Source organism: Chelmon rostratus, chromosome 24, assembly GCF_017976325.1.
Source record: "Chelmon rostratus isolate fCheRos1 chromosome 24, fCheRos1.pri, whole genome shotgun sequence".
Taxonomy (NCBI): domain Eukaryota; kingdom Metazoa; phylum Chordata; class Actinopteri; order Chaetodontiformes; family Chaetodontidae; genus Chelmon; species Chelmon rostratus.
In genome coordinates this window covers 3,065,024-3,209,202 of record NC_055681.1, presented here as the reverse complement: position 1 = coordinate 3,209,202, position 144,179 = coordinate 3,065,024, and the positions used below count along the sequence as shown (strand labels likewise).

At 42.8% G+C, this 144,179-nt stretch overlaps 6 protein-coding genes, 1 long non-coding RNA gene and 3 other non-coding genes across 10 annotated transcripts; 4 read left to right on the top strand and 6 right to left on the bottom strand.

The window, feature by feature from the left end:
- Nucleotides 1-35,483: 35,483 nt before the first annotated feature.
- On the bottom strand, nt 35,484-51,983 carry LOC121627524 (transmembrane protein 47-like). The gene is made up of 3 exons (XM_041966457.1): nt 51,755-51,983; nt 39,434-39,574; nt 35,484-35,662 (listed from the first exon to the last, which is right to left on the bottom strand). Exons 1-3 carry the CDS (start codon nt 51,981-51,983, stop codon nt 35,484-35,486), a joined length of 549 nt encoding a protein of 182 aa, XP_041822391.1.
- A 22,280-nt stretch (nt 51,984-74,263) lies between these two features.
- LOC121627674 (cilia- and flagella-associated protein 47-like) lies at nt 74,264-106,694 on the bottom strand. The gene is given in 53 exon segments (XM_041966700.1): nt 74,264-74,431; nt 74,928-74,933; nt 75,296-75,482; nt 75,773-75,920; nt 77,290-77,358; nt 77,471-77,627; nt 78,200-78,304; nt 78,809-78,877; nt 79,337-79,472; nt 79,744-79,831; nt 79,834-79,906; nt 81,061-81,121; nt 81,503-81,619; nt 81,705-81,746; nt 81,748-81,857; nt 84,585-84,653; nt 84,996-85,063; nt 85,135-85,260; nt 85,316-85,453; nt 85,536-85,576; nt 85,578-85,749; nt 86,590-86,695; nt 88,484-88,517; nt 88,861-88,949; nt 89,197-89,347; nt 90,755-90,824; nt 91,396-91,486; nt 92,160-92,270; nt 92,615-92,718; nt 93,445-93,685; nt 93,687-93,748; nt 94,088-94,160; nt 94,594-94,661; nt 95,099-95,199; nt 96,435-96,471; nt 96,474-96,644; nt 96,927-96,931; nt 97,896-98,104; nt 98,384-98,472; nt 98,682-98,811; nt 98,813-98,881; nt 99,640-99,722; nt 99,929-100,073; nt 102,463-102,531; nt 103,735-103,760; nt 103,763-103,858; nt 104,017-104,194; nt 104,366-104,378; nt 104,495-104,498; nt 104,643-104,736; nt 104,811-104,902; nt 106,119-106,183; nt 106,690-106,694. Coding segments are annotated over 53 exon segments (5,031 nt in total).
- Nucleotides 82,132-82,202, top strand: trnag-gcc. Its single transcript has one exon. It is a non-coding gene; the product is annotated as a tRNA-Gly (tRNA).
- A 3,082-nt stretch (nt 106,695-109,776) lies between the features above and the next one.
- nufip1 (nuclear FMR1 interacting protein 1) lies at nt 109,777-113,701 on the bottom strand. Its single transcript, XM_041966410.1, has 10 exons — nt 113,372-113,701; nt 112,616-112,701; nt 112,385-112,486; nt 112,227-112,289; nt 112,062-112,138; nt 111,873-111,965; nt 111,522-111,709; nt 111,287-111,427; nt 110,733-111,004; nt 109,777-110,620 (listed from the first exon to the last, which is right to left on the bottom strand). The coding sequence occupies exons 1-10, from the start codon at nt 113,607-113,609 to the stop codon at nt 110,099-110,101; spliced, it is 1,782 nt and encodes a 593-aa protein (XP_041822344.1). The 5' UTR covers nt 113,610-113,701; the 3' UTR covers nt 109,777-110,098.
- Nucleotides 113,702-114,378: 677 nt separating this feature from the next.
- On the top strand, nt 114,379-119,965 carry nop58 (NOP58 ribonucleoprotein homolog (yeast)). The gene is made up of 15 exons (XM_041966105.1): nt 114,379-114,521; nt 115,068-115,144; nt 115,259-115,311; nt 115,589-115,713; nt 115,795-115,931; nt 116,130-116,194; nt 116,473-116,607; nt 116,959-117,104; nt 117,347-117,473; nt 117,659-117,822; nt 117,916-118,050; nt 118,960-119,021; nt 119,120-119,274; nt 119,357-119,472; nt 119,564-119,965. The coding sequence occupies exons 1-15, from the start codon at nt 114,477-114,479 to the stop codon at nt 119,624-119,626; spliced, it is 1,605 nt and encodes a 534-aa protein (XP_041822039.1). The 5' UTR covers nt 114,379-114,476; the 3' UTR covers nt 119,627-119,965.
- LOC121627694 lies at nt 117,153-117,236 on the top strand. Its single transcript, XR_006008083.1, has one exon. It is a non-coding gene; the product is annotated as a small nucleolar RNA SNORD11B (small nucleolar RNA).
- Nucleotides 117,508-117,590, top strand: LOC121627695. The gene has a single exon (XR_006008084.1). It is a non-coding gene; the product is annotated as a small nucleolar RNA SNORD11B (small nucleolar RNA).
- A 2,594-nt stretch (nt 119,966-122,559) lies between the features above and the next one.
- On the bottom strand, nt 122,560-124,680 carry LOC121627535. Its single transcript, XR_006008043.1, has 4 exons — nt 124,636-124,680; nt 123,622-123,675; nt 123,436-123,544; nt 122,560-123,264 (listed from the first exon to the last, which is right to left on the bottom strand). It is a non-coding gene; the product is annotated as an uncharacterized LOC121627535 (long non-coding RNA).
- A 1,311-nt stretch (nt 124,681-125,991) lies between these two features.
- Nucleotides 125,992-128,508, bottom strand: LOC121627673. Its single transcript, XM_041966699.1, has 5 exons — nt 128,457-128,508; nt 127,862-127,926; nt 127,261-127,318; nt 127,022-127,152; nt 125,992-126,670 (listed from the first exon to the last, which is right to left on the bottom strand). The coding sequence occupies exons 1-5, from the start codon at nt 128,506-128,508 to the stop codon at nt 126,353-126,355; spliced, it is 624 nt and encodes a 207-aa protein (XP_041822633.1). The 3' UTR covers nt 125,992-126,352.
- A 5,014-nt stretch (nt 128,509-133,522) lies between these two features.
- On the bottom strand, nt 133,523-140,905 carry LOC121627158 (NLR family CARD domain-containing protein 3-like). Its single transcript, XM_041965854.1, has 6 exons — nt 140,820-140,905; nt 137,699-139,502; nt 137,423-137,596; nt 135,906-136,079; nt 134,221-134,267; nt 133,523-134,052 (listed from the first exon to the last, which is right to left on the bottom strand). Exons 1-6 carry the CDS (start codon nt 140,854-140,856, stop codon nt 133,523-133,525), a joined length of 2,766 nt encoding a protein of 921 aa, XP_041821788.1. The 5' UTR covers nt 140,857-140,905.
- Between the last annotated feature and the right edge of the window lie 3,274 nt (nt 140,906-144,179).

Genomic DNA, 144,179 nt, shown 5'->3' with positions numbered 1-144,179 from the left:
AGTAGCTGTCAGATAACAGTAGTGGGGAAAAGCAATATTTCCCTCTGACATATAGTGGAGGGACAACAGGAAGCAGCAGAAAGTACGATAACGACCACAAACTGTGGAAAAAATATTAATTACACTTTGAATCATGTCTTCAATTAACTTCCTAACTTCATAGCTTAAGAGTTTTCTCGCGGTAGCAGACAGCGAGCAGCAGTAAAAGCAGAGAAAATGGGTTTTGGTTTCTCTCGGAAAGTGAGAAACCAGGATCGGTTTCATTTTTCACAAAGCTAATGCTTCATCAATCAGCCTTATGGGCTCCTTTTCGACAGGATTTGATATCAAAATCATTTTGGAATGAAAACATTGCAAACGCAGCCCATCAGCTTGACTGATGATGCATTAACTTTAATGAAAAATTAAATTATTTCCGGTTTCTCTCGCTCCACTCTGGTTAGCTGGATGCTTAGCTGGTTGTTAGGTGGCTTGGTGTCATGATGGATGGTGTTCATTTCTCCGCGTTTCCAAAATGTGGATGGCTACATTATCTAAAGGGTTGTATTTTCTAAATAAGCGCCTTCACGCGGCTAATGGCTTTAATAATCAGCCATCGTCAGCTTTAGTTTCTTGTTCACAATCATTCTGTGAGAGTGGGTGTACATGCTTGCAAAAGATGAATGTCTCATTTTTAACATCAAGCTATTGGTTTGTTTGGAAGTGGGGAACAAACTGCAGCCGGCCAAATCCCAAGATGTTATTTTCACAGGCTGAAGCTACTCTGAACTCCTGATTTATGCCTTCACTGCTGTCTGTTGACTTCTAACAACGTCACTCTGTCTCAGTGAGTACCCCTCCAGCACTTGGCGCTCCGAAACATTCATCAAACCCAACAGTCGTAGCCCAGGAAAACTCTACAAAACGGAGTTTGATTTTGGAATATCCAAATGAGATGAAACTTAAATGAGGGACAATTATCCAGCGTGAGGGTCTGTGCTGGGGCGACTTGATCTCTGCTTGGCTCTGCAAAGTGTATTTTTCTTCTCATGAATAGAATATCAGCTCATTTCCTGGGTCATCTGCTGCTCGGGTAATTGGGTAAAGGGCTGAGAGCACACTCATCCAACCTCCACATCCAGGGAAGGGCCAAAAAAAAAAAAAGGAAAGCACCATCTGAGTGTCACTTCTACGGCTTTTTAGGCACATTTTGTTATTGGTCTCACAGAATTAGCTGAATCTTACAGACTAGGACGCCAGATACTTGCAGCTATCTTGTCTTAATCTGAGGTTACATCCGCTTACTTTAGGAACACTCCATTGTTCAATCATGTGACTTCTACAATTCATCTACGGGATTAGATTTGCATAAACAGTAACCAAACTAAATCCTCCAAGAATCAAAGACAATCTGAATGAGACAAGATTTTTTGCAACTGCCATTCAAATCATTTACATCCTATGACTACCTCTCCATTGAGTAGTTTTCGTTGCTTGTGGCGGAGTCCGCCAATCCTGTGCAAGACTCAAATTGTCATTTAAAGGGAGCAAACACGTGGTGACTTTAACAGTGAGGCAGTCACAGGAAATGATGCAACATGTAGTTCATTTGAGAGAAGAGCTGTGTGATGTGCAACCATCATATCAACATGAATTTGTCTTAAGTTAAACAAAAAAAGCGACTTTTTTTTTTACAGTTAGTCTTTGCCAGGCGCTACAAGCTACTGGGCTTTTGGGGTTAAGCAGTTAAAAAGCTGCTCTACAGTATGAGGCTTGTGCTGCCAAGTGTGTAGTTAATCATTGTTTTAAATTGCACTGCAAGACTCTTTATAATTAAAACAGTAAGGCAGTCTCATTTACTTTTTTTTCATTTGGCAGTATTAACAAGAGGAAATAAAAAACGGACCATTACGAAAACATTAAAGGCGAAAAAAACACTTCTTGCTTTTCTTTATTGGTTTTCTTTTTTTCTCTGATTTTAATTTAGAATTATATTACAGTCAGAGGTGGAGGGGTTGTTCCTGGACACATCACCACCGCTTAGATGTCCATCATGAGCAGTTAACAGCGAGGCAATGCTATTAATGTGTCGATCTGCACACCACTGGTAGTACCCAACCGTGGACCACATGAGTTTTTAGCTATGCCAGGTGGCAACCCTGTCTCCTAGAAATTAGGGCTATATAACTTATAACATAATTAGGAAGCATTTTTGAAAATATCTGCCAAGTCACAAAACACTGATCTGATATGCAAACTTACAAGACACTGAACATATTTCCTCTGTGTTCCCTAAAAGACAATATCCACTCGTAGCAGCTAACACACGAAAAACATTTTATGGCTACGCTTAGGCACTTACAGCACTTAGCTCCAGCTGCTCTGATCAATATTTTTATATTAACAAGGAGTCAGAAGACTACACGTAATGTCAAAGACTTCTGACATACTGATGAATCCAGAGAGTGATCACCAAATCTGATGATGCTAATGCTGCTCTGTGTGCTGGATGATTTTGATCAATTTTACAAGGTGATAAGATGTCAGTGTTGTCGTTTACAGCTTGTCCCATTGTCCCAAAGAGGTTAAAAAATCAGTTATTGCAGGTTTAAGGTTATAGACAGACTTTAAAGGCTTTAGAGAATAATGCATTTTTACGTTATCAGTATTTAACCCAGCCCATAATCTTTCTCTAACCAGGGTGCTTCTGTTGTGTAAATGTAACCATATGCAGCACCGCGCCTCTGCAATCCAGTGTGGTACAACAACATAGAACTTCCTGCATTGTTAAAAAAAGGTTGCCAGTAAACAAACTCCCAATAGAATTACATTTCAATCAAAATGTACCTGGCAAAACAATGAGTAGCATATAAACAGTACTTCCAGGAGACAAGGTTGCTGGTTTAATGAATGTATTGTGCAAAGTCCTTGTGATTGTGTGTCAACTCAGCTGTGCCATGCAGCTGATGAGTCACAATCATCTCTCAAGTCATGAGGTCGCCTCCATAAATCAATAACAAATAAATCACAAATGATGCCCAGCTCTGTAAAAGCAGTCAGAAAGTGTGGATCTGTGGGCAGATCAAGCATTACAGCCTACTGATATCAATAAATCTGAGGCTGCTGGCTCAACCACCACAGTTTTTTTGGCTAAAAACGAGCGTTATGAGATTAATTCTTTAATGTGCATCTTTTCCTGCCTGCTCCTGTGCTAAATAAACACTATATATTTAAAACTAGGAATGAATATTGAATGAAGACATTTGCATTTTTTCCTGTTAGAGGATTCCTCCTAACGTGATAACAGCAGAATGAGCGTTAACGCGTATCCTCCCTGCATTAGAGCAGGAGGGGCGGCCATTATTCACCGGCAGTGATGAAGGCCAGGAGGCTGAAGCCGTTTGTCTGCAATGCGAATAAAGCGATCCGTCATATAAAACTAGTTCTGTCAAGTGCGGCCTTATCTATTCAACATTAAACTCTACTGACAGGATAATGCACTGACTGGTTTGAGCGCAGCGGACTGTGCGTGACAGCGAACGTCCCCGGCGAGTACGAAGTCATCAAAAACACACCGGAGCCGAAGTTAGAAGGACTCCACACCTCTGATAAGAACGTGTTGTTGTTTACAGCGGTTGCAAGGAGAGAGAAGGTCATATTCACTCACATTCGCACCCAATCACACCTGGGAGATGCCCAGTTTAACCACAGTTTTGTTCTTCTGGCCCCTGGGCAGAGCCGCTGGGCCTGCTGAGCATCAGGCACTTTGGTCAAGGTTATTAAGGACAGAGCGTTCCTCTTTCACTGTCCAGATGTTTCCGGCTGATTGGAGCTGACAATAGTCCAGTAATTGGCTTACTTGTCTATCCCAGTGGTGAAAAATGCAATCGCACATTTTGTCAAATAAGCATTTCCATTTTTTCTTCAGCTCCACTGCATTTCGGACAGAAATATTGTCCTTCATACACATTTATCTCCAGTTACTACTTTGCACATTCATTTTTTGTTTGTACGTGCACAAAATATTTGACGAGTTTCGAAAATATCATGCATTGTTTCATTTATATTAGAACGCTCAGCAGTGCACGCTTTAAAACGGTTAAAATCAGCTCCATTTTGGCCAACTACAACATTAAAATGCTGTGCATCAATGATAAAGATCCATCAATATAATCTGTGTCAAACCACTATGAAGGAGTGCTTTTGCTTTTAATAATTTAATTTCATGTTGTTAATAAATCTTCTGTCTTCTAATTTAAAGTTGCAGTTTTGTTTTTTGGCCACTTGGGGGCAGCAGAACAAGGCAAACATTCACACTTTTAAAGTTGTTACGGCAAACATAATAGCAAACAGTTGTGTATTTAGACATCCAGCAGACACGGAGCAACATTAGCATGTATTTAGAGTGGCGTTTGTATCCACGTGATTAATCCACGTCCAACATTTACTCCCTTCAGAGAAAAACATCTTCCTCTTTAGCTGCTAAATGCTCATTATGTCATTGTAGCTAACTTATATGAGCGTCTCTGCTGAAAATAGCTGCCTGCTGGGACCAACACTGCTGAGTGCACCAAAAGAGTCCATAGAGCTGAGCGGTGACAGCGAGCGACGACAAATGAGCCCTTTCACGTTACACAGTTATCTGAACCACTGTCAATATTAAAAACTGATTAGCTGCAGCTTTGAATAATTTTGAGTGAAGGACTTCTACTGGTTGCACAAGTACTCAGCTCCTTCACTCCAGTTAGGAAGTTGGTTATTTCTTTCACTTCTGTTCTTATGCAACTGCCACTTTATCAGATTTATAGCTACAATTAGAGGGACCAGTACAAAATCTTGACCATTTTAGTCTGCACTATTTGCTGGAACTGCTGTCACCAGAAATATATTTTGGATTTCAGGCTTTAAACTATGTCTTATGAAACGCAAGGAGACAGAGAGAGAGAAAGAGAGCTTGAACTTTAATAATCTCCACAGGGACACAGCAGTTCAAAACTGGTGGAATTAGTTGTTAAAGACTGGAAGTAGGATTTCAGCGCCAGATTAGCAAATTGAATGGACTGACAGTGACTATAGCTCCCCAGAGTGGCTGTTATTAGAGCCAGAGCAGAGGGACTTCCTGCACAGGTAAGTGTTTTAATGTGCAGATGCTTGCTTGCTCTTATACAGAACATGTATATATATACATAAAATATGGAAATTACACTTACTTCCCCCATAACTGCATTAATTTAATAGAGGTTTTACATCAGACCTCCACTTTTCTGTGGCCTTAAATTCATGCAATGCGTTCAAGGCAGCAAGCTATGAAATCTGAAAGGAAATTTCACCAACACATGTCAGGATTAAGGTCAAGCTTTTCTTGTCAACTTCACATTTTCATCATTCCGCGAGCAGAAAGTGTCCTCCAAACAACATTACTTGGACTACACGTTAAACGCAAACACTTTTATTAATGACCAAAAAAACACCATTCGAGCCTGAACGTTCAACGTTTGGAGATATTTGTGTCCTAATAAATCATCTGTTGCTTAGAAAGGACTTTCAATCTGTAAGAATCCAGAGGTGAGCTCTGAAAGGGAGAGCCGGCATCAATCAGCTTCACTGACACAGAGTCAATTTGATCCTTTCAAGAACAAACAGAACAAAAGGCAGACAAAAGCTGAAGTGCAAGTAGTTTGAAAGTAGACACCTGTGATTCAAGCCTTTTTAAATCCAGGATAGATAAGTGCAGTCTGCTACAGTGAATTTGAGTGGTTCTTCCGGACCACCTGCATTTGCAAAGCACCTGTGTCTTGGTTGATTGAGTTGTTGCTGAATGAATTCTGTTCTCTGCAGCAAAAGTGTTCTTCCTCACTTAAGAGCTCCACAAAAAGAGAGATGTCTATGCAGTGTCAGAAATTCAGAGGAGAGCTAGTTATAAAAAGAGTTTACTCATATATAACCTTACGCTATTTTGATGGAGAGTGACAGAATGAGAAATAAAGGATATCTGACCTGAGGATGACAACCCTCTGGATGTACTTTGCATCTCTGGCTAGCTGCAGCATGTGCAGCTTTACCTGTCAGATAAATGAATGGCAGCGGATTACAGGTGGTTGGTATTTGTAGTTTGAATGATTCAAACATCACAGAATTGACCATTTTCTAAGACTCGCTTAGCTACTGTTGCTACATTTGTCCAACATGGCGTTATTGCACATGTATATTTTACACAGCTATCACTCATAATTATTATTATTTTTTAAATTTCCTTTTTTTAAATTTATGAGTCTGACTTCAGAGACAAGAAAAAAAAATAGAAGTGTAATTTCTGGCCAGCGACCACTGATTTCACCAGCAGGGATGACAGCTGTGGCTAGCAGCTTTTTTGTTTAGCCGTAGCTAGCTAATTCAGCTAACATTTGGTTAGCTCTATGAGTTGAAAACGCTGTCTTCAGCTTATTTTCAATGTTTCCAGCAGACTTGTTCTAAGATAAGAACCCTGGAAAAACATTGTTCTTTAAGTGTAGAGCAAGTAAATATAATGAGGACAAACGTAGCTGTACTGTAGCTAACCGTTTGGCTAGTTACTCTTGCATCTTGGACAAGCAGAGATTGCATTTATGCTTTGTTGTTCATACTTTTAAACAGTATGTTTCACTTTTAACACTACAAAAGAAAAGGTTTTAGGAGGAAGATGAACTAATACACTAAGGCTAGGGTTAGTGGAGTGCAGGCTAAATGTTTAGCCGCTAACGTTAGCCTAAACTCTGATGTGCTAGTCCTAAACAGGCCTTTTTCTTTTGAACAAAGCCTGTAACCCAACAAAATGTACTTACCCAGAAGAATGGATGGTCATTACTGCTGTTCAAGGAGAAGTCCAGCGAACAGTCAATTAAAAATAACATCTTTGCTCTGGACATCGGCTAATTAACGTCAGTCTGTTGATGCTATTTGCAAATGTCAGGTGTGACTGAAAAAGCAGGCAGAAAAAGGCAAAAAAAAAGGACATCAGGTCTTTTTTTAAAGGAAAAAAATTACTCAACCTGACTGGTTTGTTCATCATATTTCATTGTTTACATCTATCATATGTAAATTTGAAAGGTTATTTCAGTCTAAGACACGAAATCGAGTCTTTTTCATTGCTAACTGTGGATGTATCTTTGCATCACTTTCCAATGCACAGATTGTTTAAAACCGCCATCTGATGGCTTTACTACATCAAGGCTCTGATTCATCTTCATGCACGTGTCCTGTAGCTCCACAGCGAAGCCACTGGCAGCATGATGGAAAGCGGTGGGAAACGGGACCCTGGCTGAAAACGTGCCAGGTTTTGTTTTAACATCCTCCAGGAGACAGGTCCGCCCCCGAAGTAGAGAGGATTACCAATAACCGGAGGGCAGCTGGACTGATCTCCGGCGCTGCCTGGAGGTTGTATTCCAGCTGGGACCTCGGGACGGGAGAGCGTCTGGTTTTTCATCTGCCGTGCCCACAATGACTGCTGAACAGGCCTGGAGCCCTAAATTGCTGCAAGGACGCTGCAGACCCTGCTCTCTGCTATCTCTGATGAGATTCCTGTGTGTTCAGGGCTACGTGAATATATATCTAGCCCGGTGGGATGCTTCAAATAACGACTTGTGATTACCATATGTCTCGTGACGTTCAGGATCCTCTGTATTCCTGTGTATTGTTGCCTCTGGCCTGAAGTGTTTTTCCCTGACTGTACTGTAATTATCCCCCAGCAGACTTGGGAATATCATAATTCTATTCCAGGCTTGCCTGCTTTTGCCAACTTCACGCCTGCCAAACCTGTAAGAGCAAAACAAAATCCTACAACATAGTGCATCATCCCCAGCAGATGAGTAAGTCTGCCTACATGACACACAAGCCCCGAACTGGCGCGTCCTCAGCTAGCAAACATATGCCTTTATTTACAGCGATCACGAGCGTCATTAAGCGTAGCCATTAGTCAGCCGGCTCAGGAAATAGCAGGGTTCCCGCTTGCTCATTGGCTGAGGGACCTCGTTAAGGGGTTTTGATTGGTTTCACGATGACCTCCCTGTGTGTGCAAATGTGTGTGAGTGTGTGTGTGTGTGTGTGTGTGTGTGTGTGTGTGTGTGTGTGTTGGCACGGTTGACAGATAGGAACACAGCCGGACCAGCTGGCTGAAAATCACCGCAATCTGCTTCCTAGTTTAGTTGGCTCGAGTACACACACACACACACACGCGCGCGCGCACACATATATACACACGCATACATTAGCTAAAGACTTAAGTACATTCAATTATTTACCACACATTACACACAAAAAGTGCCAATTAAGTGCTTGAAGCAGGGAAAAACTGAAAAGAATAGGACACTGCACATCAAAAGCATCACCAGGACAAAACACATTCAATAACATCTGCATCATAATAAAGTTAATAGATCTAAAGTTATGTCGGAGGGGTCGGACCATAGCTGACCATATGACACGGACTAACAGAGAGTCACTATAAAAGGGACAGACTGATTTGTGTAATTTGGCTGTGACGGTGGCAACACATACTTCCCCTCTGTCCCTGGGTGAAGCCGGCGGTGTGTGTCCTCTCTCTTTCCCCCTCTCTCCACAGAGAAGACAAACCGTTCACAGGTCATTAAAATAATTTATTACAATTCTCAATATTCTCTTAATTAAAATTCACTTATCGCAGTTGGGGACTTGAGAGCAGGGCCATTAAGGAGATCGCTCTCTGGAGTGTACATATAGGAATGTGTTTAAGTGTGTGTGCATACAGCATGTGTTTATTGATACAAGCACCTGTGTGTGTGGGCTGTGGATTGTATTGGCACCCATGTGTGCTTGCAGACCATACTTGGGCTCTTAATCAGTAGCTTTCTTGATTAATCTATACTGTGAGGCAGTTCTTTACAGTAAATATTAAAGCTTGCCATGAGGCGGTCTCTTAATCAGGTTTAACACTTTCAGTTAGTGAACATGTCACCAGAAATAAGCTTGAATATTTGCCTCGGAAGAACAAAAATCCGATATAGGGTGTCTTACGTTTATTATTTGTTCATTTTACCATTCAGAAAGTTACTGTTTAAAGTGATAACGGATTTATCGCTCAAAATTAAAAGTCATTTTTTATCACCGCTGTTATCCTATTGAGCTTGCCTCAGAGCAAACAAAGCTACTGCTTACATTTCTGCTCTTGTCTTTTTGGTTTTGTAAATCTGGTAAAAAGACTCAACCCACCCTGTTAGAGCTGCTAAGCCATGACTTTTCCTTTTACTTATAATAAATAATATTTCTTTAATCTACCATGCTGTTGTAATGGCCTCACACTTTTTCTACTGGATTTAAGTGCAATGCTTCCTTCAGTGTGTTTGTTGATTAAACTATGTGATCTAAAAGTTTATTTTGCCTATGTTTTGGTTGGGATCTTATGGGACTATTCATTCACATCAAACCAAATGATGAGCCAACCAAGGCTTGAACAAGACAAACGTTCAGCTGTGCACATGGTCGTTGGTAGTTCATGGTCGTTAGGATGTCTGTGGTCAACCTTTTAAAAAATAAAACTAATTTCACCCTCTAATCACTCAAAACAATCAATACCTGACCAGAGAGCCAGTATAAGTCGTATTGGAAAATGTCCAGCTTTGGTGCCCCCTAGTGGTCAACCAGGACAACGTCATGAAAGACAAGTGGTGGGAAGAGAAACCACATGACTGCCACAGTGTGACTTCAAAAACTCTGAACACTTCCTGCCTCCACATTCCTAAAGTTCAATGTCTGAGCAAATACATTATAACTGTGAAACAAGCCTGTCCCATTTCCTAATGCCTCTCATTTCAAAGACGGTATCCCACAATTCATTTAGCACAAGTCAGTTCTGCAATGGAGCGGTCGGACCTCCATTCGTGCAGTCAGCATATGTTGCACGGTCACATTACTAGATATTTGCAGATATTTCCAGGCCACATAAAAAGCCACTAAACACAGCATCTGCGTCTGCTGTATACGTTCGGTTCAAATGGGTTCTGGAGTGTTTCCTGTTTGGTTCAGTTCATTTAGACTGCTGTGAAATCCGTCAGCTGAACTCTGGACCACAGAAATGTACGACTGTTTGGTGAACACGGTAACGGCTCCTTAGATGTGCTGCGCTTGCATCCTTATTTTAGCAGTTTCTCACGAAAAGTGAGCGAATCACATTCAGGGAAGATGCTGCATTTTTGTCCTGCTTCGACTTCGATGATTCGTGACTCTTCATGAAAGTTCACGTTCACTCACAGCATATTAGAAACTAACTATAGATGGTTGTCACCTTGGACTAGTGGTTCCTGTTCTTTCACATCTTGTTGATCACCTGACCCTTCAGATTTGTGTCTTACCCTTCAGATATTAAAATGCGTCTCTTACAATTTCACCCCCTCTGTTAATTCCTCATGTCGCCCACTGAAACATTTTCTCTGTCCACTTTTAATCAGCGTTATTGTTTCCACTGACACTGATGCTGCGTCACGAGCTCTTCTGCTCAGCCTTCGTATAAACAGAGGCTGCAGCGAACAAAAAGACGCCGCAGGCAAACGTTCAGCTGCAATTTCAATCATAAAGGCCCTAAACGAGGTTTGTTAGACACAACGGCTCGACAGTGGGGACGGATACATGCTCTCCTCTTCTTCTCTCTCCTAGTGCACACACACACACACACACACACACTTCCTGTCTGAACATGCACAGGGTTTTCAGGGTGTGTGTGCACCACTGCGGCCGTGTGTCAGCTCCAGCTGCCTTCAGGCTCGCTGGGAGTTTTTGGGGAAGCGCCCGGGTTGCCAAGGACCTCGGCGCCTACTGTATTGTATCCCGGCTGCAGTTGCTATGGCGCCTGTATTGTTGCGCTGCCAGCGGCGATAAATGTATGCATGTTTCCCGCAGAGAGCGATCCCGCAGAGGGCGGAGTCATGAGCTTAACGAGCGCTGCTCAAATGACACACACAAAATCACATAGAAAGATGTTCACGTTACACGAGTGTGTGCAGAGGCCTGCGGATACACACATCCAAAAATAGTCCGACAGTCTCTTGCACACTGGTATGTTGTAATTACCACCTCTTTACTCCTGGCAGCATGACAAACAGCTAGCCAACGTGAGCACTTTGTCTTTTTATGCTCATGTGCACGACCCCGCGTGCGTTTGCACGAGTGCGACGTCCTGCTGCGAGCGCGTGCTGTTTGTACACGAGGAATAAAGGGAGAGATTAGCGCAGATGCGGCGTAAAGGCTCGGTAATCTTCTCTACTGGTGTTTGATTAAACTAACAAGCCTGGGGAGTTCAGATCACTGTCAGCTCTGAAATGTTTCCCGGCCGTTCGACCAAATAAACTCAAAGCCTGTTTGAATCCATTCATGCGGCCACCTCGAGTCAGATGACCTGCGAGTTGATCCAATCCTTACACTTGTTTGCTTATTAAAGACTTTTATAAACCCGCCCCGGGAGAAATAATCCTACGGGTAATTCAATTGTGGCTTTTGTTTACTTATTAAGAGCATTTTTTACTCCAAAAACGGCGGCCGAGAGTCCCCTGGTGAGCGAGCAATTAACCTGAGATTCATACGACGGCCTCAAGTCAAGCAAACTGCACCGCAATCATTTCCTCAGCGCTGTGCGTCTGAAGGAAACATTAACTTCTATATCAATGTGATAATTAGAATTATGATTATTCGAGGAAACACACCACCAGCAATCTTCTTCTGTGATTTAATTAGTTTAATAAGCACGAACCTGGATGGAGACGACCCAGTCAATTACACTCGTGGAAAGGAATGATCTGCGCTCAAAGTTCCCTCAGAGATGCTTTAAAGTGATAAATCTGTAAACTTTCTGTCAACACGTTTTAAACTGAGAAGTGTGCATCGGTTGAGGGCCGAGCACGATGCATCAGAAGCTGGAGTCAAACGCTTGCTCACATTCTTCTCGCTCGTTTGTTTATTGCAGATATTTCCTGATTTCAGTTTTTATATTTTAATCAGTTCTTTATTGAACACTGGTGCACCGAGCAGTTTGCAATATTTGTGAAATAAGCAAAAGAGCTAAACATGCTAATATAGTCATTTACATAGTGCTAATTCGCCAGAGCAAACACATTTTGAGAGAAACTTAATGCCTAAATTATGTTTTTTTTTAATGAACATATATACTGTATATTGAATCTCTGCAAACTGTTCACTGACACCACGTTTCATTTGTTTTCCTGAGTTAGCCACTCGTGCAACACAATATCCGCTTGTCGGGACCAAAGCGTGATTAAACTCTCTGTGATTCTGTTCGGGCTCTTGAGCACGGTCTCGATTAAATCCTGAAAAAGTGACGTGAAGCACGAGGCAGGACACGTTTTATCTCTCAAAGCAAAACACTGCTGGGCTCATGGATCTCAGTTAGCCTAAACTGTTTAAAACGAGTCAGCCTTTCTTTTCCTGAAACTGTCTGACCTGGATTAGAGACCGCAGACCAGACCAGTCTCTCGTGTCAAAATCTTGCACTACCACCCAGACCACAACCTGTGCGTGGCGCAAACAGATTTCTAAATCCAGCCTCCTTTACTTAAAACCATTGTGCTGTGATTCTTCCACCTCATGGATCTTGTACTTGGATCGGCCTTCATGGACTAAAGTAGATTTTGAATTACAGGAAGGATGCTTGTGCAGGAACAGTCGTGCATTCGAAAGCCTGGAAAGGGTTCTTGAGACAAAAAATGCAATTCAGTAGCATTTATTGCCTCCATTCAACTCAGTTCATGGCTCTTCTGCAGGATAATCACACAAGTGCATTCATGAATAATAAACACAACAAGGAAAACTTTCAATAAAGCTTATTCCACACTGTACAATAGCATCAAATTCATTCTCTATTGGCTTGTTCCAACAAGTTCCCGCTGATGAAATACTACCCTCGGCTGTTTTATATTGTTATACATTTCCCCAAAACTCGGTGAACATACCTTCTAGTCTGGTATCCTCCAGTATGTAGTACACACTTAATGGAACTAATCGTTATCATTGGTAATGATATTTGTTTCACCCATGACAAGTCAAAATGTCTGCGGATTGTTTAAAGTCATTGGCTGTATCCGAAAGTCCCCCCCCTCCGTTTGTTGCAAGATTTTACAATCATTTTGTAATGGCAACAAAACTGAGAGAGCACTTCTTTCCTCTCTTTTCTCTTTACAGAAAAGCATACAACGGATTCAAACAACCTGAGGGCTAATTAAATTGTTTAGCTTGTCTCATATTTAGGAATACTTTATCCTCTGATATGCGCCTGCCACCCCAGTTGATCAAGCAGGGGGACTTAAAGCTGGCGTTAATCGACAGCGAGAGGGCGTCCATCAATGCTGGGAAACATGTAAAGAACGAAAATGATTTGAATCAGGAATCAGAGCGGAGCTTAAGAAACGTGAATGATTTAAAGGGATAGTTTGACATTTTGGGAAATGCGCTCACGTTTCTGTTCTGATTCTCACAGCTCTCATTTCAAGTCAGAACAGGAAGCTGCTCGACGAGCTTGTTGTGCTGCCCCCAAGTGGCCAAACGACTCTCAGTGAAAAAGCGACTAAGCTCATTCCAGCTCTCTGCTTTCAAATGTGAAATTATCTGAGGCAGAAATTAAAAGCTGGAAAGAGGCAACAGTGAATTTCCCTCCTCTGCAAGAACAAGAGCGTGCCGAGCTGAATGCACGTCCTGAGGATTTCCACCCTCCGCGGTGAAGTCTGCGTCTCTGGTTGGTGGAAATCATGACCGTGAGCAGCTCTTTTCAGAGCTGACTATTGCAAAAAAATTCAGTTCTGCTCAAGAACCAGCAGCGAGCAGCATCCTCAGACCCACGGCGTCCAAAAACAACATACACAACCGCTCATGCTGGCGAGGGCTTGAGCCGCTGTGGCATCAAGTGCAAAGCCTTAATGAATGTAATTCAGTTTAAGGTGTGTGAACAAGTCAGCTAACAGGCTACCTGGCCCCGCGGCTAGAAAACCGACCAGCCAAGTGAGACTGACTCATTAGGACAAAATCTGATTGATCTGCACTCCCGTCCGGGTCAAATTAAATCTAATGGACTAAACTGAGCGAGACAAGCACCACACGTGGATTGGACCGTCTCTAATTAAGATCAAACTATCCTGCAGAAACGTTTGTACCAATCTTATATCTGATGATTTTGACAAACGTGCTGTTTAAACGTGTTATTTAAACGAAGTGACGGAGGACAACAGGTGGGGAGGCGCTGCTGTAAAGCTCCATCGCTCTCATGCTGCATTTCCCCAAGTGTGAGTCAGGATCCAAAACGGGACCAGGGGCTCGGGTGGTTTTTGGAAAGGTGCCACATGGCAACAGCCCTCAGTACATTTCAGTGACGATCAAAGCCTTCAGTAAATCTTTCCCCTCCAGTGTTTCATTTTCATTGGTTTACTTTATGGTTTAGGTGCGTCGGTGGCTTCAAGGTCCATTAAAAAGCCATTGGAGGGTTTTACAAGAGGTAAAGGAAAGTCTCATCACCGGAGTCTCACCTCCTAAAAACTAGAGCCTGACTAATTCTGGACTTTAACAACTATACTGATATTAAGAATAATAAAAAACTTTTAACTTACGAGCAATTACAGTAATAGTAATTGCTTATTAAATCATTTAAAACACAGTATAATGTAGCTGTAAGCAGATATTATTAACATTTTAAATTTGTATTTATATGAATATCAACAGTTCTAATAAGTTCCACTGAAGCATCCATAACCGTGTGTAAAGAGTTAAAGGATAACTGTCGTTTTTTACAAGCTGGACCTTATTTCTAGCATTAAATACGCCCATTTACTCACCCAGACAACTTTGGTGGCATTTGGAGTCGTTTTGAAGCCGGTGGTCGGCCAGTTTAGCTGCAGTTTGGCACAGCTATGGTTCATTATTGCGTATTCGAGTCAGCCGTGTTGTGGCTGGCTACTCGCAGCGCGCGGCGTTCGGTAATGACATCATCCACGTCAGAGGTAGTTGCCTAGAGACGCCGGATGTTGATAACATGCCACCACGGGCTCAGAGGGGAATAGCACCAGCACATCATAACAAAATATTGGAATATGAACGAGTTTCTGCAGATTATGCGTTATATAGAGGCTGCGCATGGATGCCCCGAGTACTCCCATTATACGGCTATACGCGCCGCTCCTCTGGGGCTAATTTCTTCAAAACGACTCCAAATGCCACCAAAGTTGTCTGGGTGAGTAAATGGTCGTATTTAATGCTATAAATAAGATCCAGGTTGTAAAAAACGAAAGTTATCCTTTAAAGACAGCTTGATGTATTTATCTCTATTACAAACTAGAGCTGCAATGATCAATTCGTCACTAACTATTTTGACCGTTGATTTCATTCATTTAGTTGTTCTCTGAGGAAACGCTCCAACCCAGCTTCACCCCGCAGCTTTAAAATCAGAAGTAAGAGGACTAGAAAATAATCTGCAAATAAATTCATAATGAAACACACAGGTGCTTGGGGTTAAGGTGCATTTCAGGCGACAGAAGACTTTTAATCAACACAAAGATCCTCTCTGTGGTTTTAATCTGAGCCACGGCAGACTGCTGACTTCAACACGGTCAGGCAGAATCTCGCTGAGCATCACGACGGCGAGAGGAGATCGACTGCGAGGGGACACAGATATCACACGGGCACATAAAATTAAGTAGAGGAATAAAAGTTATTTATATTGTGTTATCTCTGGTCCCGGCTCCATGTCTCTCCTCTCGGTCTTATGGAAGCTGAAAACGGGTCCCTGTCTGGTTTGGAGGCGTGGGGGGAGCGGAGGTTCTGGAATATAATCTATTTGCTAATTATAAACCAAGGCTAAAGCACGACCAAGCCGCCGCTCCACTGAGCTCAGGGCTATACCCAGAGACTGGGGAAGAATTAGCATAGTCTGCACACACACACACACACACACATGCACAGAGCCTCAGAGTGATTAGACCCGCCCTGGATGTGAACAGCAATTAACTGCAATCAGAGCCCTGTCCCTCTCCTCCCCAGCCCTCCCACCTCCTCTCCCTGTGTCTTTCATCCCTCACTCTTTCATCTGCGTGTCAGCCCTTTCACTTGTTTTTGTCTTGATTATTCTTAAAGGGGTCCCTCGACGTTTTCGGATTTTTCCTGGTTTCTCGTCCCCGGCACACACAGATCGCGCCGCCGCTGGAGGGAACGGTTCAGTCAGCCTTTGCAGCTTTAAGTCCTGGTCAGTTCATTATGTTATAACTATATGTTATAATTATTCAAACAAGCAGCTCCTGTCTCATGATCATTCCATGTTCGCAGGGATAGTCATGTGTGGGTCTGATCCTCAGACTCCTGACGACAGGGTGCTGGCAATGCCGATGATAGATCTGAAGCTTATTCTCCTGTAACACTCAGCTACTTGCTCTGGTTTTGTCAGCTAAATGGAGCAAATGTAAACAGGAATTGAAGAGCGACAGGGAAAAGGAGATACAGCACGGGAGAGGGATCGAGCATTCGGTGGGTGTTGAAACTGGAGGTTGCAGCGCTGATGCACCAACACGCCCCGCAGCCCTTTAATGAAACTCAGCAACATTAAGCCCGTGCTTGGGGGAAGCGTTGGTCATGGCCTGTGCAAAACCAGCAACAAGCAGCATCAGGAAGAGGTCCACAATGTGCAGAGATTTTCAGCACAACATTCGACTAGCGTGATATATTCACACAGACTTCAGCGTGCTTTCAAGATAAGGTAAGCAGTCTGGGTCCTGATACTCCTCACGATCTACTGTCTGAAAACCTCAAACATAAAACATCAAAAGCATTAATTAGAACAGACCTGGTGACTTGATGTGCAATATTTTCCTCACTGTGGTTACCTGACTTAAAAGGGATAATCTTGTTGATCTCAGACATGGAAGCCTGTTTCCAGTTCTCTCAGCGAATGAATGAATGAGACATTAAAAACGTAAGCAGAGCTGCTGTTTTATACTGCAAACAGCAGGTATTTCATCACTGTGGCCACTATTTAATCCGTTAATGTCATTGTGAGATGCAAAACCAGAATGACTGAGTTGTTTTTGTGCACTAAATTGCAAAAATCACAGGAGCGACGGGCAGGAAATGGAGAAGGCATCATGTTGTGCTTGTAATCTGTAATATATAAAGTGACACAGGTGTGCAGAATGTGATTCATGATCCATCATGATGTGGCTGGTAAACAATACATCAAATCCTTTATATTGACACAGAGTGAACTTTTGCTTGCACACATCTGGTGTTTGTCTGGCGGGGTTTTATGGTAAACAGCAGGATCTGTAGCCTAAATCTCCATCATTAGTATGTAGCATGTTAGCAGGAGTAGCAGCAGCTGGTGCTTTTAGAGACTTTCAGAGAAAGAGGCAAAAGGCGGATCAGACTGGAGAAAGAGGAAAGAGTATTTGGCCGGTGGGAGGCTTCTCACAGCGGTCCACATGTGGTGAGTCAGCCTGCCTACTAACCAGTTCAGAGACCCACAGAACATCCCACAGGCCCTCACTGATTGTAATATTTAAGATCCACGACCTTCAAAACACAAACTGCCTCTGTCACACCCTGCTTCCTGTCGGCTCCTTGGGTGCACCGTCCTCCAGACCTTCAAAGCTGTCATTTCCTTCTTCCTCTCTGTTCTCACCTCTGAACCCCTCCATCCCTCCATCCAGGCAGCTCAAGCCAAAGCGGCTCTCCCTTTCTGCTCTCACTCCACCCCTCAGTGCATCCTTGATCTGAAATCCTCCTGCCACTCGCCCTCCCAACCTCCTTTTTATCCAACTGCCCATTCCTCAGCCTCTCCCTCCGTCATCCATTCAACCTTTCGACCCAAGTGGCCCGATCTGACCTCTGGCCATCTGTCTCAGTCCTTCTGGATTTTTCTTTCACTCCCCTTTTCCCTCGTCTGGATTTTCTAAATCATATCTCCCATTCCATCTTTCCTTTCCACGACCTCGTGACACCATTCCAGCGAGCAAAAAATAAAAATAGCATTGCTGACAATTGCTGAAATTATTAAAAGAGAGAGAGAGGCGTGAGGACAGGGAGTGTGTGTTTGGTGTTTCAGAGATGACAGTGTGAGCAAATAGGAGGATGAAATGACGAAATAGAGACAGACAAGAGGAAAGAATACAGAGCAAAGAAGGAGAGCAAATAGTGGAGAGAGCAAAGGCCAGATTAAAGAGTGCTCGCTTGAAACTGTAGATCTGTAACCTGCTGAGCTGTGAGAACACATATAGCAAGAAATGTACTCAGTTCACACACACATCCACTTAGACATGCACGTCCACGTCCACTCATCTGAAAGCACTGAGGTAACAGCGGTGCCAACGTGCAGGAATGAGGCAACAAGTCTTTGCTGATCACTTAAAAAATGCGATTTAAGAACTAATTTGTTCATACCAACGGTTCCTGCACGATTTCTCAGCGGTCTGTCACTGCGAACTGAATATCTTCGTGTTTTGGACAGACAAAAACAACCTGAAGACGAGGCCTTGGGCTCAGAGAAACTGTGATGAGCGTTCTGACATTTTATAGATTAGCTGACAATGAGATGCTCATTAGTTGCAGGCCTGGCTAATGTTTTTCTGCCGCTGACAGATGGAGGGAAAGAGCGTGGACCAGTGACGACCGGTTTCATGTGAACGTACGTGCACAAACACTGACACAGAATTGATGAAGATGAGAGCAAGTCCTCTCCCGCGCGCGCACACACACACACACACCTAAACTATTCTGAGAGATGCTGCAGCATTTTAAATTCCTGGAAAGAAATCAGTGCAGGTTTTAAGTGTTGAGGGATGCACTTGGAGGAGGAAGCTGCAGCAGGAGTGCAGACGGGAGGCGATATCACTCTTTTAAATTAAACTTGTCCCTCTTTTCTGCATCTTTCCTATCTGCCTCTACTTTCCATCATTTATTTAGCTTAGCTTGTTATTTCCATGCAGGGCACATGGCCTGAAGTGAGGGGTCTGACAGCGTGGTCTATTACTTTACTGCTTTCTACCTCTTTCTAAGGGTTTCTGTGGTGGATGAACCAACCACACATGGTCCTGAATCGAACCATTATCCATTACGTTGTATCTGCACATTGTGCAAAGTAATTGTTTCATGAGATCTACCTAATGATCCAACTTATCCAATTACTGCGTTTTCTTTATATTCAGGAGCCTGTCACCTCCTCTCATCCTCCCCTTTGTTGCATCTCTGTCATCGTCTGCTTAAAAGCCAACGAAAACTTTGACGAGACGAAAATCCGAAGTGATCCAGCGAAGCGACGACTCTGATCCCGACCCCAGAGTCAGTGGAAGCATTTGCGTTGAGATTCGGGATTTCCACCTGTCACCTGGTCCCACTTCTGACAGACATGGTCTCCTCTAATGACACCGAGTGCTGGTGAAAATTGAGGGTTGGTGCATCAATAAGGCATGAAAATCTGCAGGGAAAACTGCTTCCTGTGGTTTGACACCAACCCAGTGTGACTCCACTTCCGCCCTGATTGATCGATCGCCCTGCTGCGAGCTGCTGGCCCACTTCAGCTAGAATGGGGTGCAACCGGATTTTGACATGACTCCTCCTAACCCAGAAAACACTCTCGTGTGCACAGATGTGTGTGTGTGATTGAGCAGGGAGGGGGTTCCTCTGGGATCCCCGCCTGCCAGGCTCATTACAACATCCACACGCAGCCTCCTCCTCCTCTGGTCTGTAGTGACCCAGAAACTTCATGTGGGTCAGATCATACACTGAACCCTCCGCTCCGTCCTGACGGAGAGACGGAGTGTGTCCTCACATCCATCACCGCTCAGTCGTTTATTTCCCCGTCCGTTCTTCTCTTCCCTGAAGGAAACAACAGCTGCTTTTCTTCTCCGCCATCCTTCTTGTTTTGTGTTTGCTTTCTGTCTCTCCCATACGCAGCCAGACTCAAATCTCCTAAGAACAGGCGGATCTGTTCCCACACATTCATCTTCACTGCCAGCAGCTCACACGGTCTCGCTGAGGACAGCTACAAAGCCAGCGACTGCCTGTGCTGCCATCTTCTGTCCATCAGTGTTACTGCGTCATATTCTGTCATGTCGGGGAGGATTGATGAGTCTATTCTTGCTTCCCTTTATACTCATACCTGCACATGTATTTTAGTTGTTCCATTGTGATGTGGGGCCTTGTTCAAGGGCGTCAGTGTGTTTAAATGGTCCACTGCTGGATCAAATGCTCACCAAGCTGCAGAAATGCAGTTTGTTTTCATGCACATTTCAAATTTATCATCATTTAACATAAGAAAAAAATGGTGGAATGAGCGAAAAAGGCAAAATATTGAGGGAAGAGTTGGTGTATCGATATGAGCAGAATAAAAACAGAGTGCAAAGATTTAATGGCACTGGACGTGAAAATTAGCGCCACCTACTGCTTATTTGGATGAACCCATTCCCAATAAATCAGTAGTTTACGGAAACACAGATTCACCTGATTTTCTCAAAATTCGGTTCACATTCGGGCTACATTTGGATGAAAACGTAGCTTGTGTTTGGCTGCTCTTTGCTTCCATCTTCTGTCTGACGTTGCATCCACTCTAACCGACTGCAGAGGGGGAGGTGGGTTCAATATTCCCTAACCAATCACTGAGATCAACGTTCCCTCTGGAGTCTAACGTCATTTTAAGCTGACACTGACGTGTGGCCATACCAACATAAGAGCAGAGTAAAGTAAAAACAAATTACAATGTCGGTCGTCATTGTCGTCATTGTCGTCCTTGGTTACAGCGCACCGCTTGACAACGGCGTTAGGCCCGCCCATGATGTCGATTGGCTAATTGTGAGTCATGCACAGCGCTCATTGGATCATCTGCTCCTTTAAACAAGAGAGCACTGTTTCACGTCACCCTGCCAGATGAATCAGTCGACCCGTTGGCGTGGGCGGAATCAAAGGTCTGGTCCGAGGCAAAGCTGGTGCTGCATGGACTTTTTCCACCACAAGACGTGTGATTGGTCGAGCACATTCACCACTCCATAGCCTGCTGACGTGCAGCTAACATGCATGTGAGCTGACGCACACTCGACGGCTACACATGACGATATGATGCTAAAATGCTAAGCTACATGCAAAAAGTTATCACCCTCACCAGTCGTTTCCATGCAGAGGCTGCTAACGTTAGCCTACACTCTGAATCGTCGTATATAGTCGTAAACGAATAGTCGTAAACAGGGTTTTTTCTAAAGTCACCTGTAACCCTTCAAAATAATAATAATAATAATAATCTATGTATTACCATTAAATAACTTGTTCCTTGGCCTTGGAAACAACAGCGTTAGCATTAATGCAGGTCGTAAGCTAATGAGCCAGCAGTTTCATCCATTTCTCACATTTCTGCTCACGTGTTTTGTTTGTTAAATTAAATGCCCACATTAAAATAAATATTCATGTGACACATTTTATCCGTGTTGAAAATATTTAGCATTTAATATTTACTGTGCAGAAAAACATAAATTTCCTTAAAAGCTGGGATGGGTTCTGTCCGCAGGATTGTGTGTTCGCTCTTCTTTGCAGCATGTTCCAGCCTTTGGTTCTACGTTCGCTGCTGTCAGGCCTCTTCCTTTCACATCATGCATTCTGCCAACTTCAAAATTTAATTTCCCGAACGGCGTTCCTCAGCCAGGCTGGAAAAAAAAACAGCATTTTCCTCGTTCCACTGAGCTGGATTCAGCAGGACAGGTACACCGTGCAGCTGTTCTCTGTCCTCTCAGAGCTGTGTGCTGTTTGTTCGGCGACTTGTTATTTGGTTAATTTGCTGTTTGAAGAGTTATGTGCTGCATCTGTTTCAGTCTTAGGTGACTTAGTTCCATGTTTATTTAACTCTTTGCTTGTCTGCTGTCTTTATTTTGCTCTTGGTTGCTGAAGACATGCGACCAGGAGGGTGAGATCGTGCAGAATGTGAATGCAAAGTGAAGGCTGATATTAACTGAAAATAGGGAGCTCTAAGTGGTGTTACACTAAACCATCCCCAGACACTGTGGCTGTACTCAGATCAGTAACTCCTCCTGTGCGGCTGACAGATGAGCTTCGGATTTCAGAGGCACAGAGGCTGATCCTGAAACAGCACCGAGGGACACCTCAAATCCCTGAGTTTTAATTGATGGCCTTGTGTGTGTCTACAGTGTATTTAAAGTTTTACTCCGTGTGTGTGTGTCACCTTTTAACTGGCCTGACTTCATGAGGAGGTTCTGACAAGAAAGAAAGAAACAACCACATAAACACACATTCGACATCTGAGGATAACGGATTGAAAGAAACACCCTGCTGTGGATGACTCGGGGGATAAACTGGAAAAGATGAGAGAGAAAGAGCGAGAGAAATGACTGAGTGAACGAGCAGGAGGATCAGGAACAGACAGATTAACGACGAAACCCAAAGAAGAGGCGAAGAGAAGAGCCTTCTAACCACACAATGCCTTTTCTGGGTGTGCCCACTGTTTTGCATCTGACACAGGGGTCCTCAGGGTGCGGGTGTCCACAGGAACGCCTGAATCTACCTGCCTGTCTGCTCCAATCAGGATGAGCATCCAGAGGTCTGCGCCAAGGCAAGGAATGATGGGTAATAGGGAGGTGGATGTGGACCCGCGGGGTGCGATAACAAGGCAGACGTGCCCCCCCCCCCCCCCCCCCCCCCCCCCCACACACACACACACACACACACACACACACAGAGCCAGTGAAAGGTTGTCAATGTTGATAAATTCTACCATTTTAAAACCAATCTAGAAAAGAACACAAACCCACACACACTGATGCACACACACACACACACGCAGCCTGTAGTCGGGATAAATCAAGTGGGCAACATGTCATCAGATGCATAATTCTGTGCTGTTGGGGGGGGGGGGTTTAGACCAAATTACCTGAAAACGGCAGAAGCAATGAAAAGCTGTCTCTGTCTGTCTGTCTGTGCATCTACTCTGAATAAACATCACAATGAAAAGAACAACACCCTGCTGAGAGGATTAAATCCATGCAAACGTATGAACTTCACTGCAAACTTCATTCACAATATTTGAAAAAAAAACAGCAAATTCAAAGATATTTCCATTATCTTAAATGCATTTCCAACTTATTCAAATATAAAAGGACTTTTTTTCTGTTGTGTAGCTGTTTGCTTTGTGAACAGGTGCAGAGGAGGATGAAGCCTCGGCCTGCACACTGTCAGCACTCTCACAGTCCACAAAAACTGGTTCCCTCAGCGAGCTCGCTACCTGAGCGACGGGTTGCTCCGCGAACACACATTCCACGCTCATATTTCTGTCCGCGCTGCTTTGTCGAGGCCACCAATCTGGATTAAGCAACACTTCAACCCAATCTGATCACAGTTCAGCCCGCTTTCTTATGTTTCCAGGCCACTGGCAAGAAAATCTGATCAAACCACACCCACACCGTCCTGATGGAGCAGAGAAGAGGTTCAGAGTGTGAGACTATCAATAAAGAACGCCTGAGGACGTCGCTTGTACTCATTTATTTTAAAGTTGCAGAGAAATGCTGCAGATTTGCTGTCGGTTTTCAGTATTTCACATGTTTCAACTGCGCCGTTGAACTGAGCGTCTCAGTTTCAGACAGACTTTCCACTGAGCTGATTAATCCTTCAATAATATATCAAGCAAACGTCCCAACATTCGCTTTGGTCAGACAATGCCGGATATTTGCAGACGTCACTTTGAATTTTAGGACATTTTTCCTGACATTTTCTCACATTTTATTAATCCGTTAGTGAAGAATGGAGGCAGATTAACTGACAGTGAAAATAATTATCTGTTGCAGATCTAATGTGGTCAAAACTCATCTTGTTCAAAGTTCCTAATTATTTCCTCAGTGTCACTTAAAAAGTGAGTGAGTAAGAACTGTTTTATTTAAACTGCAGTAAATGTTCTGCCATGGTTCACTTATTATATATATATATATATGAAATTATTACTACATTCATCAATTAGTCAACAGACAATTAATCTGCAGCTATTTTTTATAATCCAGTAATTATTTAAGTATTTTTAGGCAAAGCTTCGCTTGTTCCACTTCAAACAGGATTTTTTATGCACTTTATGCACCAAAATCAAGACAGGACTTGACAGATTAATGGATAATGAAAATTATTGTGATTGTTGTAGCTGTGACTGCATTATCAACAGACTCACAACTGAATTCATTCGTAAAGTTGACAAATTAAACGCCTCTAATTACGTACTTTAAGGGGACTTCCCATTAAATTATAAGGAATTTATGGACCTAAAAAATGATGTGGCATTAATCTGGACCTTCGGAGACGTGGACACATGATGCCACACAGTATACGGCATGTTAAATATCTGGAACGGGGCCGACAGGGCAGAGACAGACAGCTGGATTTAGCTGCTGACAGGCAGTCCACTCATACAGTGCAGAGCAACGTGGGAGGTAAGATATGACACAGGGAGGGAGGCGAGGGGGTCGGAGGCATGTGAAAAGAGCAAGAAAAGCAAAAACAGAGGAGGAAACTGAAGCTGCAGCCAGAACAGAGGGGGTGAAAAAACCGAAAGCAACAGGAGAGGAGGGTGGGAAGGCAGAAAAAGAGAGACAGAAAGAGAAGGAGGGGCCGTGGCAACCTCCCAGACGAGGCTATCTGACACCGCACACCAGGCGGGCCAGCTGACCGCTATTTCCAGCATGAGATGACCCACCAGCTGGACCGCGGGGGAGTGGGCGAGAGACACAGAGAGACAAGAGAAAGACAGAGAGAGAGTGAGGGCTTTATTTATTCATTGAAGCTTTATTTAAGCAGGCAGCTCAGTGAAGGAAAAGAGGTATTTACACAGACAGACAGGCATGAGGAGGTTCACAGCGTGAGGAAGAGGAGGGGGAGAGATTGCCTGTCCCAGTCCCTGTTTGTGCAAAAAAAACCTGACCCTGTCCAGGTCATCCAGTGTTTCCAGGCGCTATAAGAGCAAATAAAACCTCTGCGGCCTCTAACTCATCTCGCAGGCTGCGAGGGCGTCACGGTCACACAAACAACACTGACACCCCCAGAACATTTTTAGCCTGGGTTTGGCTCGGTGGCGAGGTAGCCTGGGAACAATTTAGTCCACGTTTAGTTCTGCAAATTACAGATGGCTTTAAACGCAGCAAGGCGGAGCCTGGGAGTGTCGGCCCATGGCGCAGGATAGTTCAGGGGTTAAATGTGAATTAACAGCCTTAGACAACAGGATCAGTCTCCAGATCAGTCCACACTGTCTCACACCGCATGGCCAAAAAATTAATTACACATTTTTCCCACTGATCATCTCACGACCCCTCAGATTTATCTTGTGACCCTTTGGAGGGGCCCGACCCCTGGGTTGGGAACCCATCTGGAGCAACTGCAACAGCAACATGTTGCACACAAATCGATGCATCAGGACTAACAATCCAATCAGGTCACATTTATCAGGCATTTAACAGGCAGAGGGCTGAATGAGGAGGGACTACTAAAACTTTTCTTTCTCATTGAAGCTTCATCCAATAGTGAATTAACTCATCTTAAAAAGGCTAAAAGATCTATAGTACAAACAGTGTGATTGTGCTGTTGACAGCACAGATGAAAGAGGTGATAAAATTCAGCTTTTTTTGTCTTAACTGCTCATATTTGACAACTTCTGCATCAGCAACTTCAAGCAAACTTCTGTGTGTTCCCTCCAACAAGCAACAAGTCAGCAAAAACATTCTCCCAAGGTCATCAGCTGTTCTGCAAAGAGTCAAGAGAGCGTTCATGGGAAATGTAGTTGGCACTGACGTTATGATGTCGAAGCTGTCACATTTGCACACAGCAGCTCCACACTGATCACATGTAATCTGACAATGTCTGAAAGCTCTGCACTCAGAAACACATGAACACCAGTCTGATCGAGGATGAAGCGAAGAGGAGCAGCACATACAGACAGCAGGGCTCTTCATCATCACTGACACATCCGTGTGTCTCTAACCAGTCCCTCCATCACATCTTTAATGTCACACACACACAAACGTATGGTCGCTCTCACCTGTGCAGGTCGATATACAGCAACTCTCTCTCTCTCTCTCTCTCTCACACACACACACACACACACACACACACACACACACACACACACACACACACACTTGGGAAGCTTTGATCTCTTACCGGATCGACACTTGATGATCTCTCCAAACTCATCCTCCACCGGCTCGTCGCAGTAGTCCTCGGGGCGCACACCCTCCGCCATCGGTAACAGGGCTCCGGGTGTAAAAGGGTGATGAAGGTGGAGGGTAAATAAACGGAGCGGTTAAATCCACCAGGAGGTTAGAGACCCGAAGTACAAATCCAGAACTAACGGCCGAGGTAGAGCGCACGGTGTGAACACAAGAACCCAGATCCTGCGAAGGCTGAGAGGGCAGGAGGAGGAGGACCAGCCGGTCTGTCACACAGGGACAGACGGAGCGGAGCAGGTGTGCATGGACGCGGGGGTGGGGGGGCGCTGGGTGTAGCAGCATTCCCACCTCTAAATAGTAGGATGCTTGGAGGTGGCTGTCCGCGGGCCCCCGTCCCGTTTGGCGGACGCCATGCGTAAAACCTGACACCCAGCGGGCGCATCAGTGGACGCTCATTTCCGCACTGGGACGATGACGAAGTGGCAAAACATCCAGGTGTGTCACCCGCGGAGTCCACTTTGACCTCCGGTGGGTCACGTGACAGGCCGCAACCAATCTGGACACATTTCTAATAAAGCGTCACGATTTCCCCCGATACCCCCGATCTGATCAACCCGAACCAGTTCAGTAGGTCGCCGCGCGCTTTCATGTTCGTGCATGTGGGTCGCAGAGTTTATAGAAACACGTACAAATGGAAGGAGTTCATTCTAAAAGAGGAGAACTTGATATACACGAGCCGCAACCTGAAAAATAAGTTTTATAAACCGTCTTTTCTGCGCAGCAGCAGCTGTCTTTGATCAGCAGAACATCATTAAAGTCTGCAGTGTTTCACTCTGAGGAAGACGATGAAGATGAAACATTAATGCAGAAATCTCAGATGTAAAAACGGGCCCTCACACACTTACTAATATTAGATCTGCTGATAAACTGATACACACACTCTGGATTTCCCGGCTCTCCACAGGTCTGGCTTGGCTTGGTTTACTGTCACGGCTCCATTACGCACGGCGCGCTCGGCTTTTATGAGCCTGAGAGTTTCTATTATTAGATGTGATGGATCCAGGCGCGGCTGGAGCGGCTACTCACACGCACCGAAATCCTGCGGGGGGGGGGCTGAAAGTGAAAGAGCTGTTCCAGAAACAGACACCTCGGCACGGACCGGCATCCCAGGCGGCCGCCGGCTGGACGCAGCGCGGGGGTGCAGACTGGCGGCTGTGGCGGGGGTGGTCTGAGGGCGGCTGCAGCTTCACCGGGTCATTCTTAATAATAATAATAATAATTGATAATAATTACCGGTCTCTCTGGTTGAAAGTTGCATGTCTGTTGCACCTGTAACCACGTCCAGCAGTGACGTCACGGCGTCCAGGTGTTCACAAGTTAAACCACAGTAGGTGAGAATGACCAGATTTTTAGGGGGAGTGAATCAGCTACTCTTTAAATCTACTTTTCTTTTCTTCTGAACTTAGCGAACCAGTAAGAGCAATTCATACAGACTTCTTTAAGTTAATACCAGAGGATTCACTGTGCCTCAGCATGCTGTCCAGCTGTTGTCCCAGATGTGAATCATTTTATTAAACGGGGCTCAGGTGCCTCCAAACACCACAATTCAGGGTTAAAATAAAGTGGTTCAGACTTTACGGGCTCCAGGATTCACTTCTAAACCATGACAGAGATTTCATTTTCCACACCCCCTTCCATTCATCCAGCTGAAGTGTGAAGTGTGGAATGCAGTGAGCATCTAGCATGTGTGGATGTAAAAATGAAGCGTTAATGAAGCACGGACGTGTGTTCCAGGCATCTAAAAAAAACGTTCTCGCTCTCAGGACGAAGACATATACTGTAATATAAAACAAAATATTGATATTTTCTTGAAAACATGTGCAGCTGTAATCAAACTCAGCAGGAGAAAAATTACAGTTTTACTGCGTGGAACAATTTCCTCTTGCTTAAAGTGGGAGTTATGTGGAGGTTAACACAGTAAACAGCTATACCTGCTAAATATGCCTAACTGCAGCCTGACAGTCGCTAACAAGGCCCGTAACACCCTGAATTGAAGTGGCATTCAAGTTGTTGAAATCTTGAGCCAGTGGATGGAAGATGAGTGGGGAAGGCTTTTTTTTCCCAGCTCATTAGAGATTGCAGGTGTAATGGCAGAGTGTGGGCAGCAGGGGGCAGTGTGAGCACAGGTTAGGCAGTACAGTATGACTCTACTGTAAACTAGGCCAGAGAGTCTTGGAAAGATGCTTTCTGAAGACGTCTCCCTCAGGGCTGAGAAAACAACAAAGGAGGCGCAGCTGATTCTAAAAGGATGAAACGGAGCATGAGCGGCAGAAACGGTCCAGTGTGGTGTGATGCATGATGTTATCACATGATGGCGTGTTTCTGTGGGAGGCTAAATGACACAGATGTGGAGTGTGTCATTGAGATGTTAGGTGTGCACACTGTGCTGAGGAGAGCTAATCCAGGCTGACAAGGCGTGCCGCTCCTCAGCCGACCTCCGACTCCCCCGGAGGTTCTTGGCAGCAGTCGGGCTGGCGGAGGAGCCGGTTTCCAGTTTATCAGCCATTCTGCACAAATTAGCTGCGACTCTGCTCAATAATTGTGCTGTATTTTTCTCATGAATGAGTAATGAGGCAGAGAAGTCTGCTTTTACTTTTCAGATGCAATTTGATTGCGATTTTTATCAGCTGTCACAAAAAACACATCTGTTTCAACATCTGTGTGTCAGGTGACTGGAGCAATACATTATGTCCCTCTGTGATGGTATAGACTCCTGGGAAAAGGCTTCTGCTCCAGGGAGCTGCTGCATTAAATCAACTGTTATGTAACTTCAGAAGATCTCTCTTGCAGTGAGGTGCGCCTGTCACAGCAGCAATCAGAGCATTTCACTCCCAGCAACACGTCTTTTAGTCACTCACAGGCTCTTAGCAGCTGCCGTCTCAGACAGAGATGATCAAATCCAGATCTCTGTGGGGACAAATATTGAAATGATGTGTTTTTTGTTTTTTTTGTTTTTTTTTTGCTGGAGACAGTAACTGTTATTTGGTCAAGTGTTTGCTCCGGCAGTGTGGAGCCTTTCCTTATGTTGGTAATTGGCACTACAATTCCTAATTGGCAGGAGGAGTGCTTTCTAAGAAGCATCCTTGAGAGCAAGCTAGTGAAAAACTGGCAACAGATATCATCTGATGTGTTTATTCAGATAATGAGCTAAAAGCACTCCTCTGCTTGGAATTAACCACTGATGAGAGCCGTGTCATGAATGGAGCTTTTATTTTGTTAATTTAAAGCATTCGAGGCAGCGGCCGTCACTGAGAACACCTCAAATTTAAATCCAAACTTTATTCAGAAAATGTCAGAGGTCAAAATCCCTTTCACGAAAGAAAGAAATGACAAACATCGATCAATACACTAAAATTATCAATAAGGAGAGCTTTAACTGAACTAAAGATGCTGATAATAACTTTACACAGTGGAAATCCCGAAAAAATCCACCAGTTTGAGTCTGCCTCGTTTGACTTGACCCTCTTCTCCTGCAGTGATTTGATGACAGCCAGGCGGAGAACTAGCGCCACCATTGTTGCATTTGTAGGGAAGCCTGGCTGCTGTTGTAGGTGCAGCATAAGACACCTGTGAACACAACCAACCACACCCATCCTACTCTTTACTACTCTTCAAATGGCATCCAGTGGTGTAAGTATAGCCGTAGCAGCATGATCATGCACAGTAACATGTTCCTAACAGGACAATCTGCTGCCTTGTGTAAAATAAGGTGCGTCAGTTAGTTTGTCTTTGTGGAGTTTCGAACAAGCTTTAAATGATTAAATAGAGGCTGTCACACACACAGCTGTAACCTGGAAAGCTACTTTGCAGTATGGCCGATGGCATACGAGATGGTATCATTGGCATAAAATCAGACATTGACTAACCACAATATCTTGACCTAAATTTGTTTTTTTTTTTTTGGTAAGTCCTCTGGCTGCACTTGATTCATCTGATCTCTCACTATCTGACTGGATCGTGCTGGATTTAGCGACATCTCTGCTGCTATAAGATTATAGTGAAAGTGAAGCAAACATGACAGTAATCGCTTCGGCGCTGAATGAAGATTATGAAAGAAAGAAGACGTGACAACAAAATGAGACATTCTGTTCAGTGTTTTAATGTGCCAACGTACAAAGAGATAAATGCTGATTACTGACATCTCTACAATGGCATCTAAAACATGCCAACACACATGCACACACACACTCTTTCTCTCCCCATCAAACACTCTCCCTCTGTCATTCACACACACACACACACACACACACTTCCTAAATCCCTATGCACATCATTAGACAGTTTTTCTCTCCAGTCTACTGGGAGATGCTGCATAAAACAGAGCTGTCTCTGTTTGCGAGCCTCTACTTTTCATCAGTAAATTAATAACCAAATAAATGCTAATAACTACGAGTCAGACCTGGGATAAAACGTACGAGGAAGCAGCATGGGTCAGACGCCACAGGGCCACACATAACAAGTATAACCTATTAAAGGGCAGTTGTGTTTTTGCAGCATGTCACCAAGCGCATGTGGGTCCCCGCAGAAATGACACTGAGGGGCCCAACATAAATAATCTTATTTACCCAGAACCCACAAGCGCTTCATTAAAAATCAAAGCATGTAGGTCGTTTCTGAAACTGGTGCAAACATATTTGCATTGTCATTTAGAATCAGAGGCTCATAATTACAACTGACGTGACATTGATTTCAGCTCCCAATTAAGAAATCAAAACACGCGGCGGCTTTGAGCGCGCCTGCTCGTTCCTGAAGGCGGCAGCTACGAGACGTTAGGGTGCAAATCTGAAAACGCAGCGTTTGTCACTTTGAATGTACAAACAACAGCAGCTGCACAATGTTCAACCACCTGACGAAATCAAGCTGTAAGTCTTTGATCTGAAACTATCTGGCAGGGGGTTTATCTCCCTGCCAGACGTTTAGAGTGTTTATGTGTTTGGCAGGTAAATTAAGAAAACGGCTGCTGTAACACCAGACCAGCAGCGTGCACCAACAGCATCTTCACTGCATCACGCATCTTATATCAGATTCACACTGGCTGCTGACAGACTTTCTGCACATAAAAACCAAAACCAAATGTTTGTTTATGATTTTGAAAGTATTAAATTGTTATTCAGCCCCTCAGTTACTTTTTAAAGAGATATGTGTGAAATTATTCCTGTATATCTTAACCCAGGTCTGTTACAGTGTTCGTGCCTAAGGCTCTTTTACACCACCAAAGCACAGAGACGTTTCTAGGTAGCAAAAACACCCTCACTAAGCTGTGATCATACAGAATTAAATACAGTAGCGGCCATATCGAATATCATACTGGTGGTGATGATCTCTGTTCCAGCACTTCCTCGTGGTGTCAGGACTTTTGTTCCGCTCTGCCCGCATGGACCAACGACACGCCGAGTCAGGTGACACAAAGTGTTTCATCCACGACCTGACGGAGAGTCTGGTGACCCGACAAAGCTAAACACTGATTAACCGGAGCCCCGCCACTGAACACGGTGAGCTGTGACATCTTGCTGATAAAACGCTGAAGGGCAGGGTCACATGCTGAAAATGCTCGCTGACCCGTGGAGCTGGTATGACTAATGGAATAACGGCTGCAGCAGCGAGCTGCTTCTGCTTTCACTCAGTGCTAAATTAAAAGACGGGTAAACTGTGACAGCCTGTCACCACATACAAGCATTGAAGTTTGGGGTTTTTTCGCCCCTCAGAAGACACGACTTTCATTTAACATCCATCGGTTCAATAGTACTTATGAGAATATACACAGTGTGGATTTACAACAAGAGCCTCATGTCAGCCTGAAAAGGCTTGTAAAGTGAGATTAAGTGGCCTCGACCACATCCTGCCCACATGTTTACTCTTTAGCAACGCTTTAAATTTCAGACTGCAAATTACAGTGTGAATATGTTGTACATGCAGAGTACCAATGAGCTGTAAGAAGACAAGTAAATGGGATAAGGGGACAACAAATCTGTGTTTAAGGGTGGATTAAAAAACACATTAAAAGTACTTTTTAAGTATTCTGTACATTTTAAACGTACAGTAGCTAATTTTTTAGCCACTTTGGGGCGAAAAACGTTGTCATATCATCACCTTTCAGGTTGCTAAAGTGAACCTGTTAGCAAGCAGATGTTTATTTACCCATCCAGGAGTTTCAGAGCAGCATTAGCACAGTTGTGTTTCTCCACCTGATGAATGATGAAGTCCTGTGTTTGCTCTCCTTGCAGCTCAGTTTTGGTCTCCACCAATTCCTGAGAAAAATATCTGGATCTTTAGCTGCTAAACATACCACTATGTCCTCCAGCGAGCCATATATATTTATCAAAAAATAATAATTTTAACTTAAACACAAATTTGATCGCACCCAATTCCCTTCCCTTGTTCTTCCCTTGAACTGACATATTGATCCCGTTAAAGGAAGCCAGTAAGTATCTTATTATTGATACCGTGCATATACTGAATGACTGCACTGTGATTTGTGGGCTGTTATTACTAAATTCTTTCAGTTGTGTCAGATCTGAGCTCTTAACAAACTTGAACGAAGCACTGCTGTTATAGTTACAGACACAACTGTCAAACCTTTCCTCATCAGCAACAGAGGAAACGATCCTGTCGGTGCCAAACATCACCGTGCCAGTTTATTTAAAATAAATGGACATCTGTCAGCTGCATGAGTAGCGTGGCGGCTGCACAGTTCTTCATTTGCTAAGGTGGCGAGGGAGGCAGCCTGGATCCTATTTTTGGGTGATGGCTGCTTGACAGCTCCACGGTAAATATGTGACAATGGAGAGAACTGACGAGACGCCGTTTGTGTCTCCAAAACGTGAGCCAGAGAGTTCTTATTTTACATTCGACTCCCTGTGCACTTTTGAAATTAAAGTGTTTTGAAGGAAGATTGGAGGTCACAGGGTTTGGAAAGTGAATCAGCACACAGGGAAAGTTGAAGTTACACTTCAGCTGACAGAGAATATAAATAGGCTTTTGCACAATGATAGCAGAAAATGGATTTATCAACTGCTTTATCGCCCAATTTAGAATTTAAAAAACAGTATAGAATTAGCATCTTCATCCATATTTACACCCAGAAATTGTGTTTGATCCACGGCTGCCACCCAAACAACTGATGATTCGAACCGAACCCTGAGGGCAGGGGGAACGACGGAAATGAGATAAATACTGTTTAAATTCAAACCAGCCTGTTGGGACATGAAAGCAGTGGTTATCTATATGGTGGTGATGCTTTGATGTACGATACAGTCCTACTTTTTGTCTACAGTATATGTGTCCCAGCATCTATTAATACTGGCATCTGACACTGGCTGACATTTGCTTGTCCAGTGCCAACAGATGAAGTGCTGCCCGGCTTCTTTTCCACCACAGTCTGCACAAGCTGGCTGCAGTGCTGATCCCTGACATTTACTGCAGACAAGGCAACAGCAGTTTGGTGTTAATGAAACGTGGCCTGAACTCGTCAGTTGATACACTGATCCGGCTTTCAAATAGTCAGCTCCGTTTACAGTGGCTCTGTTTATATGCACACAATAATGCATTAATAGTGGGACCTCATAGTGGGACTTAGGCAGCTGTCTGAGTAATGAGTTAAGTACTTTGTGGGATTAAAAACTGATTTCTAGTTTTAAGTTTGTTTTTGCAGTACATGCATGCATTTTACCAAAACATGTGATGCAAAAACACTGAGACTGCATCCAAAATCCCTTCGTTATTTCCACCAAAGTAACACTCAACAGCTCATTATATTAGAGTCAGTAATATACCAGACACACGGTGGATTTTGAGCATACTAGTGGCACTGCACTGGTTGGGGTTACACCGATGTAGGTAGAGGTACACATGATGGAGTGCCTCAGGGCCCCATGCCTGGTCCCTAGTCCTTTTCCCATTTACTTTCTTCCTTCAGGTCATCTTTTACGTAGTCAGTTTCCACAATTATCTAACCTGTGACCATAATTTCCAGCTGGCACCATCTGGGCTAAAAGCTAAAGGCCACACCTCCACTTCACCTCCACCCGAGCAGGGTACATGAGACAAAGGTGTATGAATGTCCCGTGGAGCCATCGAGTAAAGTCACAGCTCTTCATATGTGTGTGAGTGCATAATCATATCATTACCCTCAGAGTGCAGCTCCTAACTTTCTCAAACTACTGATGTCCATGTAAACATGTCCACTGAGAGACTGTCTCTATCTGTGTTGTGTACAGTGGACACTTCTGTCCAACAGGATGCAGAGGAGCCGGATCAGAGGAGGAAGGACGCTCCGAACGTCACAGTGTGGAGAAACTCGGCTCAATAGGGAATCGAAATTTAGCAGACCCTCGGAGGCAGCTGACTGCAGTCCTGTCTCACACCTCCGACCACGGCTAATCAATCATGACAGCTGCATGTGCACACCCTGTGGGTTGCTGCGGTAACAGACAAGTGGGTCGATAACAGAATATTGAGCGGGTGTCTTTATTTTATCCCTTCCTCCTGCTTACCTCCCCCCAAGAGGAATCTGTCTTATGAAAAGTTGTGAGGCACAACTGTAGCATCTGATCCTATGCCGTGTCCTTGTGAAAGTTTCAGAGCTCCAGAGGACTCCGAAAAACAAAATGCCACAACTCCTAACGAAGCACTGATGATGACGAACTGATGGAGCGGGAGACGGTTTTCCAGCCCGAAGACTTGATGTGTACAGGTGAGGACACACGTGCCTTTGCATGTGCATGCGTGCTTAAACGTGCAGGAAAAGCCTCTCAGTCTATCATCCTGTTTCCTAAGTAACAGAATCAATAGGTTGAGTTGTTACGAGTGACATAATGAGAGTAGTTCTTGCAGTTAAATTCACAGGGAAGAAAGACGAGAGGCGGCATCGTCGCTGAAACCTCCATCCTTTGTTCCTGCAGGGCTGTCAGTTCTCTTAGTTGTGTCACAAGTCCTTCGAATAAACTAGTAAGACTTCTTTCCGCCCCCCCAACCCCTCCCCAGTGCTGACCTGGTGACGCTAGGGTTGTCAAGTTCAAATACCCACCAGCTTAAGTGCTCACACTTCTGTTGACTGAGGCACAAAAAGAAATCCACTAAACGCCAGCTTGACCCCCTGAATTTCCCCGGGGTCGGGGGGAGAGTTTCTGACGATACAGTTATTGGCTCCAATCCGGTGTATAGTATTCCTGACAGTTCTTGGGGATTGAGCCGTTAAAGTAAAATACCCCCAAACCCCCTCCTCGCCCCCTTTGTACCTCTCCAAGCATGTGGCCTGAATCAGAGCTAGTAATACTCCTCGTAGTTCTTGGGGTTGAGGCAGTAGAGGATCCCCCCACCGAAGGAAAAGATGGTCCCCCCCCAGGCCAGGCCGTAGCCCCAGTTGAACTCGTGGTAGATCCTCAGGTTGATGCTTTCGATGAACTTGATTGGGTAGAGGACCAAGCTGCAGGCCTGCAGGACAACTGGACGACACACGCAGACAGTAAGTGCACGACAAAGCATCATGTCTTAAAACAACAGCTGTGGGAAAACAAACCTGACTAACGGACGGCTTAAGAGGAAATGAATATTAGTAGATCTTTTTGTACCTTAAACTGCACAAACCTCCAGATTAATCGGTGAAAAACGCTAAAGAACAACATGAGCTATTAGTGCCTTTAGCTATCTGGTCAGAGTCTTGGATTTTTGCAAGAGTTTGATGGTTTTTCACAGAAGTGGATGAGAAACAAATGCTTGTCATATGTGAGACAGCTCACGCTGTTGCTCTGTGTTTTGGGCTATTGATGAATACTGCAAAACCTTCTCAGGCTCTGAGATCACTTTAGTGATAATACAGATTTAGAGTATCAGTGTGGGACTTAGTGACAGCTGATAGACATTGTTCAGTCTATTGTCTCTCTGAGAAAAACATCACAGAAATGTGTGCAGTCCCTTGTCATGATCCTCTGCAGCTGATAAATAGCATTTATTCATCTTTTATTGAAGGTTTCTTGTGAGTGGAGGTTTGCCTGAACACACTGCAGGCATGTGCTATTAAGAGGAAAACAAGGCAGATATTTCATACACACTAACGCTGCTAACGTCCAGAATGAGGGAGGTTCTGTGCTCGTGTTCACGTGAGCAAACAAGGAATTTGTTCTTTTTCTAAATTTTAACTGAAATTTGGTTTGGAAATTCGTGGTCTCCTCAAGATGATTTATATCTCCTTCGGTGATCCCTGAACTTTTCACCTGGCACCATCACAAGGTCAAAATTTTTATTTGTCCAATACTTTGGCTTTTGACCAAATACCTGTAATGTTCCCATCAGCCCCATCTACACTTAATTAATATTAGCATGCTAATATTTGCTAAACAAATATGGTGAACATGGTAAACATTATACCTGCTTAACATCAGCGTTGTCATTGCGAGCATATTAACATGTTCAAAATCTTCATAAATCTCTATTTACCACAACATTGTGGCAACGTGCTCTTCACCCACCCACTGCACGCACATCCCTGATTGTAAGTGGGAAGCCTGTCTGTTGTCGCCATTGAAACCAGAGTTTTTGATCATGCAGAAGGTGAACCAGATGATGAGGAGGAAAGGTTAGAGAAACTCATTTAAAACAGAGTGTAGTCAGAATCTATATTTAGTCTGACTATTACAACAGGAGGTCTTGGAAGATTATCAAAAGTTTCCGGATGTTCTGCAGGATTTTCTCTTTGCATCAGACTTTCACTTGACTTTCACTTTCTCCGGCGCAGCACTAAAATGACATGTGGAGACACGCCTGGCTACTCCAGCTTAGGCTTTCACCATCTGAAGGGACGTGCACACGCATGTGTATTTGTGGAAGAAACGCCCTGTCTCTAACATGACCTGTGATTGGCCAAAGCCTCCCATCACAGGCTAAACCCTCTGAAATAGAGAGCCAGGTGACTCTATGCCTCAAGATATTGTGGAGTTTTTGCCCAATGAAGCCAAACTGCCGACCACAGCTTTAATTATTGAATCAAAAATACATCGTAAGCCCACTTGCTCTGATGTTAAGTCTAATAACTTTGGGTTCATGGGATTTGGTCACCTACATTTGTTTTTCTTTAACAATTTTTTAGCAATCACGTACAAAACAGTTTAGAAACGCCAGGAAAACAGCAGAAATTAGCATGGACTGGGTTGAGAAGACAGTCGCAAGCCCTGAGGGGATGTCATTTAGCTCTGTTTAGTTCATTTAGCACATTTCAGAAAAACATAATAAATCAAACTTGATCAGGCGAGGGGGTGGGGGGGGGGGGGGGTGGAAGAGCTGGAGGAATGAGACAGAGATGGGTCAAAGGAAAGAGGATGAGTTTAAGGAGGGCAGGAGGGATGAGGGGAGGTGAAAGGAGGACGGGGGAGTAGAAGGGGGGAGAACGAGCACAGAGATAGATGTTTAAAACGGGAGGGGGGAGAGAGAGATGGATGGCAGTGGAACAAAGGGGAACACATCAATCGTTATTTCTTCAAAGGGAATTCATCTTGTGGGAATGTAAACACGCTCTGGCACTTTCCTGCACAGGAAAAAAAAACATGGAATACATAACATCCAAAAACATGCAAATATTAACACAGATGGTGGGAAAAACAAGCCTTAAAGAGGTGGCTGGTTGTTAGGAAGTGTGTATGTGATCTATCATTCACTGAGGTCCCTTTATAGTCCACCCGAAAACACTTTGCCTCTGTGCTCGGCTTTCAAGAGATCCTTTAGAGAGTTGTTTACGTCCCATCGCGAGGAAAACAAGCACATTTTGACAACTAGTCTTTTTTGTTTGTTTGCATGTTAAGAATTCATAGATCACTGATCTGTTTGCCAGGCGCTAACTACTTTAGCTTTAAGTGCTGAGTGTTATTGAATAAAAAAAATCAGACTTTTTGCAAAGTAAAATGCTTCTCTAAAGTTAAATGTCTGTACGACCACATTTTGTTTCAGTCCGCGGTGCTGAATGACAAACAGCACAACGGTTTTAACAGCGTGTTCCTCTTTCTGTGTGGTCGGATCAGCTTTGCAAGAAAACATGATTAAAAATATCTTTTCAGAAGACAATCAGCATTGGTACAGTAATACCACAGTAGTTTAGTGTGTTACTTACGTACATCAAGCTATGTTACAATACTTCTTTACAACAGAAATCAACCTTTTGGTTTCACAAACGACAGGAACCCCATCCAACCACACCAACCTCCTCCACAGGTGGACTTTCTCACTCCGCATCCTGCATTATTTAACGCCTTGGGAGTGAGAACAAAGTGTCTCTAGAAGTCTCAGACTACCCTGCATGTTGATAAATGATGCTAAAGTGGTACCCAGTGCCTTAAAAAGTGATGCCAAGAGGTCCTTAAGGTGTCTGTATGTGCTTGGAATGAGACACACTGTCTGTTTGCTTTGCTGAGGCGAAAGACTGAAAAGCTTCTCAATCATCACATCACGCCAAATGACTCTGTATGAGCAGTCAAATGTTTAATTCCAATCTGTTGCATTTTCATGTTTCCCACATGCTTTGGAAGCATTTTCCAGAAAAAGTCGACTCCCAGTTCATGAACAAGCACACAGCCTCCTTAAATCTCAATCACATTAAGTTAAGAAGATTTCCTCCTCACTGTTGTATCTCACTCCTGTGGTTTGCACAGCATGACAGGCAACACATCCAGCTTTGCAAAATGAAACATTTCACGGCTAAAAAAATGAAATTTTCCAATTATTCCTGGGAGGTGAGAATGGGTAAAATGTGGAGACTTGACAGTTGTCCAACTTGAGATTGGGGCTGGCTGGGGAAATTAAACGGACAGGCGTGACACTGCGCTCCGACCCTGCTGCGCCCGACTCATAAAAATAAGATTTTCTCTAAATTAGTTTGAGGGAGAGAGGAATTGTGTGTGTGTGTGTGTGTGTGTGTGTGTGTGTGTGTGTGTGTGAGTGTGTGTGTGTGTGTGTGTGTGTGTGTGTCAGTGTGTGTGGGCAGTCTGTGTGCCTACTTAATGAGTAAGTAAGGATTATCATTTAAATGCATGTCAGTTTTCAATGTGATTACCCTGCAACCTTCCAGTTACCTTGTCTAAATTGGCTGATTAAGTGTGTGTGTGTGTGTGTGTGTGCGCGTGTCATTAGGTGTGTGTATTTTAGCACATAATGAGTGTGTGGCCTTCGACCCAGGACTGGTGTAATTGTCCATGGGCTCCAGTTCATTATGTGTGCGCGTGTGCGCTGACCTGCAGCGAAGAGCATGAAGGCGACGGGCGCGTAGAATCGCCGTCTCGTGCCGATGCACACGGCAACCAGGGCGACCAGGAATGACATCAGCACCAGGGCTCCACCCCCTAGCAACAGGGCCAGCGTAGCAACCTGCCAGTCTGGAAGAGGAAGGAGGGAGGAGAAGAAGTGAGGGAGGAAGGTGGACGGAGGAAGTGGTAAAGAGAGGAAGAAAGTACTGTAAACAACATACATTCAGTTGCATGAAAACATGAAGAGAAGATTCATGAATAAATGCAATATAGTGAACGCATAACAGCTAAAAATGAAATGCACAGGACTCTGAGGGGGGTCTGGGGTGGCATATTATTTTATTTGACATTTATATTCACCATCAAGTATGTTGATTAGAGGGAGAACAGGAGAAGAGGTGAGGATGGAAGCAGGAAGACGGGAAGTCATAAAAAAGGAAGGAACAATGAGGAACAACGAGAGGCGAGAGGAAGGAAAAGGAAAAGGAAAGAAAAGGGTATGAAATAAACGCAATGGAAAGGAAGAAGCAAAGGAGGAAGAAAGAAAGAGGAAAATGTGAAGAGAGGGAAGAGGAAAAGTTATGCAATTCAGGAAAGAAAGAAGAGAGTAAAACAGCATGGAGAAAAGGGATGGGAAGAAGGAAGCAAAGGAAATGGAGTAAGGAAAGAATACTGGAAGGGGGAAGAGGAAGGTAAGACAGGCAGATGGAGGAAGAAAAGGATGGAAAGTAACAGGAAAGTGAGAAGGATGGGATGAATCATGGGAGGAAAAGAGGAAAGACAGATGGAGGGAAGGAAGGAATAAGAAGATAGACGGAGGGAGAAAAGGAATGAAATAAAGGAAAGAAAAGGAAGCAAGGAAAGAAAGAAGGAAGGAAGGAATGATGAGAGCAGGTGATGATGTTAAGGAAGCATGGACAGATAGAAGAGTGAAGGAAGACAACGAATAGGAAGAGGAAAGGATGAGTGAAGGAAGGAAAGAATACTAGAAGGCAAAAAGGCAGAGAAAGAAGAGAGAAAATAAAATAAAAAACAGCAACAAAGGGAATCGAGGAACAAAGAACATCTGAGGAAAAAAGGGAAGGACAAGTTAAAGCGAGATGAAGAGAGGGTTTGTGGCGACGAGGCGGCGAGCATCTCCGAGAGGGTGACGGGTGATAAAAGAGGCATAATGTTACAAGGACAGAGAGGGCAGCGTGGAAAGGAACGCCAAAAGGAGGAGAAGACGGGTGGTGAAGGTGGAGGGAGAGAGGGGGGAGGAGGAGGAGGAGGAAAAGGAGGTGAAGAGGGCGTGAAGGGGCTGGGGACAGAGCAGCGCTGAGTGAAAGTAATGAAGAGAGAGAGCACTTACTATACCTGAGCTGACAAAAAGCCTCAGCTAAAAAGCTTTGCTGGCATGTTATCAAAAACCCGTCTGCATTTAGGCTATATATAGGGAGCACTCTGAAACGCACACACACACACACACAAATAGACACACGGCAACATACAAAGACACGCCCAAGTACCACGAATCACATCAAACCACTGCATTATGGTTGATAAAAACATGCCACATACTCAGACTTGGGTTATTCACCCGCAGCAGAACGCAGAGGGTGGCACCATGCAAACTGCCAGTTAGCAGGATTCTTAGCTCGGTCGCTAACAGGACGAGAAGTTCACAGCATGTTCTTCATCTTACAGGTGGAAAGTGGAACTCATAAGCAGTAAATTGCACCCTCGTTCAATTCAACAGCTGCTGCAGATACAAGTTTTACTGCTGCTGTCCAGACCAGCAGCTCATGACGGCTAATGTTAGCTTGTGTTAGCAAACTGAAGAGCCATTGCTGTGTAATTTTTTTTTATATCAAAGTATGATGTAATGTCTCTTTTTGCGCTGCAATTAGCATGCAACATTTCAATGAATGACCAGAGATGCAATCTTGCTTTGCAGAAACTCTCATGGTGCAAAAACAGCCAACAAGCTGCAATTATAGCTTCCTCCATTTCAGGCTCTGCCGTCCAGGTGGTTCTCTGTCGGTAAATCATCAGATCAATGTTTGCTTCTTGCTTGTTCGCTTTACGACGAGTGAATCCACTGATCGTGGCTATTCCACTGGAATTAATTGATTCCACTGCAAAACCTCTCCACTTTAAACGCTGGTGTGACTGGGCATTTTGGGGCTGCGCACACACACACACAGACACACACACACGTACACACACTCACACACACACACCTCATCACGTAATCCATCTGAGCTCAGAGCGAGAATAGAGATTTGGCCGTTCCTTTCACCTTTTATTCCACCTGTCTGCCTTCCCACTGTGATCAGATGTGATGCTGTCAAATTGGCTGGGCTCATGTAAGCTGCTGTAAAACCTATTTCTGTACCGCACGGCTGAACCAGGAATTGCTATGTTACACGTTAAATAAATAAACGAATCTGTGCTCTTTAAGGACATTTGGCTCAATGCACCCTCGCTGGCATCAACAGTAGGCTATACTGCAGGGCTATTTAAGTCAATTTATTTTTTATTTTCCAGCTATTTAAGGTGTGTAAATACAGCCGATGCCTAAATTTACTTGCGTGGTATAAAAGCTTGTGAAAGATGGATGGTGGAGGGGAGAGATAAGGAAAGATGAGAGATTTAGAGGCAGAGGGAGGGAGGAGGGATGGGGATAGAGGTGAAAGATGAGATGGAGTGGCTGGCCGTGGGAGGCAAGGAAGGAAGGAAAGGAAATTAAAGATGAGGGAGAGCAGAGAGAAGAGATAAAAAAGGATAAAGACAGATCTTTGGTACAGCCAGAAGAATCTTGTAATACAAATGCAAAGCAACCAAAAACAGTTTATTTTCACTTTGAACGATGCTGCTGATTAAGAAGGTGACACCAAAGGTCATTTTCTGAACAAACACCTTTTCAGCTTTACTGAAACGTTTCCTGGAAAGCATCAGAACATCCCCACACGAAATCCCACTTCCTATTTGTAGCCTGCCCGCGTGGGTCTGTGTGCACATGTTTGAATCTGTTTGCTGCATATTTTAGTTGAAGCACTTCAGGCAAAAATGTTTGGTTTTCGCTTGAAGTCAGCTCAGCAACTTCCCTCAAAGCGCAGAGCTGGGTCGCTCTGCGGAAGCAGCCTCAGCCAATCGAAGGTCAGCGTGAAGCAGGAAGGCATCGCACAGCCAATGAGAAGCGAAAACAAATCCTCAGCCATAGTTCAGTGAGAATGCCATCTCTCTCTGAGTCTCAGATTGTCTCGCAGAAACACTCACACACGTTCTTCTCAGCACGACACCGAACTTTCGTAAATATGTGTTCCATCAGTACGAGCATGCACTGTTCGCTTGGTCAAGTCTGCATTCGCACAACTAACTTGACACTTGGAGGAGCTGAGGAGACAACTGTTTATCCACCACTTTGAGCTAACTTTAAGCCCAGTATATCACATTATTTTTTAGCTTAAACTACTCCTCTTTGGTCATCAGTTTTAATAGTGAATCCTTAGAAAGTTCACGTTACTACATGAGAAGTAAAGGTTGTCTCTTGTTTGTTTACTCCTGATTTAAGCAAACACAGCATATGCCACAATCCTGATCCTCTTAATAAGGTTAGAACAAACAGTATATGGCACAGTTACAGTCACTTGGACTTCTCTGCGACTACAACTGCTGCAAATATCTCACCCCTCTTTCTCACACAAACACAATGGTAGCTTTTACTGTAAAACTCTGCAGTTTCATCTTTCATATGCATACAATATGCAAAGCCTTGCTTCCCTGCCTCTCTCACACACACTATGGCGGATCAGAATTTTTCAAATTGCATCACGCACACTGTCAAACATATAGGCAACTGTAGAATTCTCCTTATGTATAATTTAAATCCTTCCTCTTGCTCTCACTAACTCGCACTCTTTGGTATGTGCAACTTGCAAATTAGTGCTTGCAAATGTACCAGTTTCTCGCTCACAGACACACATTGTGCTGTGAGTGAGAAATACCTCTTGGAGTAATGTGACTGTTTGCCATGTGACAGGATTACTGCGCTGTCACTTTTTTTTTTTTCTCCTGCAAAGCCACTCCAAGCTGTCACGCTGATTAACTGCTGTAGTACTTCGGGTTCCTGTATCCAGAGCAGAACCCATCAGTCCTGCAGCTGCAAATGTAAAATCAAGAGTCCGCACATGCACTACATTTGTCAGTTGGTTGTCATTTTAACACTTCAGTCATGACATTAATTTGAGCTCTGCCAAGGTTACTCTAGTCCTCAATCTTTCAACCCGTACCCCCAAAGCTCAGTACCTGAACAGATATCAACAGCAGACCCGACCCTTTAATATAAGATTCACTAGAAGAAGCAACGAGCAAAAGCTGGGTGTCAGGATACTGTAAGAGAACACAACAGCCACAAAATAACTGATAAGAACAATGCAGGGGTCTGTGCAGACTCCGGGTGCAGAGTTTTTTCAGTGGATTACGTCCAATCCTGTGTAATTTTGACACAGCTGGCAAACTGTGGATACCTTCATGAATAACTGTCACTGGGATAGAACATAACTGACCTTTCTGAGCCCTTCTGCATACTGCTGAGCTGCACAGTTTATACAGTGAGACGGGATTTGAAGTTTAGCGCCCGACTGACACGTCTCCAGGTGCCTTTTGTGCAGTCATTTTGAGCCACGTTAGCGGCAGGGTGCTAGAGATGGCAATGCCACACTGAAATGTCTCAACAACGATTCATTTTCAATCAATGGAAGTGAATTTTCCAATTGGTGCCGGTGTCCACTTGTCCTGGAGGATGTCAGTGCCGCGGACAAACGGGGAATTCTGGTCAAATATTATGTATGGATCCTGTTTTTTTGCATCCGAGTGACTAATGGAGACAACAATTTTTGATTTTCTGTAATTTAGTCCCTGCAGGTGTTAGTGCACCGTCAGTTCACGTCCACTAAAAGTGTTTGTTTTTGCCACTGACAGGCTCAGATTGTTATTTTAAGTGTCTGACAACATTATGGGAAGTATCACGATGAAGAAACATTTCTGTTAAAGACTAACATCTATTATTTTTAACCAGAAACAGCCATTATATCACTGTCGCCAAAGCCACCAGACTCCATTCACAGAAACAGTAATTTTATCATCATAAAACACGCTTTTTTTCAAATGTGACAAAAAGGAAACCTTCTTTTCACTGTTCCAACAACAAACAAAACAGTAATTACTGGACCATAGAGACTGGTTTTATCACTCCTGTCCGTCATGCAGTGCTTTTAATATAACTGCCACAATAACATGTCTGGATTTTTTCAAATATAAAATCAAGTTAGAATATTCGTTCACAGCCCTACGACTATTTCTCTTCTCTTGTTTAATATCTCCGAAGCCAGAAATCAGACTGATCGGCACAAAATGCAGCACACACATTCATGACAGCACCATCATTCGCTCAAAATTTGCCCAATATCTGGGATAATGATCAAATGCCTGCAAAACTAATGACATTCTCATCATCCTCAGCTGTGCTTTGTGTTTAGTGCTAAATAGCAAATAGTAGCCTGCTAACACGCTAAACTAAGATGGAGAACATGGTAAACATGATCAAACATCAGCATGTTGGCATTGCCATGGTGAGCATGTTAGCATGGCGATGTTAATATTTAGCTGGAAGTGCCACTGTGTGTAAGCAAAGCCTCACAGAGCTGCAGCCTCCTTCCATTCTGCTGCCAGGTTTCCATTCACTGGTTCATTTTCTGTGTTGCTGATCACTTCTCAATATGCAAATAACGTATCGCACCAATTATCATTACCAGCTTAGACCAAAGCAATTCTTTTACAATGTCAGAATCATTGCAGATTAATTTTCTGTTGATCCACTAAATTATTTCAACTCTAAAATAATCTTTACAAAGTAGACCAATGAGAATAATGAGAATAATCTTAATATCTGAAACCCACAGAAATGTGTTTTTGAGGGGGATCCTAGGTGTTAATTGAATGGTGCAAAAACCCATGTTTTTCATTCAAAACCTTTCGAATGTCTTTAATTTGCTGAGCTGATCAAAGACCAATTTAATAACCAAAATATGGAAAAAATCCCTGATAAACCAGCCTGTTTCTGAGTGAATATTGGCATATGGAAGTTTAAAAACAGAAGGCTTATTTAAAAAAACATGATTACTGCAAGTCAATACCACAGGAATAACTGTATTTAACACAACGTTGTTCTTTCCTGTCCATAGATAATTTAGAATTTGTTGATTTGAAGACTTTTTATGCTGCAGTGATTCTGTACATGCTTTGAAGAAAGCTTGATTTGCATTCACCAAAAGGATTATGTGTGCTTGGGCACTCGCACATCCCTTTTCCCATCATACCCTAAGTGTGTGTGTGCGTGTGTGTGTTTTGGGGATGGCAAGTGGGAGCTGTAGGTTCCTGCCTATTCCCCTGTCTGTCTGCCTGCCACAGAACTGAATGCCACATCATTTCCCATTCCTCGTTCAGCCGCTACAAATAGAACGGGCGTCTCTGGGGGCTGAGCTCGCTGAGAGGAGAGATGGAGTCATACGAGAGGAGGGTAAGGGAAGGAGGGGGTAAGACAGGGGGAGAAGAGGGAGAGAGGGAAAAGGGGGAGAGAGACATGACCCTGGAGAAAATGGAAAGGAGAGATGAAGATGGAGAGGGCTGAGGAGGACGGAGATGGTGAAATTACAAAGGGAAAATCATTAACAGTAGAAATGTAACAATGAAGCCCTCGGGGGGGAGAGGGACAGGAAGGAGGGAAGACAGGAAGAAAGGAGACAAAAGGGAATAAGGAACAAACAAAAAGGAGATAGAAAAAGAAATGGGAGGATGGTGGAGTATTGAGAAAAAGACAATTCATTTAAGAGTACAGATGAAAAGGGCCTGGGGAGTAAAAGCAACGGACGGATCGATAGGCTGATAGAGAAAGATGAAGGGCAGGGACGGAGGTAGCGTTTATGGAGGTTTTAGCTGATCTGAAGTCTGTGACAACAAAGACCAGTAAATGTGGGTCAAAACATGCCAAAAGTGACACACTTTCCACAAAAAATTTCTTACAATCACTTATTCTAAAACATGTAAATATGAGTGAGTCCAAAAAAATTTCACAGTTTAAGATACAAGAGAGTGAGAGGAAGAGGAGACATAGGACTGTTTCCTCACTTTTTCTGGTGTCTCAGGGTGTAACCAAATCCACCAGTGAGCCTGGGAAATCTTCTCTCAAGGTCAGGCGAATGACAAACCTTCTGGTAGCAACAGCACATCTTTTGTTCTCTGCAGTTTATTGTGCTTTGGCTGCATTTGAACGCTGTGGCATTTCTTTTTTCGTTTTTTTTTTTGACTGAAGAACAAATATGTTTGTTTACCTCACTGAGGATAAAGCGCGAAATCTGAGTTGTAAAAAAAAAAACAAAGGAAGAGAAGGGGCGGCGCAGAGGAAGAGCTGATGAGGAAAGGAGGAAGATGGAAGGAGAAACAGGAGGGATGAATGAATATGGGAACAGAGCCGGAGGCGGCTGAGCTGTAAGGAGGGAATTGAAGGAGTGACTGCGAGGCAGAGAATAAACAGAGAAAGAAAGTAGGTTGGCTTCTAGGTATCACTACTGAGGGTTCAAACCCCTTTCAACAAAGCATAGGGTGTGTGTGTGAGTGTGTGTGTGTGTGTGTGTGTGTGTGAGACAGGTCGAGATGCCCCTGATGTCTGCCTATAAGGCCAAACACCCACTATAAGGTTTTTCATGTGAAGCCGCGTCCCATTTGCCAAACATGAGGGAATTGAACTCCAGGATTTCTGCGTGGAGCTGACTTGATCTCATATGCTGGCTGGCTGTCGGTTATTGATGTTCCTGTACTGTCATGAATATCAAAAATCCCTTTAGCCCTTGACAGACGTGGGTTATGCTACATTGCTTCATCGATGTGTTAAAGCGAGAGCTCTTTCTCACTCTGGTACGTAACTATTTGCTACGGCTTTCGCCAAAGAGCGCCGACGCGTGCGTGATATCTGGCACCTCGTACACATGTTGACAGTGGTGAGCTGGAAATGATATGAAGGAAGACTGGTGACACATTGCATCAGTGATAGATTTCTTTTGTGGTTGAAGCCTGAACTAATGACTGACGAACCTCTTCTCACAGTTTCATCATTTATTGGCCTGTTTCCTATTGTCTGACAGAGCACAGGGACACAATGACAGGACCTTAAACCTGCATTGTTACCTGCATTTCCAGCAAAAACAAGATGAAGTTATCTATTCACACATCCAACAGAGCAGCATTAACATTGATTTAAAGCCATGTTTGTGTCCAACTTTTTGATCTCCACCAACTCTTGAGAAATATATCTGGTTCTTGAGCTTTAAGTTGATTTGCTCACTTGCTGTATGTAAAGTGTTGATATTCATAATTTCATCCACTCAGCTGGCATTAATAGTAAATATAGCAAGTGAGTGGTGGTCTGAATTTATTTTATTCAGTTTGTTTGTTTCATTTTCGCCCCGACACCACTTTGGAATAAAAATGATAGAATCAGCTGATGAGAGGAAACGCCTCAATGACTTAAATGAAGGGACGCTGGTGGCCTCCTGGTTCATGTCATGTTGGATGTCACCATCCAAATTGCAATTATGACTGGGAAACTCAGATTTTGGAGAAAGCTCCAACATATCAGACTTGGCACTTCATAATACAGGCCTAAAAACCAGCCAAGCATGGATGCCTCACATCAGCCAAAGTCTGTCGTTCAATGTAATTAGATTCAATTTAACCCTCACACGGCCGACATGGGATTCACGTCTGGCTGGGGACTTTTGTTTTCATGTCATTTCAAAATGCTCTATGACTCTGTGGATGACCTTAGGATTGCTGCTGTGCTATACTGCCATCATGAAGTATAGGCACACGTCTGAGAGGAGCTTCACATACTCATGATAATATCTATACACTAGAATTACTTAACAAGGAAACTCCATATTACAACTACAGCAACTGGTCTATCCACAATAGATCTGTTCTATTCAGCGCAGTGAGATTGTTTTCTTTAAGCCTTTGATTTGTATCTCAGTCCAATTAATTAGAAACCCTGCTGTGCATGTTGTGAACTGCACATTTCTTACTCTGATTGAGGTATTAAATGATCTGTCCCTGCATACATTAAAGCATTTTGTTTGTTGTTGGGGACAAAGACTGTTGGAGCTGGTGGATGTTCGCTTGTCTATTTAACCCCATCTTTGGGTTATATTACACTGTGTTGTTCCTCCTCATTAAGTCTTTCTCTAAAACTTGATTGAGCCTTTAGAGAGCTAATGTTGAGTGTCATTTTTAGGCGTGCAGACAAAGCTACTGCGATAAAAGCTGTTACAGGTTTACCACAAAACTAGGCACCTTTTTTATGTGTTGTTCTTGAGTAATTATCATAACAAACATTCATCAATGTAGTAATTTAAAGGTCTGGTCACAACAGAAAGTGATACAGCAAAGTTAAGTTACACATTTTTGTGAAATATTTGGTTGGAGAAGCTAGCTAGCAGGCTACGTGGTGATCTAATGTAGCTTGTGAGCTAACTGCTAACTCGCTAGGTGACAAGCTAACAGTCAGTCTAACTGCTCTTGGAGATTCTCTCTATTTTCCCTTTACAGTTCTGTTATTGTCTGTCTTGACAGTCTGTTGACCATTGTACAGCATTTTGTATTTATAAAAGGTTATTGAAGAGGGAAGACAAAGCTCTCCGGGTTAGCAAACTCACTAGCTCTTTGGTTTAGCTTGCTTGCTAAGAGGAAAATAAGTTCACACGATTTATTTGAAAGACATATTGGTCCCATTGGTTCCTGTCTCATAACTGTCTCTGAACTATTCCTCTTTTTTGCAGCAGTTTATTAAAAGTACTGCGACACTGCTAGAGAGCTATAATAGCTTCCTCCATTTTTACTCTCCCGCTCTCCTTCCCCTCAAATCAGCACTGTGAAGACTGGTAAATATTGACAAATTGTTCATCATCTTAGTCATCCTTCTGCATGTTTCTTTTTGAACAGAAAAACATCCCTACGCTGACGTGACATGAACAAGCCAATGGATAACGACCAACCTCAGCGGGGGCCAAGCAGACATGCCAAGCAGGGGAAAAGACAATTTCCCTGCTTCATGTTATTACACTCAGAGATTCACCACAAAGAGTGAAAAGGATGAGCTAAATTAACAGAAACTGCTGCTTTGGCCCGTCTCGAGTGCTGGGACAAGCCAGGGGAGCTGGCACAAGCAGGGAGTGATTTATTTTTCAAGATCAATGTGTGTGTGTGTGTTGGGGAGGCTCACACACACCTGTCGCGCCAGGACATCTAATTAGGCAGGAGTGCTGGTCCGGCTGTTCATGTGTGTTTGTGAGACGTAAAGAAGGAAAGAAAGGCACTGCTGAAAGTTGCAGTCAGTGTGTGTGTGTGTGTGTGTTTGTGTGTGTGTGTGTGTGTGCAGGTCCTGGGAGAGGAGGTGCAGAGATGTAACAACAGAGAAATCAGAGTGTGACATGAAATATTCAGCTGGGCTTCAGAGGAGACGGTCCAGAAATAGGTCAGCTCAACGTGGTGGCCTCTTATTGGCACAAACACACACAGTCACGCAGCAATTTACACACTGACATACAGACACCCAGACTGCCCTTCTGTCTCACACACGCACACACACACACACACACACACACACACACACACAGTCAAACGCTCATTCCCTCGCATACGAAGATAGACAGGAAAATAGATAGATGATGTCTGTCTCAGTGTCTGGCAGCTTAAATGATGCCTTTTTAATGTCCCCATGTGTAATTAGCACCAGTCAGCTCCTGGTGTCACAGTGGTGGTAAATAAATCCACTTTCACCTCAATTAAAGTAACGCTTGTGAACTCTTGTTTCCCTGGAAACCAATCCAACATCCGAGATCAACCCCTCCTCTCCCAGCCCTAAAACTGCAAGACCTCTCCTGGGCTCAACAACAAGGCCGTTTTCTAGACAACAAAAGACTGGAGAGGACAGTAAAAAAAAAAAAAAAGGAGTGAGACAGGATGAGCTCTGTATCGAGCCTGCACCACCACCACCACCCCACCCCACCCCGCCTTCCTTCCTTCTCCTGTGTTGACAAATGAATTAATTAGGTGCAGGTAAGTGGCAACACCCAGGAGAGTTGAGAGGCATTACCATGAAAGTAGTGGCAGTTTTGCAGCATTAATAATCTAAATGGTAATCATTATAAAGTAGCTGAAAATGCACTTTATAGCACACCGTCCCACCAGTTTGTTCAGGTGTATGAACATTGTTTAGAGTATAGAGACAATCACAATGATCCTCTAACAGTATTATATGACTTTAACTTTGAAATGCTATTTCACCATTCATTTTTAACATAAATCTTAAAATTGCATTTAAGGGCTGCAACTAAGTTTATGCCTATAATTCACCGATTAGACAACATACTAACATGACTTGTTTCATCTGAACGGTCCAAATATTCAACTTACTGTCATAAGAGACAAAGAAAAACGGAAAATATTCACATTCAGCAGCTGGAACCACTGAAATGATTAACTGGTTGTTAGAACTGAATGATCATTGAATGGTCTCATCTCTAAAGCACTCATAACTGGGCTGTTCACCTGTTTGTGTCAGGCAGGACCTGTGCGCCCCTTCACATCAGGGCTGGTATTTACCACACCTTTGTGTGTTTTCAAAATGTCACGTCTGCAGCTTTTTGAGTGAGGAAAATGAGCGCTGAGGAGGAATCGTGAGGGGATGTCATTCAGCTGTGCTGCAGGTATGACCAACTGCATCAGTGTCAGTTTGGAGCATTTTATCTATAATCCATTTTTTCCTTTGTAGCAGAAACAGAAATAAAAAAAACCTGAAATCATTCTGAGTGCCAGCCTTTTCCTTCATTTCACCTCCATAATAATCAATGTGGAGGTCCCAGTGGAGGCAGGGGTCGACAGGGACTGTCAGGAGGGGGCTTTGTTATGGTTGATAGAGACAGTGAGGAGTCACTTCACTGAACAGGACAACACCTTCCTACAGCTTGTTGAGATAATAGTCTTGGGGCATTTTCCTCTAGGAATGCCCTTCTAGAGGGAAAAAGGCGTCCCTCCATCATCACTGATCAGTTTCAGCATCTTTCAGAACAACTGTTTTGTTCTCTACTACATGAAAAGCTCCTGTCAACACACAGCATCTCCATCCTGTCCCGTGCGCACCGGACAGGATAGATGAAGCGGCTGTTAGGATTCTGTGAGCCCAGATATTGTGACTTCCCCCCCGCTCATTACCTGAACCCAGCGTGCTGTTGCACTGCCAGTTCTCGGTGCTCGCCGGCTTCCAGCAGGACTCCCACAGAGACAGATAGTACTGGTCGTCGGCAGTCACCCACGCCGGGCTCATCACGGCGCCCACATCCAGGCAGAGCGCAAGGAAGACGCACACCAGCCCGACCAGCTTCAGCGGTGTCAGCGGGGAGCTGCGCGCCGACTCCTCCGTCTCGGTGACAGCAGACGACATGGCGGGGCTGGAGGGGCTCGGTTCCACGACGCGTGTGTCTGAGTGTGTCGGTGTGTCTCTTCCAGACGGTGTGTGGATGTACGGGAGAGTGGAGATGGGATGTCTGAGCTGAGATGCTGCTGCTGCCGCTGGTGCCGCCGCAGCCGCCTGCGTTGCGCGCTGGACGGACGCTGCGCCTGTGAGCGCCGCTGCCGCCGCGCACCGGAGGTCTCCGCCGTTTACAGCGCTGACGTCAAGGCTCCGAGGGATCAGCAGGTGCTACAGGGTCCTAAAGAGAGAGAGGAGGGGGGAGAAACGAAACGCCACCTCATCAGGGCCGTAGCAAGAGTTTGAGAAACACGGAGGCACCAACCAAACTCTGTACAATTTTGTGAGTACTTAAGGTCCAGTGGGTTAGATTTAATACAACACTCAGAGTAAGTCGTCATTGGTGTAAAATCACCTGAAAATAAGAATTGTGTTTCTTTCTATCTGAAGAGGGAGCGGGTCCTCTTCCACAGTCTGCCATGTGTCTACAGTAGCCCAGAATGGACATACCAAACATCAACGCTAGAGGGCGTCCTATGAGTTTTTCCTGACCATCGTAAGGGAGTGAGAGGCCGGGGGTGTTAGTTGGTTCCTCAGCCTCACTGCCACTGGACCATTAAAAACAATCTCATCCCACCACTTCATAGCCTCGTCTGAACCTTACTCCATGAAGTCAGGTACACCGATTTAATTCTGGTGTTAAACCACTTTCATTCAAAATGATTTAGTTGTTTGTTTGTTTTTTTGGCGTAGTTGTTTTGGCCAAGCAGTCACATTTTGAGATATTTCGTTCAAAAATATAATCGTGTCAGTGTGAGAGTTTAATTTAGGGAAAGTGGTGAGATGGACCCTTTTATAATTTATTCCATTCCCTGTTTTATCTGTTAACTTCTGGGCACCATTGCTGGCGATAGTAAACACAAGGGAAAAAATCACACCCCCTAACACACACACATCTAAAAGCTGTGTTCAAAGCCACCAGACTCCCTTGACATAAACAGTCATTTTACCTCGCAGAGCACGGGAGTCGCATCTCTACGCCTTCCTCTCTCGGTTAGCTTGTTTGTGTGATTGTGTGGCTGGTGTTACGAAGGGTTGGCTTGGATCACAAGTAACGTGCTAAATCTCAGACTGTTGGTGGCAAAAGCAAGCTCTTTTTAGCAGATGTAGTTTGGTGGGCACATTTGCCCCCAAGGATTCTTCTGCAGCCACTGCAGCCTGTTTCACGGCTGTCGGCTGAGGCAATATACTGGACCAAATCAACTTTTTCTACACATTGCTCATTTAGACCCCAAAATATGCAAAAACAGGGCCCTGGTTAAAAAATACTGGAATTACCCTTGAACACACTCACCTCATTAGCCCTTTATTCACGGCGTCAGAAAAATTAGATTTTGGATTCATTGTTAGATTAAATATTAAGGACTTCTTTTGAAGTGCAGGGTGAAGCAAAGAGCAGAGGAGAAAGGGAGAGCAAACACAGCGATGGAGCGGGAGAAAGTGGGAGGCACATGAAGGAATATTATTGTTTCTTCTGCATACTAATGACAAAGCCAGAGATGAGACAGACACAGGAGGGAGGCCTAGAAAGCAGAGGTGAGCAGGTTTCAGGAGGCAGAGCCATCCATATGTTTATTCAAGCGGAAAGGAGGGAAGGATAGAGAGACTGATGGAAGGAAAAGATGGCCTTGTTTACTCTCCATCAGGACAATAATGAGCGATGATGAGGGAGAGACAGAAGGAGGCAGGGGAGCAGAGCGGAGCAGAGGAGAGGGGAAGGGCAACAGATAGAGGTGAAAGAGATGGAGGGATGGAAGCCTGGAGGGATGACGGTTTTGTGCTTTGGAGGTCTTAGATAGAGGTCTTAATGAATTGACTTACTGTTGATCCACATCAGTTATTCACAGCTTAATAAGAAAACACCTCCTGGCACTGTTTTATCTCTCAGACACTCTGCCTCTCCGACAAAAACATCATCTTCATACTCATAAACACGCGCTTCTATCAAATAAATCACAGTTAAATGGTAGCAACTGCTGGTATATTCTGGGGGTTTATTACTGAATAATGGAGGAATATGCTGATTTTGTTGGGTGACAAGTGAAAGCCAAAGACGGACAGCAGCATGTGATTTTTACTTCGTTGGTTGTATTATAGAGCCCGCAAATTACTGTTAAATTTAATACTTTAAGGAAATGCAGTATGTAAGATGGAGTTATGGTACAAATGGGATGGACAGGCTGGTGTGTATGTGAGGTTGTAAAGTGAAAGCTACAAAAGCATTTACTGGAAAGAACTTTATCAAGGACAGTTTGAATTTCTGACTCTGCTCCCGGTCCTTTATCGACGCTCAGTGGAGGAATAATGAACGTACTCCACAAATTGTATTTCTGTTCTTTATGAGCTGACAGATCCAGTTTATGCAGGCCTCAGTGGGGAAACACATGCGGTATGGTCTTCTGCTGATTGTAGCTGGATGAAAAACTCCAGGGACAATCAAAGATGTTCAGTGGAGTTTTCACTCTAATTTTCACCTGAAATGCGTCGAGTCCTCAAGCTAAAGAAAATGCTTACCTTGATTTTTTTTTTTTTTTTTTTTGACTGGAAAGGCGAGGTCTTTTGGAAAAATTCACTTTACAGCGCATCCAAGCATCAGCCTACACCCATCCCATCCATCAGGGAGAATGTAAGAGAGAATAATGCAACACAACATTGAACATGTTATTGGGGATTTCTCACATTTTATTTGAAAATAGGACAAAAGAGGTTTCCTGATCTTATAAAACTTCCTGGTTAAGCTGTTTTCCATTTGAGGGGAATCAGTTGTCGATGATGCCTACGTACATGATATCATGCTAAAAGACCGCAGAGGCTATTTAGGCCCAGTAAAAATGTAATCACTCTACATCAGCCTGTGAATAGTTTAAAAACATACTAAACATGCTATAACAAGAACCACACCAGTCAGACTTTTCTATTTTCAAATGGCAAAGTATGCTTCATTCTTACAAGAGATAATAAATTGAGGATGAGGAGTTTGACAAGCGTAACGTTAGACATTAGAGTTTAAATGTCCCCAAATCATATAAATAGCAGGACAGAGGCACTGTTGTCACCCTGAATTTGTTATAACAGCATCTTAGGTCCCACACAGCGGCTTTGTCAGTCCTGAACTGTTCTTTTTCTCGTGTAACCTTATAAAATAGTGCAATATTCATCAGTACTGCAAGAGTTTTAAAACCACTGTAACCTTTTAGTCAACTTTGGATCAGAAGACGTACTAAACTATCTGATCCATACGAGCAGCTTATCTTCCCATTAACTTGCCTCAGTTTCTGGTCTGGTGCTCTCTGAAAGTCTGTCCTGACACCAGTAGAAGGGGTAAAACACAGCTTTTGACAAGTAAGTAAAATGACAGGATTGGATGAGTGGACCCCACCTTTCAAACAGATGAAGTGATGGTGATCTCGACGTGGAAGATCCCTCCAGGGGAAGGTAGAGCTGGTGTCAGTGACTGGTGTCTTGCCAGATGGACTTCATCTCCCAGTAGGTGTAGTTCTCGGGCTCACCGGACATCCAAAACCATGTGGCACCCATCAGATGCCTAACAGGGAGGCTTTGATGTTTAAAGTAGGTGTACAGAAAGTCAGCAGCTATAACAAACAGGATGTGAAATACAGATGGGAAAAACAGTGGAAACTAAAATATAGCAGCTATTCCCTCGTTGAGGTGGATCCCTCCGATTAATCTGCCACTTTGTCACAATCGGAGCTCATTGACTGTGACTTTTGTTTGATTATTATTGCTCCTTTAATGGCCTGTTGTTAACATACCAGATGGTTGTCGGGTGGTGCAGTGGTGCTTTAAATGGCTCTGACACCACACAAATGAGGGCGACTCATCTTAAGACCGGAAGAAACACGATCGCGGGTCCACTTTCAAATGTTCAGATGTGGTCTGGGAATTCTAATAACTTTAGTTTGTCTGTCCCAAACAAAATTATTTCATTTAATTCTCATTAAATTAACATTTCAGTATTTTCTGTAACACTTTACATTGACGTACACATATTCACCATTAATTAGTTCCCTATTAGCATACATACTGGCTCTTTATCAGTCATTATAAAGCATTTATTAATGCCTTATTCTGCATGACCATATTCTACAACTACTAGGCCATTAACTGAGAGTTTTCCCTAAATTACCTCCTAATTACTGCTTATTGATACCATATAAGGAAGTTGTTGTGCCTTATTGACTAATACAGAGCCAGTATAGTACTAAAAAAAGCGAAAAAGCAACTAGTTAACAGTGAATATATGTGCCTTCATATAAAGTTTGACCATATTTTCCACGACAGAAGGAGCCATAAAGGAAGAATTGCTGAGGCATTCAAATCTCTGGACCAGATGGGGAAACATAAGCAGGGAAACTGAATACAAACTCTCTGCGACTCTGACAACTACTTTCCATGTACTCTTGCACTTGGCACCCTACGCTCGACTTTTCCTGCGGAGTTGCTCAGAGGTAAACAGTGGCAGATTGCTGTTACATCTGGCAGTGTCCAAGTGTGAATGCATGTAAGTGTGTTATTGTGGAGGCAACGAACAATTTAAACTGCTGCTCAGTAAATCTTCCCTGGATCAATAAAGGTGAAAAACAACACCCCACAATTAACTTTGCAGAGAAATGCCATAACATCAAATAAATCTCATGTAACACTTTGTTTTAAAGTGCACATGTTCACCTTAGGGACATAATACTGGCCATATGTAGCTTTTATATAGCTGAAATGAAGCAGGGAAAATGATCCATAGCATGTGCCTCTGTGTACAAAAAGTATCCCAGATTCTCACAACCTGCCCCCCAAATTTTTACCCATCCAATTAAAGACAACGTAGCTCAACTGATGTTGCACTGATCTCAGAATGAGTGCAAATCTTCTACAGGGGAAAAGAAACATCTGCTGAGGAAGATCTTGCGATAGCTTGTGAACAGCTACTAATTGGACTGAGCGGTGAGATTGTTTCATGAACGACAATCTGATTATTTACAGCTAGGAATGATGGCCAGACTACAGACTGTAAGACCCAGGTAGGAAGAAACCAGATTTAATGATGAGGGCTGCTAAAGTATCCAATAATCAGCCATATTACTAGTTCTCTGCAGCAACAACAGCATCACAGTTGCATTGAAGACACTGACTGCTGCTGCGTCTGCACAGTGTGCACGGTTGAATGTCCGTAAGCAGCACTGTCTGTTTTGTGCTCATGTGGTCCTTTTCTGTGCCAGGCAGATCTGCTGTGATGTCTCACTGCAGGTCTACAGTAGCACCATATTCCCGGGTGAATAAGGATGATTCAGATTCTGGCATCTCATGAAATTATACACTGCAGTTGTTGAGGGACTACAAAGCCAAGAAGGAGGACTGTGTAGAAAATCTAAATGAAAACCAGAGTCTTTCTAGTCAAGAGGAGGACTGTATAATTCAATATCATTTCTAGAAAGAGTGTGAAATAAAAATCTCTAGGATTAGCTGGGGTTGTTGCTGCCATTGTTCTCTAGATAAGAATCTTGACATGATTGATCCTGGGAGATAGGTGATCTATATTGGTGATGCTAATAAATGTGGTTCTTTGTACAGCTGCCAGGAGCAAAGTCCAGCGGTGGCTCAGTCCAGGAACTGTATAGTCCAGTAAAAAACTCTGAAAGCATGTTTTTATTAGTTTCCATCTGAACTCCCTCCAAGTACTGGAATTGGTCACCAAATCTTCCTCCCTACACACGTCTTCCCTGGTAGCTTATGATATATCTGTGTTGTTTGGCTTCATGAAGTAATTCATTTGACATTTTTCCACTGTTGATATCTAAAGAATTTGGTCCTAACGAGAGTAAATTCAGCGGTGGACTGGTGTGGCGAGGCACAGAGAGTTAGCTGATTTTGGCAGGAGATCCAGGTGATGGTTCAGGGTTTTCTAGGATGAGGAGAGCGCACAGGTATGAGCTCAGGAGAAGGAATCATCTGGTAAAATCACAACCACAGGTAACAAGAGCAGAGTGAGCCGAGACAAAGTGGAATGGAATAACAGGCGATCTGGCAAGGACAAGAGTGAAGAACTGGGGTTTTTATACTGTGGAGGTTGATTACTGATGAGCCTCAGGTGTGCAGGTGGCCACGCCCAGCTCAGCTCTAACAAAGACACAGAGAGAGAGACGTGAAACGAATGAAACATGTGGACTTTAACTGTACAAAAAGCAATACCTCAACTATTATCAGAGAAAATCCCATCACCCTAATTCTGCTCATCACAGTAGTTCTACAATAATGAGATGTTGTAGTTCAGAGAGCTGAGGACATTTTCTGTCTGGTTAACAGAGAATGGTGACTCTGTCGCAGCACCTCTTCCTTCACGTCGTTCTGTCAGTGCGTATAGAAACAAATCCAACCCACTGCAGTTGTCTTCAGGTCATATCACTCAGATGTGTTGCTATGCTTTACCCCCATGAGCTACAAAGCACCATCCACAGCAAAGTCTGCAGCTTAAGGACCGGCCTGACTTCATGAATCTGCAGAGAGAAACAGGGGGCTGTCTACGTCCTGAAGCTGCTGACAAATTGTTATGTGTCTGTCCTCAGCTATTGAAGTAAAGAAAGTGAAAACAGAAAGGAGAACTGCAGCTGAATTAGAGGCTTTTGATTCACTTCTCAAGGACAGACAGAACCACAGTACAGATGAAAAAGCGAGTGCATTGTGAAGGCTGAGGTACAATACAAACTGTCACACAGGTTACTTCAGATTGTGTCAGGACTGAAAAGTCAATGACCGAGCAGAACTTTACGTCTCTCTGCAAAAAGCAGGTGTGACAATCTGCTGAAAGTTGCAAACAAGTTCTCAGTTTACATTTTATGGATTTAAGCCTCACAACAGTAAAATATGCAGCTGTATAAACTAAGTACTCAGTGTTGCCCGTGGCAGGTAAAACTGAGATTTACAGGAAGCTTTAAATGGATGAGTTTAGTGGTCAAATGACTCAAAGTAACCCTGTGAATGAAAATACTGTATGTGTACACATAAACAAACTAATCTCTGTGTTTTGCATGTATTTATCCTGAGGGAAGGTATATTTACTTGTTCAGCTCATTCATTACAAAAAAAAAAAAACAGAATCAGCCTGTTTACGTCTTTCTTTGGTTCTTAGTTTCTAAAAGCTTTCAGGTCTGCTGACATTCACTTTGTTACCCTATGTTTTAAATGTTCTTATTGGATTCACGTTTTATGCAAAGGGGCACAGTACTGCAATTCAATAAAGATGGAAAACTTAACAAGTATGTATTTACAGATGTGAATACACACATGATGTAAGCTCAGACACTGAAGTCCCACAGTATGAGACCGCCAGGCTGTTTCTGAACGTGCTGCAAATGTCTGGAAAGCAAGAGAAAGCGTTTTCTGCTGCTGAGCTTGGATTGTTGGTTGAAAGGAAGACGTTTTTGGAAGCGCTAGCATTTGTTCATACAGCAACAAGAGGTGAGGATAAATGTGAGGATTTCATATGTTCACTAGCCTGTTCACTCCTTACATATAAATTATTAATCATATATTATTATTTTAAACATTTGAAACTAAAAGTCATGAAGGTCATATCTTTGTGCTCTTAATATAACAGGGAAACAAGAAGTATCTGGGAAATAAATATCTCTGCTGCCATTAACCTGTGTTTTGGTTATTTTACGACGATGGCGAGATCAGAAAACAATGATTTAATCTGCAGCTCAGTACTGCCCGCTGGTCAACACAGTATGTACGAGCTGCAGTCAGATTTCATTCTTGTTCTGTTGTGTGACGACAGAAACAGAAAAAAATATGTAAATGAGAACAAGTATATTGTGAATTCAGCCGCAGTAAAACACAGTATTTATGATCAGGAGGAGACTGGATGGAGGTTAAATGGGCCGTCTCTCTCCCTTGTCTGATTGGATTGTTTCTTTACACAGTGTTGCACCATGTTTCTTCATTTTTTCTCTTATTTTTCTTGCAACTTTACTCCTGTATGTTGTGTTTTATCTTTTGTCTGTTAGTTGTGTTAGAACAACATGTGCAGAACCTTGATGCTGTTGATTCGTGTAATAATCTCATAAATAAACAATTTTTAGGCAAACTATTGGATTAACAGTCTTGGCAACTAAACACATCAAACTAAGTAATTATTATATGATTGGTGCATCCAGTCTCATTTTTCAGTAATTTCATCTCATTTTAGCTTTTAAAACAATTCAAAGATCACGGTAAACATCTCACGAAGCGTGCTGAGGCCAACGCCCCGCCACTGGCATCAGCAACACTATGACTGATTGCAATCTATCTCAGGTGCCATTTCCAAACACACGTGGCATGCCAGGTATGTAAATACACCCAGATGATTTGCCTGTTCTGTTCCAACAAGGGAATGAATTCATTTACAAATCAAAAGCTTCCTCACCCAAAAGGCGTCCTCGTCTCTCTTGGGGACTCGGTGCCAACTTCGCCTCCTCTGTTGAACACCTGTCAGGCAGAGCAGTCGTCACTTTACATGCACACAAATAACCCAATGGCAGGCTGAATGTAAGATAAAACTGTCATAGTGGGTGCTGTCGGAAACCCAAGGCAGAGCATGGAAACAGAGGCGCAGAGTGGGACAGTTTATTGCATAGAGTGTCAGCTGAAGAAGAACAGGTGTAACGAGATAGAGAGAGCTGGCTGGCTTACGGCAGAGCATCCAGGTACGGCACGGCTGGAGGCAGTCTGAGATAGAGAGGGGAAAAAAACAACAATCAAAAATCACTGAAACACTGATGCAAGCACAAGTTAATTTAAACACAAGATACTTGTGCTCAAAAAGAGGATTCATTCTCAGTGAAGAACCTTGGAGCTCTAATCTGCCTCTATACCTGCCAAAGAGCAGTGATTCCTAACACATCTCTGGGGGTCATCAGGTGGAAACCTCCCTTCAACAGTGTTTCGCCTACTTAGTCCCACTACACCTCCAGGAGGCTAGGCGGTGAACTCCGGCGTCCCAGAGTCACCCCCCCTAGTGCCAGTTCACACTGCTCCTACACAATCCAAACAGCACTGCCACGTTCAACTGACCCAGAGATGCTCCAGGTAGTGGCCAGTACCGATGCTGCCATTTACCTATTGCTAGTGCTAATGCTAACCGCTAAGAAGAACAGAAGAAGACAATCCAGTTCCGATGCTACCATTTAGCTAATGTTACGTGCTAACCGCTACCTGCTAAGAGGAACAGAAGAAGACAATAAAGCTAGATTCACCTATACTGTTAATGTTAATTGCTAGCTACCAATACTAACTGCTAAGATGCTATCATACTACCACCGCTTTAGCTATTGTTAGCTGCTACAATGCTACCACAGGCCTAGATGCCACATGTAACTGCCGATTGCCACACTACCATCATCTACCCCTGCCTCTCACCAACTGCACCAATAAAAGCGGGGTGGGAATACAAACCCTGGTTCGGGTAGGGGGTAGAAAATACAGAGGTAGAGTCAAAGATGAAAGTAGGGATTGGATACAGACCCTTGTTCGGGTAGGGGGTAGAAAACAAAACTCTTCTAAGATTTCCTTCAAGAAGCAACAAACCCTACCATTTCCTTCAAAAAGCAAACAAAGCAGGAAAACAAACCCTAACATTTCCTTCAAGAAGCAAACAAAACAGGGACACAACCAAAAAGATCAAAAAACAAGCCAACTCTGTATCTTACAACGCAAACTCACCTGAACAGGCCGCATGGTCCCAGATCAGGAGGCCAGACTAGACACCGCAAAGGTGAACAGTTGATGTGGCAAAGACTGGAGCGAAGAGGGTTTATATAGTGCAGTAGTGTGGTGTGCAGGTGGATCGGTGGCAGGAGGGAGCAGGTGACCTCAGGTATGCTGGAAACCTCCAATAAACCAGCAGCAGATGGTCGCAGTGTTCTTGAAGGCAAAGAGTGAACAAGGGATTTAGCCGTGTAGCTTGAAGAGAATGAACAACACTAGTTGTAAACATGAAATACAGACACTGCACAGAACAAGTCCAAGTTCTTTCCGCTGATTACAAATTCCACTCTGCGTTATTTTTAATTAGACATGTTTTGCAATCAGTTGATGAAGGGGCACTACGGTGTCTTTAAGCACAGCTCCTGGTGAGCATCAATAATGAACCCAGTGATTCTTCAAAAGAGAAATGGCTCTCTGACGGTCCGAAACAAAATGAATTGCTTAAAAGTCTCCTTTATTTCATTTGATGGAGGAGTGATCAGCGTTTGAGTCCGTATTCATTTTTCAGAATTTGATTACAGTGGCCTTGCAATATGTGCATATTTTATTAAGTGTATAATAACAAATCTGTCCCATAGAGGATTCATTATTCAAATGAACACAGGCTGCGAGTAATAAACATTAACGTGATGCTTGTTTTACTTTAACCAGGAATGAACACTGTTTTACAAATGTGTGTGTGTGTGTGTGTGTGTGTGTGTGTGTGTGTCGGGGGAATAGAGCATCAGAGACCTTCACTTGGCTGGAAGTGGCTCAGCAAATACAGCAAGAATCGTATCTTTATCTTGACTTTTTGCCAAACACAGTCCCTCTGCAGTGATATTAGTCGTTAGCTCCAACAACCCAGAAGCTAATGGTCAAGTTTTCTATGATGGGTGGATTTACCAAACTGCCCCAAAGAAGATTTTCATCTAAAAACATTTAAAATGATTTTTTGTAATACATTGAGAGGAGATGATGACGAGATGGGGACGTGTCACAAACTTGAAAAATGGATTTTCTCTATCATGTCAGAGGATTATTTTTTCTGCTTGTACTCGATTATGAAGAAGTTTGGAGACGGTGCCTAAATAAGTGATGCTCATATGCACACTCCGGGGGGTAAATGTTGGTATTTCCCTGAAGCCTGTTCTTTAAGAATATTGTCGGTTTTAATAAGGATGATTTAAATATGTTTTTAGTGTCCTGAAATAGGTTTTATCTGTCTCTGCAGACCACTAAGCGATAACAGGAAATGTTTACGATGCATCTCCCCCTGCTGAGGTGAGGCGTGGTGGCTTTTATACTCCCTTAAAACTGCAGGAAATACATGAGAAATGTTGTTAAGGAAATTTAAAGATTTTGTAAGGAAGCGTTAGTGTTCGGTGTGTGCCCTTAAACAGAAAGAAAAGCCTGTTTTCCTTCTGATTGATGTCAGAATACGGCTTGAACTATCCTGATGCAAGCACTATTTCTCAACATCAGCAAAAGCTCCCCTCGGTAAGGATGAGATAATTTAAATTTTGTCTTGAAACAAGGTCGTAAAAAGACAAAATCCTTCGTTAAGTTTTTCATTTTCTTTCTGCCGTGTGCGCGATGATGGGTTATTATTATGTTGGTTCATTAGCATATTTCATATCCTGCTGCCGAGCGTTTCCAGCACTCTATCTGTCTCCATCGACGGCGGAGAGAAGACACAGGTGCTGGATGCTTGCAGAGGGTAGCTTCACGACAAAAACGAACACAGCACACACACACGCACACACACACACACTATCATAAACATACAAACAACACTGGCTCATCATTCACCAAGATGTGCACACACAACCATCAGTCAGCTTAAGAGCTTCAAAGAGTGTAATAACACATTTAAATGAAAGCGCACGCACACAAACACACACAGAGCATGTCATACACACGCACACAATCTGTCAAGTCACCAAAGCTGCTTCCAAACGTGTCACACAGCGTTCAACCAAAACAGACTAACACATGCCTGCTGTCCCTCACACACGAGGGCTGCTTTGTCAAACACTCGGATGCAAGCGGAATGATAACTCCTGCGATCATCATCAGCAACATGAAATATGTAACAATGTCTCTCTCACATGCACACACACATGCACACACACACACACACACACACACACACACACACACACACTCACACACACTCACACACGGCTGTGATGATTTTTTATGTGTCAGAGCCGAGTTTCCAGGCAGTAAAAAGGGGGGAGAAGATGAAAGCAGGGTTGAGCAGCTTGTTCTTTCTCCCCATCTCTTCTGTCATGTTCACCAGAGGGAGTTCTGATAGGTGTACACTCTCTCTCTCTCTCTCACACACACACACACACACACACACACTTGCTCTGAGGCATAAGCGCACACACACACACGCAGTGTTCGTGGAGAAGTGCCGCAGCAATAATTAGATTTTACTTCAAAGAACCACGCAGTTGTTTCGGTGGGAGACAGGGCTGATGGATGATTGGCTACTCAAACTAGCAGGTGAGGGACTGTGGGTGCTCCGAGATGCTGGACTTTTCTCTTCTGTTGAAATACTTTGTGTGCTAGTGTGTGTGTGTGTGTGTGTGTGTGTGTAGATATTTGACTGACAAGTGAGTCCAGAGTAATTTAGTCCTCTGGCAAAAATATTATCCATCACTTTGACATCAAACTGAGAACAGAAGTAAAAACAGGAGTCTTGATTAAGAGGTGGGAGGACATCTGCTCCGAGATGTAGAGTCAAGACTGTTGAAGACTGAACTGGTGAATGTTAACTATAAAAAGACGAATGTTTAAAAGATGCACACTGGAGTAGCCTTCTATGCTTATAAATAGCACATCCAGTAAGAAATGGAAGTTTGTCAGTGGGATATGAGTGATGTGCCATGTGTCTGCCATGCTGCTGCCACATACGCCAGTGGGAAGTGCCATATGCCAGTCGAACACCGCAGACACACCATTTGTCTGACATACACACCACAAAGAACTGACGAATGACACTAGGACAAAAATGGCACACCACCGCAATGTAACAGTGAAAAGAGCTACCTGTCAATGCAGCAGAAGTGGCACACAGCAGCAGCATATTAGAATCAGCGGCATACAGTATGTCAGTGAAAACTGTAAAGCCACAATAACTTTCATCAATCTGCTGATTATTTTCATAATTCTCATTTAGTCCAACAGTCAAAAATTACAAAAATAAATGACAAAGAAAAGCAGCAAATCCTTACAATGAAGCTGGAACCAGCAAATGTTTGACACTGACTGAATCAATCAATCTTTATAACAGGTGGCGGTTAATTTTCTTTCGGTCGACTGAGCGACTAACCGTTGCAGCTCTGGAGAAGTGCATGACAGTGAAAGCGGTGTAACAGACAATGGAGTCTTATGGGAAGTGTAATACTAAATAGCTGGAGTGTCTCTTTAAGTTGTGATCTGTTTACATGTTTGAGCATTTAGGACAAAAGACAAATTGTCAACAGCATCAAGTCCTTTTGCACTCTCATTTACTGGATTGCTGCTAGAATTACTCTCACACGCAGCGACCCAGTTTCCCTTCAGGAAAAAACACATTTAATCTTAAACTGAAAATGGTCACACCCAGACAAAATATTGTGCTGATTGTATATTTGATAAACTGTGGTAATAAAGCTCACACTGTTAGGTATTCCTGCAAACTTCACAGCTGTGTGTGTGTGTGTGCGAGTGTGTGTGTTGGCTGACACAATTATGTTGTGTGGTGACAAGTGAGGGTGATATCAGACAAACAGACAACATTTGACATAACAGTATCCTCCTCTTAAATTCTTTCAAGCACCCACTCTCTCTGTCAAAACGACACACACACACACACACACACACACACACACACACACACGCACTTCTACTGGCAGGCTGTCAAATAATTTTGTGTGTCTTTGAGGGAGAAACAGCCCCTGCTTAATTACTGCCATGCTAATTGAATCCCAGTGTGAGTGATGTATGGGGATAGGACTCAGTGTGACAGAATGAAAATGAAATAGTATTAAGCAGCCAAGTAGATAATCCATTTAGGAATGTCTGGGAAACGAGAAGGATTAGTTAATGCAGAGCCATATGGCTCGCCTGTCAGAAGACATCAAAGTTATTTGAAACCTAAAATGTTTTCATTCTCGGTGTCTTCATTTTTTTTTTTTTTTTTTACTGGAATTTTGAAGTGTCTAACAAAGCAAACAAACCTGCCCCAGGCACATCGAGCACACTGCCACTGTGTCGCCTGGCTTCGTTAAATTCAATATTTGTTGGATGCTACATTTGCCTGAGCTTTTGTAACACGGACCCAGGGGAAAAAGCTTGCACTTAAAAGGAAAAACTGAATAGAATTGTTGCTGGATGAATAGCTTTTTGAATAGCATGTCTGCTCATGCTTAACAACACGAGCATCCACCAATTAGAGAATTAGTTTACTTTAAGATAGATTTCATGATAACACGTGGGAGGGTCATGTGAGGTTGAAACCCAATTAGCATCATTTGCTGGCAGTCACAGAGGCGTGATGAACGGCACTTTCCTATGTGAGCTTTCAAAGCAAAGAGACACAATTAACCCTTCGACGAGGTCATTGTCACTTGGACAAAGTAAGAGATAACGGCAATGACAAGGAGATAACTGAAGGCAGACTGAAGCTGACAAATTCTACTTTCATCGACGTGGAACCATCTACAACAAACCTTTCTAACCTTTCAGAGAAGGAAATAAGTGGTAACTGGCAAAGTCTCAAAATGACTCAACATTGGTTCTTCTTCGAGGACTAAAAGTACAACATTTTATCAGCTCTCTTATCTCAGTAAATTGCTCCTGTGGAGGAGTCCAAACATGTTAGGAAGATGCATTAAATGGGGAAGTTTAATAAAAGCTACCGTTTTGTCAAAAATGTAAAGCTTTTATGAGTAACCTTGTGCAATGTGCTCTCTCCATAAAAAAAACTCTTTGCAACCTTTCAGCAGCAGGGGAAAAGTAGCTTTGCGTTTGTGTTGATTTGGGTCGGTCGGGACGTTAGTAGGTGAGTCTCCAGCTCCTTTTTTCATTCCTTACACAAATATTTCTGTTATCTTTAACGTAAACAGTCGACACTCTGAATGTCCAGGAGGGACAGTCTGAGAATGTGCGCTGTTATCCACATATTTAAAAGGTGATCGCGTCTACGAAGGATGCCGCACAAGCACATAAAATCTACACATAAAAAGTGGTGCTGTTTGCTGCATGAATTCAAACTGCAGCCTTCAGGTTTTCGAGGAGGAAGTGAAGCTGAACTGAGTGTCTGGTTTTGCGCAGAGGTCAGTGGATCTGCTTTGTTCCACTCTGTTTGGTGTGTCAGCACTTGGCCGCCTGTGATCATGAGTTCATGATTATGCGTCTGACTTCGGTGTGATCTTGCTACGACAGGCATCATAACAGACACACCACCAACTACTGTTGCCTTTGCTCATCTGTTGCCGGGGTAACGCCCCTACAGAGGAAGGGGAGCCCATTTCCGCAGGTAATCTGTGAACAGAAATCAACAACCGCACCAACACACTCACTGATGCACACTGTCAGACAGGGGCCACACACAAACACACACACACACACACACACACACACACCCCCTTTCTCTCACAGATGATATGCAAAACACATGCAGACAGCAGCTTCCCTTCATCCTCGACCAAACACCCGCCTTTTATTGTTCACTTTATCTGCTGCTCTCATCTTTTCTCACTCCCCCTCCCCCCTTTACTCCTTCCATCATCTATTACTCCAACCATATCCCTCGCTTTCCCCTTTTATGCCCTTCACTCTCTCTCTCTCCAGCGTCTCTTCCTTCGTCTATCTTTCCTCTCCCATCCCATCCCATCCCTCTCTCTCCCTCCATTCTTGCCCCAGCAGGCTGCAGATGGTGCTTAATGGACGCATAACTGAGCGTAACTGCCTCGTGAATAATTCCACAGGCACAAGGTGAGCCATAGGACAGCTCCATATGCGGACACACAAGGAAGATGAGAGCACAAGCACGCACGGGTTACAGCACATAGCTGTAGCTTTAACATATCCACGTTTTATATCCACACCTCCAAATCTGAAAGACTTTACAAGGGTATCATGACTTTCTACAATGCATTTCCATCCCAATGGTTTTTTTTCATAAACAAGTGTAAAAAAAAATCATATTTGAGTGTGATTTGATTTTGTATTTTACTGAAATAGTGCCAAATATATCAGTATTTTTCTGTCTTACAACTATGATAAGTAGATTTAATGTGGTGTTCTGACACTGATCAACAAAGACTCACATTTGCATTCGCCCTCTCCAAGTCAGTATTTCGAGGATACACATTTGGTAGCAATCACAGCCTTGTGTGGACAGGTCTCCACCAGGCTTTTTCCAAGTCCAGCCACAAATTCTCTGTTGGATTGAGATCTAAACGCTGACTCAGCCACTCCAGGACTTTAACTTTGTTGTTTTGAGGCCATTCCATCATAGATTTGGCTTTGTGCTCACACTCACTGGGCCTCATGCAAGAAGCACTCGTACGAACAGATTTGTTTTTAAGTGGCACACGCAACTGATTCAAGAAAATTTTGGCATCCAATTTTCTCGAGTTAAAAATTTCCTCTTCGCTGCAAATTAAATTTACAAGTGGCACAGGCGGTTTTTGTGTCTCACTGACTGTCACAGTGCAGCTTGGCTGTGATGAAACGTCAATGGCAGTTGTACTATTAACATTTTCTAATTGTTCTGGGTCCTCTGGCCCCCGTAACACAGCAAAACTTGTTTACTTCCTGTCTGCGGAGATTTGACAGCAGGAAGTGAGTGAAAGCAGTGAAACTCTTTATCAGAGTGCACCGGCACAAGGAGGCTGGACTCAAATGACTCTCAGACACTTTAGGAAAACAAAAGGCTTGAAGCCGGTTTAATAACAAAAATCTCTCAGTTAACAAAACTACAACAAAAGGTGTTCTGTGATCAAAAATAACGAAAAGCGCTAAGACTATTTCTCAAAAGGCAACAAGAAACAAAAATGACTGAGTCGACAAGGCAAGGCTATAGGCAAGGTAACAAAGACAAGACTGACGTGAACCATGGATCATACAAGACAATCTGGCACAGGGGAAATATATACACGAGGTAACAAGCAACAGGTGGAGACAATCAGGGCGGGGCAGACAATCAGACAGGCGGGAAACACAGTCAAGGGCCTAAATCAAGAGGGAAGTTAGGTTCCACAATGAAACAGGAAGTGCTAGACAACATGACTCCGGTGAAAAAAACCTCAACAAACACGACGGGACATGACACTCTTCTTCTCACAATTTGGTAACATGTTATGCATGAAACCTGCCCACAAACAGGTAGCTTTATAAGGCAATTTTAGGGGTGTCAATCATAGAAATGATCAAATCACGCAAACACTCACATCCTCATGAACATGTGACATTCATCAGATTGAAACCAGCGAGTTTGTGCAGACTTGGAACACATGTGCGAGAAAAACTCAAAAAGAACGAGTTTTAGGAAAGGAATGTGAAAAATGTTCTTCCCATGTTCCGCCCAATGTCCTGCTGGAAAACAAATCCTCTCCCTAGTGGCAGGTTTCATTCAGACTGCATCAGTTTTGCCTCCAGGATTTCTCTGTATTTTATTGCATTCACTCTCCCCTCACAAGCCTTCTGCAGAGGAGCATCTCCACAGCATGATGCTGCCCCACCATGATTTTGGGGACGCTTTGTTTCTTTGGGCATGCAGTGTACATGGTGCTTAGTCTAATGGCCAAAAAGCTCAGTATTGGTCTCAGCGACCAGAGCTGTCACAGGCTTGTTGTGTCCTCCCTCACTTCATCTCTTTCTTGCATGCTCACATTTACAGATGTGTCATTTTCTTTCCACGTCTTAATGATTGCGCTATTGATGATTTAAGTGTGTCCTAGTACATAGTGAGTACTTCTGCAAACAAGTATCTCTTGTTGGTAATCAACTGTGGTCACTTTGTGAAGATTTGTTTTCTGATCGTCTTCTGTAATTTAGTGTCAAAGCCACATAAAATCTACTTTGATTCGGTGTTGCAAAACAATAAAACATGGAAGCTACAAAGGAGGGTGAATACTTTTTATAGGCATGGTATATAATGTTCAAATAGAGAGGAAGCTGAACTGCTATTTGAAACAGCCATTGAGACAACTTCTGCTTCTCATGTGACACAGACACGATGATTTAGTCTACACACGGCTGCTGTGTTGGCTAGATCTGCATGCACGCCGGCCCACACACTGGACCGCCTCTTAAGACTCATGTGGTTTGATTTATTAAATGGAAGATACTGAGCTGTTGAGAAAGGCTGCTGTAGATTTCAAGGTTGTCCTGGTTAGTGTAATATAAGGTGTAGTGGGAATATCCGTGGACCAGCAGTATGAGGTGGATCTAATTTATGGCCGGACTCCATATGCTATCTAACAGAGGATCATAAGGGAAGGGATGAAAAAAAGTTGGTAACATTTTACTTGAAGTGGACTCTGAGGCATGATAGGAACATCATAACCATTACTAGCATTTATTGCTCATCATACATTTGATACCTGCTGAATGTGTAAAACTCAGGGACACTGGCTCTTTTCATGAAAAACATCGATGAGCTGAACCCGGGAAACCTCATTATCCCTTATGGATTTTACTTATTAAATCGATACCGAGCATAAAGAAGGACAAGGAGATGAAGAGCAGCAGATGAGCTGCAGAGGGATTCATGCATGCAGTATTTTGTGCTGACTATAGTGCACATGTCAATTACAGTACATGCAATGTAATGTATGATGACCAATTTGGAGAGTATTGCCACAAGTTTAATTCGAGAGAGAGAGATACATCAGCAGTGATGAAGATCAAAAATGATCCTCACTTCAGTTTCATCCTGCTAATTTTCTCTCAGTTGCCAAAAGAACAAAACATCTTTGTATTGACAGGAAAAGGTCATTAGAGCTGCTGATGAGGAACACAAACACGAGTAATGAGCCATTTTACGTGAAAAAAGGACAAACAGTGGAACCCATCACCATCGCCTGCATGTGGAAATGTGGCCTGTCCAAATAACAGCTCATTTTCAAAGCAGAAAGGCATCTCGTTAACTGGAGGTCACATTGTGTGGTAAATGCTGCCAGATAAAACAGCCACAAAGTTTCCCTGCCGTTCATTGGCTGGACGCAGCACAGAAGAGCTGCCATTGGTGGGGTTTGGAATCATGAGGGTTTTTCCCTTTGACCTCATTGGTCCACTGCATGTCTGCTGCCTGTAATGGAGCGGAGTCATGCAAAGTTTGTATGTGTGTGAACGGGTCACCATGGGTAAATATGTAAACTGAAAACTGTAAAACCAAAACCAAAATTACTGTAAATTAAACAGCAATTTGCTACTTTTTGCCACATTAACATAACAATAATTAATAAATAAAAACCACACACTCGACTATACAACACTGAGTGGCTATTTCATTCCTCGAGGACATCGATGAAAAACTTGGGCCAGGTTTGAAAAGGAGGCAGGAGGGGGAGGAAGGTGTGATGGTGGTAACACAGGGTGCTGCAGTTATATCACTTGAATGACTTCAGTTTAGGACACGAAAGCATACCGGAGCAGACATTTCTGATTAGACAGTAGCAATAAAAAGGTGCAATTCCTTTAATTGCAATGGAATCTCAATTTAAGAAAATAAATAAATAAATAAATAAATAAAAGCTGGGATACTGTATATGTAATGAGAGCAAAATGCATGCAGATTTATATTCAACCTGTGAGTGCACCAGCTGATTTGACTGATTACCTTCATCCAGAGAAGAGGAATTAATCAGAGAAATGAGCTGCATCAGGTTTTTAACTGGAATAAAAATCTGTAGAGTTGGCCCTCCTGATTCTGAGTCTGCTTTCCACCTGCCTGTTTTCTTCAAATCATCCTCCCACTCCAATTTATCATGGAGGGTTAAATTTGAGCATTCCTACTCATCTATAAAAGAAAGAAAGAAAAAAAAACACTAAACCAGTTTCAATATTCATTTTCAGCTTATGATAGTCCTCATCTCACTGCCCACAGCAGAAATATAACATGTAGATAATGGAAGAGCCTATTAGCAGCACCACACCCCCCGTCATTTCCTCATGGAGAAGTCATTAGCTCTCGGAGGTATTGATTCTACCAGGGCACGCCTCATTAATGGACTCCACAAATGAAGACGGGAGCTGATAAATGAATACACTCCTCACTCAGCAGGATGTCACATGCAGCGTACAGTCAGGAGGACAGCGTAGAACAGGTAAACTGGGACTTTTAACAGTGAGATCGCACAGTTGGATTATTTCCATGACAAACCAGTTAAAAAACTGCAGCATTCATTTCATGCAGGAAAGTTCAGCAGAGTTTCACACTGTTTCACTGATCTACAGGTCGTGGTAATGTGCCAAGAAACACAGCAAAGCATCAGCAAAGGCAGGAAAAAAGAAGACTGCAAGCAAGTAAATGTTCTGCCTCGTAAACGCTTACAGCTTCATTCAGACACGACGAGACCCTTGACCACAACGCTTGCATGATATCGTGCACCTGGCATTTGGGATGAAGAATTATCCCTGCTGGAGAACAAAAAGTAATGGCCTGAAGGAAGACGGGCGTTTTCTGTTGTCTGATAGGCTGCATCACTGATGACATGGAAAACTGATTTTTCTGTTGAAACCTTAATTAATGAGCAGACCAAGACGGATGAATCCCCTGGGTCAATGTATCCGCCCATATTAGCTTAACCCGGATATACTGGTGTCTGTCTATATGTTGGTTGATAAATGTCAGTAAAGAAATGTAAAAGAAGTCATTTAAAAACCACTTATATGCATAAACTTGTATTTCTTCTTACTTATTTTTTGCGCCTTGGTTCGAAGTATTGCTTGTGCTTTTGTCAAAATAATAATGAATAACATGCAAAAAGTGCTTGTCTGTGTTTTATGTTTATGTTAAAAAATATTATCAACCAATATATCATTATCAGATATTTTACACGACCAAAATTTGGCCTAAAATCCAAGTTGGGTTTGGTTCTATTAATTACTAATGGAATACAGGTCTAATTATTATTGCAGTTGTAAAGAGTTTTTTTTATGCTCTCAGCAAAAGTAGAAAATAATTTTTATGGACTGACCTGACATGAAAAGAACCGCCAACTTAAAAACTGTCTCATCGAAGTGTCAAGGATACACTGTGCTTCACAATTCAAACCTAAGAAGCTTCAGTCAAAATGTAAATGCTTTATCTCACTGACTCCCATTGTAAACTATATGTGGTCTGATTGGAAAAGCAGGAGGAGAATCCCTGGTGTAACAGATCTAAAAAAGAGTCAAATGTGTTTTTAGGTCACACCAAAGTTAATGTGTTAACTCTGGGGATCTGACCTAACATGGCATGTACTGTTGAAGCAGAGGCAGCTAATGTGCTGGCCTTCCCCTTTACCTCTGAGAGAGCACAGCAACCTTTAGCTACAAACATTAAGACTCAGCACATGCAGACAGTTAGTAATAAATGAATGCAGAGGCCACACCCACCTGAGAGAGACAGAGAGCAATAGAGAAGATGGGAGACAGCGAGAGGTGGAGGGAGAGGAGAGAGTAGAGGAAGAAAGATGAGATAAATGAATGCAGTGCTTACTCACAACGCTCAATGCAAGTGTGTTATCTGTCGAGAGAACAATAAACAGATCGTCTGTACGCCTTCCTTCCTGTTGTGTGTCTGTGTGTGAATGTGCAAGTTCTGTATGTGCTTGTTTTGTTTTTTTCTGACCTATTTTTAGCATCCTTTTGTTTTTCTCCTGCACCCAGGAGGTGTGCATATTTGTCTCTCTGAGTGTGTGCAATTTCGTGTTTTTCTTTTCCTTTCTTTTGAGTGCATGTGCTTTTGAACTTCTGAAGCATTTGTCTGCCTCTCTCAGAGTCTGCATAATCTCACCGTGTGTGTGTGTGTGTGTGTGTGTGTGTGTGTGTGTGTGTGCGTGTGTTCATTTCTCCCGGTAATGAGCTTTTGTGTACGTCTACATCTTTCTCAGAACGTGCCAGCGTATGTTTGGTGTTTTGGCTTTTAATGTGGTGTGTGTCTGTGGTCTGCGTCTCTCAAAAAGTGTCTGTGTTTCTTTTTTCTATGTGTTCTTGTGTGTAAAATGGTTTTCCTCGGGTGTGTAAAGTGTCTGTTTGCTTTAACTGGTAACACAACCAGTGGAGTGGTTTTGTGAGGAAAACAACAGGACTGAACTCAAAAGCTGCTGAGTCTCAACAACAAAAAGACACATTCCTCCTCTGACGATCTGAATATTTTTCCCAGTGTGTATTTCCTTTTGCACACTTGTCAATGTGTGTCATATTTTCTTTGAACAGGTTTGTATGTGTGTGTTTGTGTGTGCTCAGTACTGTAACCTGCATGGCCTGAGGGGAGTGTAGACTACATCAAGGGTGAGTGTTGCGATGCCGGTCTCAGGGTCCCTCCTCACCGCCTCGATGCAGACAGAAAGGCAGTCCTCCACCTCAGAGTGCTCTGCTTCGCTGTCGCACAGGAAGTCTTCCATCGTCACCTGGGGAAATGTCCAGAAGTGAGAGGTGGGAAGGAGGTGATTGAGCAGGTGCAAGGAGCACCACAAAAAAGAAAACCGACAGAGTTCCTGTGCTTGAACAACTACTTTGTGAAATTAAAATGTCTTAAGGCCATTCAGTGCAGTTTACTGTTACAGATGGAGATGCACCGATCAAATCCGTCAGATCAGTATCAGCACAGGCACTGATGTTATTAAGATGAACAGTTCTTGGAGAAATGTGAACACTCTACCTCAAATACAGTTTCTATTCGTCTCTCTTCATATGTTGCAGTGAGCAAATTTCAGTGTCAAGCTACTATTCTGACTTGCAACATCCTGCATGTGCTTCACAATAAATACGTTGAGATGTGAGAGCACATTTTGGTCCAGAAATTGTTTTCAAACTTTATATGGACGATGTAACTTTGGATTTGAAAGAATAACAAAGTCACAACTGGTGATAATCAAACTCATCTCAGTCTTGTGTCTTACCTACTTGTGACTGACTGACATGTTGTATCAACTTTTCCCTACTTCAAAAAAAAAGTGATTCCTTTTTCCAATTGCGACGTGCTGCTCTGATTAATTACCACGAAGCCAACATACAACGTGTTCATCAATCAATCACCTGCAGAGCTGAATCAGACAGATACTGACACCTCTCATGTCGTTATCATCGTAGTTACTTGATGACAGTTTAAACAATCTCCTCATGCATTAAATATGTGGCCTTCCCTGTGTGATGTCGCGCAGATATAAAATATCCCGTCATTGTAACAAGGTTTAAAACAGATCATCATATGGTTTTCTGATATTGTAAGACCACTCTGACTTGGAAAGGCTGAAATTTACAAATTGGCACACACCTTCTTGTCCTTTCCGGTCCTGATTCCCCGGCACACATTGAGTGAGCAGTATATCCACCTTCCTTTCCAGCTGGCAGCCCATTTCACATTGGACCATGCCAAGTGGTGAGTTCTCAATAGGCACTTCCACAGGAATCCCACGGAGAGGGTAAATCCAACAGATGGTTGTCAATTCCTGCCCTGACCTGAAATATTCATGGGTAGAATTTTATAAACAGTATTTATGCTTCGTTTTGGAATAGCAATGAACCAGCACTAAAATGTGTTGTCTGTATAAAGAGGACTGAGTGATTTTGCAGTGTATGTAAGGACAGCATTTTGTGTTTAAAGGCAAGAATTTCAGTTTGGCTGTTTGGAGTTTTTCATACTGTAACACATTGAAAACTGAGCCATTGTGCAATACTGTCTCGAAACGTATCTGAGACCAGGCATAGATTCAGATATAGCCTCTGCAGATAAAAAAACACACACATACCTCACGTTGTTTGTACCAAAGGTGCTATTGCTTAAAGCAGCGGGCTGCTGCTTCATAGTGATGCAGAGCCAGGGCTGCTGTAGCTCCACAGCGGGAGGAGCAAACACCTCGGGCACATAAAAACCAATCCCTTCACTGATTTGTACACCTGCAGCCAGGATGGAAGACAAACTTGCGGTCACAAACATGTTTTCTGCCTGGTAACCAAATGAGAAATACAAACTTGCACTCTGGAAACCATAATTCTTTAAAATGTATTGCAATGGCTGCCATGTGGACATGTGCAGTTGATTTCAAGTAAACCAGAAAACATTGGACTTTTCGTTCCTGTGATATATTCTCAGACTGATTTATGAAGAAGCTGATGAAGAACAGCTCTTCACATTCCTTCTGTCTGTTAGTGAAGAAGCCTTTGATACAAGGATATTTATCATTGCTTCTTTTGAATCTTAAGACACACTGAGCATCTGCTGGATATTTATCTGTTTTGTTGAAAGGATTTTTTTCTTCATTTAGAAACAGCAAAGACACAACATTGAGAGTGAAAAAGTTACAGCTGGATTAATAGACTTTTTGGCCAGCTGGAGCAGCAGAAAGTTAACTTCAAAAAGTTCTTACTGCCAACATAGCAAGTTATTGCCTGTATATGCATTCTGCAGTATTGGTGCCTGTGTCTGTGTTGACCTGATGAATTTAAATCTAATATTTACTCTCCTTTTAGCTCTGCTTTTGTCTCTTTAGCTGCTAAATGCTCCACTATGTTCACCAGCTAGCCGCTGACTGTGTCCATCTGCTGTTTGCTGCTGAGAAAGTAGTGTACACAAGGTTTATCATGTGGTGGAGAGAAATGACACTGAAGACAAAGTGCAGCAGAAGCAGCCGGAGCAGGACTTATTACTGAGCTCAGCACATACAGGTGTTCACAGTAAAGTCCTACCTTATCCTGTCAGTGACCACCATTATTTTTGGGATGATGTCCAGCCAGAAACAATAGTTCATAATAATCCTTAAATGTTTTTGTTATTGTCAGTGTGGTAAGTTACCACGTCTTAAGCCTTCTGGTTATTTAACCACAGTCTGTACTTTGGCACTATCGAATATCCTGTTATTCCAAGGGTGTCATGTCCCTACTGTTACTTGAACACTTCCAAGAATTGGCAATACATAGTGCATAAAAAAGATCTACCACAATCAGAGCATCTTCGATGTTGTAGCTGTAAGCAAGGTTGATAAGAGCAAATCAAAACAGTAATGTTGCTGGCCAGAAACCTGAAACAATGAGCTGTCGTGGTGAGTGGAACTGCAGATGTGAGTAATAAATCTGTTCATTTCTACAATTGACCCATTTAATGTTATACATAATCATCTGCTCTATTATTGATATAGAAAACACTGATTAGGACAGTCTTAAAATAAATTATTTTACTTGTGCTTGGTGCTTCATCGTATGTGTCGGCTGATAAAATTGATTTATTTAACATTTTATCATTACATGTTGAAAAGTTAATGTAACACACCTTCAGTGTGGCTCAGAGGGATAAGGAAGATCTCCTTGTCTGTCGTGACTTGATGTCAGCTCGGGGGTCCTCATCTGAGACAGGAAGAATACAGTATTAGGGACGTGTGTGTGTGTCTCATGCATGCGAGAAGAACTCACGAGCGACAGAGTATGTGTACAGTACAAAAAGTGCCTGTGACCTGTGAGCGTGATATCGAGAACGACTGGGAGCTCAGCGGGGTTCACGAAGGGAACAGCTAGGGAGGCGTTGGAGCCAATCAGGGAAGAGATGCACAGGGGCTCCTCGCTCTCTGGGTTAAGGCCACGTCCACTCAACAACACAGACCATTCCTGCAACTGAAGAACGACAGAGACAGACCAACACACAGGTGGCCAGACAAGAAATTAAAAAGGAGAAAGCATGAGGGCAATACACAGGAGGGAAGACAAAGTGATGTGGTCACAAGGCCTAACCCTGATATATATCACGATAATTGTTTCCATTGAAGTTGATATCAACATATATCACAATAAGTTATTGCCTTTTTTGAGCTTAAAAATTCCCCTAATCTTTTATTCCATTCTAGTTTTCTTATGAAAGAAATGTTTCTATCGTTCTTTCTGTTGTTTATATCACCCAGCTCCAGTGAACAGCCTCCTGTGCCTTAAATAAAATGTACAATCTAGGCCAATGAAAAGCTTTATGAGGTGATCTGATTGCTCCAAGCCTCATGTGGATGATTGGGAGTGATGAGGCAGTAAATAAAATGAGAGCACCTGCTTAAACCAATTTAAGAGGAAAAAGAAGTGAGCTATTCCTGTACCTATGTGTGTCTGCATGTGTTCTTGTGTGTGTGTGAAAGCAGGGGATGGTGATTTATGTAATCCATTTTCTCTTTGTGTTTGTTTGTGTGTGTGTGTATATACACCTCAGGGCACGTGAAAGTGATCTTTGTTGTGTGGCTCCCCTCTCCAATGGATGAAGGACTGAAATGGACACCAAGCTGGGTGGAGGAGTGGGGCTCAACAATAAGCTGGAACACACACACACACACACACACACACACACACACACACACACACACACACACACACACACACACACAATGGCACAAGTAAACACACAGGGAATAGTTTTCATGTGAACAGTAGGGGAGGATAAACACACTCATGCTCAAAGATAAAAACCCTTTAAATCACACTGCTAGGCAACCCACATCTTTCCATCCAGATACACAGCAAGTCCTTTCTCTCGAACTGACTCGTTTGTTCCAGGATGCGAGTTAAAAGACGACTGTGTTATCATGCATCTTAGTATGCATGGTTCTTTTATGAGATGAAATCCGAAGCAAAAACAATCAAATACCCACCGAACATCAAAAAATAATGTTAAATCAATTTCCCCTGGGGCAGGAGCAAGGTAACATCAGATGCATGCTGTGATAAATTAAGCTTTTTTTCTGAAATAATGGAAAGGAATACTGAGTTGATAAACCTAAGGATGAGACACAAAGGTGAATGTAAGCATGTGTACTAACAGTACTTCCTGAATCAACTTGCGGTGTGTAGTTTCTGGGGTTACTGTTGGCTACAAGTAGCTCAACAAACTATTATATACACTTAAAAACTGTTAAAAAAATTAAGGCTCATACTGTTCCCAAAGCAGAGAGGAAAATACAGATGGTCCAAAAAGGCCTGAAGTAAAGAAATTAATTCCCCATGAGGACCAAAATGTTGCATTTAGAAATTCCTGAGCTACTTAGTAGTGTGCACAATTAATATGCAGCTAAAAGTGTCATTCTTGAGTCTGTTAGTTCATTTGATGTTTTAACTCAAAGTGGACTCACAAAATGTAAGCAGACAGCCGCTGTATTTTACACATAAAGGTTATTATGGGATGTTTCAGGGTCCTCAGCCCCGCAATTGCTGTGCAATATGAGAGTCAGGAGAGGACACACAACTGAGGCGTGGGAAAAGCCTGACGATGGAATCGTCGCTTGGAACAAATTCACCATCGTGTGAGTTCATATACAGTATGTGAGCACGCATTCCTAGCCAGTAAGCACGCAATGCGTTGGTGTGTTGGTGTACTTGCCCAGCTGACAGCAGGCTTGTGGTGGTGGGATGACTGCTGGAGGAAGAGTAAAAAGCTCTAGTCGATACCAGACCTCCCCCACCAGCTCTGACTGGAACAACACCCTGACAGAAAACACACAGCACACTTATGCAAAAGCCGTATACCTGCCACAGATTCATGACAATGTTCAAAATAGACAAAACCAAGCTCATGTTAAGGTCTATAGTAATTTGTATCCCTAACTACATATCGTGATGGTAACAAAATCGTCTCAGATTCAGGACAAATATGTTTTTTAGAGCATTTGTACAAAGCATTTAATGAACAGGAATCTTGACTTTAAATGAGAAACTTATTTTGAAAGGAGGTCAGCGACAGAGTGGTGAGTCTTTCCTGCCTGTGCTCTCCCCGACTCTGCCAGGGGAGAACGTAGCTTTGTAGGTGAGAGTCTCCCATGGGGGAACTGAAACCCTGTTGACTTCACTCCTTCCAGGTACACATCCATCCTCAGTCGCTCTCCTTGCAGGTTACTGATAGGGATCTCTATGGCAACTGAGTTCTGGGAACACACCATTTCAAACACTTCTGTTTCTGCTTTTTCTGCTTATGATGTTCTCAAAGTCTTTTGATCTAAGTGCAGAGAGAAGATTACGGGTTTCTGCTGCTGTCACAGTGGCCGCCGCAGAAACACTGTTCCAGGACCTGCATGTTAGCAATCAAATAATAATCCTAAACTGAATTTACTCTTTTCACTTGCCATCAATATAGAAGAAATAGCCAGCTACAGAGCATTGCTTTTTAGGGGCTTGACCAGGGTTTTCTCATGTCTGACCATTGTGCCACCATCCATCCATCCATTATCTATACACCGCTGAATCCTTTGCAGGGTCACGGGGGGGCTGGAGCCTATCCCAGGCGTCTCTCGGGCGAAGGCAGGGGACACCCTGGGCAGGTCGCCAGCCTGCCACAGGGCTACATATACAGACATACAGACATACAGACAAACAACCACGCACACCGCTCATTCACACCTACGGGCAATTTAGAATTATCAATTAACCTCAGCATGTTTTTGGACTGTGGGAGGAAGCCGGAAAACCCGGTGAAAACCCACGCTGCACAGGGAGAACATGCAAACTCCACACAGAAAGACCCCTGGCAGGATCTTCTAGCTGTGAGGCGACGCTGCTAACCACCGAGCCACCGTGCAGCCCCATTGTGCCACCACACAACTCAAATTTGTGTTTCAGAAACTTAAATTCTTATGTGTTATAAAGTAATTATAGAAGTTGAATACTTGTTGAATACTACAACTTGTGTGTGTTGTTAAGATATGTTGTTACAGAGTGCCTCTGTAACCATGAGGCTACCATTCAGTTACAGAGGCACTGAGCAGCACATGCCACATGGTTGCAACTGTCACTGGTTGGATTCCAGCCAGCGACCTTTGTTGCATGTCAGACTCCTCACTTTCCTCCATATCCTGTCATAAAATGTGAGAGTGGATACTGATAAGGATTTGCAATTGTTTTAGGTGCTAAACAGTCAAATTATGTGTTTAATTTCCTGCAGGATGTGTTGTGAGGAGTTCCTGTTCAGAGGTGCAAACACAAGAGAAGAGCTACAACGCAATGAAGTATTATTTTTGTTAACAGAAACAATCTCATGAACAGAGTTTTACCAAAAGTCTCCCACATATTTTTTAATCACTACACTAAGCATACCTTTGTGTTTGTCTGCCTCTTGGCCGTCATCACTTTCTAGAAATGCAAACAAAGTGGTGGAAGAAGTGTCCCGTTTATTTTTATTTTTCCTGTGTGTGTTATTTATGTAATCAACATCTGCTCCGACTGAACTGCCTGTGCAAACATACTGTGGATGTATACACAAATCTAGAAATACAAGATGGTCGAGATGCACGCAACACAAACACTATGCTGTACACAGCAAAACCCACAGCATTCAAAAATAAGTATCAAAGCAGGCATTTAGACACCAAGAGTATATTAGTCTACGTGCATATGTTTAAGCAAATGTAATAGAATATAGTAAACAAATGAAGACAACTTTTGAGTGCTGCTGCCTTCCCTGTCACATATTAACAAAACACCAAACCCCACAATCACAAACATGCAGTGGGGGAAAGATAAAAGAATGACCTGTCTGTTTTCCTCATTTCCATGGTGACACAGCCAGGGTGTACGGAGCACTGCCACCAGCTTTAACCTTCAGGGAGGAGGTGCCACTTACAACAGACAGGTCTGCAACCATCCTCATGGATGTTCAGGAAATAAATACTCACACACACACAGACTATTTTGTGTTCAACTATATGTGGCAGATATTAGCTTACATGCTTGAGAGTGAGTTTGTTCTTGCTGTAGTCGGGATGATCCAGATGTGTGCGTGGTTTGACCTGCAGGGCAGTGTAATACCACATGGTCCACAGGCAGGGGGTGCTCTCCCACTCCTCTAAGGGTAAGCACGTGCTCGGTACCATCGCAGTCATTACGTCAAGACGGCTTTCCCTGGGGGTAGGGATAAAGTTCAGGCAGTCAAACACACACAAACTGGTGTAAAGTGTGCACACAGGGTATATGACGGGCCGACTCTCAGCAGTCACTACCTGTAGGATCAGACAAGCTTTTATTCAAGTCTAAGTGCATTAGGCTAGAATGGAAAAAAATGTGTCGCGATTGTGTGCAGAAAATAAACACTACTCTCTCGTTATAGTGTGTAGAGGCCGTGTTCTAACCCCCACCCCCCCTTCAAGCAAATACAAATGCATTGGTGGTTCAGTGGTAGAATTCTCGCCTGCCACGCGGGAGGCCCGGGTTCGATTCCCGGCCAATGCAAGTTACTTTTTTTTCCCCCTCGTCCTTTTAGTTAATGCTCAGGGAAAATTAAGCGTACAGCCTCAATATTGACGATGACAAATGACTTCATTACCAAAACCATATGCTGACTTTGAGAATCATGTTTTTTGACTTCTCTTGTGCTTTCAACCATTCAGCCCTGCCTCCTCGGGGAAAAGCTGCTGGCAATGCAACCGTACCCTGACACTGCATCTCGGATGTTCACTGGCTGGCCACAGTATGTCAGAGTAGATGGCAATGCCTCTGAGGTTGTGATAAGCAAAACTGGACAACCCCAAGGAGCTGGGGAAATCAATAAAAAACTAGACAGGACACAACACGCTGTTCACAAGACTGAAGAGACTCAATTCCCTCAGCGTGTACAACAAGCTCCTGCACATCTTCTGCCAGTGTGGGGCAGCCAGCGCTCTGTTCTATGCCATGGTGTGCTGGGGACTGGCGAGGCCAGCAGACTTAACAAACTCTGTGACTGGGCTGGAACTAGACAGCCAAGAGACAGAGAGGAGGATGAAGGACAAGAGGTCAAGCCGAGGAAGTCAAAGTAATCCTGGGTAACTCCTCTTATCCTCGCCACAACAAGCTGTGACAGACAGGCAGCGCATTCAGTCACTGGATCAGCCCATCCACATGTAAAACAGACAAACAAATATCAGACTGGACAACAGCAGAACAGACTATGACATCACTCTGACCAAACTGCTTATATCCCATCCTAATGTTATACAATTCTATGTTAATATGTTATACCGTCTTATTACATTACCTATATATTATATCTATTTCAATATTAACACCAAGTAACATTACTTTATCATATTATACTGTATATTAATGCCTGGTGTACATTGTTTACATGAACTAGACTTGCAATGAAAATTTCATTGACATGCGCAATGACAATAAAGACTCTTGAATTGAATCTTGAATCTTGCTGATTCTGCTGCTATTTATCACATCAAAGGAACTTTGCCTTCCGTATTGATTGACATATGTATTTATATATTTATTAACATTTATTATTCTAAATAAATAAACATTTATTTCTTCAAATTTTTTACATATGTTCCTACCCTCAGCTATGGTCATGAACTTTGGGTCATGACCGAAAGAACGAGATCTCGGATACAAGCTCAGCCTTAGAGATAGGGTGAGGAGATCTGTCACTCGAGAGGAGCTCAGAGTAGAGCCGCTGCTCCTCCATGTTGAGAGGCGCCAGCTGAGGTGGCTCGGGCATCTACATCAGATGCCTCCTGGACGCCTTCCTGGGAGGGTGTTCTGGGCATGCCACACTGGGAGGAGGCCCCGGGGAAGACCCAGGACACGCTGAAGGGACTGTGTCGCTCGGCTGGCCTGGGAAGCCTCAGAGTCCCCCTGGAAGAGCTGAAGGAAGTGTCTGGGGAGAGGGAAGTCTGGGCTTCCCTGCTTAGACTGCTGCCCCCGCGACCCGGCCCCGGGTGGAAGATGGATTCTATTTATTAGTCATTTTTCATCCTCCTTGCTGTTGTGGAAAAATAAATGTGTATATACACACACACACACACACACACACACATACAGATATATATATATATATATATATATATATATATATATATATATATATAAATAAATAAAACAGGTATTGTTACTATGGCATTGCCTGTGTTTTGACCACAAGACCATCATGACACACAGCTATTACAGCATGACAACAATCATAAAATCCAGAATAGCTTTTTTCCTAGAACTTTAATAATTAAATGAATTAATTACTTAAAAAGGAAAATCATTGTTGCACTGACGCATATGGGCTCTCACTATGTGAGCTAAAGAAGAGGCATTTAAAATTACATTTTAAATGCCTCTTCTTCTACAATTACAACTCCCTGTGTCCAACAAGCAACACAGCTGGATCAAGTTGCTGTAGTAACTTTTGTAGAAAAGCTTTTTGAGCTTTCTCAAAAAGAAAAAGCTCAGTTGCTCGAGTGGAAGACGATGCTGGCCACAGAGGAAGCTGAAATTCCCTGATATCATCTTAACAGCCACACAGGCCAGACAATGTGCTGCTGTTTGATGCATCGAGATAAGTGGTCCTGAGCTGACTGTTCCCTGCGAGGGTGGAACGGAGGAGGCTAATGAGAAGAAAGGGCAAATATGAGGGCTTGGTGGATGAGCATTGGTAACAGGGGAAGTGCTGCTGATGTTGAATTATCCTGAATACAGGCTAACTCAAGGCCAGCCGCTTTAAAGATTTCATTGTCTATCAGAAAGTGTATAACAAGCAAAGTTAAATAGCAAGAATGTGACAAAGGAGCCAGACAGCATGAAGAAAACACAAAAAAAGAAAACAATGCATTACCATGACAATGCATTGTGCACAACCTTTGGGCCAGAGAAGCCTTCACTGTACAACTCAGCCTGCATTTTCTAGTCTCGCTGGATCTCATTGTGCTGTGACAGACACATACGGCTCATCTTGACCCACCACTTAACCCACCGTTATTAAATATTTGGACTAAATGTTAAAAATCAGTTTTAATAAACTATCATCAAAAATATTACTTACTTTTCCAACCTAAAACTTTCAATGTTAGTTTCAGTCAAGTGAAGTAATTAGTCAAAGATGCTTTTCAACCACACTTTTCGTTGCTGCATATTCAGAGTTACCACTCTCAGTTTCTCATTATGAAGGCAATATTATTCATCATTCATAATTAATGAAATGCTTTTAGCTCAGCCCTTAATAAGCAGTGCACACACAGACTGATTAATACATTTTCTCTTGCCGCTCACCAGTGGTATGTCTTGCGTGACTGAACGGTGAGCAGGCAAACGGAGGTCCAAGTGGATGGATACCCCCCCTGTGGTCACAAAGGAGATTTTGGTAACGTGAATCATTAATCACATGAAACGACCACAAACTCAGCATAACATTTGGAGGTTTAAGCTCTGATAACAGCTGGTATTTACCTGTAACCAGCGCCTCTAGCCTGTAGACATGCAAACTGCCACACAGAGTCTGCCTGGATCCACAAGAGGATGTCGACATGACAACCATCTCTTGAAAAGAAAATTAATTGGCCAAGCTAAATGGATCAAATGAATCCCCGTACCTGCTGGATTCTCCCATGGTATGTTGGTGTCTTCTTTTATACTGTAGGTATTATAAAAGTACTGGGTAAAGTGTTATGGCAAAGAAACCGTTGCACTTTATTATATTTTTCTACTGTGCTGAACTTCTCTCAGCAGAAAACAGAAGAAGAGGGACAGCAAGCAAAATATAAACAACAGGAAAGACATCTCAAAGTATTGCTCCACAGTGATTAGGTGTGTTTACTGGTTGTTTCAGAAGCTTGCAAGCAGCTGTGGATGCTATACAAAGTGTATTTCAGCATCGACCTCCTGCGTTCATCTGCACTCATGCTGTGTTGACCCCAGATGGCCAGAGCTGCCTCCCAGGCCATACTGATCAGCGGCATCATCTCCTCACACACCTGCCCCACCTGGCAGTGTAGGCTTTGTACTGATACACACATAACTGGGTCTACTGGCGGAGAAAAACATCAGTGTTGATATTATTATTATTTCAGCCGCTTCTCACTTTAAATACACTGCTTCAAAGAGAAAATATTACGACTGGCGCCTTTTAAATTTGAATATGTTCCTGTCATGTCGCCACATCATGTCATTATGTGTGCCTGAGTCATGGGTGGAAATTCAAGCCACCTGCCAATTTTTGATGATTTTGCAAAGAAATTAAAAATAATTAGATATTTGCCATCGGACAACTTTCTGACAGGACAACCTAAAAAAACAGGTGATGTTACTGTAGCTATCACAGCATGACAGATACATGACAGCAGCTGACGATAACGTTTATTTGACATTTATTTCGCTCTGCATATAATTAGTGAAGTACTGCAATGAAGTCAATGAGAGTAAATAACTGAATGACCTCTAACAGTAACCATGATGAAATATTTTGCTGGTGATCAGTACTTCACAGCGATTTTCTAAAACAGTGAGTTCTTACAAGATATTATAATGACTGGAATTTGCAAGCCACCTGTCCATTTTGGTGATGTTTGGTTGTCCGGTTTCTGCTGCACACTTTAGCAGAGTAAATTAATAAGAAAGAACAATAAGAACAAAAACAATTGGGCTCCAGCAGCGAGCAACATTGCTTTGACTCCTAAATATAAATATGCATTTAAATTTTTAATGATTGAATGATTTTGAGTGGTGATTGAGCGATGAGGTTGAGCGACGTTCAGAATATTTGGTGAATGGAAAGACAGCGACAGTAAAAACATTCACTGTCACTCGGATTGTGCTATGATTCCTTAAAATGCTTTATGAGCAACATATAGTTTGACAGTTTTCCAACTAGAATTGCTGGTGATGAAGACTATGTTAGGACTGGGCCTGACAGTTAGAGGGGAAGGAAAAGGCACGTCTGCTGTTGCCTTTATCACTCGGACTATATCTCCCACCTAAAAGGACGCACAGAGACAGACATGGCCTTGAATTAGAGTCACTATGTTTAGAGACCCTATATAATTAAACATGAATACCTGTGGTAAATATGCCATTTGGTTTTTGCCTGTTCTTAAAATTTGGCTCTACCATTATGCAGAAATGAAGCCATGCTTACTTACTAAAATGTTTTCTCTTCCACCACGTAAGACCAAATCTAAACATTTCCTTCACCCCATATTTAATAGCTGACCTGACCAGAAAATTTGTAATCAATAACATCCACCCATGAAAATAAGCAATGTCTTTGAGATAATTTTAGAGGGCAAGCAGTTTTTTTTGCTGCTGTCAGACCTGTAAACTAAACCTCTGCTCTTTTTCTCTGAAGTTTAAAGGTACCTGGCTCTTGACAAAAAGTAACACTGTGTTAGGAATAAGAATGATTTATTTTACAGTCTCTGTATGTACAAAATTAGCATTATTTTGGTATTGGCTCACAGTATTTTCCATTTTGCACTCTACTGTAACAGAGCCAGGGCACTGTCCTGTAAACAGAGCATTAAACTGCACCAGGATGAAGATTTTATTCAGCTAATTTTATCTAATTCAATATGCACTGAATATTTTCTCCTTAGCCTGAGAAATTAGACACATATCTTCAGTAAGTTCTAAGGTTTTTCCAAAAGGCAAATGGACTTGTTTGAAGTTTAGAAGATGTTTTGCCTCTCATCCAAAAGGCTTCTTCAGTTCTAACTGACTGGTAGGAAGTCTCAGGTAGTCTCTGGCTATCATGTGAGTCATTAAGGGTGTTGACACACACACATATGTATGTATGTATATACCCGAGCAGACATGAGATGTGTCAGAGGATTAAACAGTAATTAAGGCAGCACAGACTACAGAGCATGTGTGCATTTGTGTGTTGGTTCTTACTGAGATCTGTGCACTCTCCTTCCATCCATCTCCTCCCCACAGCTCTTGTCTGAAATCATCTCTATGCTGAAAGATGGAGGCGAAGGAAATGGAAATTAGACGACACCTGTTGATTTAGGTGCACCACAGATGACCTCAGCTAAACCTCAAATCATCATAGTCAATTCTTGATTAAGAGGAGGAGCAGAATTGGTTGGCTTTGAAGACATCTCCAACGGTGAGAGATGCATACTGAACAGCTATTCTTATTGACAACACCGTACTGTCCTGGGGAACAATCTTGTACTCTATCTCACCCTCTGGAGCTGTGAGTGGCAGGAGGAACACCATGTCTTTTCAATAAATATGCTATGAACAGTATACAGATAATTTAGACCGACACAAGAGGAAACATCCAGCCTGGCTCCGTCCAGATGTAACAAAAATCTTCCCTCCATCACTTCTAAAGCTCACTGATTAGCATATATCTTTTGTTTAATCTGCACTAAAAACGGTCTCTCAAATGGGGTTTTGTGCAGAATTATGTCTTCCTGATTTCCAACAGTCTTGCTGGCACTGTAAGGTTGCCAGGCAACTAGTGGCTAGACTCCAGGAAGACACCACACCAAGCCAAGACATAGTCCCACACATAACCACCCCCAATGAAACTAGAATTTAGCATAAACTAGAACTTTATCCTAAGATAATCTAACCAGCTGCTGCCTGTAGCTTCATATTTAACACACGAGAGTGATATAGATGTTCTCATCTCTTCTGTCAAACTATTCAATGTCAAACTCTTCCTGAAACTGTGTGTGTCTGTTGAGTGTTGGATATGGTATATGTGTTACTTGGCCTTGGAGGGGGCCTGGGAAAAAAGATGTCATTTATACTGTCAGACTGAATGGAGGCTCCACCAGCACCACCCTAAACAAACACGCACATACACACACAGCAGAGAGGTTTAAATTCAGCAACACAGCACAAAAACACATACTGTACCAAGACTTTGTCTGGAGAGCCACACTGCTGTTACATTTTTTAAATAAAAAATTTAATTCACCTCCACTGTACTAAATCTCACAAACCTTTCCAATATCTAAAACGCGGGAAAATAAGGCCAAGGCTATCCGGACAGATTCTACTCGGTTCACGAGGTTACTTTTTTGTAATTTGGGTGCATGTGCTATAAAACTTTCATCTTTTAATGTTAAGAGAGGATTCTTAACAAATTGTGTCCAAGCATGTGTACATGGACACAGACACGTACCTGACCACAGCTTTTCTGTTGAAAGGGCTAGTTATGGCCACTTGGATGACCTTCAGCTGGCAGCATGGAGACTTGCACTTGACAGTGTTCTAACGAGAGACAGTAGGAAGCAGTCAGTCTGCCATCTAGTTACCAGCCTTCAGAAACACACTGCACTCCAAGCTAAGTATGGTGTGTTAGACACAGCAGCCTAGTGAGGAGTGATTCAGTCAGACAGATGGACGGCTAGCAAGCTATCAACAAATCAGTAAGTGAGGCTTGTAGCCAACTACTATTTCAGCAGTGCAGTAACTGTAGCATGACAGTCCGTCCATCCCTTTAGCTAATTATACTCACTGCGGATGTGATGTGACTGGCATCGGTCTTCAGACTGAAGGCGAGGGTAGTGCCGCGCAGGCCAAAAGGAGAGCTGGGAATGAGCACAAGGACTGCCTCCCTGGCCTCCACGAAGGAGCAGCTGAACTGGATGGTCAGTTCAGTGCTCGCACTGTGAAAATCACCACAGCCAACAGACAATTATCTGATAATTTAGCCTCTGTCCTACGGGAGCCAGAAGGCTCTCCACGGTGTTTTTACAATTCAGTTACTTTACTGGATAACCTCCCATTTTTAGGTTATGATAGCAATGAATCAGCAGAATCTCAATGCTATTTTTCTGCATAATGGCACTGTCCTTAAAGACAGCATTTCTGAGAGTAAAGCTAGGGATTCAAAATGGGACATGGGCTATTTTTATAGAGGCCTCACTTGAGAGCAAAGCTGATACATTTTAATGAGCTACAGTCTCAAGGCGAAACTAAATTTACTCAACGTGGACTCTGAATAACTGAAAAACTGACTAAGTTGTGGAGGGCTTTTCTTTTTCTTTGCAGGGCACAGGCCTGTGCGGATGCAAAGACAGCACTTCTTGACTAACAATAACATTTTAGTTACGTATTTGTTGATACACACTACAAAGACATGAACCAATGTTTCATAATTGCATTGTAGAAGTCTGTTTTCCATGATTATTTTATTTTTTAATCTCCGCCTGTAAATACATCATTAAACTGTGTGTGTAGCTGAAAAGAATAGTCTGTAATTAGTTTGCTGGATGAAGAGTCCGTCTTTGAGATAAACTCCAAGAGATTTCAAAGTCTCTTTTATAACCATGAAATGATTTGAAGACAATGGCACTCATGGAGACTAAATTAAGGACAGTGAAGTTAATGGTGATCTCAAAACCATTGAAGAAAGAATTCAGATAGCAAATCGGTAATGACTAGTCCTTACAGTCTCTCCAATATAAGTTCACCAAAACATGACCAGCTTTTGTGGAACTTATTTTGTACACTTTTGTACCGGTGTGTGAACCAGTCTTTGTAACACTTTTTCAAGGGCAAATTGAATCCTGTTATCTTCAGGTGAAACAGGTGATAACAGGGAACAGTACGGAAAAAAGTCTAATTCCTAGCTCCATCATTTTGTTTGTGATTGTCTTCGTCTAAATCTTTGAAGTACAGTTCTCATAATGCATTGGGGCGTAAAGCAGGTCGAGGTGGATTGCTGGCATGGAGTCAGTAAGATAGCTGTGAGCTACACGCTGAGCCCCAATTTTTAGCTTATATTTATTTACATTACCAATTTGCATCATGAAAAGTCATTTTTCTTACTGAGAAACTGATATTCCATTAAGTGTAAGTCTGTCTGAATCAGTGAGTTATGACTCTGACAAGAACAAATGCGTCAGTGCTAAACTATAATTAACACATTACAGAACCCTATGTGATAGAAGACTCTATACAAACAAGTCATAGTTTCTTGCAACTTTCATACAAGTTTGCAAAGTTTGTCGGTATTCTATTTTTAATACAAGTGTACAGTGATTTTAATTTTCTGGGTAAAAAGGACATACTGTGGAGGAACGGTGACAGTCGATCCGCCTGGTAAAGAAGGCCTGGTATATGACAGGCTTAGAAGATGGGCTTTTCAGATGCACCTGCAGCACCCACCTACCCACCCACCACACACACACACACACATGGTAACACACAGAAAAAGACACGTTTTTAAACATAGAAACACAGGCGAGCATAGCCACAAACACACAGACAAATGCAGCTGCGTGAACACAATCCAACAATGACATAAATCTTGCTTAGCATGGACAAACTGACATCTGTTTTTGGCTTGTAACGTGGCTTAACCTGACAGTGTGGATCATTACCCAACTGTATATTTGTCTGCGTTTGTAATCCTGTTAGGGTGTGTCTATAATCCGATTAACGTATGTGTGTGTCTATAATCTTGTTAATGTGTGTCTGTGTGTGATCCCAGTTGCAGCGTTGGTGTGTGTCTGTGTGTGTCATTATCTGTCCAGGAGGCTATTATCCAAACCATTTTCAGTCTCACAGTGCTCATGAATTTGATTTAGAAGGTATGAGTTCAATTTTTATTTGGTTGTCTTTTAAGGCTGAAGTTGGTGCTGTGCGAGTGTTGTGTGCGTATATGTATGTTACTTATTTACCGAAAGGTCTCCTCAGAGTGTTATGGTACGTAGGGGCAGATACTGAGGCAGCCTCTTATGCAGGTGACACACACACAGCATGAACATCTGCACTGGGTTGGGGTCTGACAACTCTGTGGGCTGAACAAACCACACATGCACTCAGATACAGGGACACATAAATCCACAACAGGAAGTGAATCCTAATCTCTGAATTAATCATTATGATACATTAAATATTTCCAGGTATGCTTAATAGCACAATTAATGCAGTACTTAGCTAATATTTCTCTGTCAAAGTAACTGCTTACACTTAAAATGTGGGTGGTATGAATATGTACTGGATATATTAAAGGATTCAGTGTTTGTAAATTCATACTGCCTTCATCTGTATTATGTTCATCTGTGTTGATTCATTCTAACACACTAAACCAGGATGAAGCTGTTTCATAAAGCTGATTTAGAGCTAATGACTAAATCTAGTCTACTTTAAGACCTGCACATTCATGACTTTGATTTGACTGGGGTGTAAAGCACAGATCATCATCGATTTACAGTGAGGCAGCAAATATTGAACATAATGTGAAGATTACTATTACTAATATTAAAGCTTGTTAGACCTGAGGTGGAGCGAAACCTGAAAACTAACCCAATGAGGACCTAGCTAGTGAGGAAGAAAAAGTTTCCATGATAACTTAGGTCAGAGTGATTTAAACTCACTTTTCTGGAATTAAGCTTGATTTACTGAAGTAAAACTAATTTCACTGGTAATTTTGCTGTGCGAATCACCCCTCTGGTCCCATCTGGTCTATACCGGGCCATCGATGCTTGCACCAAGGGTACTGAATTCCTGGGCCACCATGATGTTGTTGTGAATGATCTGCTCCAGGCTGCTAGTTGTGTTGTACATCCTTCTGTACCTCCTCTGGAATTGGCTGCAGGCTAATTAGGAACACAGTGGATATAAGTGTGATTTTAACATGGCAGGGTTTACCATGGTAACTCCACATTTCATTTGGATCACCTCTCTGCTTTCTCTGCCACTTCATCGTCTGTTAGTCATTACTCAGTTGCAGTCTCTCTCTTCGACACGCACACACACAAAATGTTGCTTAGCATGATAACAGGCTCCCCTAATCTTGTTCAGGGCTAATTGTGTCCTCAACACATCAATCACAGTACCTCTTACAGACATTAACAACCATCCTTCACTGACTGAAGAGGGTCCGCACAAAATGAACAGACATCCTCGCAGGCACATGCACACACACTGACCAGGTAAGGGCAGTAGGCAGCAAGGAGAGCTGCGGGCAACAATCCATCTGTCAAGTCCAGGTCAAATTTCACTATCCAGCATGCTGATGGGACACCACCTACAAACCATTACAGTGCAGAAATTACCGATCAATCAGTACCACATATTAAAGCACCAAGCAGGATATTAAATTATGTTCAAAGTATTCATGAAATACTTTGACGAGATCTATTTGAATTTAGAAAGCATGAAAAGCTCAAATATTAAATGAACAGAAAAAGCTGAAGTTTGAAAAGTATAAACATTTTAAGAGAAGAGAAGAAGCCAAAATTGAAGCTGCTAAGTACTTTAACATGATAAGGGGAATATAAATTATGACAAATACAGAAAAACTGTTCCAACAAATCAAAAAGTCTCTCTGGGATTTCTAAAGACCTTCTACGCTGGTGCTGCCAACCGGACTGGGAACTGTACTGCTCAGGACCGTGAAGCCCCACAGGATGAGGATGTTCTGATCCAAGCTTTTGGAAATAGCTTGGAAATCATGAGGTTCTTTCCAAATTCAATATTCTCCAGGTTTCAGTTTAAAATGGATTAAGCTGTTCACCCTAAATGATGCTAGAGAGGAGTCAGTGCTGGTTAAAAATGAAAGGCTGTGACCTGAATCATTTGTACACTTTCGGCTTCTTATTTTTACTCTAATTATTATTAATTCAATTTTAGCACCAAGAGTATGGCAGCCATTTTTCTGCACATAGTGTATGAGCATGGGGCAAATAACCCTGAATCTCCTAAAAAAAAAAAAAAAAAAAAGTTCTATGTGTGTACATGTTGTGTGTCCTACCTGTTCTCCACACAGTCGTCCTTGTGTTCTGGTAGTGCATGCTGAGCCATGCAAGCAACTGGAGCTCCCTGGATTAATAGATATTTGCAATGTGGCAACACTACAGCAACAGTTTTCCATCTCCAAATGCTCCAAAAATTAATTTAGAGGACATGCAATTAAATTTACATGTTGTAGGTCTACGACCAAACTGCTAAATGTGCATGTTTATCAGTACCAGAGAGCACCAGTGTGTTTACTACATACTCCTGTATGTCTAGCAAGTATACTGGCCTGATGTGACAAAGACAGGCTCCCTGCACCCAAAACAAGAATTACAATGAACAGAAAATATCAGCAGTGGTGCCAAAAACTTTCCCAAAATATGCAAGCTGCAATTAGCAACATCACACATTTCACTAATCAAAAGGAAAGTCATACTTGCAACAAATGCATGAGCATGCCAGAGCCCTGTAGGACATGCAAACCATTTCTAAAACATGACACCATTTGCGATCTGTGTGTAATTAGTGCATGGAAATCTTTTTGTGAAACTGGCCCCTGGTGAGCAAGAGGAGGTGGTGTCAAGTTTAAGAACACCAGACTGTTAAAAAGTTAGGATATCAAGGAAGAAGACAACAACAGGTTGTCACTCAGGCTTACCTGAGAAAAGCAAGTACAGCTTCATGTTGTTGTAGCATCTGATTGGTACGCTGGTCTGTATCACTGGAAAATGTCTGACAGTTTGCCAGTCAGGTGATGAATGTTCATTACAGACCAACACACAGTACAGTTGTGTTCCTTGCATCTGGAGACAGATCAATGCCCTCACTGATACAAAATTAAATCCCGTCAGCTTCAGTTCATGTACCACCAACGTGACCCATTTTACCTTTCTGAATAATCAATGATGAATACAAACCTGAATAGAGCACCCACTGTCATTTGAAAACATTATTTGCACATGAGAGCCTCTGCTCATTCTTAAGCTCTCCATATAAAAGCTCTATTTAGCAAGCAGAACCTGCCTTCAAGGTGCACACTTTCAACTCCTTTCAACTGCCTACTTTAATCGTGGTTGTTGGCTAGATTTAAACATCTAGTTCAATGTTAGGATGCTTGCTAAGCTTGCTTTCACTATTTTGCAAGATTCATCACTCATATGCACACCTGGAGACTATATTTTGACTTGCTTGGTTTGTCCATTGGAATGGTTTGTTTGAATCTTTGCCACAACACTGGAGGAAGAGACAAAGCATATGTTATAATAGAAGAAGTCTCTTACAGTAGAAGTCATTTAACCTAAACCAGTCTCCAAATGCGGCTCCTGAGCTGAAGATATTGGGAAATCTCTTGTGTATACAGTACCTGCTGCATGTGTCTGGTCCAGAGACAGAGTGCTGTCCACTTGGCCAACCAAAGACACTTTTGTGGACCTCCTTCCTCTACCCCCCAAAAAATAAAACAATTTTCAGTTCAGCACTAATCACTCATCAGTCTTTTATTAATGGTGAGGAATTTGTAGCTACACAACAGTGTTTACACAGTTTGGATTCTCACCCACCAATAGCTACTTTTAACTTTCATGAGGTTTGGTCCTTCAGTCCACCCATGCTTCATAGAGGTATCGTTGTGTCATGTACTGTATTGTGTGTTTGTGTGTGTTATCCATTACCGGTCTTGAGAACTATCTGCCGCTCGGAGCGTTGCAGGGTCGTGAAGGGCCACACTGTCAACAGACAGCTGTCAGTGATAACAAGCAACTTAATCTTAAACCTGGAGGGGGAGGAGGGCAGAGTCAAAGACAAAAAAACAGAAAAAAGTCACATTGGTAGATTGAACCAACTTAAATGTTTGGGTTTAAAGAACAATGCTATTGATATTCTCTATTATTTTTATAAATCCCATGAAGACAAAAAGTAACAATGCATTAGTCCATTGCTCAATATTTTCTGACTTCACTACTCTGTCAGTGGCTCATTGGTTCCTATTGATGACAAAAATCTTCTTAACCTCTAACATAGTTTAATTTCAGTCACTGATTTCCTAAAAAGGGCTTAACACTGTTATTTTTCACGAACCAAAAAGGGAGAAATATGGTGTTCTCGTGAGTGTTTGGGGGAGCATGGTGGTGCATCTGGGATTTAGACAAAAGAAACGACGGTGTGTGTGTTCAGGGTAGTGAAGGAAGATGTTACCCAGTGCAGCAGTGTGGCTCTCTGATGTGTTTTTAATAGATATTTGGGTACCGAGCTCCATGGCAGAGAGGAATACGATATACTACATCAGACTTTGCATACACACATAATTCTTATTAATAGGATACATTCATTGTTTGTTGTAGTCTGCACATAGGATTTGTTGTCAAGAAAAGAAAATATGGGATATCACCAGACCTTAAGTAGCCCTTAAATAAATGTACTTGAGCTACAGCAGCTACAGAAGTTTGAGCTCAGATCAAATACCTTGTTTCATGTAGATATTACAGCGTGGAGACAGAGCCATCGATATGTTTTTTGAGGAAATGCACTGTGTTCCTTAGTTCAGTCACAGGGATGTGGGTCAGAAAATGCTGCCAGAACTGAAACAGTGCATCCAGATTGATTTCAATATAAACCACCAAGGAATGTGGATTAGCTTCTTGGCTTACAATGTAAGCAAAATCCAACATGAGTGCAGACCTGCCAGTTAATTAGTCCTGGCTTGACTGATAAAAATCCCACTGGAATGAATGATGTAGTCAGTTTATGTGGGTGGCAGTGTTTTGTCAACACTCATTTAGCTCCAATGGCTCAACACAGCCCGTAAATTGCCACAAATTGGAAAAACAATAAAAGTCCATCATCTTTACTGTTCATCTTACCTAAAACGCTGGCGACAACAACTGTGATTGTAAAGCAGTCGTCCATGTGTCATGATCCAAACTAACAGTTGTGAGGCTTTCATAAAATTTAACAAGTTTTTGGCGTGGGTGAATAGAAGACACTGCATGTGTGTGTGTTTAAACCAACCGAGGATATCCTAAGGCCAGCAGGGTAAGTGTGTGTTGCTTTTCAGGGGTACTGGTGTAAGGAGGATTTCAGGGGGGTGGATGATGATACAAGGAAGCTGAAGAGTAATAGTGAATGGCAGCTCTTGATAGGCTTCCTCTCTGCCTATCCCCTTCCCTCCATTGTCTCCCAGGTAAAGAGAGAGGGACAGTTTGATCACTCTTCCAGACCCTAAGAGAAAAAAATGCATGAAACAAATGTGAGCACACAGGTGATTCAGTGCAGGCTAAAGGTGGATTTATAGTGTCCATAGACCATGCACATAGCCCCAGTGCTTATGCGCACATCAAACACATCGCTAGTCGTTATAATTGTTTGACAGTTTCACTGCTAATTAACAGGTGTGTAGGATACTGACACACTGAAAACAGTTCACACAATTCCATGAAACATTGTAGATCAACTAAAACTTCTCTCTCTGCTAATAACTCCGTCAGGATGGTCCATTCCTGCCAGTCCTCACCTTGTGCTTCCATCCCAAACTCTTGGGTAACCAGAGCAACGGTTGAGCATATCATCTTCTTTTAATCAAGTCTGTAACCTGGAGCTCTGCGCAAACTCTAACCCTTATCAACATGGAACTGTACGGGTTAAATTTCAAAATCGTGTTCCCAGAATCCAAAATGTGGATTATTACAAGGATCATGTTTATGCCACTCTATGATTAGGCAGGCAACTATTTAGTTTGATTGTCAGCAATTTTTTTTATACAAAAGTCAACAATGTCATGATGGCCATGACAAAAAGTGAATTCAACTTAAAAAAGAGTCATCATCTGCCCTTGACAATATATCTGAGCTGCTGTATTCCATGTATTGCTGTATTACAAAGTAACCTTGAACCTTGAACCTATTTATATTTGAAACTAGCTTCATCTGAGCCTGTCATGATGGGGACAGCCTTGTGCTGAAAGGGGAAAACATTGATTATGAAAAATTAGAAGTGTGCCTAACATGTCCCAGACGCATTGGGCAAGGCGCACTGGACTGCAGCAGGATTCCTGAAAATAAAGCTCTGTGGGTCACACTCAATTTGTACCAGGGCAGTGTGTTTTCTAGAAGGAATAATCAGATGTCATATGTGTAACGATGATGGGTCACAGACAGCCTCAATGGCCATACGCTGGGTTTAGGGTGACCTAGAATATGGTGTGTCATATTATTCTTTAGGAGTGCTCCAATTTCTAAAGCAATGACATATGTCGTGCTTTATCTAGTGTGTGTGTGTGTGTGTGTGTGTGGGGGGGGGGGGGGGGGGGGGGGGGTTGTCAAGTCATATAAATTGTGATAGTGTGATCTGAGAATGTGTGCAAGACAACAACTACATTTATAATGACAACACTCTGTATGTGTGAGAGAGGGGAAGGCAGTGAGAGTCATCCCTCCTCGTGTGTGTGTGTGTGTGTTTATGATCATTTCTCACCTGTTCTGATCAGGGATGCTGACCACTAAGCAGATGGACTGGCTGGGCCCCAGACTGCCCGATGAGGGAGACACCATACAAAGCTCTCCCTCTTGTCTGTCCTCTGTTGATACTGCTTTTGCACTGCAGTCGAACCACCAGTTCACACGCTCCCCGACACCACTATGCCAAAACACACTCTCCTCACACACTGCTTTCAGCTCCACTGTCTGCGGCAGGAGAGAGGAGCGAGAGACAGAATGAGGCTAAAAGAACAGAGAGCAGAAACACAGACAATAGAAAAAGGAAACAAACAATTATTTTATTTGTCAGGAAGTGGTGTCAGACATTCAGTAGGATGGTTCAAACCACAAGACAAAAAGTAGAAGTGAAGATGAAAACAACAAAGGACAAATGAGAAGGAAGACAGTAGGAAAGTTGAGGGAAAAGTTAAAAATTGAAGGTAAGGATAGAAAAAAAATGAATGGAGAGAGGCAAGAAAACAATACCTGAGTGTAAGCATCGGGCTGTGGTGTCAGAGTTTCCACGTGGAACAGAAGGCTAGTGGGGGACATTTCTAGTGGAAATGTGCATACAAAGTGATAAGAGCAAGGGAAAGAAAAACATTACATTTGACTACATGAACCTGATGTGTGAAATCTGTTATGTACTCATACAATGTCACAATATTTCAGGTTCTGTTTTATTCCAGCAAAAAAAATGAGTGTGAATAGTATTTAAAATATTGATATCACTCACTACCACACACACACACACACAACTCTAACTCCACATTAATGCCCCCACCTGTGGCCTGTATGCGCTGTGACAATGATGTCGCCATGGTGACAGACTTGGGAAGAGGTTTGACGACATGCTTCCTGCAGCCAGATGACAGCGAGGGAGGGGGAGGTGGACAGAGTTGGGAAAGGCAACAGAGAAGCAGTGGGACATCTTTCTCTGTTGACCACCAGTGGCAGGTCAAGGTCATAACTGGCCATCATTTCCTCGACTGTCCATCCAAACATCATTGATATTTCAATGTATCACATTTACAAAATAACATTTTAAAGCTTTAAGATGAGAGGGAGCAAGGTCTGTAATGTCTCCCTTAGTTACTGGTGCTACACCTGTCAAGCTTTTGTGCCCATTGGGTGTGGTTTCTTCTCCAATTCAATTTGGCACAGAAAACAGCACATTACATTTACACAAAATATCACTTGTACCAGCAGCAGGGAAAAGGTATTGTGTCGTTTCTGCCAACACCTATAAAGTTGTGAAAAGACTCAATTAAAGTTTATTCCAGCGTCTCTAACACCTGCTACTGTTTGATTATCGGCTGCTAGAGGTTCAAGGTCATACCTGTCACCTCATATGCTACCTGCACTATATTTACTCTCATAAAGTCATGCTGTTACACACTCCAGTACAGCAGTTACTGGCACACATCTTCCATGTTTGTTTCTAGCCTGCCATTAAAATTAAGTAGTTTTTGAAACAATGACAGAGGTAGGCAAAAGAAGGGTTCTCATTACTTACTTACTGCTGTAGTTAGCGAGCTACTTACCTGGAAAACTAACTATTATAGCTATGGTTAGCAGATAAACATTATTAAATCGTTTCCTTACAGTTTTACCCTCCTAACACTTGATGTTCAGAGGACAGCTTCAAAGAACAGTCAAATCATGGATGACAAATATGCATTTGAGCTCGGTTCGCTCAATCTTCTGACACTGTATCTACTGGGAGGGGGTCAAGCTCTCACCTGTGTGGGGGAGAAGACAAGGGAACAGTCGACTGTCTGGTTGCCCTGGACCTACACAACACCCACACCTGGCTCCTTCTCTCCTCCTAAAAATGCATACACAAACAAAAACACAAAAACACTTTAATTGCACGTTATTTCTAATATTGTATTCCAGTCACATCCTTGACAGATGTTACTTCACCAATACTACGTGCTGTGTTGCATGAACAAAAGCTCTTTTCAGAACGTATTACCCACCCACCACCACATTTGCGTGTGTGATGTGCTGCAACGTGTGTGTAAATACGTATATGCTGAGGGAGCTGCAGAGCGAAGTCTGTGTGCTCTGACAGGTCGAAGGTGACCAGGGCTGTGGCTGACAGGCGGTTTGCCAGCGTGAGCGGTACTGCTCATTGAGATACAGTATAGACCCCGTAAAACTGGAAATAGGACTGAAAAGACAGAGGGAGAAATTAACAGAAGTAAATGAGAGAGACAAAGTTGTCCGAAAGGTGGATATTACAAAACCTGGAAAATTGCATGAATTGTACAGAAAGAAGCATTTTCGGTACCAGGATGAATAAAATAAATAAATGCAATTCCAGTTATTTTGCCCAGACATTTCATTATCCAATACATATACGGTGAAATTGGCACCTTCCATTGCGCTTTGACAGTCTAGCAAATGAAAAAAAAATGTCTGAAGAGTCTCTCAATTCCTTTTATCGAAGTTTGAGTCAAAGAATTCATCCCCAAACTCCACTCTTGAAGTTCCAGAGAGGAGCTTAAGAATCACATCCTGCCAACAAAACTTTGCTCCAGCACCTCAAAAGCTATAGCAAATAAGAATAAAAGAGCAGGAATAAGTTTCTGGAGTTGTACAAAAGCAGAATATCCACGATTCCCACTGCTGCTGTTTCTAAAGACACACACACACTTTAACACAGCGTCTGACTTTTCTTCCTCCTTAGGGCATCACTTTTGCTCTGCTTTTTACTTCCTACATCTATGAGCCAAGGTATCTTTATCTCTGAGTGTTGTTTTTTTATTTCCTGTTTTATGTTGAAGGTTTTACCTCATGTGTCATGTTTTGCTTTACTTCCTGTATGTTCCCGCTTTTGTGATCATTTGATTGTTTAAAGATGATTCCAAGTCCAATATGCTCCCTTTGTTTTTACAATGTATTGGCACATATACTACATGTTTTCTGTGTGCCCCCTTGTTATTGTTTTGGTGTCAAGTGGCCAATACATTATCAGATGTTCTTGCTTTGCAGCCATGTCTACCATGCACAGCGCTGTTGAATGATGAGTCGTTTCTTAATTTGTCATTTGTTTCTTCTGACGTGACTGCAGCCCAGAAAATGAAGATGACATCTCTGCATATATTATTTATTTGACAGTGGGCGTCCTCTTCACAAAGTCTTTTAGTTTTAGAAATACCAATGATGAGGCAACCGCTGCTATTGAGACAGCTGCTGATTTAGTTTTGTTTATATGAACTGCGAAGTGACAAGAAGGATCGGTGGGACTGTGTGGGTGGATGAATTGTATGGGTTTTTTTCCTTTTTCTCTTTCTGTCTTTTCTTCTCTTTTCCTCTATTTTTTCTTCTAATCTCACATTTATATGTCTCAGTTGTATAAAGATATGCTTGTGCCATTTTGTATGAATGGTGTGAAATACCATGTTGTGAAGTGCAACTAATTAGAAACAAACAAGGTAGTTGCTAAAGACCGAAGGACAACGACAGTTTATATTGTGACTGACACAAAGCTTGTTTTTACAGCTGATTGCTTATCTGCAAGGCCAGTGCACAACATGCGGTGCAAAGTGCATATAACAGGATTCCTGAGCTACAGAATACATTTCAGGCTAAGATATTTTGCCGCACAGTATGTGTGTAGGATTTCCATGTCCTTCATATATCAAAGACATACACATTTTCCTTCTTAGAGAAGAGCTCAACCACCTCCACAGTTTGGGTATTACGTAATAGTTTAACAGTGAAAACCAATGCTAATCTTAAGTGCGGTCTTACTGTTTGTCGGATGGTTCATATTGATATTTTGCTAGGTACAGTAAGAAAGCCAGTTTGCGACTTCCTTACAAAGAAAGAAGGTGTTTGGAGCAGGGTTATAAATACAGTCAAAGATCAACTATGTTCCCCAGATGCCAATTTTTTATTTCTTAAAGTTAAGATTCTGAGCATGTTATCTGCAAAGCCGGGAAAATCGTAGGTCACCAACAAAAATCATGAGATGCTCTGTATAATCCTGCTGTATTGTTATTGACGCTGAACATCCTAAACTCTGCATTTGAGTTAATGCCTTATTGCCAATGATAAGGCCTCTCTAGTAAATAAAACATAACTGTAGAACGTCGAACGTGCTCTGTCTAAACACAAGCACAAAACAAAACACAAAACAGAGGTCGGCCTGAGATCAAATCAACTCTCTTCTATCTGAGCAACATCTCCAGACTCTGGCCATCATTTCCTAATTCTGTAGCAGGGACACTGGAACTGGAATTCTAACTGAGTTGCCCCATAACGGCCTGGACAGACTCCAATATTCCAAGAATGCTGCTAAACACCGCTCTGATCTCCTCCACTCCCACACCTCCTCTCAATTCAATGCTGAGTCCATTCCTGTTTTCAAATCAAGGCTTATCCTTTTTTTTCCTTTTTGCTTGTCGTCTTGTTATAAAGTGTCCTTGGGTTAAGTGAAAGGTGCTTCAAATCAATTGTTGTTCTGTACAAGTATCTGTGCAAAAATAAGTTTGTGTGTGTGTGTGTGTGTGTGTGGGCACCTGGTAGGAGGCATGATTCTGTTGTCATAAGACTGCAGTTCTGAGAGGCACTGATCCAAATATGACCAGGTTCTCTGCCAGCTGGATGATCGTGGATCCAATCTGCATGAAGGAAAATTATCTCAATGATATATTTATCTATATATTTTGTGATATTCAATCCATAGCGTTTTATTCTACATTTATAGTTTACCCAGTCTCCTTAAATCAGCCTTGTCTAATTCTACTTTAGTCGCTGATTTACTGCATTTTACAGAATGACTTGACAGCCCCCAGACAACTCGTATTTGGAGCATGTGTACGACTCAATGAAGAAAGCAACAGTATGATACTGAACAGCGTGTGTGAGTTTCACCACTGAACTACATGAAAGTCACATGCCTTTCTTAAAACACGACACTTCTTGTTGCTGAATTGTGTTCTGGTCCGCTGAAGCTGCTGTCAGAGGAGAAATCAAATCAATATCTGCCTCCTTGATGGATTTGGTCCTGTATAATTGTTAAATATTGGCCAAAAAAAAAAAAAAATAAATAAATATTTTCAATGATCAGGCTGCAACCTAATACCGGTCTCTGTGGTGTTGGCTACCGAACTGCAAAGATGTTATCTGACGAGAACAGATATCATCACTCCACCCATCCCCACTGCTACCCTCCTGACTGCACAAACCATAAATACAGGACCTGATGATTCAGGAATATAAAATCATGTAATGATTCTGGAAACATTTCATGATATCCACTAAAGATTTTGGTTCAACACGTCTCTCCTCCTGACCTCATATCCACGCTCTCTCTCTGGCTCACCTAAACATGCATTCTTTCTGTTCCTATCTCACTATCTGTCCTGATGCTATCCATGGTTCTCACATGTTTGTGTTACACTTGCCTTGTCTAGGTACAAAACAAATGCATATGGTGAGGGTAGTGGCTGGAAACGGGTGAATGAATGGCTGGCATGCAGTTGCAGTTTGTCCCAAATCCCACACATCCACCTCCCCATACCAAACTGGACCAAAACACCAGTCATAATTTGCATGCCTGTCTTACATTCAAAAACATTGCAAAATGCTGATATAGATGACAGTGGAGAAGTGGATTATGGTGCAGGAGTGGGTCAAAAAGTTTCTATGGATGTTTTGAGATTTCTCCCGATTAGAATCAAGTTTAGCCAGTCCCATTCTTCTCCGTGAAGGAACTTTAACCTTATTGCAGTGCAAGTATTTGATAGCAGAATGACAGAGTGGTTACAATGTCACTTCAATATTCATCATACAAAGTAAGCTTCTCTATTCTAGGGCCAGACCTCAGCAACACAATGCAGATGTTTATGTTGCCCTCGTGGACACAGATGTCAAAGTCTGGAGGGGAGGAGAAAGAGGGATGCCACACCACGTCACAGTCCAATCCGCTGTATGGCTCCACTGTACCTGGGCAGGGAGATGTTATTGTATCACCTCTTAAAGTGACTGATTCAAATTCTGGTTGGAAATAAGCCTCTGAAAGACAAACACAACAGAGAGGGAGGTGATGCAAAGTGATGTTCATGATATCAAGGCTTTAAAATTGGAAACCCAGATACTCACACCCAGGGACACAAAAACTGTGCAGTGCTTTTTTAACACCTGGTTGCCACTCTCTGTGGCTCGAAGGGTAGCTGAGCTCCTGGATCCTGACTGGGTGAGCAGAGTGGGGGTGGGGTGGCGCAGCAGCAGGGTGATGGACAGCTCTGGAGCAAAAGGGATGACCTGGGCCTAGACCAGTATCTAGACAGGTCAAGGGAGAGAGAGAAAAAAAGAGGTTTGGGGCAGAGGGATGTGAAGAACGAGTCGAAGGGGAAACGAATGAATCAGGTGAGCTTAAAGAAATGGGGTGTGTTTGGGTTGTGGTCTTCGTTCCTGAGCATAGTTATAAAAGAGAAAGAGTGAGATTTTTACCTGGCTTTTGAACCTGAAAAGAATTCCTCTGCACTCAACAACTTTTACTAGCTGTAAATTATTTGATAAAATGATTCTCAACAGTCACTTTGAGAATTAAGAGTTAATGTTTTGATGTTAGCAGATTACTTTCCTTTCAGAGGAGGTAAGAGGGGGAAAAAGGACGCACAAAAATTTACAACTACTTGTTATCCTTGGTGTTTTACTTATCTCGGAGTTTGCATGGAAGGTATAATTAGAAACAGTGACTCTAGCATTTCTGAATTGAATCTCTAACCGATGTCAACTTGGTAGAGCTCCTGAATGGTCAGACTCCTGTTGCAGTCTGCCACCTCCTGGCTGGTACAGGGAACTGCATTCATTATCCCTACCTGAGAGAGAATGCAAGAGATAGATATTGTTAATAGTTAACTGACCAGTTATATTAAAAGACCTTTGATCTGACCTGACTGTGGATCTGCTGGGTGACAGATGTCCTGTCTTCGGGGCTGCTGCCATTGGTTACTGGGGAAACATAGCTGTAGTTTGGCCTGGTTTCTGAATCGAGATACATGAACAGCATATCAGTTAATAGTCAGTCAGAGGACCGAACACACATTAATCAGTTTACTCTGCCTGTTCTACAACCCTGATTCCAACAAAGTTGGGACACTTTGTACAACGTATATAAAAACAGAATGCTGTCATTTGCAAGCATTTAGCGACAAGTTTGATGAAGTGTTAATGAGTCCATGTATTCATCTCCTTTATACAATCATGTGTTCACAAAGTGGTGAACCTCGCTCCATCCTTGTTTGTGAGCAACTGAGCTTTCCAGGGTGCTCCTTTCATACCCAATGATGGTACTATCACCAGTCACCAACAAACCTGTTTGTTGGTAACAGGTGAATGTTCCAAACAGGTGTTTTTGTTCCACAACTTCCCCAGTCTTTTGTTGCTCCTGTCCCAACTTGTTTGAAACATGTTGCTGCATCAAATTCGGAGTAAGCAAATATTTACAACAAACAATGAAGGTGATGAGGTCAAACATGAAATATATTGTCTTTGTGTTGTTTTCAATTGAGTATATATCACAAACGATGGGCAAATGACCATATTCTGTTTTATTGATGTTACACAGCGTCACGTTTTTAGAATTGGGATTGTACTATCGAACAAAAGCTGCAAAACTAACATCTTGACTGATACCCTCTGCCTTGTTTTCTTGAGAATTTAATGTTTGCAGGTTTCCTCAGTACTTCCATGCAACATGTAATATCATGCGTGTCCACCGTGCTTTAGCATGATTACAAATCAACATCATTACACATCAACTATAACTACTACATTTTTATAATGTTGAATATTGGAGGAAAAAGGAAGGGATTAGATCACTTGCAATCAGTGTCAGATAAGCAACTTTAATAGAAGATTACTGTATATACTGTACATAGTCTTGTATTGCCTGATTCATCCTATAGTTGTTTAGGTTCAAAATTATTTTTTGTTGATTTTAACTGAATGCTTTTTAACACTTTCGTATCCATTAAATCATTCATTATTCTGATTAAGTAAAATACAGGGAATTGCATTCTCAGGCTTTTCTGATGCTATGATATGATATTTCGTAAGTAATGAGGTACATTTATAGATCATTTCTTGCAGCAGCTAATAATTTGTGCTAATAATTGTGGAGATACAGTTTCTCCAAGCCAAGAAAGACCTGGTGCTGATGCCTGATTGATTATATGGGGTTGCTTGCTGATCAACTGACTGCTGGCAGCAACACAGCCAAAGTCTACGACTGAGTCCATTAGGAGAGAGAAGGCTCTGGGACACCTAGAGGAGCACATAAAGAAACTATATTAAAATGTCATAATATTTGTGGAGATCTGTGTGTTAACATCAATAAATTATGATGCCACTGGCAGTTTGAAAAAATTAATGAATGAATGAATGTTTGTTATTGGACCCAGGCTGCTGGTGCATGCAGGCCTAAACATTAATGCAGATCTGCTTGATCTATATATCTGATCTAAACTTCATAAATAGTTGTTATAAAGTAAGACGCTTTGAGATTGTGATTAACTTTTATTGATTGTCACCCAAATGAGGCCATTCAAAACCTTGTTTCCCTCTGGAAACTGTGTTCTGATGGCATACACAACACATGAAGGCAAAGGCTTATTGTTCTTATTGTTAACATAGTCAAAACATGCGATTTGTATAAGTTGTGGTCTAAATATGGGCAACATATTCAGAGTCAGGCATGTTATATGTGGTCTGGGGGTGAGATTCTCCATCAGAGCTCAGAAGGTATCCACCTCCCTGCAGCACATACTCACCACATCTTAGGCCATGAGCTGGCATTTCCCACATAAGCACCTGTCAGACACAACATTCATCAGGAAACTCTTTATCTCTGTCTCTCTCTCCCTCCCCCCTACAACAGAGCACCGCAAAACATAGACTTAAATCACACAGAACGAGACACCACCTGATATTTGTGCATTAGTTTCTGTAATAGGTAAGTATCATCACTCCTGCTGGTATTACACAACCAGGATGTTATAGCCTGATAATGATGGCAAACTTTACACTGTTGTGATGTGAACACAGAATTATATAGCATTAGCTAACGCTCATAGGTATATATGTGTGTATATATCTATAAACTAATGCTAGTCCCTCACCAAGACACCTGTCCAGTTCCCCACTGGTTCTCCTGACCATTTTTTCTTTTAGCCCTGCTTTGTTCAGGGGAGGGTTCCCCAGCTGAGGCATCCTGCATCATTCAGGTCCCGAAGAAACCACATCCTGGTGAGCTGAATGACTTCAGGCCAGTCGCCCTGACGTCACACGTGATGAAGACTATGGAACGGCTGCTGCTCCATCACCTGAGGCCACAGATCCACCATGCTCTTGACCCTCTGCAGTTTGCTTACCGGGAAAAGACGGGAGTGGAGGATGCCATCATCTTCCTGCTCCACCGACCTCTCTCTCACCTGGACAGAGGCAGTGGTGTTGTGAGGATTACATTCTTGGACTTCTCCAGTGCCTTTAACACCATCCAGCCACTGCTACTCAGGGACAAACTGACAGAGATGGGAGTTGAAACACACCTGGTGACATGGATTACTGACTACCTGACTGGCAGACCTTAGTATGTGAATCTGGGGGACTGCAGGTCCAACACTGTGGCCAGCAGCACAGGAGCACCGCAGGGAACTGTGCTCTCTCCGGTCCTGTTCACCCTGTACACGTCCGACTTTCAGTACAACTCGGAGCTCTGTCATGTACAGAAGTTCGCAGACAACACAGCCATAGTGGGCTGTATCAGGAGTGGACAAGAGGATGAGTAAAGGAAACGGATCCAGGAATTCATCACATGGTGTGACTCCAACCACCTGCTCCTCAACACCACCAAGACCAGGGAGATGGTAGTGGATTTTAGGAGATCCAGGCTGTGCCCAGAACCGGTCATAATTAAAGGGGACTGCGTGGAGGTGGTTCACACCTACAAATACCTGGGAGTGCAGCTGGATGAGAAACTGGATTGGACTGCCAACACTGATTCTCTGTGCAAGAAAGGACAGAGCCGCCTGAAGTCTGGCATCCTTCAACATCTGCAAAAAGCTGCTACAGATCTTCTACCAGTCCGTGGTAGTGAGTGCCCTCCTGTACGCAGTAGTGTGCCGGGGGAGCAGCTTAAACAAAAAGGACGCAGCACGCCTGGATAAACTGGTGAGGAAGGCAGGCTCTGTCGTTGGCACAGAGCTGGACAGTCTAACATCTGTGTCTGACTGCTGTCATTGTCCTGCTCTACGGAAAGACTGAAAAATCATTCCTCCCCCACGCCGTACGACTCTTCAACACCTCTCGGGGAGGGCGATAAGAGAAATAACACAACAACTCCGGACTCACTACACACTCACACCACACACCGTGGACACACACACATCTATATGCTGGATTTAAAGTGTGGACAAACAGACTGTTGCACACTGTCATTTTGCACAACTGCACTACTGCGCTCACATTTAACCCCCAGATGTCGATCTTGTATAGCTTAGTTCTTTATTTTTATCTCACTATTTCTTCTTATATTGTTAGTTTGTATTTTGTATTGTATTTTTGCCTCCTTACTTGAAAGCTGTTCTTTTTTGCATGCCCTTGTGTTTGCACCCTTTGAGCTGCTGGAAATGTAAATTTCTAGTTGGAGATTAATAAAGTATCTATCTATCTATCTATCTATCTATCTATCTATCTATCATCAGTTCCTTATAGGTTCATAGTGATTGAATGATTGCAGGAAAATTGAATAGGAAAGAAGACAAGGCACAAAAGGGTATCAATCAAATGTATACAAAGAACGAATTTGCTACTTTTAGTACTACTTTTTGATTAAACTAGCAAACAATTAGAGTTACATATTTTAGGAGATAATTAAGTGGTACTTTTTGATTAAAATAGCAAACACTGAGAGACACATGTTCAGACACAGACATATACTAATGCTAACAGTATAGCTAACTAACATTAGTTAACATTAATGAGCCTTGCAGGAGGTGTTACCCTAACAAGAAATTTAGCTCAATTCTCATTTAGCAAAGGTTGCCTAATTGTTTTTCTTTAATTTAATATAATATAGTTAGTTGTTAGAAAAACACCTCAGATGCTAGCACACTGTAGCTAACTAATGATAATGTAAATAACGTCTTGGAGGAAGTTAGCTTAACGAGCTATTTAGCTGAACTCTTATTTAGCTAACATTGCATCATTTTTTAGTCTTTAATTTCGTATGGTTAGTTGTTAAAACACCTCAGGCTTTACCTTATCTTTGACGCGGACTTTCCAATCACTATTTTCTCTGACCTTGCCCCAAAATTTGATGCCGCGACTTTGGTCATATAAACCTGCCCAACTTCCACATTATTGACTGGAACAGAACAGCGGTTTCACTCGAACGCAACCACCAGCCATGTTATGACTTTAAGCTTACAGACTGTACCGCAACAAATTATTTTTTCCGCTCATTCAAGTCCATGTAAAATAATTTATCGTGTAATTTTGTCTACAGACTGAGAAGCACACCCATACACACCTTTACTGCTGCTACCCCACGAAACAGACGTTGATGGCGCAGGCGCTTTCTTGGCGGCGACGCCCCTCCGTAGTTGCGCTCGTTTTACAACACGGGCCGGTCCAGGTGGACGGTGCAGCTGTTGACATTGGCAGTAAACCTGAATGCAGCACCAAAGTGAGTTGACCATTTCGGAAGAATTTAATGTTTTTGATCCATTCGTGTATCAGGTGTCAAGACAGATTCAATTCAAAAAGCTCAGAAATGTGTTTTCAAAAATAAGATGCTTGCCTCTGTTTCATTCTCAGCATGGTGTTTCTATTTGTAATATTGCAAATACAACATAATAAAGACCTGGAATTACACATAATTAATATAGATTTCCAACACTGAAAATAACATATCCATAATTCAAGGTTAAAATAAAAAACATTTGCACAAATGTAAAAATTATCAATCGGGCTGAAAAAAAGATGATCTTTATTCATGCATGTTCCAAAAATATAACGTGATGCTGTTAGCCACACTAACATCTCATCACATAAAAAAATTAGTCCCTAAAACGTAACAAAAACATGAAAATAGTAACATCAATGCATGAAAGACAAATGCCTCACTTCTTTGTTTTAGAACAGAAAAACATTTATCCATTTTATTAATTTCTGAGGATTTTACATTACAGCCCCAGGGCTCTCCCATATTTCATCATCATAAATATAAGAGGTACATGTGATTTTATCTGTGGACGTCGAATGCAGGCTCTGGCAGTGTTTGGCAGCTGACTCTTCGGCATATTGGGGGAGATCCCCTGCAAACTGCTCAGCCCTTGCTGCTGAGTCCACAGGATTTTTGGATGGCTCTGAGCTTACTTGATCGCTGTGAAAACCCTGGTCCTTAAAGTTTTGGTCAACTACAACAGCCTTACTTATTTTTAAATCCTCCTCATCACCAGTGTCTGCTGAACTTGTCTTTCCACCAACCAGAGAGGCAGAGCGAGACAGTTCCCTGGCTTCCTCTGATTGCTTTTCCTGCCTCCCTTCCTGCTCTCCAGTCAGGATAGCTGGTGTGGGTTTATCCTTTATCCCCTCCAGATTCTGAGGTCTGCTCTCCAGGCCAAAGAAGTTGTTTCGGACAACATAGCGCACACACTGCAGAAGGACATTCCTCTCATGGCGGATATCTGGGGCCAGTAACTGAACAGAGTGAAAGAAAATAGAGAAGCACAAGTGGACTAAGACGATGCACAATTTATAAAGAATTTCATTCACATAAATTATGGTTGTATACTCTCAGGTGTGTCCTTACCATCTCAAGCAGAGTGGCACGACGGGTCTGCGGTGTGTCTTGGTGTCCTCCTCTACCGCCCCTTCCTCCCCTGCCTCCTCTTCTCCCTCTTCCTCTTCTGTTGTGAGGTGTGTGAAAACCAGAGTCAGGCTGGGGGACTTTGTGAGCATCCGTACCCTGTGAGGAGGTTTTCAGGCCTCGAGAGGGTCCTCTGTCCTGGGAGTTTGGTGGTATTGTGTTTAGGAGAGCCTGGTTGACTTGCACAAGCTCTTTGGCTTTCTGAATAGGGGTGGCTGAAACACAAGGAAGAAGAAGAATAGGAACACCGGATGCAAATTATGGAAAACTTAAGTGTTTTTTTTTCCAATGTCAAGCTATTTCCCCATGTGTATTTTCACCATCAATGTATTTAACCCTATTCTATCAAATGTGCATACCATAAACCAGTTTTTGTTTACAGCATCACTCAGTGTAGCTTTAAATGAGTTGTGCTTGTAAATCCTCACAGGATCGTCCTGATGGATTGGCACCGCGGGTTGTGTTCTGTAGCAGATGGAGGAAGGTGGCAAACTCACCCTCTGGTTCCTCATCACTTTCACTCTCACTCATGGAGCCGTAGTTGGCCACGAGGGAGCCCAGGGCCGAGCTCATCTGTTTCGGAGCCACAACCAGGCCACCGGTCCTGGACTCAGCAGCTGGGTCCTCTCTGTCAGAGTCTGGAAGAGCACAAGAAACAATTCACAATATATATTGTCATTGTTTACAGTCTTGTTTGAATAGCATCACATCCATGTCAGAGGAGTCGCTCACCGTGGTCACTGCTGGCCAGTGCTCCCAGTGGATCGCCGTCACTGGAGCGCTGGGCGAGGGGTGGGAGTCGCTCTGCACCGCTGTTGTCTGATGGGTGAGGGCCTCGCGGGTGTCGCCCATGGAACCCTCTGTTACCCCAGCCATGACCTCGACCCCGACCCCGTCCTCTGCCCCTGCCTCTCATTCGGCTGTGAATAAATGATTAAAGTCTGGATTTAAGTAAATTAAGGTCAGGAATCAGGTCAAAGCAAATGAGTGCAAATATATTCATGTTTCTGGAGGCAATAACAGGGAAAATAATAAAGATGCTGTGCAAAATACATAATTTACACATCAAACGTGTGCATTTACCCAAACTGAGCTGTCTCCAGAACGGCTCCTGTCTCCTCCCGAACCTCCATCACTTTTCTCTTCTTCTGAATATTCTGAAGTGTTGGATAGTTTCTGCAAAGAAGAATTACAACAACAATCGTTACACTTTGCTGATTGGAAGCAGACATCAGTTGCCACAGTTTCAACAATTTGTTCGTGAATACTGACTTGCGCCTCTCCTCCCTCCATTTTGCAATCTCCTCTGGGGTGTCCAGCTTGATTCTTTTAGCTCCCGGTGCATGGTTCTGCAGTCAGGGTGTAAATGCACTGACATTAGCAAAGGAAAATACTGGGAGCTTAAGTTTCAGACACACGATGAGTTGTTTCACTTACATTTTTCCAGTGGATGCTGACTATTTTTTCATGAGCCATGAAGCTGCAGTCTGGCACAGAGCACTACGAACATGATTTGACGAAGGCAGTCGGTCAAATTTGCAAACTGATTTCCATGAAATAAAGCGAAATGTACTGTATCAAACCTATCAAATTACCTTGATGTGTTGAGAAATATGTTCGTCGTACTTCTCCTGGTTTTTGAAGCCCCGGTCACAGGTGTCACAAAAATGGGAATACTCTGGTTCCTTCTTATTTTTCTGTGATAGGTTACAGACAGACCAGTTCACCATATAATTGTGTTTATTCTCAGTTCACTGCTGCTGTATGACAAACACCATTAAGGTCATGAACATGATTTAAGTGGTAATGATTCAACAGATAGTTACTTTTTTCCCGTGATTGTTGTGGGGTCCATAATTCTGTCTTCCACCTCGATGTCCAGCTTGATGCCACTCACGACTGAAGTTTTGACCTGAAGACAAGCCTGAAGTTAGAGGCATGATAGTGATATAGTGAAAGTGATGTTGGAGTTATCTCAGTTCGGACTAAAAAGAAAGCCGACTTCACAAACTGCAGGTCTGGAGTTTAAAAGACGTGAACATTTACCAAGCAAGGAAGGACAAAAAATATGCCAAAATATGCTATTGGTAGCATTATGGGAAAAGTAGGATCCAGTGTTTTGGACTGTGAATCACACTGGGGACTGAAAAGTCAGGATGTCAGACTGTGATGCTTCATTTTGTCCATTCCTTTTGTAATCTGTCTCTTGTGAGACCCCAGACTGTCTAGAGGTGTAACACATAATCGAGCATCCCTTTAAAACCTCCCAACAGTGTTCTTAACCTACTGGTTTGTAGTTGGATAAATTGACACAGGTTGACAAACAGTGATGACATTCAGACTAAAGCATGTCATTGCTGACACTAAGAACTGGTTGTGATTGTGATGAAGCAACTGTAATTATTATTATGATTATGACTATTATTGGGCTTTTTTCCATCTGTTCCTTAACTTAAATAACATTTTGTGGGGCTGTAGATGAAAGGTGCAATTCTAAGATGTCAATAACACCTAGAGATTGTTTTCTGGGGATTATCACGATTAATTAAGTACCGTATCAGACTTCTACATAGGTAACTCACCGTATGGACGTTTAGGTCCATAGTTTCCACGGCTTGATGGGAAACCAAAGCCTGCCCCGTGATGCCATCCAGACTGGCCGCTGTGGTCCCAGCTGGGCTCCGATGGCGTCTCGCTCCAGCTCCACATGTTGGGGTGGAAGCTGCTGGAGCGGGGCTGCTGTTGGTGCTGGAAGGGCTGGATCGAGTTTGGAGGGGGACAGCCGAAGTCCGGCGGAGGATAGTGTTCCGGTGCATTCATATTCCACGCCTGAGGTCTTTCTTCACGTCGACAGTAAAGTCTATCTGAAGGAAGTTCGGGTTTCTCACATGCAGCTCTCACATGTGTATGTTTTGCCCCACTCTGTAAACGCGGATGTCACTTCCGCGAGAGCAGGAAGGACAAAAAACATATGACCAGACAGAAAATCCAAATTTGTCACGATGGTTAGCATAACATAATTACGATGGTTTTGTGCAAATTGCATATATTTCGTTTAACTGCAACTTTGTCTAATCTGTGGTTTTATTTAATTTTTTTTAGTACCGGCACGTTTGGACAACTTCTCGCGAGCTTTCATGAAAATCTTATCTTGAGTTGCCAGTTTGGGGAACGGGAACCCGTGTGGATTTTATTTTCCACTTTTTTTTTTCCCATTTGCAGAGAAATGTGGACAAAGTAGCAGGATGTTCGATAACCTTTGAAAACATTAAGACTGCATAATGTCTTCATGTCGGCATTAAGTGTCATAAACCAGCGGCATCCGTATTTTCATGTCAACTCTGCTTTGGTTTGGTTTACAAAAGCAAATCAACATAATTATGCAGTGTTAAAAAAACACTACTCAATGTATACTACACTGAGACAACATTAACTATTCTTAAAATGAAAACATGTGTAGAATGTGCTGAAAATCTATCAATAATATCAGTACGTGTATACTCATTTCTGGAATCGGGGATATTGACCAAACGGACTTGGCAACCCAGCAGTTTCCTGGTGTTCTCTCTCGCCGCGCGTGCTCCTCACACACAGTCGGAGCAGCAGCGTGGTGACTTTGAGAAAAGTCTGAAAGCTCTCCGCCGAGGGAGCGTCCAAAGTCTACAAAGTACCTGAGCTGCTGACAAAATGCTCGTGTTATTTGAGACCGCCGCTGGATATGCAATATTTAAAGTATGTGTTCGATTTTTGTTACCAGCCATTTAAAGAATGAGCAATAATTACGCATTACTTACCACAGTTAGCTTTGGTTAGCTTAGCAGCTAGTTACCCACAGCCCATGTGGGTTCAGTTGTAGTTAACGTAACTGCCAGTGAATAAAACTTAAAACGTAGTATTTCAATTTGTTTTCAAGTATATGAATGTGTAAATGGCAGGTTTGTTGCTGTGTACGAGTGTCTTTGCTGATGCACAAGCTAACACAGCAACAGCAGTGGAAAGGCCTTCTAACCACGTGTGCTTGTTGAGGCTAACTTAAATGAACACTGCTACTCCTCACTAGCCAAGACTCAAGTGCATATTGGAAGTTAAGTAAATGACTGTGTGGTTGTACGATCAGCACTCAGCCTGAATGCAACATGTAAAAGATTGTGACGTTATAAACACATCTGGAGACACTTAACATACAAGTGCTGATTTTTTTTCGTGCACCCTGTCAGCGCTTATCTTATCTGTTTTCAATGTATGACAGCTAATTTATGAGCTTTTGTTCAATTTCAGGTCCTCGATGAGTCCAAACTGCAGCAGGTCGACAGCCTGTATAAGGAGTTTGAAACTCCTGAAAAAGCGAACAAAGTGTAAGTATTGATGAAGCAGTCAGCCTCCGAGAACAGCTGCTATCATAGTTAGCTGGTTATCGTTGACAAAGTGGATTAAGTGCATCCTAACTGTTTTTGTTTTTTCCCTGCCAGTGTGAAACTGAAGCACTTCGAGAAGTTTCAGGACACAACAGAGGCCTTAGCAGGTAACGACACATCTGTGTGCTACTGTACACCTGATTTCTGTGGTCTGTGATGTGTTTCTGTGTCTGATTAAAACATGAGGCATTTCACAGTATTCGTCACTACCACTGAGACCACATCTTGTCATGTTAGCAGGTAGTTTAGGTGGCAGGTAAAGGTAGTTTACCTTTTTAATTTGGCTAGGATAGAAAAAATCTCTATAGTTGCTCCTCAGACATATTAGCTTGACTTATTTCTTGGAGATTATTTAATGCAGTATTTCCAACCTGTGCCACTCAGCTGCCACTGCCCTCGTTGAGGGAAAAATTGGAAAGAGCCTGAAGAAGGTGCTGAAGAAAGTTGTTGCCAAGGAGGCTCACGAGCAGCTGGCCATCAGTGATGCAAAACTCGGCGGGGTTATTAAAGTAAGTGACCCAACAATTTACATCATTTACAGGAATATTCAGTAGCTAAGAGTTGTCTCTGACAGCCTGTTTTGTTTTCAGGAAAAGCTGGACCTCAGCTGTGTCCACAGCCCTGCTGTGGCTGAACTTATGAGGTGCATCAGGGGCCAGATGGAGAACCTCATCACTGGACTTCCTCCCAGGGAGATCAGTGCCATGTCTCTAGGGTTGGCTCACAGGTAGGAGCCATACAGATGTAGTGTTTTGTGGGCATGGCTGCTGCCTATGATTACATTTGCTGTCTGAATCTTCCCTGTAGATTTCCCTCAGCATTCGTCACTACCGCTGAGGCAGCAGTCTCTCATTAGGCAAACTATGATCAAAACTAGATCGCCATGTAACTCGTTCATAAATCTTCTTTTCTCATTGTTCTCCAGCTTATCCCGCTACAAGCTCAAGTTCAGCCCGGACAAAGTGGACACTATGATTGTGCAGGCCATCTGTAAGTTGTATATTTTATGATGTAAGAAAAGCACTAAACAATATTTACGATTGAAAGAGTGAACATCACAGTTGCCTAAAATCTCCATAAAAAAGTTAAGTTTCCATAATCAAACTGCTTGTGTTGTGCAACAGACTATTTTCAGATTTTGCAGTCACACATTCATAATTTTAATTTCATTAATTGACAAACCTTTTCAGCTGTAATGATTACTCGTGTCTGCTGTGGTGTATCTGAATATGTGGTCTGACTGTGTTTGTTTTCCTTCGTCTCTTTAGCTCTCCTGGATGACCTGGATAAGGAGCTTAACAACTACATCATGCGCTGCAGGGAGTGGTATGGCTGGCACTTTCCAGAGCTGGGAAAAATTGTCACTGACAACTTGGCGTACTGCAAAACTGTCCGCAAAATTGGTAAGAATAATCTGCATTTGCACATCACGATTTAAAGTGGTACTCCAGGCATTTAGTATTACACTAGAAGGCAAAAAATGATTAAAACTGATGCACCAGTGGTGAAGATATCCTGATGTTTAGTCCTCAGTCACAGGTCAAATTCACACTGAAAAAGCTGGCTCTACTTTTCCCATAATGCAACTCACTCTTATATTTCATTAGATGTCCCCTGGATGTTAAGACGCCCACATTAATCTGTTCAAATCCATAATTGGGTCTCCACCAGCTCCTTTGTTATGATGAAACGCATGCATTAAATTAGCAGTGACAGTATTCCCGAGTGGCTAAATTGTGTCTGTGACTCTCAAGGTGATCGCACAAACGTGGCCGGCTCTGATCTGTCAGATGTCCTGCCCGAGGAAATCGAGGGCGAGGTTAAACTGGCTGCCGAGATCTCCATGGGAACAGAGGTGTCAGAACAGGACATCGAAAACATCAAGCACCTGTGTGATCAGGTACGTCTCTTTCGTCCACCTCTACAAGTTAAAGCCAATCAGCTCGAGTGACAGTGGTGATGATGACGACTTTTGTCTTTATCCTGAAACCAATCGTGTGGGTTTTCAGTCACTACCTCATCTGAACAGTCACATTTCATGCCTCCACCACTAAAACTAAATGCACAGGGAAGACATTAAACTCTTTTCTCATTATTTATCTGTTGGCAGTTATGAACCAATCTCCTGTCTCTTTTCCACAGGTGATTGAGATTTCAGATTACCGCACTCAGCTGTACGACTACCTGAAAAACCGAATGATGGCAATCGCCCCCAACCTGACGGTCATGGTGGGCGAGCTGGTCGGCGCCCGTCTCATCTCACATGCAGGTAAGTCAGGGAGAAGGGGGCCGCATGGAAACCAGCCAAGCGGTGATGATGACGACATTATGTCACTTTCCTGAAAATGACTGATGTTTTTAAGTCACTACCTCATCTGAGCTTGCCTTTAGAGGCCCACTGGGCAGGTACTGGGGAGGGCATCGTATTTATTGTCTTTTTGTTGTGTCTTTAAGGTTCCCTTCTGAATCTGGCAAAGCATCCAGCCTCCACGGTGCAGATCCTTGGAGCAGAGAAGGCTCTGTTTAGAGCCCTTAAGACCCGCAAAGACACACCCAAGTACGGTCTCATCTACCACGCCTCCCTGGTGGGTCAGACTGCAGCCAAGAATAAGGGCAAGGTACGTTCAGAAGGAGCATGAACTGGATTAGATAGCGATTATTAGTCTGGTGGTTGGAAAATAAATTGTTTTTTTTCTATAATATCTGTCCAGATCTCCAGAATGCTGGCAGCTAAAGCAGCCCTGGCGATTCGCTATGATGCCCTGGGAGAGGACACGAATGCAGAAATGGGAGTAGAGAACCGTGCCAAGCTGGAGTCCAGGCTACGCCAGCTGGAGGAGAGGGGGGTGAGTACAACTACATCAGAAGGATCTTTATCCCTTTTGGTGTCACAAGCACCACTCTGAAATGAACTTAAATTCCAGGGCTTGTATGTGTAAAATTTGGGTCTTAATAGCCTCAAAATTCTACCAGTGACATAAATTTTCTATTAGAGAATAAGTCATAAATATTCCTGGCTGTTCAGCTCCAGAGGTCTGTCAGTCAGGAGTGCCAAAGGAGCAGATATAGTTTGTAAATGTATAAGTAAATAAAAAGTACAAGGTCTGTCTCGATGCACATTGTCCGTACAACAAGAAAAAAAAAGATTCAGCATGAACAACAATCAAATGCTCACATGCTTTTTTTTACAGTAACCACATCTGCATCAGCAATGAAAAGTGCAATATAGTAAATATATTAGATGAGCTGTGAAATATAAGAATCCTGCTTACAAATAACAGCAAACTAGTTCTAAATATGTAACTTTGCCAGGAAATGTTTCATAGAAATGTTTAATTTACAGAATCAAACCTTCAACGTGTTTTATTAACATTTTGTAGAAACTCCACAGCTGAGTATTACTTGAAATTATTCCTAAATCCTCCTTAAACTCAATACTTTTAAGAATAACTGCGGAGTAAATACCTTCTACACACTCAGTTGTTTCAATATGCTAAAGCATGCAAGCAGTGCACAGAGCTGTGATCGTTGATGCCACGAGGTCTACTATTGGCTGAGTCGATGCTTGAGGGAGGGCATTATTGGAAGACCAAATTGTAGTCACAACACTTTGCAAAGCCTGGAGGCAGAACTGAGGAAGCACCAACCAAGAATTTCTTAACTTGTACTTTTGAACATATTGGCCCAGATCCATTTGTTGTGGGATTTTCTTTCGACTGGTCATCTGATGGCGTCTCCATTCTTTCCCCTCTCAGATCCGAAGAATCAGTGGAACAGGCAAAGCAATGGCAAAGGCAGACAAATACCAGCACAAGAGGTGAACTGTCACAAAACAGCTCTTTTCCAAAGAAGATATGTTTCCACAAGGAAGAATCAAAAGTGTTTAATCCCCTTTTTTTTTTTCTTTCTCCGCAGTGAAGTGAGAATTTACGATCCATCCGGCGATTCTACTATTCCCTCCACCTCAAAGAAGAGGAAGTTTGAGGAGGTGGAGGAGGAGGAGGCTGCTGACGAGCCTCAAACGCCGCCGGTCAAATCCAAAAAGCCCAAAAAGGAACCAGTAGCAGAAGGTGGGTAAAAAAAAAAGGGCGTGAACTAATCTTGTGGCGAGTGAATGCTCAAGGTTTGTTTTTTTTTCTGCATGTTTTGTAGAAGAAGAAGAAGCAGAGGAAACTCCCAAGAAAAAGAAGAAGAAAAAGAAGGACAAGAAAGCAGAGGCTGAAGCAGAGGAAGCAAAAGAGGAAGAGGAAGAGGCAGCAGTAACAGAGGTAGGATTTGTTTCCTATTCGTGAGAGAAGTTCTCTGGTGCTGCTCTTGGTTGTTGAACGTTCATTGTGCTGACTTTTGTTCTCCCTGCAGTCAACAGAAAAGAAGAAAAAGAAGAAGAAAAAGAAGGCCAAGGAGGAGGAAGATGATGACTGAAAGAGTGGAGAGTGTATATATTTTAGTTAATGTTTTAGTTTTGTGTCATACATTGATATCTAATGAGGGCAATGCTGCATCGAGTGCCTGGTTCTGGACAAAAAGTTCAGGTCAAAGAACAACTTGTTTTATAACGGAGTGTATTTCCACTTTAAAATGAGTGAAAAATGTCTTTTTTCTGAAGAGATGTGTAATAATTTTGCAGTCAACTGCCCTGACTTTTATTTGTTAACACATCTGTATCAGACAGTAGTGGATCAGGAAAGATTCTCCGGTTCTCTTTTCATTGTCCAAGACTGAACATCCGCCCTGGTGAAATAAACTGTCATGTTGCTGTCATCATGTGTTTTGTTTTTTTACTCTGCAGTAGAATGAATATCTGACCAATCATAGTGATGATTTTCTTTTTTCAAGACTCAATCCAATGTCAATGATCTTAAAAATGCAGCGTGCCTTAATCTGTTGAGCAAAAGTTACACAAAATGCTCAAAATATTTTCTGATTCTGCTCATCCTGAAAAGATGAGGAACACAATGAAAACATTTGGCTTTTAAAGGTTAGTTTGATGCCAATACATGTGTACATATTTACTTTGTATCATGGTTGCTCACTTTCCTAACCATTTTTCAAACTTAATTTTCTTGAAGCAAACATTGTGTAATTGTCATGGTTTGATTTTAGATGCTTTATACTTCATTTTGAAGTTGGTATCCTGGAAACATTCGTAGTTTTGAGACTTAATGGAGATCAGGTTGTCATAGATATAGCACCAGCTCTGTTGCTCAAAGCTGTGTCCACTGAAAAAGCAGCAGCGCCCTCTGCTGTTGGTTAAGAGGTGAAGAAACTTCCCATCCCAGTTCTCACCAGGCTGGACCCTGCTTTGCCTCTGAGGTCAGGCGTATTCCTGTTTTATATTAATCTATTCTTAAAAATACAAAATATATTCAGTGTACAGTATTTACATGAAATGAAAAATTACATGTTTTAGATTACATCAAAAACCAGATCCATGACAAAAAAGACTGAAAATGCAATAAAAACAAATATTTTATTAAAAAATACAATTGTTAAAATATCTACTTGTCACAGGTGCCACAGGATTTGATTTTGTTGGTTAGAATCTCTTAACTGATGTTTGTTTATTCCTTTCAATGAAAAGGCTTAACGAGTCAGTTTTGATCAGCCAACATGAAGTTGTAATAATGTCTTAATAATAAAAGTATGTTCACTACATACACATTATCCAAGTTTTTATGTCAGTTATGTCACTCTTGTGATTACATTTGTTTTAGGAATTTGTTTTCTACAGTCTTACTGTTTATGTTACTGTAATTTATATGTCCCAATGCTGTATTTACATGCATACATCTACGGTAACAAGTGGCATCCTGAGGTAAATATTAAAATATTTTCAATTATCAATTGTATTTTTAGGAAATATTTCATACCACTTAACTATGTTAGTGTCCATTGTAATGTACCTGTTTTTTCTCAGATTTTCATCTTATATTTATCAAGTGGCCTGCATGTTTTTTATATTTGTAAGAAAAATAAAAACAGATGATTTGTTTTTCATGATTATAAATTGCTAGACAAGTAATTGTTATTAAAACTGTATTTTTGTTCCCTTTCATTGAGCTAAATGGGCAAAATCACAACCATAGCAGAAGTAGTTCAAGAGCATGAAAAACAAATTAAAGTAGAACATGATAACCATCTTAAAACAGATTTACAGCTGCTGAGCTGTCATAACAACAAACAACGCAGAGGAATGTGGCTGCTGTAATGTTCTGGCTTTTTAAAGACTGGCCTTGGAACAGCCGGACTTTGTGATGCACACTGGTCAGTGTAACTTAAAGGATAACTTTCGGTTTTTACAACCTGGACTTTATTTGTAGCATTAAATACGACCATTTAGACACCCAGACAACTTTGGTGGCATTTGGAGTCGTTTTGAAGAAATTAGCCACAGAAGAGCGGCGCGTATATCCGTATAATGCGAGTAATTGGGCCACCCGTGCGTAGCCTCTATAAACGCATAATCTGCGGCGAAACTCGTTCATATTCCAATATTTTGTTATGATATGCTGGCGCTATTCCCTCTGAGCCCGTGGTGGCATGTTATCAACATCCAGTGTCTCTGGACAACTACTTCTGACATTGATGACGTCATTTTCGAGCGCCGCGCGCTGCGAGCAACCAGCCACAACACGGCTAACTCTGCGGCGGTCGGCTAGTTTAGCTGTAGTTTGCGACTGTTATTTTTCACAAAATGGATGAATATTTTTCCGACTCTGAGGTGGTGGACGATGACTTTGTTTACGATGGACGTCCTTACCGTTTGTGCCAGAGTACACGGACGAGGAGCTCGTTGAAAGGAGGACGAGGCAGAGAGAGGAACAGCTGGCCAAACAACAACAAACGGCTGCGCGTCCACGAGTAGACGGTAGCTGGTGGTGTTCTAGTGGACAATGTTCATCGATGACAACAGAGGAGGAATGTCTCTGTTGCTCAGAGTAGGACTTGCGGCCAGGAGATACGCGTCTGGATGTGTCAATAAATCTGTGTCACAACACTGGAGGATATCCGCGCAATGATAAACTTCTGGCAAACAAAACCAAGCGGCGCGGCGCTCGAAAATGACGTCATCCACGTCAGAAGTAGTTGTCTGGAGACACTGGATGTTGATAACATGCCACCACGGGCTCAGAGGGGAATAGCGCCAGCATATCATAACAAAATATTGGAATATGAACGAGTTTCGCCGCAGATTGTGCGTTTATAGAGGCTACGCACGGGTGCCCCAATTACTCGCATTATACGGATATACGCGCCGCTCTTCTGGGGCTAATTTCTTCAAAACGACTCCAAATGCCACCAAAGTTGTCTGGGTGTCTATATGGTCGTATTTAATGCTACAAATAAAGTCCAGGTTGTAAAAAACGAAAGTTATCCTTTAACTGTAGCTTTCTACCATTGATTTATTTGTGTAGTCTTCTTCTGTGAAGCCAAATGTTGTGCAGGTCTAATTAATTAAGATCTAATGAAGTAACAGAGAGTCGAAAAAAAGTGTTCTTTAAATGGGGGATTGATGTGTGATCAGAAGACCAATAAAACCCCAAATTCTCAATTCACAGCACCAAAAACATACTATGTGTATCGCATGTATATTTATACAACTCTGATGGCATTATGAAGTGTAATTAAGCTCACCTTGAAATTGACTGCTATTTTTAAAGTGCAATAAACTTAATTATTAAATTTAGTGATGTACATTTTAAATGTGGGTCATATTTATTGCATTCTTCAAGTGAACAGAATTACTACGCAGCTAATAATAAAACCATTAAAACTTATCTTTGACATGCTGACATAGAATATTTCCATAGGATATTATCATTTATGATAAGATGTGGATGGTAACAACAGTCCACAGTCTTCCACTGTTCTTCTGTTTTCCTGAATGGGTCTTCATATTTACAATTCATGATAAAAACCCTGAGAATGTAAACTCATTTCAATTTTACTTACACATTTATATATGTATGGACTTGTTTTCAACTTGAGTTGACGAGACTGGTGCTCTGAGAGTCACGGAAAACCAGTTTATCAAGCATTGTTTGACCTCTGCAGGCAGCCTGGAATGAAAAACAGGTGACAGTTTGCATGTTTCCAGGTGTAATGTATACACCTGTCAGTTTCAGGTGACTTTTAAACCATCTTGTCCCAATGGTGTGGGAAAATATAATCTTACTTAAGTCAGGGACAGGATTAGTGTGTCTCAGTGTGTGAAATGCGCAGGTCCTGACCTGAGGAGGCGGCAGCAGCAGCAGCAGCTTTCTCAGTCGGACCAAGACCAAGGACCAGTTCACTGATGCTTCTCTTTCCAGCTCTGTCTGTCACACGGTTCACTATGAACTGTCACAAAGGTAAATACTTCAACGTACAACTCTACTTTTGTGTCTGAATGTTGTCTTTTGTTCAAGAACATGTACCTTTCCAGGTGGCGTGTCGGACTATCAGGAAACAGCTTGGGCGGAAGCCCCCCCCTTAAAAAAACAAAAAAAACACAATAGTAAGTTGTCATAGACCTATTTTATTAAATGTTTTGTTAAATCAGTTAGTTTGTCAGATATGGCTGTCATAACCTTTTTGTGACAGTAGGTGTCACCCAAGTGCCAGGATCAGTGAGGACTTTTCTTGTCTTTTTTGCTGGGGACATGTCATTCTCCAGCCACACGTCAAGCCAAGTGTTTTCTCCTCTCCAAACAAATGAAAAGCAATGTCCACAAAATGCTCCATATTTTGCCACTCAAATCAGCTGCCAATTTGTTATTGAGCTTGGTACATTAGGGGATTGCCCCTTTAGTCTCTGACTGGTAGGAATTCCTGAGCAGCCGCTCTTCTATCCAGAAATAAACACCGCTCCATTTGAGCCTTTTACCAATGACAATGGACTATTTACGACTGAGGTCTTCTTAATATATATCTTAACTATATATTAAAATAATATATTATATATATGTATATATATATGTAATATACATAAGGAATCCATCACTTATTGGACACGTTACATTGTTCAAATGCGTATGTTCACGTTAAAGTATTTTTTTCCATTTTACACTTTTCGACCTCGAATTTTACTTGCGTAAATGTACTCAGTTATGATCCACCACTGCCGGCTGTTATTGCTGCTACTGTAATGTTTCAGCGGCTTTAATGAACCTTGCCTGACAAGAATAAACCTCTGACAGGAATCTCTGGTGGCTTTCTGGGGCTTTAACCCCCGTGTGGCGGTAACGCTATGATATTACATACAGAACGCTGCCTGAATTGTGAGCTAACGGTGGCTAAAGGATGCTGACTGGGGTTCTGCCCTCATAACCAGACCTTCTTTCCAGCTCTGACTGTCACACGGTTCACTATGAACCGTCACAAAGGTAAATACTTCAACGTACAACTCTACTTTTGTGTCTGAATGTTGTCTTTTGTTCAAGAATATGTACCTTTCCAGGTGGCGTGTAGAACTGTCAGGAAACAGCTGAGGCGGAAGTGCGCCTTCTTCGTGTTGGGTTAAAACGGAGCGGCTTTGACTTGCTGCCCCCTACAGGCTGTATGTGATAGATAAGCAAATAGTATTCGAAATTGTGCAAATCGGTCAAAATAAAAAAGAATTTCAAAATTTATAAAGGCAATGTACAATGAATCTAAGAAAAATAGAAAAAGTATTTTACTCAGCAATAATATAACTCTGCCAAAGAGTATAAAAAATACCTTCTAGTGCAAGAGGAGTGGATTATAGATGTTTACAATCACAGAGGAGGTAGATGTGGTTGATAAAGTGACACTGATTCCAGGTATTGGTACACAGAAAATTTTGAAGAGTAAATTTTACTCAATTTGAGTAAAATTTTACTCCCAAAAATATAGTATAGTATATATATCCCAGTCCAAAAAGAGCAAAATTTACTCTCGTCATAGAGTTAAATAATAATAAGAGTTATTTCTTCTCTATCTAGAGTTCATATTTTACTCCACTAGATTGCCTCAAAATAGAGGTCCAATTCTACTATGAATATAGTTCTATTTTACTCAATAAATCCCTAAAATTTCATAATAAAAACAAATAGAATATTGCAAACAGGTATGCACACGATCACCACACTATCAGTAGCTGCAGATAAGGATGTAAAATACTGCAATAGCCATCAGCCCAGCCAAAACATTTACTAATCACAATTTGGACACAATGTGCTCTTTAAAATTGGGTGGATTCGATAAAAGAGGAGAAAATATTAAAACATTAGAATTTGAGTTATGGGCAAAGAAATTCAGAAATCCATTGTTCATCCCCAGTGCAATAGTTAGCCATTCTTTTATCACAGGAAACAGTACGGAACAATAAATGAACTTGAATCATCATTACTGTATGACATCTGCATATCCAATGCTTTGTAACACAAAAGCTCTTTGACATCAACAACATGAGGTCCTTCTGCAGTACACACAACTTTAAATGCATAAAAACACTCATCCATACACATTGTTTGTAGTGCAAATGTAAACAACAGTATCTGTGAAATACTGCCTTCTCTTAGTTTCAGAATTTAAGACACCAGAAGGATTTTCAATGTTTTCAAAGCACTCGTCAATTTATTCTCAACCTCACATTTTATAGGTTCCTGTAAAGATAGACACTGTTCCACAGATTCTTTTGCTTGATTATGGATATCATCAACAATCTCTTCCATTGAAGTAACCAAAGAGTTAATGACTGTTTGGCCCACACCTGCCATTTTTAGTTCAGCTACTGTAGCAGCACAGCTGTCTTCAAGTCTCTTATTAAGAAGGACTGGGTCAGAAGGGGCACTGTTTGATGGAAAGTCATCAACAAAACGTCCGGCTAAATCTTCAGTTGTAGAGGGGCCTTCACCAGGATCATCACACGCTTCATGTGCTTTAAGATGCTTTGGAAACCCAGAAAAAGTGCCAAAGAAATGAGAACAACCAGGCTGACCACATTTCAGGCCATGTGTCTTTCCTGGACAAAGTCCATGGATCAACGTTAAGTGCTTAAATAGTGAATTGGCATTTGCCTGAGGGCCTTTGCAAATAAAACAAAACATTTCTGTATCAAATCAGTGACGCATCAGAGCCCTTAAAATACATCTTTGCAGTACAGCATCCGAACCCTCCAAACCAAAGCATCTCAAGGTGTCAAAATCAGTGCAGCATCCGAGCTCTCATCTCTTTGACCCTGAGATTCACCTTGGTGGTAGCAGCATCAATCTGGTAAACAGCTGTTTGCAAGAAGTGGTAGACATTGGCCAGATCCCTGTTGTACGAGGTAGCGAAGACTAAATGAGCTTTAAAAAGCTCGTCAAAAGAGGCAAGACAATCTGGTGACTGACACGGGACTGCATGTTTGTCAATCACAATGAAATACTTGTGTATGGCGCTCTTCTGGGTCCCCACAGCCAGTAGATAGGGTTGACGCCTCTGTGTGATGCTGTCCAGATGCCCCTCAATGCTGGTCCCAGTCTGTGACAAGAAAACTTGATTAGTCTTGCTTTTAAAATTAATCAGTTGCAGTTTAGGACCCCATCATCACCACCAGAATTTATTATTGCCACAAAATGCAAGATGAACCACAACATTTTCAGCCTTATATTTTTTTATTCTGCTAAATGTAAAATAAATAAACTTATTCATATCAGCGTATCTGAGGCCCATGGTGATAGATCTGTGGGGAGCCAAATCAGATAAATATCACAGGGCACTCGCTGATTACATATGAGCATGGTCATCGCATGACTTCACAAGAGTTTTAAGGTTTAATATTACTGACAGAACAGGGAGTCTTCTTAAACTTTCATTAAACTGCAACATTACCTTGATAAATTTCACAAGGCGGTCAATGGCTTGTCTGGCGGAGAGCTTTCCTGGTCTCTTGTTGCAGCCATGCGCTGATGGTGGCATGAGGTGGATAAGGAGCACGATGGAGGACATCTCACGGTCCCATCCTGAAAATACAAGAAAATTCAGAAAGACATTTTGACTAAGATGTTTATATTTTTGTTCCAAAACCATTTCCCTCTTCCATTATTATTATTTCTTTAATTCAAGTGTACCATGTTCCAGTTCTTCTGTTGTGGAATCAGCCTGATGAAGGAGATCTTTAGCCATTTGCTGCGACCGGTTGGGTGGGTGAGCGAGAGCGAGAGTGAGACAGCAGAGATATGGAGATATGGTTGGTCTGTTTTCTAGCATCTCACTGAACTCACCACAAATATCCTGACTGTTATTTATAGATGATGGTAGGTGAAGCATTTTAGGACAAAATTCAAAGAGCAAATGAGGAGACTTTGGAAGATCCCCACTTGATTTGTGCTGAAGCCTCATATGATCCTCAGCTGTCAATGTACATGTGGGCATGTCAGTGTGGTTCAGGGACACACTGGAAAAATGTGACCCTGTCCTTTAATGCTAATGTTGCTCAAACCTTCATCATAATTCCAGGACAACATGAACATTATAAGGACAACTGGTCAGACTGGATTTAATGAGGACAAACATCAGCAGTGAACAACATGAGGAGGGAAATATGAACATTTCAGGTCGTACTGTCCAACATGATTTTAACACTGAGAAATACTTACTGTCTGTCAGAGAAATGTTGTTGTTTAAAATTAATGGAGCGAGGCATTGACAAGTCACTCCTGATGGACACACAGCTGGGTCCAGCTCCAGGTCCAGGTCCAGGTCCAGCAGAGTCTGGTGTGTCCTGATGCTCTGGCCTTCAACACAACACACACAGAGCTTTGAGTGTGAATAATGATGCTGGACTCCCTCCTCTCTGTCCTCACATGGATTCATGCTGCTCAACTCACATCAGCTCACACACACTTTGATCTGGAGAGGAAACACAAATCCTTCATCTGCACATCAGCTATAATCATCCTTTACATAATTTCTCCTGTCAAAACATCAGCTGCTCCTCCAGTGATTGGCTGTTATCTTCTGCTTCATATCAATGTCAGCTGAATGCAGTCACACAGCAGTGTGAGGCACAGCTGCTGTTCTACTATCAGTCCACTAGATGGCGCCATGAAGCTGCAGTCAGGTAAAGAGGAGCCAGCACACACACCTGATGCATGGAGGACCATTGACATCCACTGACACACTGAAGGACAAAGATGGACTGACAGGACATGCTGCCTTCAGCCATCAGTAAGTGGTGCTACACAGAAATAACGACTTTGTGTTCAACTCGTGAGCAGCAACTCTCTCTACTTCTACCCTCATCCCCGCATTTACTCTCTCAAACATCCACACAACATGGCGGCTGTTTTTACCAGCTGCTGTTTCACCTCCTTCATCTCGAGTTCACAGATACACTCAGAGCTGAGAGTTTGGAGAAATGAAGGATGGAGCTCCAGATCGTTGCTGTTTCTAGCGAAGCTAAGCTAACGACAGCTTGTGCTAACGGGTAAAACATTTCAGAGTTCATCACCTTCAGCTGCAGGTTGAGATGGAGAAAATGATCATCGTCACATCAGAAGTGAAAGTGAAAGTAAACTTCCAGCCCCGGAAGTGGAGGCAGAGTTTGACTCCAACCACATCTGTTAACTGGACATTTATTTTTGTAGCCTAAACAATAGACAACATTACAATTCAACACATTCATTTATTCACATGTACAAAAAGAATGAGCTGAAGTTACAGATGAAAAGTTCTTCTGTGTGTTGAATATGGGCCTGATTCCTGCTGCGAATGACAGCCAACACAGCTGACAGTGAAAGTAAGAATCCTACAACAATAATAAACCTTAATTAATGTAATATTCACACAGAATATGAGCTATGAGTTAGCAACAAGCATTCCTATTGGTTGCTGTGTGAGGCTGATTGGGATTGGTTCATGATGTATGCAGACGGAGTCAGTCCCGGCAATCAAGTGTGCGAAGTTCGCTTTTATATTGTTAGCCATCCATGTGCATGTCCAGGGCTGGAATAAAGGTTATGGGTTACAGCACGTCGTCGTATGGATATTATTGTACACCAACACAAGACATGGTGTCAGGGTGAAAACGACTTTTATGGACGAGGATGGACATCGCTTGAGTACCATCACCCCGTATGGACTGGGATGCCAGCAACCTGCCAGAGGTATGGCGAAATTTCAAACTTCATGTGGATCTAATGTTTTCTGGTCCCTTCAAGTAGAAAGGAGAGGATGACAAAGGCAGAGACATTTACAACACGTGGACGCTCACAGAAGAGGAATAAAAGGTACTGAAATTTGACTGCTTGTGAAAGACTGCAATTATGCTAACAGTGAGGAAATGATAAGAGACCGTGTAGTTTTTGGGATTCATTCACCGCGAGTTAGAGAGAAGCCACTTAGCGTCAGGTCTGAGCTAACTTTGAATAAAGCAATAGACATTGCCAGGTCTCATGAAATTGTACAAGCACAGCTAAAAATGATCACACAGGAGCAGACGGTACATGCAGTCAGTCGGCACACTTCAAAGGATGCACAATGGAAAAGGAGCTACGATAAGACAAAGAGAAACCCAGGAAATTCTCACAATGCGGAGAGAGACACAAATCGTAAAACATGTGGCTACTGTGGGAATAAAGCTCACGGAGTGAAAGACAGCTGCCCGGCGAAAGGCAAGCAGTGCAAAATATGCAACAAGTGGAATCACTTTGCAAAGGCATGTCGCTCCAAGCAAAAGAAGGAAGTACACACAGTAAGTGAAAAAGAAATTGATGAAAATACAGACAATGAGGATTTATTCATTGATGCAGTAACACAAGGAAATGACATTAAAGACACTGAACAAGCTTATGCAGATATTCAAGTTGGCCTTCACAAAACTGCAGTCAGCTTTAAGTTAGACACCGGAGCCTCAGTTAATATTATTCCCACACATATGTATAAAGCAGTAGGATTAAAGTACGTGTTGCAGCCCTCCAGTCGCCCACTTTATGGCTATGGTGGCGACGACTAACCCTCAGAGGCAAGTGTAACATTAAATGTCAGTACAAAGGCATCCAGTTAATGCTGAAGTTCCACATCGTAGACACACCGTCACCCCCAGTGCTAGGACTAAAGGCCTGATTGGACTTTGGTCTCATCAAACTCATACTGTCCGTCAGTGGCACTCCAGAGGCACATATGGAGGAGTTTGCAGACGTCTTCACAGATATAGGACTTTTCCCAGGTGAATGCACAATCCACATCGACCCCAATGCTATACCTGTGGTGCACCCACCAAGACGTGTTCCTCTTGCCCTGCGTGATCGCCTTAAGGCAGAACTGCAAAGCATGGAGAAGCGGCAGATCATTGTAAAAGTCACAGAACCAACAGAATGGGTCAATTCAATGGTTGCAGCAGAAAAACCACGCACAGGCAAGCTGAGAGTATGCCTGGACCCTAAAGACTTGAATAAGGTCAACAAACGACCACATTACCCCTTACCCACTCTCGATGACATCACATCTAAGCTGGCAGGAGCCTGCTACTTTAGTGTCATGGATGCCAGGTCAGGCTACTGGGCTATCAAGCTCACAGAGGATCATCCAAGTTGACCACCTTCAACACTGTTTTTGGTCGCTACAGATTTCTCCGCCTTCCCTTTGGACTGAAATCAGCCCAAGATGAGTTTCAGCAGAAAGTCGATGAGACCTATGAAGGTCTACAGGGTGTCATGGCAATTATTGATGATGTTCTCATACATGGCAAAAGCAAGGAGGAGCATGACAAAAATCTCCAAGCCATGCTACAACGCTCCAGAGAGCGAGGAGTCAAGCTCAATCCAGAGAAGAGCACAACCTGTTCCACAGAGGTCAGCTACTTTGGACATTGCATTACCAAAGATGGAATCAAGCCAGATCCAGCAAAGATTGCTGCGGTACAAGACATGGAGCCACCAAAAGACAAAGGTGAGCTTGAGACTATCCTTGGCATGGCTAACTATTTATCAAAGTTTGCCCCTATGCTCTCAGACATCAATGCCCCCATGCGTCACCTGTTAAAGGAGTCAAGTGAGCTCATCTGGGATGCACAACATGACAAGGCATTCAGGAAAATGAAGGAGCTGGTCACACGAGAGCCAGGTCCAATACTAACCTACTTTGACCCCAGCAAAGAGCTCAGGCTACAAGTTGATGCATCAAAATATGGACTAGGTGCAGTACTGCTACAAGAAGGCAAACCCATTGGCTACGCATCTAAGTCACTCACAGACAGCGAAGTCAACTATGCCCAGATTGAAAAAGAGCTGTATGCCATCTTGTTTGGTTGCAAACGTTTCCACCAGTATGTCTATGGCCGTCATATCATTGTGGAAAGTGACCACAAGCCCCTTGAATCTATCATGCAAAAACCACTGCACAGGCAAGGACATTCCTGTCTCAGACACTCTCTCCAGGAAGTCACTGTCTGACTACGACGACACCCTCAGAGAAGGTATGGACATGCAGGTGCAATCAGTGTACAGCAACTTACCTGTCAGTGACAATAAACGAAATGAAATTAGAGCAGAAACTGGAAAAGACACACAGCTCATGCTACTGAAAAAGACAATTAAAGACAGATGGCCAGATGAGAGGAGAAAATGCCCTCAAAGCATCGCAGAATACTGGAATCACCAAGATGAGCTTTTCCTGATGAATGACATCATGTTTAAAGGTGAGAAAATCTTATTCCTGTCTCACTACGCACAGAGATGCTGTCACTAATACATGCAGCACACATGGGTATGGAAAAGTGTAAGCAGAGAGCCCGTGACATCCTGTTTTGGCCTGGGATGAACAAACAGATTGAGAAAATGGTTGGAGAGTGCCCCACCTGTCTCGAACACAGACCCTCAAACACTAAAGAGCCCCTGATAAATCACAAGATCCCTGACAGACCGTGGCAAACTGTTTACCTGGAACAATGAAAACTACATAGTTACTGTAGACTATTACAGCAGATACTTTGAGCTCGACAAGCTGTATAGTACAACAGCTTCTGCTGTCATTCACAAACTGAAAGCAGCCTTTGCCAGACATGGCATACCAGAGACTGTTGTGTCAGACAACGGCCCCCAGTACAAGTGTAGAGAGTTTGAGACTTTTGCAGAAACATGGGAATTCACCCATGTCACCACTAGTCCACACTACCCCCAAAGTAATGGTCTTGCCAAGTCACTACCTCCTAAAGTACCGCAACACACCAGTTGACAACTTCAGATCACCAGCTCAGCTGCTCATGAGTCGTCGCTTACGCTCTATCCTACCCAACACCCCCAAGCAGCTTCAGCCCAAGGTTGTCAGTCGCAGAGATGCTCACAGTAGGAGAGTTCACCAGCAACACCAGAAAAGATACTACGACAGGTCAGCCAAGCCTATGACACAGCCGCACGCAGGACAAAACATTCATTTCCAGGAGCAAGGACAATGGAAACCAGGTGTTGTTGTCCAGCCTGCTGACACTGACAGATCTTACCACATGCACGCACACCTCAAGGACAGGAGTACAGGAGAAATAGACGTCACCTTCTTGACACGAAAGACACAAACAACACACCTTCTGACATGAAACCTGACCACAGTGAGCAGCACTCGCCACAAACCACACAAACTACTACTAAGTGAGACTGTTCCTTCCACTGCCCCTTACCAGACCCGGTACGGTCGAGAAGTTAAGCCCAGGACAGTTTTGGACTTATAACAACAACAAGATGAAAAGATGTATTAGGGTGTAGGTGGATCGCTGCCCTTACATAAAAGAAAAAAAAAAAGAGAAAACTGTTCATTATTATGTTATGTGTTCTCTTGAAGTTTATTCTTACTGCACTGTTATTTGAGCCTAACCAAATGTGCAGTGGTTATATACAGTACTGCATTATTTCTGAGTTAGCTTTGCTGCATATGATGATTTGAGTAACATGGTCATTGACAGGGGATGTCAATGACCATGAAGGGGGATGTAATATTCACACAGAATATGAGCTATGAGTTAGCAACAAGCATTCCTGTTGGTTGCTGTGTGATGCTGATTGTGATTGGTTCACAATGTATGCAGACAGAGTCAGTCCCGGCAATCAAGTGTGTTTTTATTGGAACAAGAGCCACAATTCAAAACAACACACAGCAGAGGGTAGAAATCTGCAGCATGTCCACAATTTAATGATCACAGCTTCCATCTTTAAAGGACTGGAAGTGGAAGAAGGTCACAATGTAAATGAGGAATATTTTCAATCACTTTGAATCATTTTGGACAAAGTTCAATGATTCATTTATGATCATAAACCTAAAGATTTCTATGACTGTGATCCTGCACAGACTCAACTGATCTGTTCAGCAGTGAGAATGTTTCTCTAACTGAGTTTCTCCATCCTACAGAGAACACAGAGACACTGAGGAACCAGACCAGAACCCAAAGGCAGGATAAAGAGGTTCATTGAATGTGGTGTTGAAGGTGTGGAGGTGGATCAGTGTGTCAGAGGAGACTCTGTAGAAGGACACAGTGCCAGCAGGATAGTCCACATACACTCCTACTCTGGTAGAGACGCAGGAGGCAGAGAGGGATGTTATTCTGTTCTTGTGACAGACGATGTAACGATCACCATCAGAGCACAACAGACTCCAGGACTGATCATTCCGTCCAAACTCACAGTCTTTACTGTTTCCTTTCCTTTTGATTCTTCTGTAACTCACTGATACAGAAAGTCCTCCTCTCCACTCAACTTCCCAGTAACAGCGACCAGTCAGACCAGTTCCACACAGCAGCTGAACATACCAGTCAAACCTGTCTGGATGATCAGGATATGACTGATGTTCCTTCACCAGTGTCGCCTTCCTGTTGTTGTCAGACAGTTTGATGTTTCTGTTCACTGTGTTTGTGTCGATTGTGAGTTCACAGGAATCTGATGGAGAGAACAAGAAGAAAACAGCTGCAGTTATTGATCTATCATCTGTTCATTGATCCACAGTTTGATGATGACATCAGAGACGTGAATGAGTGATGTCACAGTTTGAAGATGGTTGAATGTGCGCTGCTTTGTTTTCATCAATCAAATGAAAAACACACTCACACTTTCTCAGACCTGGTCTCAACCATCGGACTCCAGCAGGCTCCACCCTGAAAGGAGGAGGGGGGTCAGACCAGCACATCCTCTTTCAGCAGGCAAACATGGACGTTACATTACTCTCTCTCTCACACACACACACACACACACAATATGTTCATCCTGCCTGCTTCTACCTGCTGCACCTAAACCTCTTCACCTCCACCATCTGCTCACACACTGACACTGACCCACAGGATGTTGGTGTGTGTGAAGGAGGAGGACAACATCAAACCCAGCGACAGACACTCCCAGACTGTTTCCCTCCAAAATCTCTCAAGTCTCAGAAAACCTCTTCCTGATATAAAGAGCATCATTTCATGTGTTGGGATGTTTTGTGCATGTTCCTGTTACTGTGGTACGACGGACCAATCACACAGCAAAGACTTGTTGGAACTTCTGAAGCCAGCGTCGTGTCGGCCTCTCGGTTCGTCTGTCCAAACGAACCAGGTCTCCAGAGACTGAACCATCTACAGCAGAGACCCAGAGTCTCTCTGTCCTCTCCTGTGTGAGGCCCACTCCTTCAGCTCAGCCTCCACCTGCTCCAAACACCTGCATTAAAAGCTGCATCCAGCAGCAACATCTGGTCCAAGACTTGTCCTGCATGAACGCTGAACCTGCTGAAGCCGCTTCTGGACCTCACAGTCGTCCTGCCGTCATCCTTCACCACACACTGCCAGAGGTAATGTCCATCCATCATGTACTGTTCATGGAGCGCTCCACAGTCTTCTGACCAGAAATACTCTGATTCACCTCTGCAGGTAGGAACATCCCTGAACTGTCACAGATTCTCTCTCATTATTAAATCTGCCTTCATCATTTCCTTATTTGAATCTGTTGCCTTCTTATATTCTAAGTTGTTTCAGTTATTGATATCTTGCTCTTCCACCTGTGATTATTAATTATCAGTCTTACAGTGTCTTCACTAAACAAACCAGCAGAGCTTTAATCATTTATTATTAGACATGGTTCTCCTTCTCTTTTCCCAGATGTGACGATGCACCACATGTGATCTTCTCTCTGTGCTCATTAAAGTGTAAATATTGTAAATCAATTAAATATCTGAGACAAGTCGTTGTGACTCTGTTCTGCGTAAATCTTTTCAGCGACTTGGTGTCTAAAAATTCATGTATTTACAACCCATGTTCACTGTGAAGACCATGTTCACTGCAATTGTTCGACACTGATGAAGGAACAGTCCAACATTTTGAGAGACACACCTGAATGTAGAACCTCAAAAGTCCAGCCCTGTTCTGTGGCAGTCAGGTTGGGACACAGTTCTAACTGAATATAACTGCTTTGGAGTTATTGGAAGGTTGTTTTATTTCTTTTCAGGACAAAATGGATATTTCTCAAAATGACAGACAGTTCATTTACCATCCAGAGATCTGTCCAAGCTGCATCAATTATTACCAACAGGTCATTATCATGTTTGTTCCTGGAGATGTTCTCCTTCAGACCTCCAACACAAATATCTCCTTTCTATGTTCAACCAGTGTTTCTGTTCTGAGCAAAGGAAAATGACTTCCTACATGTGTGACTGTTCATATCAAACTCACATCCACCATCAACCAAAAAGACAGACAACATGATTCCAGCTCTTCCTCCTCTATCACACTGACTGTCTGTGGCTGCAGCAGGCCTCTTCATACCTGAGAGTCTTCAGGCTCCAGTGTGGATCCTCCAGTCCAGCAGACAGCAGCTTCACTCCTGAGTCTCCTGGATGATTGTAGCTCAGGTGCAGCTCTCTCAGACGAGAGGGGTTGGATCTCAGAGCTGAGGCCAGAGAAGCACAACCTTCCTGTGTGATCAGACAGCCTGACAGCCTGAAAACACACAGAACAACACAGATGGCAAACCATCTCAGGGTACTGCTGTGTCCATCAAATCTTTGCTCTCAAAATGCAGAGATCTGATTGGCTGAACAGCATCATGTGAGATGATTTACAACACATGCAACTGGTCTGTGAGTTTCCTGGGACACTAAACCAGGGCCGAAAAGGATAGAAAAGATGTGCAGGTTAAAGTAGAAACTTTAAATTAAAATGGAATAATTCTCAACCATTTCTGAGGTGTAGGTCATTCAAACTACTTCACACTCAACACTGTACTTCCTTGAGTCCTCAGCAACACACCCACTGTCAGGCTGGCACTCAGATCAGGACTTAACACACAGTTTTATTCAGGCAACCCAGTAACCTCTTCGCTTTGTGCCAAACAAACAGGCTATGAAACATACACTAAAGCGAGAACAGGAAATCACAAGCAATTTATTCATACACGAAAATAAACAAGTTAACGGAAAACGCTCTAAACGAGGCCAGGAAATAAATCACTATGGCTACAAAATTAGAAAACGAAAACGCTCCCGAAGGAGGAAGAACACAATGGCTATGAAAAGATTAACTCAGCAACAGAAAGAATCAAACTAGAAAAACTACCAAAACAAAATACACTCCTAAAAAAATGGAGGATCAAGAATATAAATAACAAAGTAATCAAACAGAAAATCACTCTTAATGAGGAAAAACTATTCGGCTAAGCTATTAACTGGAGAAAGAAAACAGAAACTAGATTATCAAAGTTACAAACAAAAAACACTCACGAAGAGGAACAAAGGCTTACGAGAAATTACGCTGAGGTAATGGCAATGGGCAATGGACAAAACAGGCTTGGGTGAATCGACCTACGGACAAAGACACACTGGCACAAGATAAGGGAGACGCAGACTCTTTAACACGTGGAGGGTAATCAGGAACAGGTGGAGACAACAGGTGATCAGGGCGGACAGACAGGACACATGAGGAAGGGCAAGTGCTCTGAAACTGGAGGAGAGTTAGACCTTCAAAATAAAACAGGAAATGACAAGACAAAACCCAAAGACAAGACAGACCTCACCACAGTGTGACACCCACCAAGTGTGAAGTCCATCAGATGAACAGTTGTTGAGAAAATGGAAGGACAGACTGACAGACAGAGCTTCTTTGCTTTGTGGGAATTAAGCCAGAGTGAATTAACTAATACAAGGCAAAATTAAGAAAAACAGTCAAGATGGAAAAAATCTCCCAATGAAAAGAAGTGAAATTGGAGAAGCTGTTTAATATTTATGGACTTCTGAGTTTTAAGAAATATGTCAACACTTTAACAACAAACAGTAACCTGATCTGACCTGAGAGTTTCCAGTTCACAGTGTGGACTCTTCAGTCCAGCAGACAGCAGCTTCACTCCTGAATCCTGCAGGTTGTTGTTACTCAGGTCCAGCTCTCTCAGACTGGAGGACTGGGAGCTGAGAACTGAGGACAGACCTTCACAGCTTCTCTCTGAGAGGTTACAGTTGCTCAGTCTGAAGAAGAAAATAATGAAGAAGAGTGAAAATATTCTCCATTAGAGTCAAAAACAACACATTGAATTAATTCTGAATTCAACAACATTTCTACACACTTACAGAGCTTTGTTGGAGGCTTTGACCACTGGCAGCAGCTTCAGAAGAGCCTCCTCTGAAGCAGAGAATTTCTTCAGGTCAAACACATCCAGATCTTTTTCGGATGACAATAAGATGAAGACCAGAGCTGACCACTGAGCAGGAGACAGTTCATCTGTGGAGAGTCTTCCTGAACTCAGGGACTGTTGGATCTGATTCACCAGAGAACAATCGTTCAGTTCATTCAGACAGTGAAACAGATTGATGCTTTTCTCTGGAGAGGGAGCCTCCTGGATCTTCTTCTTGATGTACTCGGCCGTTGCCTGATGGGTTTTTGAGCTGTTTCTTGTTTCAGTCAGCAGGCCTCGTAGGAGAGTCTGATTGGTCTGCAGTGAAAGACCCAGGAGGAATCGGAGGAACAAGTCCAGGTGTCCATTTGGACTCTGCAAGGCCTTGTCCACAGCTCTTTGGTAGAGCTTTGTTGATTCAAGATCACCTCTGACTACTTTAGACCACCAGGGGTTTTTTTGTTCCTCTGACAGCAGATTGACTCCAGAGATGTTGAAGGTCAGATGGACATGAAGAGCAGCCAGAAACTCCTGAACACTCAGATGGACGAAGCAGAACACCTTGTCCTGGTACAGTCCTCTCTCCTCTTTAAAGATCTGTGTGAACACTCCTGAGTACACTGAGGCTGCTCTGATATTGATGCCACACTCTGTGAGGTCTGATTCATAGAAGATCAGGTTTCCTTTCTGCAGCTGCTCAAAGGACAGTTTTCCCAGAGACTCAATCATCTTCCTGCTCTCTGGAGTCCAGTGTGGATCTGACTCAGCTCCTCCATGATACCTGACATTCTTCAGTTTACACTGAACCACCAGGAAGTGGATGTACATCTGAGTCAGGGTCTTGGGCAGCTCTCCTCCCTCTCTGGTCTTCATCACATCCTCCAGAACTGTGGCAGTGATCCAGCAGAAGACCGGGATGTGGCACATGATGTGGAGGCTTCGTGATGTCTTGACGTGGGAGATGATTCTGTTGGCCTGGTCTTCATCTCTGAATCTCTTCCTGAAGTACTCCTCCTTCTCTGGGTCAGTGAACCCTCTGACCTCCGTCACCATGTCAACACACTCAGGAGGGATCTGATTGGCTGCTGCAGGTCGTGTGGTTATCCAGAGGCGAGCAGAGGGAAGCAGTTTCCTCCTGATGAGGTTCGTCAGCAGTACATCCATCGAGGTGGACTTTGAAACATCAGTCAGGATCTCATTGTTACTGAAGTCCAGAGGAAGTCGACACTCATCCAGACCATCAAAGATGAACACAACCTGGAACTCCTCAAACCTGCAGATTCCTGCTTCTTTGGTTTCAGGAAAGAATTGATGAACAAGTTCCACTAAACTAAACCTTTTCTCTTTCAGCACGTTCAGCTCTCTGAAAGTCAATGGAAACATGAAGTGTATGTCCTGGTTGGCTTTGTCTTCAGCCCAGTCCAGAGTGAGTTTCTGTGTTAAGACTGTTTTCCCAATGCCAGCCACGCCCTTCGTCATCACTGTTCTGATTGGTTCATCTCTTCCAGGTGAGGGTTTGAAGATGTCTTCACGTCTGATTGTTGTTTTTGGTCTGTCCGGTTTCCTGGATGCTGTTTCAATCTGTCTGACCTCATGTTCATCATTGACCTCTCCAGTCCCCCCCTCTGTGATGAAGAGCTCTGTGAAGATCTGATTCAGAAGGGTCCGGTTTCCTGCTTTAGCAATCCCCTCAAACACACACTGGAACTTCTCCTTCAGGTTGGATTTAAGTTGACGCTGACAAACTGCAGCAGGATGCTCTGAATGAAGACACAATAAATAAGATCATTCAGAGATTCATGAAGAGCACTTAATGGACACCTCGAAGGGCATCATCCCTTCACGGTGTCCATTATCAGAAATTAATGGACGACGCGGTGGCGTGAACCGTCCGACCCGAAGCGAAGGGCATTCTCCCGCTCATACCATGGTCACTTATTTAAAAAAAAAAAAAATTAATATGAAATCAATTATGAATACCTTCATGTTGTTTTTTACCGTTAAAATCCTAGATTTTTCACAAGAAGCGGCTGAGCGGACTATTTAATAACAAGGTAACCAGCTCTGGCCACAGAACCTGCAGCTCAGTCGGGCAGCTCTTATATTAGGCCTAATCAGTGGAGGGAAGTGAGATGATTGCTTAACGTTATGTTACGTTACAAAGTATCATTTCAGAGGACAAGTGCTCCTCTTACCGCTTGTGTTTGTCCAGAGGATGATGCGAAAATTTGTTTCAAAGAATCAACGTCCACAGATAGTTTCCTAAATCGTTTTTATTGCAAGAAATAGCCACACTCTGATCATTAAATGGGTATCAAGCAAGTCAGGATTATGCGCTAGGCTGACGTATTCAACGGCATCCTCGTCTGTTTGGATGCTGAAAGATGTCATGGTCAGCTCACGGTTCCCCTCCCTGCCACGCCGAGCCAAACACAGCTGGATGTCAAACCACACCTTTCTGACGAGGCAGAGGCGTCTCGGGAGACAGCGCAGATGAACATCTGATTATCTCAAGGTCCGACTCAGGGATACAAGGATGGTGGAAGCTGGTGTCTTTCCTTCTCTTTCTGTAACGCTTCAGTATCGCCTTAAAAACAGCATTACTGCCCTTGAACACAGTGTCGCTAATGATGTTGACGTTTCTTAAGTGTCGATTAATGCCGGCGCTCAAACTCCTAAAACTAGCAACACTGTATTCTCCTCCTTCCTTATTCGACTGGACAGACGCATAAAACAGTCGCAAAATGTCATTGAGAGTAGTGGCAGTGTAGCTCTCAAAGTTGATGTCCATGTTAACGTATGTTCTGAGTTTCTGTTGCCACGGTTACCAACTAGCATTTGAGCCAGCGCAATAATTTAGAGCAATCAGGCTATTTGACCGGAACTTCTTTTACAGGTGTCCTGTAACACTTTTTAACGGACACCCTGCAGCCAATCAGAATCTAGTATTCACCCAGACCATGGTATAAGACAATTTAATGACCCTAAAAATACAAACATATTTTCTTCCATCTCTTGAGACATCAGTGAATGTCCCATTTATCCAGCAGGTTAAATCTTTACAGAAATCCTCTTACTGCTCTGCAGACGGTCAGCCAGATCCTCCTCCTTCATTCTCCTCAGGAAGTGCTGTGTGATCTTCAGAAATGCCTCTCTGCTGCTCCTCCTCTGCTCTTCATCCTCATCATCCAACACCTCCTCATCCTTCCTCTGACTCTCTAAGCATTCTGGGTAATCTGAACTCAGAACTTTCTTCATCTTCTTCAGCTCATTCTTCACAAAAGTGACAATGTTCTCCTCCAGCAGCTGGAACAGAATATTATATGAATCACACAAACTGAAATCATGGAACCAAACATCAGATCCCTGTTGAACAGACTGACAGTCCACTGGTCTAAAAAGTGCAGCATGGACATTATTGTGAACAGAAGAGATGTAAAAGTAGCTGTTGTACATGTACAGACCATAAATATGGAATCCAGGTGAGTCTGATGCTGCTGGGCAGACTGACCACTGGGAACCTCTGAGCTCTCCTGGTCGACTCTGTGGAGGAATCATGAAGAATTAGCTCGCGCTTGCTCGTGCTGCTGATCCTGCTATGAATCAACAGTCCAGTCTGCATTTCTCTGCAGCTTTCACTTTACTGTGTTGGTTCACCAGCTGGTCTGGTTTAGTCCCTCCAGTTCTTATTGACCCCTATAATACTGTGAACAGCATCACACAGCTCACACAAGCTAACTGGATGCTACCTGTCCAGCACAAATTGGTGCTGAGTCACAATAAACTTGTAGCAGGTGAAGTCAGTGAAACATCAATACTTTTGTATTTTTTTTGCACTTTTTTTGCATTTTTGAACACCCTGAGTTTCTACCTTTGTGATATCACCCTTAGTTTGTTAATAAATCGGCCTGGAGCCTTTTGTTTTGAGAGAAGTGTCTGAGTTGTGCATTGTAGCAGGTAAAGTGAGTGAAACATCAGAAAACCAAGGAGAAAACCAGAGAATACTGGATCAAACTAAAGCTACGGGTGACTTCACATTGAACTGTGGGTCAAATGAAAACTAGAAGAAACTTCTCTGGGCTACATGAAGGAAACAGGTACAGGTGTTGTTTCTTTTCCACTTGTTTGACACACAACACATTTTTCAGCTTTGTCTCCTCTTTGACTTTCTGCAGCCTTTAGTTTTCCAGAACATCCTTCTCTGCATCAGACGTCGATGAAATCACTGTTTTATACTCATGCAGTCATCAGTCAGAACGTGTGTGTGGAGAAAATGTGAAACAGAAGTCAAGAGTTGAAGACTGGTTCAACTGGGCAGCTTCCACATGTGAGAATATAAATGAATGTGAAGAACGATGCTGAAAATAAAGGTGATGTCGTCCAACATGATTTTAATACTGAGAAATGCTTACTGTCTGTCAGAGAAATGTTGCTGTTTAAAGTCAATAAGATGATCCATTGACCGGTCACTCCTGAAGGACACACAGCTGGGTTCAAGTTCAGGTCCAACTTCAGCAGAGGCTGGTCTCCCATTGATCCTGTTAGACAGAGAGGAAGACCACCAGGGATGGAAATTCACTGTTTATTCTTCAGACACAGAAGCTGCTGGAGAAACTAGCAGCTATCAACAAGAAAAGGACCAACACGCTAAAGTTCAATAAAACATGAAGCTGAATGATTTCAGTCTGTGGATCATCGCTTCATTTTCCCATCAAATATTGGACCAAAGCTGAACTAAACTGACTCATTTCTGAACAGATTTATTTCTAATGTCTCACTAGACTCACCACAAATATCCTGACTGTTATTTATAGATGATGGTAGGTGAAGCATTTTAGTCCAAAATTCAATCATGAGGAGACTTTGGAAGATCCCCACTTGATTTGTGCTGAAGCCTCATATGATCCTCAGCTGTCAATGTACATGTGGGCATGTCAGTGTCGTTCAGGGACACACTGGAAAAATGTGACCCTGTCCTTTAATGCTGATGTTGCTCAAACCTTCATCATCATTCCAGGACAACATGAACATTATAAGTAGGAAATGTTCAATTTGGCCGGGGAGGCTTGGGGCTTGGCCCAGGCAAACCAGTGTGGAACAAAGCAGGTCTAAAGGAGAAAAGAAAGCTTGTAGTGGAACAGGTGCGTAGGCAGGAGGAGTTGTTAAGGGGGGCAAAAGCAGTTGGTCTGGCCAAACAGGGACAATGGTTGAATTGGGAAGGTGTTGAGAAGAGGAAACTTAGTTGGAGGGACCTGTGGAATATGGAGGAAGGCCGTATTAAATTTCTGATAGGGGCGACATACGATGTGTTGCCAACCCCGCAGAACCTAAGTCTCTGGGTACAGGCCGATCAATCGTGCCCACTCTGCTCAGGAACAGCAAGTTTAAAGCACATTTTGTCAGGTTGTAGAATTAGCTTATCACAAGGCCGGTATACATGGCGGCATAATCAGGTGCTGAGAAGCTTAGCCGCAGGCATTGAAGAGAGAAGGAAGCAGGTGAATTCTGGAAGTTCTAGAAAGGAGAGATTAGGTGTGCAGTTTGTTCGAGAGGGGGAGAAAAATAGAGCTGCTAAATCAGGGAGAAGGCAGGTAGGTGGCTGCCTGGTAGGCTGCCTCGACTTGGGAGGAAAGCTAGTTGTGCCCCAGGCAATAGTTATAGTAATCTGAGGCCGGACATTGTCTTATGGTCCATGAGTAAAAAGACTGTGTATTTTATTGAGTTAACAGTCCCTTGGGAAAATTCAGTGGAGGCAGCTTATGAAAGGAAGAAGACTAAGTATGCAGATTTAAAGACAGAATCTGAGCAGAGGGGATGGAAGACCAGGGTCTGTCCGGTTGAAGTGGGGTGTAGAGGTTTTGTTGCAGGGTCAGCTGTTTCACTGTTGAGGGAGCTGGGAGTGCAGGGGCAAAATTTAAGGAAGACAGTGAGGGAGATGTCAGATGAGGCTGCTAGGTCTAGTCAGTGGATACGGATCAGGAGAAATAATAGTAGTTGGGGGGTGAAATAGGGGTGGTGAGGGAGTAGGGGGAGGCAGAGGACATGCATGCCTAATCCGGCAGGAGAAGAGGTTAAAGTCTGAACAAGACACCTCTCCTCTGCTCTGCTTTCCCCGCCCCATCTTCTCGCTCTCCCAATAGGAAGAGATCCAGGAAGAGGAAGTCTAGATAAGGTGGGGGTGTGGCCAGCTAGAGTCTCTCTTTGGGACCATGTGGCCTGGTCAGGTAAGTTTGTGTTGTAAGATACAGAGTTGGCTTGTTTGTTCTTTTTTGGTTGTTTTCCTGTTTTATTGTCTTGACGGAAATGTTAGAAGAGGCTGTTAAATCTAGTCTGTGGTTTAGGCCTCCACCTTCAGCACCCTCTAAACTTTCTACCTCCTGTGCTAGCATTGTAGCAGCTAACAATAGCCAAAGCGGTGGTAGTATGACAGTATCTCA

Excerpts from the sequence above, each read along its gene's own strand:
- LOC121627524 (XM_041966457.1), bottom strand. The coding sequence starts at position 51,983 with ATGTCGTCTGCTGTCACCGAGACGGAGGAGTCGGCGCGCAGCTCCCCG. Across the intron at positions 39,575-51,754 it reads CAACAGCACGCTGGGTTCAG|ACTGGCAGGTTGCTACGCTG; the intron begins GTAATGAGCGGG and ends TTCCTCTTCCAG. Across the intron at positions 35,663-39,433 it reads CTTCATGCTCTTCGCTGCAG|TTGTCCTGCAGGCCTGCAGC; the intron begins GTCAGCGCACAC and ends TGTGTCGTCCAG.
- nufip1 (XM_041966410.1), bottom strand. The coding sequence starts at position 113,609 with ATGAATGCACCGGAACACTATCCTCCGCCGGACTTCGGCTGTCCCCCT. Across the intron at positions 112,702-113,371 it reads TGGACCTAAACGTCCATACG|GTCAAAACTTCAGTCGTGAG; the intron begins GTGAGTTACCTA and ends GCTTGTCTTCAG. Across the intron at positions 111,966-112,061 it reads TGGAGGGAGGAGAGGCGCAA|AAACTATCCAACACTTCAGA; the intron begins GTCAGTATTCAC and ends TCTTCTTTGCAG.
- nop58 (XM_041966105.1), top strand. The coding sequence starts at position 114,477 with ATGCTCGTGTTATTTGAGACCGCCGCTGGATATGCAATATTTAAA. Across the intron at positions 115,714-115,794 it reads AACTCGGCGGGGTTATTAAA|GAAAAGCTGGACCTCAGCTG; the intron begins GTAAGTGACCCA and ends TTTTGTTTTCAG. Across the intron at positions 117,823-117,915 it reads CAGCCAAGAATAAGGGCAAG|ATCTCCAGAATGCTGGCAGC; the intron begins GTACGTTCAGAA and ends ATATCTGTCCAG.
- LOC121627673 (XM_041966699.1), bottom strand. The coding sequence starts at position 128,508 with ATGAAGGAGGTGAAACAGCAGCTGGTAAAAACAGCCGCCATGTTGTGT. Across the intron at positions 127,319-127,861 it reads ACCTGGAGCTGGACCCAGCT|CAAATGGCTAAAGATCTCCT; the intron begins GTGTGTCCATCA and ends AACCGGTCGCAG. Across the intron at positions 127,153-127,260 it reads AACAGAAGAACTGGAACATG|GATGGGACCGTGAGATGTCC; the intron begins GTACACTTGAAT and ends TTGTATTTTCAG.
- LOC121627158 (XM_041965854.1), bottom strand. The coding sequence starts at position 140,856 with ATGAAGGAGGAGGATCTGGCTGACCGTCTGCAGAGCA. Across the intron at positions 136,080-137,422 it reads TGTGAACTGGAAACTCTCAG|GCTGTCAGGCTGTCTGATCA; the intron begins GTCAGATCAGGT and ends GTGTGTTTTCAG. Across the intron at positions 134,053-134,220 it reads GAGACCAGGTCTGAGAAAGT|ATTCCTGTGAACTCACAATC; the intron begins GTGAGTGTGTTT and ends TCTCTCCATCAG.